The 115,206-nt window shown below is 41.0% G+C and overlaps 1 protein-coding gene across 1 annotated transcript; it reads right to left on the bottom strand.

Annotated features, from left to right (window-relative positions):
• Positions 1 to 19,992: 19,992 nt before the first annotated feature.
• Positions 19,993 to 68,560, bottom strand: nkd1 (NKD inhibitor of WNT signaling pathway 1). Its single transcript, XM_079666921.1, has 10 exons — positions 68,379 to 68,560; positions 68,255 to 68,287; positions 67,913 to 68,052; positions 41,237 to 41,294; positions 35,604 to 35,707; positions 35,272 to 35,367; positions 32,099 to 32,246; positions 28,843 to 28,924; positions 27,038 to 27,165; positions 19,993 to 25,712 (listed from the first exon to the last, which is right to left on the bottom strand). Exons 1-10 carry the CDS (start codon positions 68,401 to 68,403, stop codon positions 25,174 to 25,176), a joined length of 1,353 nt encoding a protein of 450 aa, XP_079523047.1. The 5' UTR covers positions 68,404 to 68,560; the 3' UTR covers positions 19,993 to 25,173.
• Positions 68,561 to 115,206: the final 46,646 nt, after the last annotated feature.

Raw genomic sequence — 115,206 nt, 5'->3', positions numbered from 1 at the left:
GAGTCTTCACGACAGAGAGCTTTCTTTCTTCCCCTCCATCTGTATTTTGGGCAGAGCTTCTTCCTCATTCCAAGCTGAAAACGAAACTATTTCTGCAAGTGAGTCCCTTCTGTAAAATGGAAAATAAATCTTGCCAGGAAATGAAAAAAACGTCAACACAGTTCATGAGATGCAGAGGTTAAAGAAGATATTTTACTTCAACAGAATTAGCAACACTACAGTAAAAAAAGTCCTGCATTAGAAATAAAACTATAGCCTACTATATAAGTACAGCAGTTTTGGCATCAAAATATAGTTAGGGTACCAAAAGTGAAAGCACTTATTATGCAGTATTGACCATTTCAGAATCATAAATATTAAAGTAGCCTACTGTTGTATAAGCATCCATTAAAGGTGGGGTAGGTAATTTTGGAGAAACCAGCTCGAATACACAACCGGAAAAACTCTGTCACTTCCTTCAGACTTCCTTCCAGAGCCCCTCCTCCAACAAACACGAACGCGCACATGACCAATGAGGGCACGAGATCAGTTTGTGCACAGATGGAAGGCTGACAGGCAGGTAGGCCATCCAGTTACTTTAGCCGGGCCGGCTCAGATGATTGGTCGTGCTTTTTACAGCGCCACGGCTTCCACAGATTACAAATTGTTATGTATTTATTGTCAAAGCATTTAATTCATTGCTATCTGGATGTTAAGAGCATTCCATGGAATACAACAAAAAGTGTTTCTGAAATAAATTACATACCCCACCTTTAATGTGTAAAAACCACTGGTAAAGGTAATTGTATTCACTGTATGTACTGCTGCTGCTAAATATCTTAACCTATAACAAATCATCATAGTTTTTAAATTCATATTTATTTTTAGCCAATAATCGGAATCTGTAAAATATCCATGATAAAGCCGTCAGATAAATGGATTGGATGTAATTACCTATGAGGTATAACCTACCTTATAATATATATTATTATTTATGTATTACTTGATTTAAATGTTGTGCAAAGTAGCTGGTAACTAAAGTTTTAAAATATATGTAGTGATTTAAAAAGGACAACATTTGCTCCAAAAATGTAGTGAAGTAAAGTATAAAGTAACATATAGTGAGTACCTGAAGTGTATATAGTACTGCATTAAATGTACTTCAAACACAGGTGAGATTTGATGATATTTTCACATCCTCTTGCATGAGGTTTTGAAGAGTACTGCTTAACAAAAAAAGGGAATTACATTTTTTTTTAAAGCTGAAGCTCTGGCCCGATTGTGGTTCTTTTGAGGCAATTACGTTAAAGCGACAGAAATAAACAGAAGGGGAAAACTGCAGGTCCAGGTTGAAGACCCTTACAGATTGCAATTTGCTCAAGCAACCACTAGGTGGAGCTATTGCATAGATAAACCTGGTGAGTTCGAGAGGAGGTTTAACTTTCTTCCCTTTTTTATAGATATCTTTATTCCTCTTAAATATGAATGGATACAATTAACATCCATTAACTTTATTCACTTAAAGTTCATTTTGCAGCATAACCAAATCATCTCTGCGAATATTTGCAACAAGATTCATTTTTAGTTTGAGGTAAATCAAAATGAGCTTTGGCCAAGTGAGTGAACACGTTTGAATCTATAATGAAACCATCTTCCCCCGGGATGAAAAAAAGTATACTGACTGTGAATTAAACTCTTCAACCATTTGTCTGAACTTGCTGAACTTTAATCATTTGAAAATGTACATTAACTTTATTTAAATAGTCATTTTTAATAATAAAAAGATTGTTAATGAAATGCATCAATTCAAAGCCTACATTGTGTCTTTCTCCTCTGAACAGACTCTACCTCCAGAGGTCACAGCGACTTAATCAGCCTGTGACCCCTGACCCCGGGCCGTATGTAAATGTGGTAATGTATTTTCTTGCATAACTTTGAAAATGAAAATACTATTATCTGTATTTAAAGGTCCCATGTCATGATTTTCCGGTTATTACCCGTCCCCTTGTGTGTTATGAAGGTTTTTCTGCATGTAAACGGTCTGCAGAGTCACAAACCCTCAAAGTACACCCTGTAGTGAGTAAAACTCTAACACAGAAAAGACCAAATGGACCAATCCGCGGCCGGAGCCGTTACGTTAACACACACTCAGTCTTTTCTCAGCTGTAGTCCCGCCGATTTCTCCTCCCTGAGACGGCGGGACGCGGCGAGTCAGGCTGCGGGTGGGTGTGTGTGTGCGGGCTGGGTTTCGCTGTGTCTCGCTGTCTCGCTGACGGCCACTGGGCTCACAGGGAGGGGGGGTTCAGTAGCTCCAACAAGCCGTTTAGGACAGAGAGTGAATACACATACTATACAGAGATGCTGTATGAGAAACCAATGTGATTTTGGAAAATTGCACAATCTAAATCTATTCTAGTAGACCTCAACAATTGAATTATGATCAGTAAATGGCCTTGACATGGGACCTTTAAGAGCAATATGATAGGTGTGGGCTTTTCTCCGCCTTAAGCATCTTTACTGCTCTTCCTCCTCTGTTAAAAGAGTAATTGTTATCTATTCTCTACTAGAGGGGGGACAGCAAACAGCAGTGTGATTTTGGTTGGAGTACGACCACCTTGGACAAAGTTATAGTGGGTGTGCCAAATCCGGCAGCACCAAAACCTGGTCTGCCACATGTGGAAGCCCCTCTTTAGTTGTTCACCTGCTGAGCCCAGAGTAAATGCTTTGTTGTGCTTGTTCATATTGTCATTGCCTTTTGTATTCTTTCACTGATATCATAGCCCCTTCTAGAGTACCATGATTAGTTTAGGACTTACTCTATTAATCCAAGGGGGGAAATTCAAATGTCCCTCCAGTTTTATTACATTACATAAATAAATACATGCATGCACAACACTCTGTACTTGGTCCAATCGGGGCTTGAACCGGTGACCCTCTGGTTCCGAAGTAAATTCCCTTCAGACGGATCTTCTTGACTGTTTCTTCACTGTGTCCTGTGGGGGAAAACACGCACAAAGGCAGAGTAATCAAACACAGCCTGGAATAAAACTTTCTAAAGTGAGTTTCTTTCCTCTCTTCTTCCTCAGAGAAACAGGCAACGCCACCAAAGGGAGTGAAACGCAGAGTGCTCTCCGTCAGGCATCCGACGCCAACTTTCTGCCATCCAAAACACAGTAGGGGGTCCAGACAAGTTTGGATGGGTGACAGAGAAGGTACGGAATTGTCAATAAAGGCATAAAGAGATATGGTCCCAAAAGACGTTTCTATCTTCAGTTGCAACTCTTCTCTTGTGTCACTGCAAGGTGAATAGGCGGCTCAAACTTTATCCTAACTTTCTTCAGCTAAGAAACACAAGCTTTTTAGAGATGCTGTAAACTCATTGGGATTACTGACTAATCATTATTTGAAAAAGTCTGAGCTAGTATTTTTGGATAGTCTCTTATCTTGCTTTAAACCACATGTGTCAAACTCATGGCCCGGGGGGCCAAATCAGGCCCTTGGTGGATTTATTTTCGGCCCGCAGGATAATTTCTAATTCCTATTAGATCTGGCCCGCCGGTATATTGCACGCACACCTTCACTCAGTCCTGAGGGTCTCCTCAGCTCAGAGCCTGACCCCAAACATTGATGAACTTGCACCCAAGATGAGATGCCAAGTATCTGAACTATCATCACAGAGCAGCACACTGAGTTTCCATGGATGTTTCCTTCTGCACTCTTTCTTGAGACAACAGGGCATGTTTGGTTTTTCTTTTAGGGAAGTAGTTTCGTTGAAGCTGTTGTTGGCCTGTGGAAAAATGTAATCATAAGAAATGACTCTGGAGAAGCTGCAGATAGAGCCATAAGAAATGAATGCAACTGATTATTTAATGTTTAATGTTGTTTTTATAGGCGATAATTTAAGCTTTGTTAGTTCCAGGTTTAACATGTGCAATAAGTTCATTTCAATAAGTTGTGCAATAAACATTGAACCAGTCCGGCCCTCCACTAGTACCTATTTTTAAATTTTGGCCCACTGTGTATTTGAGTTTGACACCCCTGCTTTAAACCTTATATCCCCAAAGATTCTGCTATCTAGCAATAATACACATTCATTTAAATAAGATGGATTTAGAGAGTGCCATTTTTTTAAGCAAAACAAATGTTTTAGCATGGTGAGGGCAGAGGCTGCAGTGCCTTATCATACTGTGCTTAGTCTTGATTGAATTCAAGCTGCAACAACTAAACTACTAATTGATTAGTTCATTGACAGACCGCTTTTATTTTATTTTTTCATGCAAACATCGCCAAAAATGCTGCTTTCAGATTCTCAAAAATGTAGATTTGCTGTATGTATCCTATTCAACTTTATACATTCGTACTAAAAGTAAAAAATCTCTCTTCTGTACGTAGCACTTTCTGTCTGGCTTTAAGTGAAGCGAATGCAGTAACAGTTAAATCTGGTCGGGCTTAGATAGCTGATGTTTGTATCTTTGGATAAAAGCATCAGCTGAATTAAAGGTAATTTAAAGTAATGTAATGATCTTGTTTATACCAAATGATATATCCATTAATCTATAAAAGAATCAACCTACTGTATTAATATACGAATTAAAATAATTGAAGTTTGACTAAATAATTGGCATCAAACATTAACTGTTAAAGGTTTTTTTTTTTTTTTTTGTTCTTCCAGATTTCAACATCTGGGTTTTTTGATCAAGATGTGTTCCTCTCAATCACTTTACAGACAAGCAGCATAAGGGATATTTGTATTTGTACACAACAGACACACAGGTAGGTAGACTTACAGTAAGCTTTGCCTGTGGCAGCTGTGGGGTAAAATGGTTGTCTATCACTCAGAGGGTCAGTGGTTCATTCCCTTTCAACTGAAGACAACATATCGAAGTGTTGCCTTTCAGTTGAAATCGGGGGTGTCCAAACTACGGCACGGGGGCCAAATGCGACCATTTAGAATCGGCCCTCAGCAATATAAAAAGGTATAATGCGTATGGTCCACAAATGAAACTTGTACTTGTCTTGTAGTGTTCTTCTTAAATATAGATTAAAACATTTATTACACAGTAGTATTCATGTGTTAAGAAGCCCACTCTTCAAACCAATTCAGTCAATTAAAGTTGAACACATTTTCTATCAAATCTAAGTTGATAAGAAAAAACCCAATAACTTATTTTCACAAGCTTGAAAGACACCCTTCCTATTTCCTCTTGTGATAAGCAATCTGAGGCTCCTGTTTTAAGGGACAAGCTGCTAACAAAATAAATGAAACCCCTTTTGAGAGCTGTGATGTAGGCTGTTATTATAGTATTAAGCATCATTTCTAAACCTCACCTCTAGTGAGTGGGCCAGCCCTTCGTATATTTTTCTGTATGTAGCCCTTGGTGAAAAAAGTTTGGACACCCCTGGTTTAAATGAACATTCAGTCTCGCTCCATATGGAGAAAGTCCAGCTCTGTGTACAGCACTAAATAACCTTCTCCACCCACGTCAGCTTTAAACTGAATATCAATGATGGATCCACCCCTCTATCATAGAGATGAAATATCTTGGCTCACGTCATCTCTGTGCATTCTTCCTGTGCAGATATCAAAAGCACATGACGGTGAGTTCAGGGATTTTGGGCCCCATGAAAAGGTATCACATTGGTTGCTTAAACATTTCTTAATGTTCTAAAATTGTTGTGATCCTTAGAATCGTCCTAACTTTTCACCCACCCCCTTACCGCGCCCCCGGGAGATCTCAGTGTGCGGCCAGGTGCTCTGAGGCAGAGATATGAAACCCCCAGGAGGGAATCTCTCATATTCTGTGAGTTCTGAGGCTAATCCTATGTGCTGAGAAATAATGTTTTAGTTTTACATCAGATTCAGAATTGTGTTTATGCCAAGTTGTTTTCACAGCATGGAAGTAGCTCTGTTGTATTGGTGCACACATAAACATGAGAAGAACATTCATATTGAAAAATTAGGGCAACAATTATATAATATAACTGAATTCGATATAGCAGCAGAGAGAAGCTGTGCAGTTTTAGAAGTGGTAATATTTTAAAGAAATGTGAAAAAAATCAGAAGAGATATAATCACAAACTTTCAAACAATTCACAACCTTAGTAGAATTAATATTGACCAAAAATAAATTAAAACACAATCAGTTAGCCAAGCCCAAAACAAATCTGTCCTTGTTAGCAAAACTGCATAATGACACTAACAGAATCTATACAAATATCTTATAAAGCATAGGCACACATTTGCTCAGGCAAGCGTAAACAAAAAAAGCAGTTATCAGTGTTAAGTACATTGCCTGGTTTAAGTATGAAGTTTAAATGTTTTCGTAGTTACACTACTTAAAGTTACATCACTTAACCAGTAAACTTTGACATTTTCAATCCATCTTCCTCAACCCAGGATGATATATTGTGATTTGTAATGGTTAGCCGGCAACACTCTAAGACAATATTTCGATTAATTAACACGTATTAATTATACATTGAGCAAACGTTAGTGATATTTCCCCTAAGAAAGGATGCAATAAGAATCTAGTCTTCATATCCGCATCGAGACCTTTATGATTGTACACATGCAGAAAATAGAAGTTGAGAATACTTTACCAAAATAAAACAAGTTAGACATTCACAACCTGTAATCTCACGTTCGTCTGAGACAATCAAAGGCGGATTATTTCTGTTTCCATTAATGGAGACATTAGCAGTAGAGGATCACTGTGCAGCAGAACTGTAGCAATGCAGAGCGTAGAGTTGACTCACGCGTTGGCAGGATTAGTGAATAATTAGGAGACGATGCCCATGCCAGCAGAGGAAGAGAGGTATTCACAGGAAGTGCATGGCATCGTGCACATGTGCATGACCACAAGTGTGTGGGTGTCAATCACGATTTAATTGACGAGAAGATTAAAGCTCACTTCTGAGAGCCCCCTGTTTTCAGGAGCGGCCGAGTTGAAGGAGTCTGGTTCGGTGTGCCGAGCTCAAGGTTAGCGCGGCCCCCTGCTGAGCGCGCGCTGTCTGAGATGGTCCTACTTGTTGGACATTCATTATCAATCTCTGTTTGCTCCTTTCATCTGCAGCTCTCTGCAGCACTCAACGTAAACTACAGAGGCACCTTGCAGCTTGACATCTCTCCATTCACTCTGTACCTTAAACAGCATGCTGCCACATCAAAGAGCCACGGCAGCCTTTGATGTTGCAAAAAGAAAGGGCTCCAATGATCTACTAAAAACCAATGCAACTTTCTGGAGCCTTGTTTTATTCTGTTTGCTATCTCCAGAAGTCTGGAGTCAGCCTCTAGAAGTGCAGAGAGATGATTTTTTATAAAGTTGATCTCTGCCCTTTGCAAAGTAAAGTTATTGAACAACTAGTGAAGAACGACATTTTACCAACTTTAACATCGTGAAGGTGCATCTCCTCTCTTCTTGTCATATCTTGCAGCCTGGATAGGTGTTCTGAGAGACGTGGTCATGTGGTTAACTGAGCATCCAAACTACTTTTGTAAAGGTTTCTAAAAAGCTAGGTTTTTTAGGGATGGGACATCATGTGAGTCAGTGACGTTGAGTCTCATGAAAAATCATTTCAGTCAATAAAATGAACTCAGCTTTTAGGTTTCACACAAGCAGGAAGTGAGCCGGAATACAACCTGTGGCCATTTTTCAATCGCGAGGACGCTTGCTTGGTAGCACATGTCTTCCGAGTCACTTCCTTCAGAAGCGAGGCAAGAATCCTTCGTGGCATTCGGAAAACGAAGAGTGGAACAGGCGAGCAAGTGTGCAGGTGTGCGTCATATGAGGCCCCTCCTTACATTTTCCACCACAGATTTGGGGAAATTGGTCCGTGCGCAAAGCATTGTGGGGATTTGAAGGACGCGAAGTCTACCCATGTGCAGCCTCGGAATTACCCCCAAACCAAGGACGCGGCCTCGGTGGAATCCCAAGTATGCTGGAGAATGAAACAGTCCTTCAGCGGCACTCGATGACGTAGCATCCTTGAAATAGTGGCTTGGAAGCCAGTTTCCTCGCGATTGAGAAACGGCCTCTGTGTCATTAACGTGACGTCATTGGTTCCCGATCCGACCAGTGTGGACTTGTAAGTGCCAGTTCACCTCCTGGTCACTGCCGAGGTGCCCTTGAGCAAGGCAATGAATGAATTATTTTTGTTTGCTGTGGTGGAAGAAATACTCAGATCCTTTACTTAGTATTAGTATACGAACATAATTGGGTCTGAAAATACTCCATTACAACTAAAAGTCCTGAATTCAAAATGTCACTTAAGTGTTACTTTTCACAGTAATTTATTATCCAGGGCTCATACACTTTTTCACCAATGATTTTCAAATGTCTTTTCAATGACTTCTCCATGACCTTCACCTCATTTTCCATGACCAAAACAATTACTCTTTCTCAGCGGTACCACTGAAAATGGTTTATTTTCAAATGGAACAGGAAAATAAGCAAAATACCGTGACAGTTAAATGACATTTTACATTTCATTACGATACAATATGTATTATCATTATAGTATTACTATTTCGGCGATTAAATAAAATATAAATTATATTTGATGCAACTTTAGTTACATTTCCATGACTTTTCCCAAACTTTTGGAAAAATATTGTTTTCCAAAACTTTCCCAGGGCCTGGAATTAGCATTTTGAATTTCCATGACTTTTCCAGGTTTTTAATGACCGTAAGAACCCTGATTATCATAGAATATAACATGTTTTTAACACCAACACATACATAAAGGAGCATTTTAATGTTGTAGTTTGTGAATGTGGAGCCAGTTTTAGATACGTCGCAAAATGATGGGTTGATTGTACAGTACTGCGTTGTGTATAACACGTGGGTTTATATGACACAATAGTAACTGTGATGGAATCTTCTGGAGCATGGAGTCAAAACACAATGAGACACGGGAGAGCTGCAACGTGATGGCAAACACTGAAGAATTGATTGGAAGTAACGGCCGGAGAATTGACCAAGACATTTGCTGCAGACACACAAGGTGACACAGCACTTCATCTGACCAAATCTGAAGATCTCTCCCCATGTTTCTAGCTGGCTCTGGCAGCACCACAAAGTCACAGGCCTGTGCTCAGCGAGGACAGTGAAACGGATAAACTAGGTCAAAGTTATGGAAATATTTCCTCAACATAAACGATGAGTGTTAATACATGAAGAGTAAAACGTACAGTGTATGCCCCTTGAAATATAATCAGGTAGAGGCATAAAGTAGCATAACATGTACATCAATTACAATTATGTCAAAGGAGTACTTTAGTTTGTACTGAGGATGGCATTTTTGATGTTTTGAAGTATATTTTTTTTTAACATTTTTTACACGTATTTGTAGGGATTGATGTCATAAGCACTGTGCATAAACAGTCAAATATAAGACCACCAGATTAATATCTTCTACCCGTTTGCTCCGGCCGTGAGAATTTAACAAAGACTTCTCTTTCATAACAGATTTAATGCTGCTTTTAATTTCATCAGATAAAATGTCGACAGTAAAAAGTGACTTTGGAAGCAGACGGCTGCAGAGACAGTGAACTGTAGCTCTGTGTTATCCTGTTTCCTAATTGAATGAACTTGACAATAATTGGAGTGTTTTATTTTTGCCCTTCTCGTCACACATTAAAGACTGCCATGCCAATTAGCTTTAATTCTCCCTCGCCCCCCCTCTTTCTTTTCATGCTCTCGAGTAGGCAGGAACCGGCATATTGGGAACATTTGCATTATCCAAAGTGAATCTGCTTTGAAGTTCGGAGATTCTGTGAGGCTCCACTTATCCCACATGAAAAAATGTTCAAAGCTCACACACTCACTGGAACAGATGTACATTATCATTGGATTTGCCTTTTCTCCCCCCTCTCTGCTCCGTGTTGGTAATAGAGTTCTTCGTGTCCTTCCCGGTGTTTAGCATCTTGCCTTTACAGAAGCTGGCCCCCTGCTGAGCCAATCCTCACTTCAAAGCTCTCTGCCTATCTGCTGGAAACAAAGCACACACAACATATTATGGCAGCTTCTCATTTCCCTCTGTTTAAAGTCAATACCATTGATTTATTTCCACTTTTCCGTTTCCAAAAGATCATTCTCTGTAACCCTTGTTTCAAACACAACACGGTACACATGCAAAGCAAAGGTTTGTCCTATTATAGTGGCGACTATTGTTGCATTTTTCGACAAAAATCATTAATCTCTTCATAGCTTTTATTATTTAAAATCTAGATATGAGGCTATTATTCTCGGAATGAACACATTAAACATTTTATTTAGTCCTTTATGAACAGCAGGAAAATCCTGCCGTTTTGAACTTTTCCCAGACAAAGAAATGCTTTGGTAGATAACGGAGCATACAAAAAATAGTAAGATACATTATTAAGATAATATAATTTGTTTTAACAAATTAAAATGTTTACATTGTATATTAATGAATAAATCAAAAGGGAAATACTAATAAAATAAAACAAATTCATTGATAAATTGTTGCCTTTTATAACACTTCACAATTTATACTGACTATGAAACAAATAATATATTTTTATAGGCGCTGGTAAATGTATCAAGTGAATACAAATGTTTATATTTCAGTTTTAAAAACCTCTGTGCTACTCTTTATTCTCCGCAGAGTAAAGTCCTCTGAAGGATCCTTCTCACAGTAATAACTCTCTTTAATTTATGTGTGTTAGCGCTCCTCTATAAATGAGACTGTGACTTCCCAGGTTGTAAAATTCTGAGCCTCGTTCCCTTTTCTGAGAGTTTAACAATCCACCATCACCTGTTAAGTCTTATTTTAGATAAGACTTTAAGCATTGACTTCTATTGGTCTTCAAACATGTAAAAGATTACAGAGAGGGCATTTCAACTTTGTCCCTAACTTTGGGAAGAGGCCAAAGAGAAAAGCTTGGACTACACTAAAGCAAAGAATACATAAACTAAATGATACAATAATAACTGTGTTACAAGACAGTACATTTCAGAATTAGAAATCCTTTATTTGTCAAGCAACGGCGAAATTGACATGATTACAACAGCAAAACAATATTTAGGTGTAAATGTAATACCATTACCCTTTGGTTGGCCTCCCAAATAAGGCCCGATAGGAATAACGATAATATGTATTTTCTTTTAAAGTAAACTATTGTTGATCATGAAATAATCATGTCAAATGCGAGGCAAGAATCCTTCCTAGCATTCGGAAAACGAAGAGTGGAACAGGCGAGCAAGTGTGCAGGTGTGTGTCATATGAGAGACCCCGCCTTACATTTCCCGCCACAGATTTGGGGAAATTGTTCCGTGTGCAAAGCATTGTGGGGATTTTAAGACCGCGGAGTCTACACATGTGCAGCCTCGAAATTTCTCGCTACGAAGTACGCCGGGCTCGGTAGAATTCCAAGTATGCTGGACATTGAAAAAGTCCTTCGGCGGCACTCGATGACGTAGTATGCTTGAAATAGTGGCTCTGGAGCATCCTTCCTCGAGATTGAGAAACACCCACAGCCTAGCCTTCTAGCATGCAACCATCTGCAACAAAAAGAAGAAACCTTGTAATTTGCATTTAGATTTTTCACATTCAGGTTGTGTTACAGTCCATTTGTGTGAAACCCATCTTATGAACAATGATCGTATCTATTTTTCTCAGAAAACCTAATGAAGGTGATGTGCATATGTAGCACACAATAAAAAAAGTTATTACAGTAAGTACCATTATTTTATGTACACTAAGGTCTGAACTTACAGCAAAACAGAGTCCTGAAAACTATAGATGATGAAGTCGCAGTTCAAATATAATGTACCTTGTAATGTATGTTCCACACCCGTCTCTGTTACCTGACACACTTCATGAACAGTATATAAGACGTACAGAAGAAGGACCGTCTGCAGCGCTGTCGTTTCAAAAGGCGCCGTGAATGCATTATCCAACCGTTACGCTGCACTGGAGGAGAACATCTCCATGAACACCAAGGCTATTACCAACATGTGTGAAGAGTTGAAAGGAGTGCAGATCAAAGTCAAAGTAAAAAGAGAAAAGTCTGAGAGAGGAGAGGATGCAGCAGGATACAGGAGGAAACGCTGCCTCCGGCTGTACCGCATGCAAGACTGCAATGAAGATGCAAGAAGTGTGTGAGCATGTCTTAAAGATTACTGCAGAGGACAAAGAGATCCAGTCTGACTTTCATGCAACAATAACACGTCATTGAAATGAAGAAAGCATCAAGTAAAGAAGATCCTTTCTCTAAATGGTTATTGCTTGTCTTGTGGTTTAGAGAACTCGGGGTGTTCAACTTTATTGATTTGGCCTCCTTCAGGTTACGACTGTATTTCTTCTCGCTGTCATGGTTTCATTAGTCATGGCATCATGGCAAAGCAGTTTCATGCAGAGCGAGCATGGAGTTGGCTAGATTTGAAAACATCTTATGAAACAGTGCTTTTTCTTCCTTTGAGAGACGCTCCCCTTCAAATGTTTTGTCTCCGTCTACTTTCAACAATGCAAACACAAAACTGTTGGTGAACCAGCCCTGAGGCTGATCTCTGCTGTGTGATGTGGTCATGCTGAACATGTTATATCTAATTTCACAAAGTTTCAAACAGCTGGCGTTGACATTTCTAAAATCACACTTTTAAAGAGTTCAGCGTCAAACTTAAAAGACAAAATATAGCAAACTGTGCATTGATTACCTGCAGCTTCTGAGCAGCCGAGGAGCCTTACGGCCCATCCACACGGCGGCGTGCGTTCAAGCTTCAACACTTCTGCCCATTCAAATCATATGCCAGTACAAGCTCAAATACACCGCGTGCTTGTGTGTCCGGGGCGGGAGCTTCATGTGATTGGTTGTTGGTCGAGTTTCAGACACGCCCACCGGCAAACTTCAACGCTTCTGCCAATTCACTTTGAATGGGGTGACGTCACGCTTTGCTGAACTGCATTGTGGGAGCGTTGCTTGCTTCAAAAGTTGAGCAATGTTCAACTTTTGAAGCTTCGGCGGAAGCGTCAGCCAATCAAATCACATGCCAGTACAAGCTCTAGCCAATCAAACCGAGTGCTTGTGTGTCCGGGGCGGGAGATTCATGTGATTGGTTGTTGGTAGAGTTTCAGATACGCCCACCGGAAAGTTTCAACGCATGCCGCCGTGTGGGGTTATGGCTAGAAAGGATCCGTCTTGTGTAAATATGACGTCACATTCTCGTTGTAACTCTCGTTGTAATCGGAGCGGCTCGGAAACACATCTACAGCAGTAACAGCAGAAAGCTTGCACATCTTCCGGCGCAGACTGAAAACTCATCTCTTTAGAATCCACTTCGAGCGATAGAATTACTAACAAAGCACTTATATACTAACAAAGGACTGGCTTATTTAAAGCTAGTTGAGTAGCACTTGAAATGTTTTGGCTCTATGAAACCTGATGTACTTATATGACTCGGTTTTCTTCAAGGTTGTATCTTCCTGGTCGAATGTACTTATTGTAAGTTGCTTTGGATAAAAGCGTCAGCTAAATGCAATGTAATGTAACATGATGCAACATACACATTAATGCAGCAGCAATATTAAAAGAGAAACATCAGACATAATAGTGAAACACTGAAAGGGAACATTTTATTGCACCAGAAGCTATCTTGGGACTTTTACTGTGACAACGTTGTGAATAAAAAATAAACCATAGTGTTGGTGATCTACAGTGTTGTCATTCTTCTTTGAACACCAGCAAGACCGCTAACACCCTATTTCAACAATCACACTCCCTGTAATTGGCATAATTAATAGATAGTTTAGCTTCTCACCATCATTTGCTGTGGCACACTGATGTTATGGCGCATTTCCACCTCAGGCCTCGCTCGGCCTCGCTCGGTTTGGTTAGGCCCGGCTCACTTTAATGCTGCGCTTCCATTACAGTTTAGGAGCTGGGGCAGTAACTATAGTAACGCAGTGGAGGCGGAGCCGTGACATCTTCTTCAATGAGCACCCGTCGGAGCAACCCAGAAAAAACAACATCAGCCGTTAGCTGTTTGCACTTCAAGCTCCTCATATCTGTTCAGAAACTAGACAAAAGTTAAACAAGTACAAACCACAGACTGTCTGTGTCATGGAGAATACAGTCGCTGGTTTATTTATGTCTGTATAGGCTGTGTGGACGGTCGGAGCATATAGCCTATATTGCGTTAGCTTAGCCGATCTCCATTTAGACAACAAATCAAATCAAGTTGTATAGCACATTTTTAAACCATTTTTGGTCGAGCCAAAGTGCTGTAGGCTACATATAATAAAAAATACCCTACAGAAAATACACTTTACAGCAAATACAACAGCACAGTTTGTGCAGAATATCAGTATGAGAAAACGACACCCTCTGTCCTTAGACCCTCACATCGTACAATGAAAAACCTCCGGAGAAAAACCCACAGTTTAAAGGGGAACATGGGAGAACCTCAGGGAGAGCAACAGAGGGGTTATGGCTAGAAAGGATCCGTCTAGTGTAAATATGACGTCACGTTCTCGTTGTAACTCTCGTTGTAATCGGAGCGGCTCGGAAACACATCTACAGCAGTAACATGATGCAACATACACATTAATGCAGCAGCAATATTAATAGAGAAACATCAGACATAATAGTAAAACACTGCAAAGGAACATTTTATTGCACCAGTAACTATCTTGGGACTTTTACTGCGACAACGTTGACATGCCTGTGAATAAAAAATAAACCATAGTGTTGGTGATCTACAGTGTTGTCATTCTTCTTTGAACACCAACAAGACCGCTAACACCCTATTTCAATAATCACACTCCCTGTCATTGACATAATTAATAGATAGTTTAGCTTCTCACCATCATTTGCTGTGGCCAACTGATGTTAACGATCGTAACTGAAAGGCTGCCTGCCAAACGTAAACATTCAGCCATGTGACATTCAGCCAAACTCTCGCGAGAGTTTTACACAAGACGGATCCTTTCTAGCCATAACCCAACAGAGGAGGGATCCCTCTCCCAGGACGGACAGACGTGCAATAGATGCTGTGTGTAAATCGAAGAGATAATACATTTTACAGCGTAGGTAGACCAAATGTTTGGAATGCATGTGTCTATAATAAGAAGATCACGCATTTTAAAAAGGTTTTTCGCCTGCCGTCTGTCTGCAGACTTGTCAAAGCATTAATTCATGGTTTTTACTAACCGGTATCAGTATGTTGTTCCTTCGGCATCATTTTGAAACGTGTATTACAATTTAATCACGGTCAAATATGTTCATCTTGTTGTAGTTGTAGCCCCCTTGCCAGCGATTCTCTCTCTAGTTTAGCAAACTCAGCCCGACTCAGCCTGGTTGTTGGCCTCGATAGAACCACGATTTAGTCGGGCCAGAAAAAAGGTGAAAAAGTAGCCCCGGGCCAAAACTAGGCTAAGTGGAAGCGCAACCAAAAATGGCCCCCGCACGGCTCGGTACGCTTAAAGCGAGCTCCGCGCTGCATTCAGATATTAATTTCATGATGATAAACATTGTGGAACAATGTTGAAAAATGTGAATGGAAGTGGCGACGTAAAACTAGGCTTGTTTGAGACACGTTGCGGCTCGCCTCGAAAGTAGACGAGAATAGCCGATCGCAGCCGGGGGAAGTCTCAAAAAGCTTGCCTGAAGTCGGACAGCTCCGAGTCGCCTTCTTCTTCTTCGCCTTCTTCGCCTTCTTCGCCTTCTTCGCCTTCTTCTTCTTCCCTCGGTTTTTTGGTGGATTGCAAACAACTTTAAGGTGCATTCCGCCACCTCCGGAGTCGGCTTGACTCGGTTTGCATTTATAAAGAATGCACACATGTGTTTAATCGTTAATGTCAGATATGTACTAAGTAAATACATTTGTTCCTGCTCAAGATTAGATTCAAGTAACTTTATTGTTATTGCACATATTACAGGTACTGAGACAACAAAATGCAGTTTAGCTTCTAACCAGGAGTGCACAAAGCAGTAAAGTGAAAAGTAATGTACACAATCTAAAGAATAAAATATAGAATGAATTGAATGATGAATAAACAGTGAGGGGTATGAATATACACAGCAGCCTGTGAGCAGTATGAACAGTGTGTATGAATATAATAAGATATATAAAGTATGAAAACGGTAAGCAGTGCAAGTATAGTATAACATATATAGATATTAATTTCATGATGATAAACATTGTGGAACAATGATGAAAAATGTTAATGGAGGGGGCGACGTAAAACTGACACAAAACAACAACAAACTTTTGCCGAGCCAATTGGAGAGTTTCATCACCAGCATGTGGTAAAAACCACCAATGAGCGCTCAGCTCATATACTCAGCTCACCAGCGAGTCGTTTCCCATCAAGCATTTCGCTTCCGCAGCCCGGTTATGGGTAGAAAGGATCCGTCTAATGTAAATATGACGTCACGTTCTCGTTGTAACTCTCGTTGTAATCGGAGCGGCTCGGAAACACATCTACAGCAGTAACATGATGCAACATACACATTAATGCAGCAGCAATATTAATAGAGAAACATCAGACATAATAGTAAAACACTGCAAGGGAACATTTTATTGCACCAGGAGCTATCTTGGGACTTTTACTGCGACAACGTTGACTTGCCTGTGAATAAAAAATAAACCATAGTGTTGGTGATCTACAGTGTTGTCATTCTTCTTTGAACACCAGCAAGACCGCTGACACCCTATTTCAACAATCACACTCCCTGTAATTGACATAATTAATAGATAGTTTAGCTTCTCATCATAATTTCCTGTGGCCCACTGATGTTAACGATCGTAACTGAAAGGCATGCCTGCCAAACGTAAACATTCAGCAAGGTGACATTCAGCCAAACTCTCGCGAGAGTTTTACACAAGGCGGATCCTTTCTAGCCATAACCCCGCAGCCCGTGGAGAGGAACTGCGCCGCCTCGCCGCGCCTCGCTCTCAAGGCTGCGGGCGTCTTTGTCTCGCGAGATTTCAACGTCTCATGTAGGCGAGCCTCCAGAGCAAGTCGGACAAAATGACTAACCATCATGCAACCATGCAACGCACTAGCAAGACGTTGATCGCAACAGCGCAGGTCTGCGCAGGTCTCGCTTGTCTCAAACAAGCCTACCGTGTTACAGCCTGGGGAGGTAATACTATAATTCAAATGTGATTGTTTGGTTAATGCTACTAAATAATTATAATATGGTGAATCCGGGAATTATAGGCGCAACGTTAATTAATATGTTAAACATTTGGTTGGTCTAGGCGGGAGGGGCCTTACATTTATTTAACCTCTGGCCACCAATGCTTTGGAGAGTCTGATGGTGTTTTTATAGCAGACAGGTGACCAGAGAAACTGTTTTCCTGCAGGCTGTAAATATGTATATTTCTCTCTTTCTGTTTCTGACGTGATTTTGTTTTTTTGCACTTTCTTTTGTATATAAAAAGCACTTAAATCAATTTTCTGTGGCAAACCATGTTATTATTATTTCCTTAGATATTTGACCCACAGTAAAAATGTTTGCACAAAAGTTCACATTAGTATAACCTTTAAGAGCACATGTGCTTTTCTAATTGTAAAGGCTTACTTCACACCTCTGATGTGGATGCTTTTCATAGCTCCAGTGTGTAAAGCAGCGGTAATAATAACCTGGTAATCTGTGTCCCGATAGAAACCATTTGTAATGATGATACAGGTTCTGTGGGTTACACAAATAGCCCGGCTGGTGAGAGGCGGGCGTATCACCTTGCCAAGAGGCAGACTCTCTGCGGTCGCCCGACCACTGATAAGCTGCTGAACTGCACATGAAAGTGTGTGTGTGTGTGTGTGTGTGTGTGTGTGTGTGTGTGTGTGTGTGTGTGTATGTGTGTGTGTGTGTGTGTGTGTGTGTGTGTGTGTGTGTGTGTGTGTGTGTGTGTGTGTGTGTGTGTGTGTGTGTGTGTGTGTGTGTGTGTGTGTGTGTGTGTGTGTGTGTGTGTGTGTGTGGAGAGCAGCTGTGCTCGGACATATTTTGGAGCCCTCAGTGACACGGCGGTGAAGATACAGTGACAGGACCATTACTCACACACTTTCTGTCACCCTTCACATCAAGACAGCTGAGATCCTGGAAATTAGGGATGAATTAGGCGATCAGAGGAAAGGACACACTATGGACTTTCACTTTGTTTGTGAACGGATGACTGGATCCATAGTTAAAAGTAACACATTTCTAATAGACAATGAAAGACATACATCTGAAAAGGAAAGAATATGTTTATAGAAAAAGGATAAAATAATTAACCTTTTCACAGAGGGCAGATGTAGTTCAAGACACCAATTAAATAGGCACACATGTCCCAAAACAACATTATAAAAAGCTGTTTGAATGAGGAAGGAAATGACTTAGGAGGCTGATCAATCCTCTCATCTTGCACTTGGTAAGTTAACTCCCCAATGGAAAGCAGTGTGGAAGTCCATGGGTCCTGAAGTTGAAAATAAAAGGATGAATGCCGTTTTCATTTTGTTAGAAACTTGCCTTTTTTATTATAAAAGTGACCTAAAAAATTCTTGACCAAATGGAAAATTAGGCTACTTAGTTATCTTAATATAATTTGACGGTGAAGAAACAGTTTGAGAGGCTTTAGTCACACGTTTCTGTTATCCTTCACATCAAGTCGGCTGACATCCTGGAAGTTAGGAATACAAAAGGACTATGACAAAGGGGTTATGGGAAGTGGAGTGTCACTGTAGGTGTGAACATTGTTTATGTTTGTGAAGCCAGTGCAGGGTAAATACAGTTTTTAATAGAAAGCCACACATACAGTAGTATATATTTCTTAACAAATGATACATAGATGCCATAAGTTTATAAAGCAAAGATCTAGGAAATGTTATGCATATTTATCATAAAAAGCTTCTGGTAGGTTCTTTTTCACTGAGGGACGGTGTAGGTAGGCCATCTACTGACTCTGTGCACCAATTAAATGTGCACGTACATCCTAAAAAGGCTGATATACTGTAAGTGGTTAAAAAGTTCATAAAGAAAGATCCACCTGGCAGTGTATGGAAGCCCACAGGTACACAAAATGAAAATGAAATATCGACAATTTATTTTGTTTTGTTAGTTGCATTTTCATTTTCATTGTGACTTAAATAATGCTTCACCAAATGAAAAGCAAGGTTATATTGCTTTCTAACATTTTAAATTAACAATCAAATATTATCTACATTAGAGAGGAAGTCATAAAAATGCTAATGTGCATTTTCATATGACTTCTAGCTCAAATTGCCAACATATGTGTATATGTGTGAGTATGTAAGTGTGTATATGTGCATATATGTGTGTGTGAGTATGTACATGTGTGTATATGTGTGAGTATGTAAGTGTGTATATGTGCATATACGTGTATGTGTGTGAGTATGTACATGTGTGTATATGTGTGAGTATGTAAGTGTGTATATGTGCATATACGTGTATGTGTGTGTATGTACATGTGTGTATATGTGTGAGTATGTAAGTGTGTATATGTGCATATACGTGTATGTGTGTGTATGTACATGTGTGTATATGTGTGAGTATGTAAGTGTGTATATGTGCATATATGTGTATGTGTGTGTATGTACATGTGTGTATATGTGTCAATCAACAGGTAAAGCAGATTAATAATAATAATCACAATAATAATTAATAATAATTATTGCAGATTATAAATAAATCATTTAGGAACAAGGGGGTGAGATTAAATAAATGATACTTCTCACTCTTTTTCGAACACTAGATGTGGGACTGTTTATTTTGCTAATGCTGTTGTTGTTGTTGTTGTTGTTGTTGTAAATGTCATTTTTTGTTTTGATTTCTCTTACATGACTATGCACTGCACCATTTTTACTTGTTCGAAATAAAGTGTATCAATCAATCAATCAATCAATAATCATAAAGCAATTGTGTAATTACACTCTAGTTAACATGATCATAAGGTCCTCATCGGGCTTCTGCACATTATTAAATATGTGTTGTTGTTTGTAATTCATTGACATGTTGTGTTGAAGACAATAACACTGAAGGCAGAGTTTATAAGGAACAGGTTCATACTTTAATAAAAGGGTATTTTCCCTTGGCACAGATCTGCTATCAAATAAATAAAGCAATTAATCAAATACAATCTATATAAACTAAACAAAGTCATGAAAAAAACATTAGGCAGAGCGGAAACAGCTAATGCTAAACAACTTCCTTTACAACAAACACCAAGTGAAGGTGTGTCTGCGCGCAGAGAGAGAAACATGTCCAAGTGAGAAAACGACCCGCTGCTCACGGTGGATATTAGAGAACAGCTGACAGTTCATAGATTATAAATAAGCCTTAGTCTTTCTACATGACGCTGGTTATCCTTCCTGCAGCCCACTATATACATAAGGTTTAAAAAGAGTAATGTTGATCTTACGAAGCTGTGCAATACATACGGTGTTAACCCGGAGGAGTGGCCGTGAATATTGTATACATTACACAACAGGAGAAAAGCTTGTGTGACATGATTTGTTACCAACATCATTTTAAAAACATTTATGGTAGATTTACAGAGATGACTGAAAACCTTATATTGTTTTTCTGATTTAAAGATGATAGATACATTGCCATGGGATAGTAAAAGACAGAAAGCAGTAGGTTAAATGTGACAAAGGTTTCAAAAGCCAAGTGGACAAAACTGAGAAAAATCTGCTTTCCCAACTCTCGACAAATACTGTAAAGTGCTCTTGAGCAAGGCACATCACTGTGTGTGTTTTTTAGTGGGTGGTTTTCTGATGTGGGTTCAAGTATTTGTATGAATGTGAAGCAAGGCATTAAAACAAAGGAGTTCTGTCTGTCGAATAAAACTATCTTGCGGTAAAAGAAGTGTTATTTTTCGCCTTTTTCCATTAAAGCATTATAACGTGGCGCAACACATCATGACATGGAAAAAAAAGTTAGCTGGGTTATTGAAAAGTGGGATTATATTAAATATTTTCTGCATGTCATGTGTGTGATTTTGGTTTACGGTGTTACAGACTGTGGACATTATTATTTGTAATTTTAAAGGGATCCGACCAACTCTGTTTGGCCAATATTTTGTATTAAAACATATGTTGTGTGTGAGCCTGTATTGTCATTTCATTCTTTTTTGTGTCCTTTAATTGTATCTCTTAATAAAATGGGAAAAAATTGAAGTTTAGACCGTGCAACCTGACCGAGGCTTCCACCCAAATTCTTTGAGAAGCCCCCGCCCACCGTGTCCAATCGGACCACCGTGCAGGACCACACGCATGCTGTCTGTTTCACACGACCAGGTCCACACTTCTTGTATTTGGCATGTTTCCTGGTGAGATTGAAGGTCACCTATTATGCTAAATGTACCTTTTCATGTCTCTTCTACATCAACATGTGTCCCCTCTTCCTCATGTCTCTTCTACATCAGCATGTGTCCCCTCTTCCTCATGTCTCTTCTACATCAACATGTGTCCCCTCTTTCTCATGTCTCTTCTACATCAACATGTGTCCCCTCTGTGGAAAGAGACTCTGAAAGTTTCAGGAACAAAGATTCTCTCTCTTTTTGTCCTGATCCATTTCTATAAAAACCTGTCTGAAAATGAGCTGATCAGATTTTGGCCACTTTATGATGTCATAACGATGTGTTGGCTTGTCTAACGATTAGCCAATCACCAACCAAGGTAACCCCCCCCCACCTCATCACCTGAATCTCCTCCTAGAGCACCATTGTGTTCTTTTTAACCAAATCTCTCTCGGAGGGGCGTGGGGAGGGGCTCCTTATTTTCATCTGAAGTAACAGACAGAGAATCAGCAGGACGGCCTGCAGCTGTGACGACACACTGCATTCCTGCTCATCCAAAACACGCGCTTATGGCGGGCTAACAATCAGAGTTTTTGTTTGTGAAACCTGCGTGTAGTTCATGAACTTTATATAATAAATTATATGTCGACAATATCTGATCATGAGGCAAAGATCATAACATTTCAGCTGGGTTTATCACAAATGTTTGTGGTTTGGCTTTTCAAACAGCGAGGTCATCTAGTTACAGACGGCAACGCCTTACATTTGTAAAGTTGATTCCCCTAAAACAAAGATTTGAAAATGTGATGTCTGTTCATTTGAATTTACTAAATTGTAAGAAAAAAAGTTGGTTTAATTTTCAAATCTTACAACAATAAAATCTGCACAAGTGGAAAATCTGGACACTATTTATTTTGCAGTTTACATTTTTGGGATTTTGAATTGACATTTGAATATTGTTCAATATACAAATGGATAAAGCTTAAGAGAAAAATGATACAAGCCAGTATTATGTATTGTTTCTGTTTGGATAAAGACGTATTTTGATTGAATCCTTTAGTTCATAAAGGATAACCTTTTTACAGTGGCTCTCTGTCTCGTTCCTGCAGAAGAATCACAAATCCAATATTAAACATGGAGTGTTGCAGTTATGATGTATTTTTGTAGGCAGGCCCAGGAGTTAGCATCGCAAGGGATTCCTCGTCAAAAAGCAATTATATTTTACTATTGGATTTAGGAATAGTGTGGAAAATATAATATGTATAATGCTCTGTGGCAAAAAAAGAAAGTATGATGCTTATACGTTTCATTCTGCGGGATAACCACCACGTATTAATACAACTTATAAAATATCTGATCACAAAGAAGATGTTTGCTGCCTAGCTTGTTGTTGTTGTTGTTGTTGTTAAAGCAGCACAGTCACAGGACCAGCAGACCCTGGTGCTGGCAGCCGAGCAGCAGCAGTGAGTTATGGGTTGAAGTGGAGCCTGCGGGCCGGGCCCAGTGTTATCCAGCACCAACCAGAGGAATGAGACAGCTCAAAGGAGCCACAAACAGAGCCCTGCTGGCTGAGCTCTGAGGACACATGGCGGCACGCTGAAAGACCTGCTGAACGACCTGCTGACAGCTGGGGGAAGATGACGCGGCGTGACCCCGGGCCGGAGGACATGTGGATACGACTCAGTGGCAGAGCAAGTCTAGAGAACGTAGGTCCAAGATCAGCTGAGCAACTCTAAAGTTCGAGTATGAGGAAGCTAAATATCCCCCTGCATAACTAACCAAAGGAGGATGCTGCTGACATCGCCTGTTGTTTTTCTGACAATCATATCTTGACAACGTATAACTGCTGTTGTATGACAAACTAGCATCAACCCCGTTTGTGGTAATATAAATCGGTTAGACATAGTTTTTTTAACCAATACAACCAACCGTAAGTAGCTTGCTCTCACACCGTCTGAATCAGCTTCACCGCTCAATATTACAGCCGTATAGCGAGGAGGACAATCCAAATTTGTGAATACATGTCATCAACTTATCAGCATCAACTTTCAGGTTGTTCTGCTTCAAAAAATTCGCCTTTTCTGTACTTTTTCTGATAGCTTTCGTCCAAGAGACACTGTGAAAAACAGCCTTATTCTCCAACAGGAATGTCACCGGCGCTTTTCTGAAAAGTTGAAATATGTTCAAGTTGAAGTGCTCAGAGCGGTACAAACTTCCCACTGATGAAGGAACCTCTAACTGACTGGATGTAACTGGATTTATAATCATGCAACAGAAGGCCTGATCCATACATGGAGACTCTACTGGAGACCGGATGTAAAGATAACACTAGTTCTGTTTTTAAGGGTCATGGGACTTGGACATTTTGTTTTCGGTCGTATTTCATATTTTTGCAGAACCCACACACTAGTACCTACAGTACTAGTCTTCATGAATAGCATGATGGCCATTAAATATTGAATGAGAAGAGATTGTATTCTGTGTTGTGGCCGTGATTCTTTCAAAAAACAACGTTCTTAATCAATGTGTAGCACAGTCAAGCCTAAAGTCTATAAAATAATTGTATGTGATGTCGAGCATTGTTGAGAGTTGGGATTTCAGTTGTTCAGGCAAAATAACCAGATCACTCTTAAATATCTAATCACATGGTGGTGAAGTGGAAACAGATGGAGGATGACAGAGAGTTTGAGATACAGTTGTACATTTGTAGTTAAAATGAGGCTCCTAGTGGTCTTATAAAATGCGGCTGTGAAGCAAAACAAAACATAAAAGCTTCAGATAGTGAATACAAAGATATCCCGTTATCAATAAAGCTTATCAAATTGATAACAATATATACCGTATGTACAGTCAATGTTAGTTAATAAAAGTAAGGAGCTTTTGAAACTTCAGTACGGCAGATTATGGTTTCAAAAAAGTGTTTTGAAGTCATTTTAAAATAACCTCTGAATGCTTATTCAAAGTATCAGAACAACAATTAGGATAAAATTAGAGGTAGCAGCGGATTTTGGGATCTCTGTTCTTTTTAACATTCTCCTTCCCATTTTTGCCTACGGGGTATTGCGTGATTGAATCAGAATCTTCATCTTCATCTTCAAAAAAACAAAACCAGCCTGACAGCCTGCTTTAAATACTCACGCACCCATGAGCGCACTTCAAGTGGTTTTCAACAGACACCAGTGCTGTGACACACACACACACACACACACACACACACACACACACACACACACACACACACACACACACACACACACACACACACACACACACACACACACACACACACACACACACACACACACACACACACACACACACACACACACACACACACACACACACACACACACACACACACACACACACACACACACACACACACACACACACACACACACACACACACACACACACACACACAATGCCCTGCTCACCTATACTCCTTCATATATTGTCATCTTTACATCACAGTCTCTCTTCCTCTCGTTCCTCCATTTCCTTAAAAACCTTTTGGCTTAGTGGTCTGGAAGGTTGTGGTGCTTGTTTGGAGCCGTACAGTCTTCAGGCAGGAGAAATATACAGCGTCAACGGAAGAGGATTTTTGATCATTATCCCTCCGTGTATCACTTCACTCCAAAGCCGTGATCTTCAGTCCTGGCTCTGCAGTGGCCCCGAATCGCTGCCCTGCTGCACACCACAGCTTTTATGCATGTCTCACCAACCTCTTTATAACACTGATTAATAACCTCTCAGCACTGGGACACCCTTCCCATGATGCTCCACTCCTCCCCTTGTCCTGTGTCCACTACGAAGGCACTGCACAATGCACTGAGGAGGAAGCAGCAGTCTGTTCGCCTGCTTGTGTGTTTTTTTTTTTTCTGGGGTTGCAGGAGTGCTGAGGTCTCCTGTAAAAGGATGCAATTCAGGACTGGTAAAAGTGGTGGTAGTGGTGATGGTGTTCATGGTGGTGGTGGTGCTCATGCCGCTGCACCACCTGTGCCGACCCCCCCTCGTACAGCAGCACACTGGGAAGGTCCCTTACCTGCTCCTTCTCCACCATTTGTCTCGGAGCCACAGAGCTCAAAGCCCTGTAGGTTTCCTTGGAACGCTGCTTGTGTTTGCGGTACGGTGCTGAGGATTGGTGGGGTGGGGTTTGGCTGGGGAGAACCGTGGGAGGGGGGGCGCCTCGGCTTCTCATAACCCTGCTGCTGATCTGCGCGGGGGGCGTCCGGCTGCTGTGGGTTTTAGGAGAGCGGGTGGCATGTTTCCCCGAGTCCTGAACTCGCGTACGAGCGGAGGGGTGGAGGCTCTCCGGAGACACGGTGTCCACGGCGGGGTGCAGGCGGCGGTGGGGGGGGTGGGCGTGGCCGTTCTCTGGCTCGTGAGAGCGGGAGCGAGTCTGGTTGGATGGACGCGTCTGAGGCTCGGCCTTCGCTGGCTCTGTGGTGGTGGTGGTGGGGGCTGCAGGGGAAAAGTATTTTATTTAAACTGAGAAAAGCAGAATCATGATTCAAATATTGAAAGACTCATCCACACATGTTCCAGGCTCCTCCAACAATTAAAAAAAAATTAGGGGTGTCAACGGTAACACTCGCAATTAATCTGGGAACTTTAACGTGTGTAAAGGAAAAATGTATCGCACACAGAGGGGGGTGACTCAGGGGGCAAAATGATCGGACTTGATGCCAATAATTCAGATATCATGTTATAATAACGTTTTTCAAGCATTTCTTTATTACAACACCATACTATGTGTATTTTGTACGCGTTAAACTGTGATAAATCATGATTATTATTGTGATTAAGCCGATTACATTGATTTAATCTACTGTATTGACAGCACTAATACATCAAATAAAGCAGTGCCATAGACATAATGGTGCATCAGTGTTTGGTTTCTGGGCAAAATGTATTCGAATGTTCTGAATGTGAGGCAAAATGTGGCTTTTGCTTTTTTAAAGGATGTTGCTTTTAAAGGTCTTAGTAAAGTTTCATCGCTGTGAGCCCCGCAAAATCCAGTCATTTTGTTGGGGTCGGAAAACCTCGGCGAAGTTATTCCAATTAAAACCAAACCATCACAGAAGTAGGTATTTAAAAAGTTTCTCTTTTTACTGTAACCCTTAAAAATGTTGGATACAGTGAAACGAAATAGTTGTGGGGCGTAGTTTTGGCGATGGAAATCATAAGTCGAAGGCTCCTCCAACAATGTAACCTACAATTTATTTAATATAGCAAAAGAAAAAAGACAGTGTGCAATAAAACATGTGACATTGAATAAAGTAAAACAATGTACACTTCAAGGTTGCAGAGGAACAACAATTCTTCCACGGGGCTTCTCAACATGTGCCCTAAAAGCCCTGGGAAACAAGTGAATAAAAATAACCCATTATGTGCAAATGACTGTGCCCAATAAAGATTTAGTAAAAAAGCTCCATGATAGGACTCTGACTCAAAGTGAAAGGGAGCAGGTTTCTGTTAGCACTTTCCTAGCAGGAGCAACATTAAAATAATCACATGTCATCACTGACCCTCAGATCAAGCCTGCTGCTTATTACGCCTAATATTTCCCGTCCCAACAGCCCCTTCTTTACCCTTGAACACTTGATGCATTGTGCCTGCCTGCTCCCAGATGTTTGTACTGGAGAGGAGCGCAGTAGTTCAGTCTAATGGCTTCAAGCAGGTGCCGCAGTAATGAGGGACCTCTGGATGAATCTTCAAAGGCCTATGGTACTCTGCTGCCCCCCCCCTTCCTCCTCGGTTGAAACCCCTGGCCTCGGTCCACTCACCGGCTCCAAAGCGAGATGTGTAGTTTTCGATGCCTGCCAGGTCCAAGTAGTGGTTCCTGCGCTCCAGGTTCTCTTCCACACAGTGGCGCTGGCAGCCCGGCTGGGTGTGATGGTCGCTGTGGTGGCGCCTGCGGAGGAAAGCCGCACCTCTCATTAGGAGGCAGTTCTGGCCAGAGAGGCTCAGTATGGTAGTGTTTGGGGAAAGTCAAATACAAGCGCTTCTTATGATCAGGGCAGCAGCACAGTGATTGTTTAGAGGAGTGAGATTATGACTGGAAAATCACAGCTTTAAAACTCAAGAGGGAGGATTTGAAGTCTCTACTGGTAACTCCTGCTCAGCACTGTGGAGTAGGGCTGCTCAATTCATCGTATTTTAATCGCGATTACGATTATGTTTTGCAACGATTACGAAAAAACAACGTAATCGAAATAAAACGATTATTTTTGTATTATTACTTTGGTGAATTATACTTAAAGTTCAGGGTAATCAACTGTTAAAAACATACTGTTCAAATGTTTTTTCTCCAATAAATTGATGTTTTCAAAGTAATCGTGATATCAATTATTAACCCAGTGGAGTGAGTAGAATATGTTGAATACGTTTTACCAAAAATGTTGGCTATATGTTAAGCAGTTTTCAGGTTGTGACAGTGCACTGCAACATGTTTGTTGATCCTGTTTATTGGTATTTATTATTTGTGATATTATTTATTTAAATGTAGACATGAATGTATAATTTATTTTATTTTGTATTGGTTTTCCAGTTGATTACCCTGAACGTATAATTAAACAGTTAAAAAGTTCAAATTATTATTTGAATTTTTTTTTAAGTACAATAAATGGATGTTTTCAAAGTCAATGAATAATCGCATTCAATAATCGCAATTACAATTATTGACCCAAATAATCGAGATTATGATTTTTGCCATAATCGAGCAGCCCTACTGTGGAGGTACATTTGGTGAGAAGTGCTTAAAGAGTAGAGGACTGATACATGTCCTAAAGTGTGAAGCCCTACTTCAGAAGACACACTGCTAACTGCCGATTTAAACGAGAGCATCTTCTGTTGTAAAAAGTAAAAAAACTAAAATACTTCATTGTTTTTTAAACGCTCTTAATGGTCCTAGCTATTTATCACCTTAACCTATAACTGTCTGGATCCTCAGGTCTTCTGGTATTTGCCTTTTTAATTATTCCTAAGGTGAAAGACCCACAGTGAGGCGTCTTTTATTATTACGGCCCAGCTTCCTAGAAGACCTGAGGGCGGCAAAAAGCGTTTATTCTTGGTTGTAATACTATTGGTGTTGTTATTAGGTGTTTCTATTAATATCAAATGAATTTCTTTAACTGTATTCATCTTTATTTTGTGTATGAAAAGTGTTATAGATTTAGATTTGATTAGAATGTTAGAATCAAAAAGACTTCTCTCGTCGTATGCAAAATAGCTACAGCACAGTTTTGGCCAAGTACCATGCTCCTCCAACAATGAAACATACGATGTACCCAACACTTACAAATAAATACAATAGTTAAATGAAATAGTGCAAAAGAAATAATGGTGCAAGAAAAATGTCAAATCAAATTAAAATGAGATGTACGATTACAGTTAAAAGTCACAGTGGAATATATATACCTATTACTTTTGTTATTCAAGGCCAGTGTCTCACACATCAAAATAAGTGACATAATTAAAAGATATTTGAACAAAAACAAATAATAAACATCATATCGTTATTTTTCTTTTAGAAGACCAAACAATAGAATCTTTGAGGGGGGGGGGGGGGGGGGGGGGGGGGGATGTTTACCTTATGAGAGCTCGAGTCTTCTTGTCTGCACTCTTGGGGTCTTCTATGCACTTGTCATTTTTCTCTCTGGGGTGGGACATGTCTGTGTATGTGTGAAAGACAGGAGGCTATTATCAAAGAGAGCTACACACACACACACACACACACACACACACACACACACACACACACACACACACACACACACACACACACACACACACACACACACACACACACACACACACACACACACACACACACACACACACACACACACACACACACACACACACACACACACACACACACACACACACACACACACACACACACACACACACACACACACACACACACACACACACACACACACACACACACACACACACACACACACACACACACACACACACACACACACACACACACACGACAACAGTCACGCACGCCTCAGAAGAATGCAACCTTTGTTTTGGGGTTTTACTTTGAACATCTATAGAAAAGGAAACAACAATGCTTCATTTATTCTATTTTCAACTCCCCGCCTCTTATAAGGCATGGAATGAGAGAAGAAAATTAAAAACATGCCGACTTCAGAAAATGTTTATTAAGGACGCGAGGTCTGATGCGGTTTGAAATTAGCATGAAGGCAAGCGGCGATGGTTTCAAAGCTTTCTCTGTTTGAATCTCTTGATGGATATTTATAGCCGTAACAAAAGGACGCAAACACACAGGAATATATACTTTTTGGAGATATTTTTCTCCTTGTTTACCGAGTGAGAAAAGTGAAGTTCAGCTCTGCGAAGGGGGAGGAAGGTAAAAAGGGAGCTTTGGAGAAAGTAAAAATGGCTGTGGTTATCAAAAGGACTCGGCACATCTCTTAAGGTTTCTTTCAGTGTATTTGAAGGCGCTGAGGGAGGGGGCTTTTCTTAGCTCTGTCACTCCCCCCCCCATCATTAAAAATGAACCCCATTGAGTGGGAGAGATGGAGCGACGCCGACACTGAGAGGAACAAAGCTCTGACAGGCCTGAAGACAACAGACACATTTCTGGGTGAGCTGACAGCACGCAACACAAGGGGGACCCCAAAACGCCCCTTTCTTCTCCCCCACCACCAGAGAGGGCAAAAGTACCAAAACGCCCCTTTCTTCTCCCCCACCACCAGAGAGGGCAAAAGTACACACATCGTTTACTCAGGTAGAAGTACAGACCAGTGCATGACATTAAGAATTTTGGGAGATGGCCCTGTGGGACATCTAAGCTAATTTACAGACTGCCCTGAGCCCAATAGAGATTGCCCTGAAAAATGCGTGCAGACGAAATGACACACGAAGGGTTTGGGGGGCCTCCCCCTAGAACATTTAGATTTTTGCAAGCCTTAGATGCTGTCTGGTGCATTCTCTCGACTGAATTATAAGATGAACCACCACAATATTATATTGTACAATTGTATTCTTCATTTCACTTGTTTGTTTGTTCTTGTTTGCTTTTGCTCTCTTGCATGTCCTGCATAGCTATAAGAAATACTTAAGTTGTTGGTCCAGACACTTTCCATCTGATGAAGGCAAATGCCTTCCCAGATGTAAAAAAGTAGAAAACATTACATTCAGTTGTAACTGCCAAAACAAACATTATTTACACTATTATGGCCCCTGTTAAAAATGTTTGTAATGTTATCTACTGTAAGTTGGTCGATCGAATGCCTCCTCATCCGGTAGCTGACTGAGCAGACCCGAGCAGCAGTCGAGAGGAGCCGAGCGCATCCTCGAAGCACACAACATGGCGACGTCAGAGTTCCCGTTAGCCGGCAAATCTAAATCTCTTCGGTCAAAATAATTTCCCTTTAGCGCAATACCGCTTCAGTTGCGCCACTTATGTGAAAGACAAGAATAGTCAATTCTAATGTCTAACACTTAATGTGGAGAAAGAGATGTCCTGTATGGGTTGATTGTGCGTTGATCTGTTGGTAATGCCTCGGGGTTCCGGTGGGCATGTAAACAAATGCATAATGCTGCGCTATACTTTGTGGCCTCACCCGGTTGCATAGCGACTCTTATTGTTTAGGTGTCTTTTAATAAGCAGGTAGTCATATCATCAGCTAGAACTAGCTGGATCTGATCGATATGGACATAAACGCGAGTGAAGTCTAATCTGACGGGAGAGAGAGATCAGCTGCTGCTGACGAGTCGACACGCAGCTCTGCATGATCACATGCAGCGGTGAGCGGACAAAACACACACTTCAGCTTAGAATATCACACGTAGCTATTTTAATTACCTCTCAAACTACCGTAACTAGTTATAGATATGTTTAGTTTCACTGTCGGGTCACTCATTACTGGATCCGCAAGCTGCATGACACTGGCATAATAGATTGCCCGATCGGGCAACCAGCAGGTGAGGCTTCATTGCCCGAGCTAAATAGTAGATGGCCCCGGGCCATCGGGCAGCCCTTAATGTCGAGCCCTGCCAGATACTCGTGTTTACAAATACTCTGGTGAAAGTAGAAGTACTGACTAAACTTCTTTACTCAAGTCAAAGTAAAGAGGCTTTGAAATGTACTTCAGTAAAAAGTACCCATAACTAGCAGCTGTTTTAAAGAGTACCTGACCTCCCTTTATATTAATAGAACAATAATGTCATTGTTAGCTAATGAATGTTTCCATGCTGAACAACGGCAACATGACAACGTTTTCATTGGTCCCTCTTCTTTAGAGAAGACCAGGAAATGATGGATACACGGATCGTGTTCAAATCAATAGGCACGCAATGACTCTAAATAATAATGATCACGCCACCAAACAGACATTCAAACTAAAGGAACCAGCCTGTTTGGGAAATGAGAGAAGTAGAAAGTACAGGTATTTGTGTTCAACATGTAAGAAGTAGAAAGTTCAGGTATTTGTGTTCAACATGTAAGAAGTAGAAAGTTCATGTATTTGTGTTCAACATGTAAGAAGTAAAAAGTACAGGTATTTGAGTTCAACATGTAAGAAGTAGAAAGTTCAGGTATTTGTGTTCAACATGTAAGAAGTAGAAAGTTCATGTATTTGTGTTCCACATGTAAGAAGTAGAAAGTACAGGTATTTGAGTTCAAAATGTAAGAAGTAGAAAGTTCAGGTATTTGAGTTCAACATGTAAGAAGTAGAAAGTTCAGGTATTTGAGTTCAAAATGTAAGAAGTAGAAAGTTCAGGTATTTGAGTTCAAAATGTAAGAAGTAAAAAGTCGTCAGAAAAATAAGTATTGCAGTCCACTGAGTTAATGTGAGCGTTACCTGCCGCTCCCTGAGTACAGCTCCTCCACCGCTGGCTGGAGTCTGGAGCCACGGACAGCTTCACCCTCAGCGTCTTGCTGCTGCTCGGGGAGTGGTTGACGGAGGCGTCCACCACCTCATAGATGGTGTGGAGCAGGCTGGTGATGTCCTGCAGGAGAGGAGAGGAGAGGTGGAGGTGAGTTCAATCTGGGCTTTTTGATGCATAGCTTCCATTGAGTGTTTGATAGGCTAAACAAATGTTGGAATATTAGAGAAAAAAAGGATCTGCAGCGAACACATGATTATGATACAAACACTTTTGGTAACGCAGTATCATCTTCACATATTAACACCACTTTTAGGATTTTTTTTTTTAAGCGTAAATTACATTTTCAGAGATAAAAATCTAAATAAAATGCTTATTATTAGCACATACTGTAACATATATTAATCTAAATATGATATTAAGATGCTATTCAGGCCGTTCAGAGTACTATATGGGAACTGTGAAAACAAGAGGTTTTAATCATAACTTGATTAGAATCATACGTAGTGTAAATATGTGACGTTGGTGCATATTTAAAAAAATTAATGAACTAATTGGAGACTATTCTTATCACTTGTTTGAATTCTGGATTTTTGTGCATTAAAACTCTATGATACGCGTCACGCTAGGAATTTAAAGAAGTGCCTCCGTCAACAGCAAACAGAGACACTCACTGATGTCAGAGGTTTTAGGTCGGCTTTCCAAGTTGAAGCGTTCAGACGGGGTTTAAAGAAGAGTTAGAAATTCATAAAAAGGAACGTTGTCTTGGTGGTAGCGGCAGAGAGTGATGGAGATGTCAAGCCTGATGCTAATCCTGCTACACACTGCATTTCCTTTATTCCTCCATGTCTCCCGAGTGAAATTACACCCGCACACCTTCAAATACATGTATATATAAACTCAACCACACTTAAAAGCACATTCCCATGCGAAAAAGTGATACCTTGCTCACTTTTTAAACAAGCTAACTTGCCATATTTGGATTTATTTGCACATTTAATACTCTTTTTTTGCACGTATGGAAGTTGTTCGACCCCATACTGAGATAATGACTCCCTTTTGGGTAATAGCAACTGTGCTGGATGTTTTTCTAGCAAACCAAAACCTAATTGTCCCTTCAAAATGTCCACAGGCGTGGATGCAAAATGACTCTCACAGTATCCCAAATCTCATTAGTGCTTTGCTTTCGAAGGTAACACAGCTTCACCATAGAAGCTGCTTTGACAGGACTGCTGAATGAAGCTTAGCACACAGAAACCCTAACAGCATGATCTGCACTGAGTTCTTTAGGGGCCGGTTCCACTTACAGGTTTAAAAAATATATACAATAAAAGCTTCCAGTGTCATTTCTGCTTCGCTGCTCTTTTTTTTTATGTGGAGAAGAAAGCTTTTCTTTCCCCCTCCAAGCCGCTGCCTCACGAGCCATGAAGGACAGCTCCAGTCTCTTTGCGCTGTTTCAAGTGGAGCTCAAAAAACACGGGCCTTTCTGGATGTTCTCTCAGATCTGTATCAAGTCACACGGTAACTCTCAGGAGCAGAGACATGTCGCTGGATTCAGTTCTGAGGAGGGAGGTTAAGCTAGAGGCACGTCTGTACTCGCTTTCTTTTGGGGGTGTGGGGATGGGAGCATTTGCGATCCAGGGGGACGTTATTGATTCATTTCTGTACCCAAACGAGAGGGGTGTTTCGTAGCTGTGAGCTAATAATAAAAAATGTTGTATATTGTTTAATTGTTGGTAAAACATTTAGGTATTCATTCGTAGCTGTGAGCTGCTATTTGAGAAAGTTTGTTGATGGAATAAAATCAACAGCTTTTATGATATTACACGATATGTGACCTGCTCTATCGAAATCAGTCGCATTGACCCGATGACACATTTTGAGTTGTATACACTGCTGGAAAGAGGAGATTCCTAGCTTTCCAATGATATCAGGATGGTTGTTGTTCTCCAAATATTAGGCGAAATATGTCACATTATATAATGACTGTCACCGAGTCATCATTTTGAGAAAAAGGCCTTCAAAGTTTCCTCTGCTCTGGAATCCATCGATCTGATTGGTTAATAGCAAATGATCAAAATACTACGGAGGGAAGATATTTTCCTTTGGATTACTGGTCTTGTGTGTGTGTGTGTGTGTGTGTGTGTGTGTGTGTGTGTGTGTGTGTGTGTGTGTGTGTGTGTGTGTGTGTGTGTGTGTGTGTGTGTGTGTGTGTGTGTGTGTGTGTGTGTGTGTGTGTGTGTGTGTGTGTGTGTGTGTGTATTTTGACGTTTGTGTGTATTGCGTTCGTTTCCCGGGGAAAACCCTCACGAGAAACACCGGCTGTTGTTATGCCTGCTGTGACGTTAAGTTACTCCGTTCTCCGCTTGTAATTATGTCGTCACAAGCTTCAAAGTTGTATTTATCATCTGAATTTGCCGAAACAAGTTTAATATTCTGAAAGCCAAGACTTTGTTTAATTGAAATCAGATGAAAACAAACTGTAACGGACCCTGCCGTGTTATTTATGATTACTCTACGCTTACATTCATAATGTCAGCCGGAGGAAGGGGGGGGGGGGCACGCAGCGGAACAGCAGATTGCCTGTCATCTTCCATTTACAAGCTTAAAGAATGTATTTCTCGTGTGAGTTTGGAAATAAAAGTTTCATATTCTGAAAGCCAAGACTTTGTTTGTTTCAAATCAAACAAAACACCCGAACCCCGAAAAAATAGTTTTTTACGCAAATCCACGTTTATTTTTAAACGAGCCGTTCCGACTTCCGACTGATTTCGATAGAGCGGGTCACAGATGGATATGATAAACTGAAGTTTTGAGATGTTTGAATGTTTTTTTGTCTATTTATTGGAGGCAACCTGCTCTTAAATTACTCTACTTACATTTTTGGGTGAAATCAACTCCAGATGAACATAACGTTCTCAACAAACTATATCAGATTTTAACCATGTGTGCTGAATAATGGTTGCTCGTTCTAATTTTGAGTTAAGAGAAGAACAATTAAAAAAAAAAAAAATAAAAATGGGTAAACCAAAAACAGGATATTTGTTTGTACAAAGTTTCTTATACCTTATACCATTGTCTGTATACTTATCTGTGTGATCATTTATTCATCAAAGGTTTATATACACAGGTAAATCCAGGTCCTTACCTCTCTGGTGACTTTGCCGTTGTTGTCAAAGTCGTAGAGGGTGAAGGTCCACTCCTGCCGGCTATCCTCCTCCACAGACACCGCACACTCCAACTCCTGAAACAGCACAGACATCAACTATCAGTATCATCCAGCGTGTGTGTGTGTGTGTGTGTGTGTGTGTGTGTGTGTGTGTGTGTGTGTGTGTGTGTGCCTGTGTGTCTGTGTGTGTGTGTGTGTGTCTGTGTGTGTCTGTGTGTGTCTGTGTGTGTGTGTGTGTGTGTGTGTGTCCCATCGCCCCAGTTTCATCCAGAGGGGAGGTAATAAACGTCCTGTTGGCTGTCGACACTCACTTCAAACTGGATCTGTTTCTGCAGCCCTGCGGGGGATTGGCTGCCCCTCTGCTGCATCTTCTCCTCCACACAGCAGCTGCCTGTCTTCTCCGGGGGTAAAGCCACTGCAGCGACACACACACACACACACACACACACACACACACACACACACACACACACACACACACACACACACACACACACACACACACACACACACACACACACACACACACACACACACACACACACACACACACACACACACACACACACACACACACACACACACACACACACACACACACACACACACACACACACACACACACACACACACACACACACACATATATATATATAAAAGTCAGAGCCTGAGGATGGGAACGTTGGGCGCAGTCGTAACCTGAGGACACAGTATGTCATCGCCTTCAAGTGTTTCTTGTAAGCTTCTACTTCCCAGTTCGGCAGCCGCAATTAAGATGTGTCACACATTCAAGTGCTGCAGGTCGGAAATGAACCCACAGTCAAACTTCTCAGCTTTTGTCTGACAGCATTTACTTTGAAAACATATTTTTATATTAATATCACCCGTATGAATGCAAAGTATATATTCTCAAAAGGCAGCAAAGGCTCTGTTCTGTTAACATAAGTATTGCATCAGGATTATCACAAACTTCAAATATTGAAACTTGCAAATGTCTATATTTCTGGGATGCTCAAGTGTGCTAAGCTTGTAGGAAGTACTTCAAGTGTTTGTGATAACACCCAAAAGGTGAGATTTTTTGGTCAAATTTGACACTGATCTAGAAATGTGCCATTTTGTCTCTTTTTAGACATTTCGAGTTGGCAGAAACTGCACTTAAATTAAGGCTGGACGATATATAGTAGGGTTTGACTATTGCTGCCGTCACGATGATATCTTTGATCGATAATCATCAGTAATATTCATATAACGACTAAATGCGTGAGTTATGCAGCTTGTAAAACCAGCTAATGAGGACAAATGATATCCTTACATGTCATTCTTGAGTACATTTAGCTAATTATACTTAATGACTTTAACAAAGCAGGACTTATAACACAGTGTTTTTACGGTTTGGTATAAGTACTTTTTTAAGTATAGGATCTATATACTTCTTTCACCATTATGTAGAATGTATACAACCAAATGAGTTCACCCTGAGAGGGGATGTGAAACATGAAACTGAACATGAATATTAGGTGGCATTGGGATATAAATGGTGGATTGGAAACAGCGTGTGAACATCAAAAGGCTTATGGAAACCTCTGGGAGCTCATCACGTTATGGAATGACATTCAGCGTAAATTACCATCCAGACGCACGGTAAAGTCATACGGTCCGGAGGGAGGACTAATCCGTCACGTTGACTTACTCTCAGAGCCAGAGACGAGCCGACTGACTTCCTATAGCAAGTCAAAGACAGCTCGCTGTTTTACTCTTTAAAACACAGATTCACCCAGACAGCATTCAAACTGAGAACATCCTGGTGACAGGCAGTGATGTCAAGTAATTCAATTAAGGTACTCACTTCGAGGTTTTTTCATTTGACTCTACTTTATATATCTATTCCACTACCTCTTGGAGGCCAATATTGAACTTTTCATTCCCTTTCTTTTGTATGACAGCTTGAATGACTTTACTACACCGTTTTTTTAGCAAAGGACGGGAGTTGTGCTGCCTAAGCTACCTCTCCATAAAGAAAGCATGTGTGTATTCATACAGTACCTTATGTGTATAGGTCCTTTGCATGTGTGTAGTATTTCTGTCTTTACAATTAAGTGTTTCTACTTTTACTCAAGCACAACGTCTGAGTGATCGTTCCACCACCGGTGAAGAACTGAATACTTAACACTACATTTTATAAGCCAAGAAAACATGTGAAAGGATGCTGGCTATTGCACTGACTTCCCAATTAGATACATGATTTGATATCAATTCATTGAAGGATATTCAAGTTACAATACCAATATTGCTTGGACATGAACAACATCATTAGAGGACTACTGCTGTAAGTAAACCTGGTTTATAATCAAATGTAAACATTAAGAATTGAGCCCCAAAGCACTTATGTATATATTCAGTATATGATCTTCTCAGTTGCGTACTTTCTTCTCTGCAGCGAGGCATTTGCCTTTAGCGTTGGAAGTAAGGGTGGAACATCTATTTCATAATCCCAGCCCTACCTACTGATGAGAAAGCATCACCGCTGGATTTCACAACCCTGTATTTTTATACAATCAGAGAGTAACTCTACACTCTATAAACTGTGTGGTGGGGGGGTTACTTCAACAGCATGGCCTCTGGCCTCAGTTAATGGTGGTGTATTTTTGGGTTGCACTTTATTTAGGGTAGTCTACCCTGGTGGACAGAAATAACACGTCGTCTGCTTCGATGTTTTAGTTTCCGCGCTGGATGTCGGCCCAGATCTAACGCCACCGGATATCCTCCTCTGCTTTGAAATCCAGCGTTTGTTTGACACGTGAAACCGTGGATACACACGACGTGTAAGTGAGATTTAGGAGGGGAACACGTCGGCTCCTTTGCAAGCTTCGATCAGTTACAGTGACCCAGACACCTCCCTGCTTCAACCCTATATTGATGTTTATTTTCAGAAGCGTGTTCCAGACTCTACGCAACCACAAACCCTGTGTGATCCACCTCTGGGGATTTAGCTTAGCATTAGCATCTCCGCCACTTCCCTTCCTCATACAATCAGTCAATCTGCAGATCACATCCATATTATTCATCAGTATTGAATTTGTTTTGTTTTGTCCTATACTTTGTGTAGAAACATGAGGTCGTAAGTGTGTTTTTGTTTTATGAAAATATTCTGTGAAAGCAGTGATATCGTCGCTCAAGGGATTTGCTTAAATATTTGATTATTTCTTATTTGTCCTGCACTGTGTCTCAAATCTGGTCTCAGTTTATCAAATATGATAGGTTTTTTCAACGGTTTATACAAGAACAGCTTTTTAAGAGTTGGTATTATTGGTATGTTTAAAAATTAAAAATAATTTTTCTAATAGTTTGGAGTAACTTTCATTTTTATTTATTTTATATTTTTCCACATTAGCTACTTTTACGTTGAGTACTTTAAGTACATTTTGCTAAATAAAATTCATAACTTTGACAATGCAGGACTTTGACTTGTAAGACAGTATTGTTACAGTGTGGTATAAGTACTTATTAGCATAAATCTGTTGGACACAACTCAAATATAAAAATAAAGAAACAAGGTACCAGATTTTTTTTAATCAAAATGCCAATTTGGTCCAAAGAGCAGTATTTAGTTTTGAGTTTCAAACTGTGCTTTAATTGAGTAAAGTATAACATAAAGTATAATCACAAATACTCTAAATACTCCCTTTAAGCTCAGTGTATTTGAGCCGCATATATTTATTTAGAAAACTGCGGGTTCTGGCGCCCCTGCACCATTTACCCAGCCACCTCCATGCTTTATCCTCATATTCTATAAATGTGCCTTTTTTTTAGTTTCGGATGAGCATCCCCCCCACTTCTTCCTCATCCAATCACAGTCCTGCAAGCCGCACACACACCCATGAACACACACACACAGACCACACCCCTCCTCCGCCACACTTTGAAGTTTCCTTCTCAAACCTTTTGGAAGCAGATCAGACCGGCTATAAAACAGAATCACTAATTAATTAAGCCGAGTCAAATCTGAAACACTGTTTGTTTGCTCGCCAACGCAGCAGACACAACAGCCCAATTCCTTTCCTCCCGATCCAAAGCAGATCAAAGCCGACCTGTCTCATCCCTGGGTGGGGGAAAATGCCAAAAATGAAAGGCATCATCCCAGGGAGCTTTTACCAACTTTTTGGAGAGGAGCAGCATTCGGGGTCCCGCTGTTTGATCATCGGAGGTGCTCAAAGGGAACATTGTGTGCGAGGGCAAATCTGTTCCGTAGCAGGCTCAATATGGTGGAGAGATGCTTATCTCGGAGCTAATGAAATGCCGGGAGGAGGAACAGTAATCTGCTATCACCCTCCTCTCCCTTTGCCCCCCCCCCCCCCCCCCCACACAGACATAAGCCGACTCTTTATGAGACGAGCCGAGCCAGAGGATTGGCTGAACATCAGATCTGAGGGGCGAGACGAGGGCAGCAACACACACACACACACACACACACACACACACACACACTTGTACACACACTTTGGAGCGTAGTCAGCATGGGAAAGCTGCCACACTGTGAGCTATCACACTCAGCTTAGCTAGGCTACTGTTTTACACAAAAGTGGCCTCATTTTGGGGTGATGTTTTTTTTCTTTCTGCAGGTGGATGTATCCTTGGGCAAGATATTACACCACAAGTCAACGTGTGTTTGTGTTTGAGTGTTAGTGTGTCCGAGCAGGTGGCACCTTGTATGTCAGCATCTGCCTCTGGGTTCATGTGTTTGAATTGTTGAATGCCGACGTATGTAAAACGCTTTGAGGGGACGCAAAGACTCTAAACGCACTTTACAAATGAGTTTCATTCACCATTTACTTTCTGAGCAAGGCACTTATATCAATACTCATTTTGCACTTCCTGACCGGCAGCATGAGACTCTGCCCAAATGTAAATAGGGTTTTTGATCAATCCATTTATTTTTGGAGATACGGATAGACATGTTTTACTATGCCCTGACATTTTATAGACTACATTCCAAGGTTATTCCTTTCCATATATTTTTGTCAATCCAAATCCCAAATGTCTTCACTTCATTATGCATTTTTGAAGCTGCCATTTCTGCAGGGTTAAAAGACAGAATAGCATGTATTTATATACCTCTAAAGTAAACTACTGTAGCCTGAATACAGCCTGACGAATCAAAAACTGCTGATCAACTTCAATGCCACTCAACTTTGTCAACCATTTCAAAAGTTGGAGGGCAAAATGGTGTCCGATTCCCTCTCACAAAAACATTTATTTCGCCCTCTTTAGAGTTCTGGTATTGTTACATTCTTCTTGCTCGCCTTGCTAGCTTTTAGAGAACAAGTTTGCCGTAGATACTTAAACGTGAACATTTGAGTTTTATTTAGAGAGTAGATATCGTGGAAAATGTTGTGTTTCCAATAAAGAGATTTGTCTTTTAATCACTGAGAATAGAAAACCTTGTCCCAGACTTAAAATGATATTATACTCAATTTTTCAGCCGCGTTATCTCTTGACTCTCTACTTTGTCTCCTACCAAGTGAAGCAATTTTTTTGCCGCACTTCCAAATTCTAGGCTGATCTCTTGCAACTCTTCATTTCTGTCTTCGCCTCACGTTCAATCCTGCCTTTGAATGGGAGGGAGAGACTTTCTCCTCGTGGAGCTCTTAATCCAGGATCACATCACATCGGGGGAAAAAAACATGGGGGAATGGAGGCACTTTGCCGAGCACCACGGGGGGAAGGGGCGGATGAAAGGATGAGGAGGTGGAGAGGCGGGAGGGAAGGTAAAGGGACTTCATCAGCACATTGTTGGGGCTTAGAGCATGGGTGTGGAGCAGAGGGGAAAGGACTGCAAAAAGCACCAGGAGGGCAACTGCGAAAAATATTTTGTGAGTGTTTTTTATTCAAATTAAACAAAAATAAAAGCTACATTCTGAAAGATTTGCTTTCGTGATAGTCTTACCTTCTAGACGGTAGTGTTCATCACCAATCCTCTGCGCACAGGCTTCACCCATAGAGTCCTAGAGAGAGACAAATACAGAAGACATAAATCACTTTTTCAAGTCATATAACAGAGAAGCATCATATTTATGTCACATAGAAATAAAAATCTCTAACGATGCAAATCCACAGCAAGGCTTTCCAACACGAATTGACATGCCCCCGAAATCAAAATTATAGCGTTTATAAATCTATATATGAAGTTCGTCAACTGTACGCTGAGCCTAGACAGCAGCGGAACGCTCCGAGAGGATGGTAATTATAGGACTGAAACAAAACGAGCATGAGAGCGGCAGACCGAACGATTGTAAAAAAGAAATATCTAAATCGCCGCCGTCCAGCAGGGAATTCTGAGAAAGACGGGACGGTAGTAGGGTTATTTTTGGTGGTGGGATATCGTTGCGGTGATGCATTCATAGACTTGTTTTTAACTGTTTTCACGCGGGCCCCCTCTCGTTCTGTTAGTGCATACCACGGAGGCTGGAGACATGTGATCCCGGGCTTCACTATGGAAAAGTCCGGCTCAGGTATCCATGCGGCATTACAGTCATCTGGCCGAAAAACCATTACTCACCGGCTGACAACCACACATACATGCACACATCCGCTTGCACCTAGTCCAACACATACACACACATTTAAAGACCCAGGCCTGGCTTCATTTCAAAGCTTTTCATTCGCCCAAACTACCACAAAATGTTTCTGTCAGTCATTAAAAACTAGATCAAATTCTCACAGATGGGACATATTAACAGCATTCTTATCAAAGGGGCTGTTTAACACTAATATTGATGCTGTGTGTGTGTGTGTGTGTGTGTGTGTGTGTGTGTGTGTGTGTGTGTGTGTGTGTGTGTGTGTGTGTGTGTGTGTGTGTGTGTGTGTCTGTCAGATGTGAGGCTGTGACAGCGTGAGTGGGGATTGCTGTGTAATCCAGAGAGGTAGAAGGTCAGATGGTGTGATCCCACCCTCCTCAGACGGACACAACGCTGTGTGTGGCCTAAAGATGAGTATACAGCCAACCGCTGGACTAACTCTGTGTGTGTGTGTGTGTGTGTGTGTGTGTGTGTGTGTGTGTGTGTGTGTGTGTGTGTGTGTGTGTGTGTGTGTGTGTGTGTGTGTGTGTGTGTGTGTGTGTGTGTGTGTTTTAAAGTAAGAAACGTATATATATTCTTGTTCCCCTGACTAAGCTTTGTTAAAACCTTTGAAACATTCATTAGAGACATTTAATACCAATAAAAGCTTTATTCATATTTCCTTAACGTTTTTAAATGCAGATTCTTTAAAGACTTTTAAAGAATCTACTAGACTGCTTTAAACACTATATTTTAAGTGACACACGGTGCAAACAAAAGCCCCATGACCCAGTTGGTTGTTTTTACAAAGTTAATGATATATATTTCAAACTTAAATATGATTTATATGACTGCATTATTTTACCAGGATGAACCAATCTAGCACATTGTGCAGATAAATTGATGGTTCAAATAACCAAGAGATCAGAAGGAAAGCAGTGTAATGGTACACATGGGTAATGGGTAGCTGCTGAGTGACCCTGTAGCACATCTTGGCACATTAGTCTGGTCAGATATTTGGCTACTAAACAATAGTCTCGTGTTTACTAAGTGATTATTTTTTATTTCTGATACGAAGGTAACAGAAGATTGTTTGTTTCAGTTTGTTTGAAATCATTCAACCAGCTTTGGACCCTTTCATATGAGACATCTGTCACAGGTTCATCACTGGTTGTCCCCACTAACAGAACAATTCCACATATTTCACTGCTAAAACCAATGACACAGAGTGACAATACAAAGATAGTAGATAAAGTTACACGAAGCGTCATTTTGGTGACTGTAGCCCCATTTACCGACAGGGAAAATACTACATTGGGTTTTTCCCCATGTATCCTCAAAGACAAATAAAATCACACCACAATTAACATTCCTTCGATACCTCACACACAAAGACACATGCATGAAGGCACGTACACACACAGCATCTTGAATGTTTAACTGTTGTTTTGATGAATGTTCCAAAATCATGAGGGGTTAACCAAGAACATGAGAAACGAGGGAAAAGGAATGTACTAATTGGTTGTTGTCTGTGGTGATGGATGGGAGCCGTATTATTAGTCCGCTAGGGTTACTGTGGGAGTTGCTCTGGTCAGTGTAAAGAACAAACACTGCATGCTTTTTTTACTTCACACACACGCACTTCCTTTTTCCTTTCATGCAAAGTCGTTCAATGCTAAATAGAAATGTATTCACGGGGCAAAACGTATTTATTCTCTATTTTATGTGTATTTACCGTGTGATATATCTAATCACATTCCTCCATGCAACCTCATAAAGGAACTTTACAGGTGTTATGTCAGGTATACAGCCCAAATGTTTACATCAAAATATTTGGACATATTTGCTAAAAGTGGCTAGGGCTGTCCCGAATACCATTTTTCGGGCTCTGGATATACGGTAGTAATAAGCAGCGGATATTCGGTGCGCGCGCGGGGGGGGGGGGGGGTTTAAACACAAGTCATGTGCACGAAAATGCTGTTCAACAATTGGTCAGACATTAAGGGGGGGATAAAAAGGAAAATCCCAGCAATTTCTACCGTAGCCTCCACCATGGAGCATCGGCAGGTTATTTTCATGCTGCTGTTAATCTGGACAGCATATCAACAGACTCTAGTGGACGGGGGCGTATGATTATACAATCAGACAAGGTGCGATCAAAAACATAACCCATATGAGAGACGTTCGGCAGTAAGGAGGGGCGTTTCACCGACGAAAGGTGGGTCTGACTTTTATGTATAGTTGACGGAGCATTTTTACTTTACACGACACTGTTCAACACTTCATTCTGCTTCACTCTTTCGCTAAAGATTTTGAAGACATCCGCGTTCTTGTGACTCGTAAATACTACGCTTCCTATGTTTTGGTGCGGACCGAGTTCACGCCAGAGATGAACCGCTTGAGAGTTCACTAGCAAGCGGTCCGAGACCACCTCTTTTAGGCGGACCAGAGTCCATTCACACCGACCCAAACGAACCGCACCAAGCGGCTGAACGCACCAGGGTTCGATTCAACCGGAGTAAACAAGGCTGGTGTGAATGCGAAGTCTGTAAAGTTCTTTTTTTTTTTAAATGAATATCCGAATAATTGAATCGAAAACCGAATAGTAGGCCAACGACCAAATATTCGGATCTTCGGGTACAGCCCTAAAATCGGCCCTATGGTTTTTGGGGTTTTCCCTTTCTTAATATGTGTCATATAGGGGTCTTCGTTCTGCAAAGGATAAAACTGACCCACAACACATTTCAGGCTAAGATCTCTAGATTTTGGCTTTGGCTGTGTGGGTAAAAAAATAACATAAAAAAGGAATGTTTGTATCTGAGTTTCCTGTGTTCCCACCAGCCGATTGGTCAGGGGAACAATGGGGAACATTTCTCTACCCTGCTCCAGAAAAAGGATATGTTAATGGGCAGAAGTAACATTACTAGCCGCACCATTTAGACCTATGTGAAAGAAAAGTGTCTTAACCCGAACATTCAATCACATGAATGACACACTTCACTCCTGATAAAGAAGGATTGACAACATTCTTGGTCTTATTAATAGGACTATGTTCAGGGTGCAAGCCAAAGTGTCCAAAATCTGATAAATCGGTTTGTGTAAATGTGATTATTATCTGCCTTTTCATAACGGTGTGAACAGCATCACACACATGGAATCTGATCTCTCCACTTCTGAGTAGGCCTCATTGTCCTCAATCTGATACAGGGCTTTTTTCCCATGTGACCCCATGTGATCCAAACAGATATATCAGATGTCTTCAAAGAAGCTCTTAAAATCTGTTTCAGTCAAGATATTCACTTTACAATCCCAACAGTCCATGCTCCAATTTCACAACCACACACACACCTCTGTACAGAAGAAGCAGCCATTATTTAAAAAAAAAAAAAAAAAAGTCTTTCTTCTCAACCATGTTATCATAGGTTTGGGGATTTGATGGCTTCCCTACACATCAACTGCAAACACCGACTTCAGTGGCCATTATGTTCGTACGACAGCGTGATGCGTGGGACGTCTTTGTTATGGTTATTGGTCAGTTAAAGACCGTGACACACTGACACATAGGGCTGCTCGATTATGGCAAAAATCATAATCTCGATTATTTGGGTCAATAATTGATATCAGGATTATTACATTACATTTAGCTGAGGCTTTTATCCAAAGGGACTTACAATTACTGATTACAGGGACATTCTCCCTGGAGTAACTAAGGGCTAAGTGCCTTACTCAAGGGCACACTAGTGGTGGTGTTCCTGGCGGGATTTGAACTCACAACCTTCCGATCTTCAGCCCACCATTAGACCAATATCCATTACCACCACTACCGTATTAAAATTAATTATCCATTTACTTTGAAAACATCAATTTATTGGAGATTTTTTTTTTGAAAAGTATGTTTTTAATAGTTGATTACCCTGAACTTTAAGTATACCGGTAATTAAACTGAAAAACCAATAAAAAAAAAGAATCGTTTTATTTCGATTACGTTGTTTTTGGAATCGTTGCAAGCCATAATCGTAATTGCGATTTAAAATACAATTAATTGAGCAGCCCTACTGAAAATACATGATTATGTTACAGTGACAGTAGTAGATGCAGCTGTTGTTGAGCAAGAAAGTAATCCAGAGAGGATAAAGGCGTGATCTCCCTCACTTCAGTTTGATTTGAAATGAAAGGGCTCAGAGTGGATTTCCCTAAAACTGCGAAGCTGGTCATCTCCCCCTCCAAAGTGATTTCTCCACTAATGAGTTCAGACGAAGCTCATCTGATGCAACATTTGCTACGAGTTAGTGGATCTGAAGACCGGGTCTCATTTATTTCTGGCACTCCTGGTGTACGTGCATGTTGACCACTAGATCAGATTAGATTGATTTCAGCAGGGGAAATGTTTACCTATGAATGTAAAACGGAATCAACAAAAGAGCCATTCATATTTTTGGTGAAGTAAGGTAGCAATGATGGGTTTCTCCTGAGACCCTTTGCTAAATTGAAAGTCAGAGGTCACTGTAGGAGAGCATTTTGAGGTCAAAGGAGCCCCAGCCTATTGGCTCAACCACAGCTTAAAGGTGGGGTAGGTACGTTTGAGAAACGGGCTCGAGAAACACTTTTTGTTATATTCCATGCAATGCTCTTAACATCCCGATAGCAATGAATATCTGAAGTGCTTTGGCAAAAAATCCATAAATAAATGTCATCTGTGGAAGCCGTACTGTAAAAAGCACGACCAATCATCTGAGCCGGCCCGCCTAAAATAACTGGATGGCCTACCTGCCTGTCAGCCTTCCATCTGTGCACAAACTTATCTCGTGCCCTCATTGGTCAGGTGCGCGTTCGTATGTGTTGGAGGAGGGGCTCTGTAAGGAAGTGGCAGATATTTTCCAGCTGTGTATTTTCAAATTCTAGCGCACTCGAGCTGGTTTCTCCAAAATTACCTACCCCACCTTTAAACATAACAAAATAAAGTGGTACCCTCACAACTGATAATATCTGTGCTATAAAATCATCTTTATCATTTGATTGCTTATCAGCCCTGCTTTACATTGGGTGTTGAATAATTTGATCATTTTGCTACAACTTATAATCTATATATTGCTTGGTGTCAAGATCAACATTTTTTTTTTTACCAAACACTTTGATATTTATATTTTGACACTGTAGGGTTGAACAGAGACACTTTCTCAACATTTGATGATTTACACAATGATATTTTAAATAAATAATCTTGAGTAAATGGATTTGGTAAAGTGAGTAAAAAGTCAAATAATTCAAATACATTTTTTTTTTTAAATGACATTGCTTCGCTGTAAAGCTGCCTTTAAAACCAGGAAAAGACTTACGGCCCGTCCACACAGCAGCGTTAAAAGAATCTTCCAACGCTTCTGCTCATTGACTTTGAATGGGGTGACGTCACTTTGCCTCACTTTTCGCCGAACTGCATTGTGGGGAAGCAAAGCGGAGATTTCCAGGCATCTCAGGATTCAAAAGTTGGGCAATGTTCAACTTTTGAAGCTGAGGTGGAAGCGTCAGCCAATCAAATCCCGTTTATGCAAATCGAACAGTACAAGCGCTAGCCAATCAAACCGCGTGTAAGCTGGGAGAGCCAGACCGCAGTTCATTTTCTATATTCCTGAAAATGGAGGAGAAATGAGTTATTGCTGTAGCAAATCACCCGGCTCTTTATGACCAGTTGCTATGAACCAGGCATGGAGGGAGGTGGCAGAGACAGTGGGTGAAACTGGTAGGTTTTCGCCTGTTTGGGGAGTTTATATCCAGTTTACTTCGTTTTAACATTGCTATTGCTTTGTATGTCGGGGGCCTGAGATTCATGTGATTGGTTGTTGGTCGCGTTTCTCGCAAAAAATCCCCAAGCTTCAGATTCGCCCACCTCCAAGATTTTTTTAACGCTGCTGTGTGGACGTTCCGTTACGCTTTTACGAAACCCTAAATCTCCCAGGATATCTAGTCTCATATCATAATATTGATGTGTTGCCCGGCTCTAGCCCAAACTGTTTTTATAAATTATACAGCAAAGTGTCACCTCCACTTATTTCTGCAGATTTGATCAGATTTGTTGGCTTCAGGACACAAACATGCATTTTTCTGCTGCACCCGGGACCGGATAAAACAATTTTCCAGACATGATGTTAAATGTTCTGTGGAGACCGCTGCGTAAAGCGTTCTGCTTTCAACGAGAGCCAGGTCCTTGGGAGCTTCTTCGGGGGATTTTAGGACAAGGGGCTTGTATGTCCCCTGAGTGTTTTAAACTCCACATAAAGTGATTTATTGCTTGGCTATAACACAGAACACAGTGTGCCTGCCCCATGACAACATCCCATCCACTGTGCTCGCCCATTTAACGGCCTGTTTGGTTTGGCCATAAGAACTGTTTGGCAAACTTCTTCCATGGCGCACTCTATAAAAATGAATTTGGATCTACCAAAGACAGCGTATAAGAATAATAATATTTACAGAACAAGTGAGTGACCACTCTAGTGTGTTTTCCTTACTAATGAAAATATCAGCTCGAAAATAGTATAGCAACGAAAACTCAATCTACACCAGGCTTTTGGGTTGAATAATGTCAGCTATAGTGAACCTATAATCAATACTAGTTTCAAATTCATCTTGGTGTACAGTTGTAAATAAGAGAAGAAGCACTTGAACTGCAATTCTTCTTGATCGAGGAACACTTGCATCTTTTTGAAGATTACTTTCATGTCACACACTTTCAAAAAGCATTAGACCAGGGGTGGGGAACCTCCGGCCTCCGGGCCACATACGGCCCGTGAGACAATTTGGTACGGCCCTCGAGGTAATTTATAAAAACACGCAAAAAAGAAAAAGATTCAAGAAATCTAGACACGCAAAATAATTAAACAAGCTTGTTTTTCCTGGCCAAGGTCAGGGTCCTTGAACACAACACGAGCCTAACGTGTCATCACGTGGTATATGTCTCGTCTGACAGGAGTGTAGTTCTAACGGAGAGCACCAGAACGCGGCTCCGGGCCGGCACTTCACAAATTGCAGTACCCATAAGGAGCTGTACACATGCCGCAGTTTTTGCGTGGCTGTGTCTTTAGTTGAAAGCCCAGTGGCGATCTGTTCATCTGTCATACTGGTCATACAGTCAATAACTTTGTTGTTATTAGCATCTGGTTAGCCAGCTATGCTAACGAATATAAGAAGCTTTTTCTCCAACCAGTGAGGTAAACTTTAAAGGCACATCTTTATATGATCATTATAGTTATAGAAAAATAAGAGAATAAAGTAAACTGGTATACAATACTAATATGACAGTAAAAAAAAAGTTGTTATTAATAAACAAGAATACAGTTTGAAAGGGAAGTGATTTGTAAAATATCCATAAAGAAACAAATCTGCTTACAGTTCTGTTTCATATGGGTGTTGAGAGATGTATCCATAGATCTCTTCATGTTGCTCTCAAAGTGCACCAGATTGATGCTTTTAACTTCAACATTTAAAAAAAATCTTCCTGGGTGTGCATGCCCCCAAACCCCCCTAGATGAGGTTAGATCCCACCCCCCCACACTTAAATCATGTCCACATGGATATGAAACTAAATACATTTGCACACATCTTGTGTCCGTATCTTTCTGTTTTGGTGGTCATGCCACGGTGCATGAATGCGCGGGTCATGGTCAAATATCTGGATTAAGAGGTTGCTTTTTCTTTGCACAGCATGAAAGAAAGGCGAAATGAATGGGCTGTGATTTGAGTTTTTTAAGCAGACGTTGAGTTCAATAATTTGTACGGCCCTCGAAGGATGTTGTAAAAATTGAAATGGCCCTTGAGAGGAAAAAGGTTCCCCACCCCTGCATTAGACCAAAGTATTTACTCAACAATAAAGCACAGAAATCTGATACACTTACATAAAGGTGCAATGTAATTATGATAGCTTAGGAATGCAAACATGTCTTCTTGTAATATATGTAGCCAGAATATATAATAATGCAGTAAACTTAACAAAAATGTATTGTGACTATCCAGCATGCAGTATATATAAAGGCAGAAACCCTAATAAATGTATGTCCATATAGATCCAGGCGGTCTGAGGCCACGTTCAGAATCAGAATCAGAATACCTTTATTGGTCCCACAGAGGGGACATTTGCAGCGTTACAGCAGGAAAGAGCCACAGACAGCTTAGTGTTGCATATCTTACATGCGTTAAAAAAAAAAAAGTACTGAGTTATAATATAACAAACAATAAACAATATGCAAAGAAAATTCTTAAGGAAATTAAGTGAAAATTCCATATTTGACAACGTTGCTTTTCACTTTGGCTCACAAGTTGGATTGGACAGCCTTAAAAAGGTATTCGCAGACACCTTGTCAGCAGTTTGAACACCGTTATGTTCTTTAAAATAGTGTCATAATGTTGAATGACCCAGGTGAATAAGTATAATATTGATTGAGAGTTTCTGGAAATAATCTAGAGCATAACGGTGCAGCTGAAATGAAAACTCTGCACAGCTGAGATACTCTGAATAAAGTCAGTTTTGAAAAGTTTGAAACAAGCTTGTGCCATTTCATTTTGCATCCCAGGGTCCATATTGTACGGTGATAAGAGAGCAAGAGGGAAAGTTAAAAAGACAGTGAGTGCAGGCTGGCATGCGAGTAAAGGCAGAAAGTTGCCTCATCCTTCCTCTGGCACTGCAGAAATGGACCCACTGGGCCAATGTTCCTGCTGTGAGTGTTTGAAAGCAAAAGCGTACATTAAAGTGCAAGTAATATGTACTTGTATGTGATTGTGGGAAAGTCCCACAAGGCCTCTTGGTCTCTACGCTGTCTGCCTCCTCGACCCACCACACAGGCGGACAATTTATGCGGCCAACGACAGCTCCCCCTGATCGAGCGCCAAGGCTCAGCGGAGGCAGGCCTCTGGAGCAATGGCAGCGCTACTGGCACTCCATCAAAACCCAGGAAAAATCTCATTAGGACTGCGCCTCGGTGCCTCCTGCTCTGCCCCTCACCCATCGCAAGAAAAACACCTTCAGGATTGCAACGTTTGGAGCAGTGGTGCCGACATGAAAGAGCGTTTAGCCAAGTGGGCGAGACAGGAAAAGTGACAGAGACAAGGGAGGAAGTGGGGAGTAACGGCGGTGCTTCTCCGAGGACACGTCTGCTTTCCCCTGGGTCTTTCAAACAGGAGACGGCTGAGGTCACTGACACTCACATTAAAGCTGCACAGCACTGGAGCGGGGGGACTGGAGCATTACAGAAAGTGAGAGGTGATTATCCTCACTAGTGTCATATTCATCGCAGCTACACCATGTCCAATATCTTTACGTATGTGTAGATTGATAGGTAGAGTAGACGATGATTAGCATCAAACAATAAAAAGGGACAGTACTGGACAATGCCTTAATGTCTTTGCACCAAGTACGTTAAGATACACGTAGTTAGTTGGCAAATAAAATGATTGCCTCGTCTGGATAGCAGCCATTAGCTGAGGTTTATGAATTACTAATGACGAAAACAGCCGTATAGCATGGGACTTTATAGGAATCACGCATGGCCTCGATGTTGAAAACCCAGAAGTAAAAAAAAAAAAAAAAGCAGTATTAGCTTTAGAGCTGCAAATGAGCTTATAGGTGTAGTGTTACTCTCGGAGGACCTCAGGAGAGGAAATACCCGTCCTTCTCCACCATCCCGCAGAGTAAACTGAGATACACCGGAGGCCGTTTCAAAGCACCGAAACACAACTCCTGGAATCTGGAGCGGTGCCTATCCTGCAATGTGAGGTACGTGTGGTGGAGGGAGGACGAAAAAAAAAAAACACTAAACGGACCACCGGTCGTCATCAGACAGCAGTTTAAACTCCGGTCCAGTTCTCTTTTTTTTTTTTTGCCGTTCGTCACGCTGGAGTGCTCCTCACCTTCCAGAAGCATTAAACAGCCCCATTCAAAGCCCCGCGCAGCAGTAAAACATGACGCCTCGAGATGGAGCCAAGATAGAGAGTGTTGATGTGAGGTAGTGAAGCGCTGCCTCTGAGTGAGGCTTCAAAGGGGATCACTTTTCACACATGAAATAAAGATCTCAGATAATCGTCTAGCATGACGCGAGACGGTCCCATTTATGGAGCGAGGGGAGACGAGGACCGTTTTCATACAACACCTACAGACTGAGAGCCGTGGCAAATTAATATCTCTCTGCTTTTCTCTCTAGCCAAACCGGATTAATCAGGTTTTTTTTCCCTGACTATCAGGCTTATCAGCACACACAGTTTGTTAAATGTGCTCCATTATAACCGATGCTCGGGTCAGAGCCTTACAAAAACCAAACAAATGAACAAAACTGAGCTCAGAAGCAGTGCCAAGAGGTAGTCATATCTGCGGTGTTTTACAATGCAGTGTTATGGCTTTGATAAGAAACTCAATGCCTTTGAGGTCACACAATGTATAGCGTTTGATGTCGAGGCCCTTGACATCCCGATTAACACAACAAAAGATATCTGGTGGATGCTTTTAATCTGGAGCACCTTGCTGTGCATTTCGTACACGTTTTAATATTCAGAAATATTACACAGCTTAGCAGCGTTAGTTTCCCCGACAAGTCCCAATTCAAGTGCTTGATCAGAACGTCATTCTGAACCCACAGGTACGCCCAAAGTGACCATTAAAGCTTTCTCTTCCACATCCTGACCACTTTGTTTAACTTTATATTTCACCACCTCGAGAGATAGTCATTCTTGAGCGAAGTCGACGACAAACTGGATAAATAATTGGTACAAGCAGGTCCTTTAACTGTGCCGACTGAAGAGGGCTAACGTGTAATTTGACGTCTCGGAGGGAACATCAAAGACAGACACCTTCTCTCCAGACTCTGCGGCCCCATGCCTGACACCAGTCAGTCACGGCACACCCTCTCCTCTCCCTGCACCCCAGGAAGGAAATTATAGCCGCCGAGTCGGGATCCATCACCAGGCAGGTCGGAGGAAGCTATGATTAAAGTGTGCGTGGTCAGCAACACCGAGACTGCAGGGGTTTGAGGAGGCAGCACATGCCTGAGGGCTTAACGTGTTAACTCTAGTCCAGGACACACAAACACCAGATAGGGAGGTTGAAGAAAAAAGCTCTGCATTCGGAGGAGGTGCGGTTCACTAGAGTTATTCTTTGCATACTATATATTAAGTCAAATGATACTGCATGTCAGAGTAAATCAACACTCTGGCATTGCAGGATAAAAGGTTGCAACGACACGTCTGTAATGTGTGTGTGTGTGTGTGTGTGTGTGTGTGTGTGTGTGTGTGTGTGTGTGTGTGTGTGTGTGTGTGTGTGTGTGTGTGTGTGTGTGTGTGTGTGTGTGTGTGTGTGTGTGTGTATCTCCATGCACATGTTGTTTATGTTGTTTATTTTTTTCCAGGACCCACAAGTGCTTTGATTGTGTGCCTTTTCCTTTTGTGGATAGCATAGCCATTTATCTCCGCACGTCAGATTACCGTTGCAAACACTGCTGGTCACATTACCTCACCCACATCAAAGGCTGCCTCCTGAAAGGCTCAGTGGAATATTAGCGAAGATTTACAGCCTTCATCTCCACGCTTCAGAAACATGCTGATCTGAAGTAATCTCCCTCCCCTTCTCCCTTTTTGTGTTTTATGTGTGAAGTTGGCCAACACTTTAATGACCCATTTACAAAACTTTTACACCTGCAAAGATAAGCTTTTTACGACTCAGCCAGCCCCCTCGGGCGCTAAAAGCCTACCTGTTTCTCAAAGTAACAACCTTTATTAGCTTTTAAAAAACATGTTACAACAGCTATTAACATTTATCACGTTGTTTATCTCGGAGAAAAGAAGGATACAAGGTGGCAAGATCAAAAGTCCGACTGCATGATCACCCCTCCAGCATTACAATGCACTAAAGGCAGAGTGATTTCATTTTCTACAACCAAAAACATTGGGCTTCAATCACAAATGTTCTCCTAAAAGTGGTTGTAAAAAGACAACACTAGTGATTAGTGTTGTCACGATACCAACATTTGGGTTTCGATACCGATACCGAGTCAAGAATTGCGATTCCGATTCTTTTTCGATACTTTAAAAAAAAAAAGGGAAACAGTCTTAAATGTAATTATTGTGCTTTATTTCACACCAGAACCATAACACAAACTTTTAAACAATGAGAACAAGAAATAAAATAAATGACTAGAATTTGTATTAAATACAATTAAGCATCATCTATAAACAACTTTTTAGTTTTTCGCTTCTGGCGTCTTTTTTGTCAACAAGCCGAGGCGCAGCGGCAGTCGCACTCCCACTTGCAGGGTTATGTCTAGAAAGGATCCGTCTTGTGTAAATATGACGTCACGTTTGTAACTCTCGTTGTAATCGGAGCGGCTCGGAAACGCATGCAACATACACATTAATGCAGCAGCAATATTAATAGAGAAACATCAGACATAATAGTAAAACACTGAAAGGGAACATTTTATTGCACCAGGAGCTATCTTTGGACTTTTACTGCGACAACGTTGACTTGCTTCGCTTGTGAATAAAAAATAAACCATAGTGTTGGTGATCTACAGTGCTGTCATTCTTCTTTGAACAGCAAGACCGCTAACACCCTATTTCAACAATCACACTCCCTGTCATTGATATAATCAATAGATAGTTACCATAATTTGCTGTGGCCCACTGATGTTAACGATCGTAACTGAAAGGCTGCCTGCCAAACGTAAACATTCAGCTACGTGACTTGCAAACTCTCGCGAGAGTTTTACACAAGACGGATCCTTTCTAGCCATAACCCACTTGCAGCCATGCTTCTCGTTTTCTCACATGCTCTGGCAGCTAGCGCGTGCACGAGAGAGGGGAGGGGCTTAGAGCGTGCTTGAGAGCGGAGGGACTGCAGGCACGGCTGCAGCGCAGGGAGTGGAAGCAGAGCGCTGAACACACACGGCTCTTATTAAAACGGCGCTTTCTCACCGGAGTACTTTTCCCCGTCATTCTTAAAGTACCGATACTAATGAAACGGAGGAATCGTAACGTTTTTAACGGCAGGGTATCGCGGTACCTTTCAAGTATCGGTACACCGTGCAACACTACTAGTGATGCACAAAACAGATGAGCAATAAGCATTAGTTTGCGAGCTAGGGTGAGGGAGTTTGGGGTGTGCGTGGTCTCCAGTACAATACATAACGTATCAATACACAGTAGTGGGGTTAGGGTTACTACTTTCAAAAGCCTCTTGTTTTATATCTCGTAAGGCAACAATGATCCATGGATGTTACCCTCCCTGCTCTTGTTGGTACCTGAAGTAACACAACAAGCTCCATGTCAGCAATGGATGGTTTTATTTCCATCTTTAAATGTTTAATTCAACGATGTCTGATCGTCGCTTTGAGCAGTTAGGGCTCAAAGGAAAAAAACTACAACATCAACAATTCTGATGAGTGTCTTTGTTCCCAGCTCAATATTTGGTATTCACAAATTAAGTAAACTTTTTTAAAGGTTTTCTACCGTCAAGGACTAACTTTCACATGACCTAATGTCTTACTCAATACTATGTTCCCTTTTGAAAAGTTCCCACAAGGGTCAGAGCATATTGAACAAATGCTGGGCTGAGGGAAACACTCTTTTTCGGTTGCTATTATGTGATAATAATAGGGATTGGTTCGTCAAAAATAAACTTTTTTTAAAGCCGAACCTTTGGTTTTGATGTCTAAACTGAAAGGTTGCAAAAAGGTTCCCAGTGCGTTGAAAAACTGACAGCATAAGGGTCCTGATCTGGCGTCCGAATGTCGGGAATGATTATGGGTTTTTGTCAAGAAAAGTCCCTGAGAACATCAAAATAATGATTCCCAAAGGTCAGTATTTCATGTCTTAATAGGCAAATCAAAACTAGGGTTTATTCAAATTGGCAGAAACACAGCAGCAGTTGGGATACAAGCGAGGACAACTGCACGTCATTTGGGAATCTACCAGAAGGCATTTAAGTTAACATGTGAGCAGACAGCACAAGCAAAGCCATTTCTGTTTTTATCCTCAAGTTTCCCTGGGAGTCGGAGAGTTAAAGGGGAATCTGAGCTAGAGGTGAATCCACAAAACACATTCTCCACCAGCCAATGAACTCCACACTGGGACCTTGCATTCCCAAGAGGAAGCTATGGTTTGGAGGGGAATGGAGACAGCCTGTCGCTTGGCCTTGATTTACAGGTAGTCTCCGCCTGCCAAGAGTAACAAATCACAACATTATGGCCCTCTGAATTCAAAGTGAAGCTCCGTTCCAAAGAATGAGAAAATGAGAGGAGAGAAGGAGAAGAAGGGGAAGTTTTATGCAAAATGACACACCTCATCTCCATGAAGGAAATTAGTTTGCTCTGACTGGAACCTTTAACTTCCTCTGCAAAAAAAACAAGTTCTGCTGAGGTTGACATGAGCTCACAGAGAGTACATGCGTGTCAATCATTGTTGCAACATTTGGATGGATTATACATTCAAGGCCACTAGTTGGCAACATGCCTGCTTCCATGCGTGCTGTGTTTAACAGTGAGTGTGCTCCACTGTGTCTAGAGGGTCTAAGTAATTAGTCAAAAGCTCTCTTTGAGCAGAGACAGTCCTTCAGTTGTCTGGGTGGCTTCAGACGCCAGGCTCAAGTGCTGCTAAGTGTGGGAGGAACAAGGCTTTAGCCAGAAAGTCTACCTCGAGGGTAGCTAGAAAGTGACAGCCACTTAAACCCTTTAACCACAACCAAATGAGAAACTCCTCTCTAACCTGTCATGTCAGTAGCTTCGAAAAATAGGACATCCTTTATGTTTTAACAATATTTTAGTGCGTTTTAAACATGTAAAAGATTAGATGGCCTGAAAATAGGAGCTCACGTGAAGTTCCCTCAAAGAGAAAAGTGTAGGTCCTAAATTAAAGACATCAACGTCTTCTCTTCAATGTGGTTACCATTGTCTGATCCAGACGTAACCTTTAAGATTACACAAAGGAATGCAAATAATAGCTATTGCTTTGTGCTCATATTATATTATCTTATCTACTGAACCAGATAGGGATGTCACGCGATTCTTTGGTACAGTACATGTGTTTACGAGGCAGTAAACTTTCAGACGATGCTGGTTGTTCCCCTGATAACGCTTCTTAGCAAACAAAAAAATCCAGGATGAAATCAGCCGGTTGAAAGCTAGGTAATGTTAGCTAGCAGCTCTTAGCAGCAGGTGTCTAACCATGGTGCATCTGGGCGGTATTCAGTGATACTTGAGAAGCTACATTTAATTTAATTAATGCATCACAATATAGTCTTGGTACACACAGTGAAAAAACAACTTGATTTGTCATAAAGGTGATATTATAATCAGATCCTTACTATTCCTGCAAAATCACAGTAACATCAACGTCTGAACCGTCCTGTTTCATTCGGTGCCAGTTACTACTTCAATAAACAGCGGAGCTCCATGTGGTCGAGTCGAGTGGCATGAAGATAAAACCTCTGACGTGTGCATAACATGTTGACCAGATGTCACCGACCTCAACACCTAGGTGGCCGTTGTTCCTCTCTGCCTATACACACACACATATCCATACACTCATGCCTTCACACACACGCTGTTGGAGCAGACATCCTGCTAGCCACAAGCCACTACCTCTAAACATCCCTCACATCTGACCTTTTAACTGTAGACCTAAAATCTCTGTAATTACAGAGAGTGTTTCAACTTTGCGAGTAAACATAGAAGCAGAAATAGACACTTCAACTATATACAAGTGCGCTGATGCCAGTGGCCGGTTGCTATTCATAGCTCTCTGGAATTAGTGGCTTGTGTCACAGCTCACCATAATGAACTTGCAGCGGAGAGAGAAGTTCCTCAGTTCCTACAAAATCATTTTACTGATGCTCATACTCACAGTAACACTCAGGATTATCAAAAGAAATACACACAATCCAAAAACTAGGAAACGATATTCATGAGAAAGCTAAGGCATACGTGATCCATTCATTTAGTCTCAACCCTTTCATTAATTCAACGACTATCACTTCTATTGGTTTTGAATATAAGTGAATGACATGTCATCAGCATTCAGGAGGCGGCTCTCTGTAAACCATTTGTGATGAAAAGAAAGGCACATCCGAGGAGAGAGAATAAGGATTTAAATTCAACAGGATTGGTCACTTGTACAAATATGTTGGCTATTGGTGATCGGCTGTGTTTGGGCAATTTCTGTCATTGTGGATGAATGGTTTTCCCCCAAAGAGCGAGTCGATTCTTTTTGTGAAAGGATATAGAGTGAGGACAAATATTGTGTAGAGCTCCACATTTTCACATCTAACTCAGTAGAATTAAGGGTTTATTGTCACTCTTTGATTTGGTGATTCTTAGACAAGCGGAAAGATGGTTTAAGTAGGCTTCATTTTGTTTCTGTCAAGTTTGAAGGAAGTGTGTATAACGATGCCATCCCTTGCAAACACAAATACACATCTGCACAAATACGTCAGCAATCGCCAGTTCTTTTGCTAACGGTGGCTGGTTGGAATATACAAATCGAAACACCCTAGATAAAAGCTTACGAAAAAAGACTAACGGCCCGTCCACACAGCGGCGTGCGTTGAAAGCTTCAACATTCACTTTGAATGGGGTGACGTCACTTTTCGCCGAACTGCATTGTGGGAAGCGGAGCTTTGCTGGCGTGGCTCGCTGCAAAAGTTGAGCAATGTTCAACTTTTGAAGCCTCGGCAGAAGCGTCAGCCAATCGAATCATATGCCAGTACAAGCTCTAGCCAATCAAACCACTGCTTGTGTGTCAGGGGCGGGAGATTCATGCGATTGCTTGCTGGTTGAGTTTCAAGCATGCCCGCCGGCAAGCTTCAACGCATGCCGCTGTGTGGACGGGCCGTAAGTGATGTTATGCTTAAGGACAAGAGCACTTTAGTAGAAGCCTATGTCGAAGCACTCTTCTAAAACTTCATAAATCGTGACTCACTGATGCTATTTTTTCAAACTTGAGCAAGAAATTGTTTGGGGGAGATGTGTGTTTGACTGACGGGGCAAATGGCCCTTAAGGGAGCAAAGGGTTGTCCTGCTTCACTGAGAGTCTATGGGTGAGGTCCTCTTTAGGCTGCGGCACCTGTGGAGCATAAACACACCAGGGTAGGACAGCTTTCCTTTCAGCAGGGCCGCTCCTCTGTTTGGCTTTCCTCCCACCAAAAACATCCCCTAACAGACAATCCAGACCTCCTCCAGCCCTGGCGCCACAGGAAGAGCTGAAGAGTCCTGAAACCTGTGTCGGTGGGAGGCACAATGCCCTCCCACCTCTGTTTACCTAAATCCACTTCCTGCGTTTGCTCCTCCTCAGGTGGCCTTACTGCCCTGGTCACCAAAGCGCTCAAACACAAGGAGGGTAAATACAACAGCAGGATCGTGATAGGTCCAGCACTGGTGGTTCCCATACGACCCGTTCGCAAGAAAAACAAGTGAAGGGGAATCACGCTGTGGCCTCTGCATCTGCTCGCCGTGATGAATGGATTCCCATATTAGGGTAAACAAATGTGAAATGTGTCTGTGTGCTTCGTGGCACATCCCCTGCATGTAGGTAGGGCTGCTCGATTATGGCAAAAATCATAATCTCGATTATTTGGGTCAAGAATTGATATCACGATTATTAAAAAGGATTATCCATTTACTTTGAAAACATCAATTTATTGGAGAAAAAAAATGTGAGTAGTATGTTTTGAACAGTTGATTACCCTGAACTGTAAGTTTAATTCAACTGAAAAAACAATTAAAAAAAAGTTATTTGAAAAAAAAAAGGAAAAAAAAAGAATAATAATCATTAAAAAATAATCGTTTTATTTAAATTACGTTGTTTTCGTAATCGTTGCGAGCCATAATGCGATTAAAATACGATGAATTGAGCAGCCCTACGTGCATGTGCCGATCTCATGAGAGCTTGATAGCAGTTTTATGCAGATGTTGATCACGTCTTGTTTAAGAGGCGCTCAGTCAAATTATTCAGCACTTACTGCAAGGGCCAGAGCGCAGCCCGCAAGGGGATCTGATAAACTAACAAGAGAGAATTATTCAGGGTTTAAACACTTAAACACCCACTTCAGCAGAGCCTTCCAAGTGGCTGATTCAAATGGAAAGAGGAGCTCAGCGTCACGACAGGAGCCCGGGCGACCTAGAGATTCTTCTAATACGACGCACAAAATATCGAACCTGTTACAGATTATTGTTTATATTACATAACATCAGAACTTGAGATGTTTGCCTTTTCACAGTCATTCTGTCATAACTAGGGTTGGGTCCTGAGTTTGTTACTTTTAAGGGTATCCGCGTTAAATAAACTTGATCTTACGAGCACTTAAACAAGTTTCTTTCACAAATAACAAACAAAAAAAGTTAAATAACTACAATATATATTCACAATGATAAGGACTATAGAAGTAGTGCGCAGTAAGGCAAATCCGAGACGAAAAAACTAAAGCAACATTAAAGTAAAAAAAAAGAGGCTTTTATTAAAAATGTTATGTTTTAAAGTATATATGCAGCAACTGAAAACCTATTGTTTAAAGTCCTGAAATACTGCATATAACTATTTTACACATGTGCCAAAAATAATGATCACCAGTGTTTCCGCCAGGGGGGGGCGTCTTGTCTTATTCAGCTCGGAACGCCCCGAACTCGAGCCGAGGGCGTCCCAAAAAATGTAACAATTTGAGAGAAGATCGAGAGTTTTTATCGCTTCAAATGACGAAAAGGAAAAAGGGCAAGGACATCCCGCTGTTGGAGGGGCAAAGGAGTCTGGTGGGATTATTTTCACTGCCAGCAAAGCGCGTTCCTGTGACGGAAAAAAACCGCTGCATGTTCCAAGGACCGTGCCAGGAGGGGTGTCCCGGTCGGCAGGGGATACGTAAAGAGATAGTATCTATAAGGGATGGCTCAATTCTAAATTCAAGTCACGTGACACAACGTGATGTCACACCCCCCACCCCCCCACCGCTCGCGGGGTGGACGCCCTCTCAGCCCTGGTCTGGCGGAAACACTTATGATCACCATATCTAACTATCATCATTATCTATGTGTCTTTCCCCATGTTCTCGTCCATTTGTCCTAACACTCTTATAAAGGAAAAAAGCCCCAAACAACTTTTATCTAAATGATTCTATCAATGTTATACTTTATATAAAACCTATTTGCCTTGTTGCAGATGTCTATGCTCTACCATACTAGCTGCATGAAACCATCCGTTATCTATCATCTACTTTCTATAACAATTCAATGTTTCTCTCTCTTTTCATATTTCAAGACCAACGTGGGAAGGAACGGTTTCCTGAAGCAGAAGGAATTAGCATGTCGATAGCACACACACCTCAAAGGCTGAAATACATAAGCATTAAGATGTCAGTTCAAATGAACTCTTTATTCGGGTTGATTATGTGTTCAAGGATATCTCACTGTTTATACAGCACACGGGGCATATGCTTCTTAATTGCAAGCCGTTTCAATCTGAGTCCGATTTCAAAACAGAGGAGGACTAAACAGCCAAACATCCTGAAAATCAAACCGTTTCTTAGAGCTGTGAAATAAATGCCACCCTCAAGCGTGAAACAAACCCCTCCAGCCTGAATGTATCTGTGACAGGGTGTCGAGAGACACTTTGATCAACAGCTATCCGTATAGCGAGCATATATTTTGGGAAACAAAGCACAATCTGAGCTGCTAATCCCCTGAGATTTAGAGCACATTCCCCCAGAATCCTTTGATCTCTGGAGTGCATCCGGACAGCTGATTCCAGACATACTGCACATGCACAAACAGATTTGCACGTACATGAGTCCCATTTCATTTCAGATGCCAAACACATGGTTTTATTCCTACACCTACAAGTGATGGGTAGTCATTGCTTTACAAACTTTAAACAAGCTATGGTACTTTATAGAACTCTACAACTAAACTAGGGCTGGGGGAAATATCAATATTGCAAAATGAGACTAGATATTGTCTTTGATTTTGAATATGCGATATCGTAGTGTTATCTTTTCCTGGTTTTAAAGGCAACAATACAGCAAGGTGATGTCATTTTCAAAACTGTACTTTCGTTTTAAGTAATTTTCTTCACATTAATGATGATTGTTTATCAAACGTCTCATTTTGTCTGTATTTTATTCACCAATAGTCAAACCAACCAAATCGTCTCAATATTGATATCAGGGTATGAGGTCTAAGATATTGGGATGTCGTGTTTGGATTGCTTTTTATTTATTTTATATAAGAATATGCAGGGCTAAATATGAGGTTTGGGTAATATCTCCTTTATGCACTTTTTATTTGTAATCAAATATCAATCATGCATGATAATGTTTTTTTAAATAGCCTTCCTATCAATGGTTTTTTTAAGCTCAATTATAAGCACATAATGTATCAAAGCATTTCTCCCATTTGTCCTGGACATTGAAATCTTCCCCAGCACCAATGTTCTCCAACAGAAACACTGACTGACACTGCGCTTCTTAATCAAATCAGAAAAAAGGTACGTGATGTAATCTGGAAACGCATGTGACAGACGGAGAGGAGATGCTTTAGCACCAAAAAGGAAGTGGATAAACCTGATCAAATGTCAACGTGCCACTGGGGCTTTAACTTACTCTAAACCAGCCATTCTTTCACAGAAACCAAATCATCCGCTGTGCTTTGTCCCGCAGGAGACTCTCCTCCAGGTTTAAGTAATCTACGTGACACACGATGCCGGATGTGACATTAAAGCCACCTGAACGTCCCGGACCCTCGGCTATGTTGACGTCAGCCCCTTCCACGCCATCTTCTCATGGGAAAACCCAAAAAAGAAATCACACAGCCAGGTGCTACCCCTCCTCTCCATAGGCTGAGGCTTTGCTTCTCTTTAGAGCGTGGCTCCCAACTTTCCTCCCAGCCTCTTCAAAGACCAACAACAGGCCCTCCTGTCCCTTGGGAGCACAGAGGGGGTAGAGCCCGGTGGGAGAGGGGCATACGTCACACAAGAGGCCAGCCGGTGGGAAAAGAGAACGCACGGGGAGAGGACAGAAAGAAGTAGAGAAAGAGGAAGAGGAGTCTACATTTGAAAGGTGCTTTCAGCTTCCAGACAAGAGCCTTTCGCTTTGTGGAAACGACAAGGAGAGAAAAAGCAGAAGCGGAAAAGACGAAGGGGGCGCAGAAACCTGCCATGTCTTTTATCAGACTCGGAGGCTGAGGGAATGCGTTTAAAAGCTTTAGGCCTTAAAAAAAAAAACGTTCAAAAAAATAATAATCAAAGGGCTTGCAACAGACGGGGAGACGAGGGGGTTGGGGGCAGAAGTTTCACTGTTGAGTTGAATTCTGTCGTACCTTTTTTGTCTGCGCTTCCATACAAGTTGATGGGAGCTCAGATTGAAAAAATATACACAAGCGTTGGAATTGTAAAAGCAGCAGCTTGGGGTGACTAGAGGTAGCTTTCTTTACAACAAAAAGGGTAGGGCTTGACAGAGGAGGAGCCATCACTGTCACTACAAACACCTCCCAGCGTGGCCCACTTAAAATGCAGTCTCGTTTCATCAGCCGCAACCGACACAAGGCCACAGGGTGAACGCTAGAAACAGATGGAGGGGGGGAGGGGAGTTTTAAGAATAGAAAAGGGGGGAACCGTGTGAGTTTTAACCATTAAAAGACATTATTTAATTACACGTCAAATCATTCATCTGTTGCCAAGAGAAACATCTAATGACAGAACTCCAAAGTCAGAAGCCTATCGGTAGCCCACGTCAGCGACATAATACTTCATAACATATCACATGTATGGGTAGGTGTAGACACGATGCCGCACACAGGGGAGAAAGTGTGCCAAGGCTCACATGACCTGGATCTCATGTGTTGAGAGACCCACCTGCCCCACACCACTCAAAACATCTGACTGCATGGAAACATCATCAAAGATCTCCAGTTAGTCTTTACGTCTCCATCTATCTGTGCCACTATTTTAAAACCATTAATGAAGACGAACTGTTAGCAGCAGCCCTTCAAAGTGACTCGTATCAGACTGGGAATATGGTTTTGGAAAAGTTCACATCAAAAGAATTCCAAGCGTGGACTCCCCACTGTTGACACCCGACCCACATTCTCCCAGACCCTGGTTCAGCTGGGGGGGGGGGGGCTCAAAGAAAAGCGGCTATAAATAACTATCTCACCAGGTATTCTTTAGAAAATGGACAGCTTTTAAAGCTCATAGAGTTGACTCACATTCTAGCTTCTGTTTTTATTTGAAAGCACCGTGGGGTCGAGCTTTTAAACTTCTTCTTACAGAGCGTTAAGACTTTTAATACGGCTAACGAAAGTGATACGGGGAGTAATTGAAGCTTAAATTCATTAACATCAGGGATAAGTTTGGTTACTTATAATCCTTTGAGTATATTTTTTTTAATGAAATGGTTTCATCAATACTGTGGAAACTTTGGGAGCTCTTAACATGTGTGTACTTCTTCTTCAAGAACTCTAACTTGAACAAAATGTAAAAATTCAACACGGAGCAATTACTCAACTAATCGATAATTCCATCAACAGAAAAATATTTCGATAATTCATTATTGGTTTGACCTTTTTTGTGCAAAATTGGCATCTTCTGATACATTGAATGCATGCAGTGTTTCCCACAGAATTTGATTCTATGTGTGGGGGCACCGCACCGCACCCCTAACCCCCCAGCAAGAAAAGCCAAAGGCCCCTTAACCTATTCGGGTGGCCCACGCATCCACCCCCCCCCCCTCAAATAAGAAAATGGCTACTGTAGACAACGTTCTTGTTGCCCTGTGTTGCGTTGTTAATGAGTGAGACACACCGGAGTTGAGGATCTGTGGGGTTTATTCTCCCAAAAATATAATTTACAATTTAGCAGACGGCTTATTCCAAAGCGACTGACAATGACCGATTACAGGGACATTCTCCCTGGAGTAACTGAGGGCTAAGTGCATTACTCAAGGGCAAACTAGTAGTGGGATTTGAACTCGCAACCTTCCGATCATCAGCCCACCTCACTATCCATTAGACCACCAAAATGAAAATGTACCATCTAACCACAGAATAAGCAGACTGTGAGATCTAACAGCAACAACACTTTCTGATGTCTTTGTTTAACCACTCAACATGACCCTGCAGTAATGGTGGCACAGTCGTGAGAGGAAATATCATCTATCACAAATTCTCATGCCATGTGTGTCTACACTGAACATGGAGTTGTCCTTTTCAATTAAAGTCTGAATGCCAAAGTCCTGGATGTTTCAATGTCAAAAGCACCGTATGTAAATGCTTCTGCTACCCTCCTCTCATTACTTATACAAACCACCACTTCATGAATATGTTCTTTAACACAAGAAGTACAGCAAGAAGCAAACACACGGTTTGAACTAGTAAATGAAATATTAAAAGTTTTTGGATTTAGTTTTAATAATTGCTAAACAACAAAGGAAAAGCAACCAAATACATATTTATGGTGGAAACACCTTTTGTCTTTTATTCATTTTCCCTCTACGCTTCAAAAGCCATTATGCACCAACACTTGAATTATTAATAGAAACTGAGCTCTACTAACTCCACATTTTTACCATTTCAGCAGGGGCTCCTGTTCCATCCTGAGCCAAAACTTTACACACCACTGGAAAAGCAAAACCTTTCCAGGAACAAAGTAATGAATATTAGTTTTTTGGGGTAATAATAATGTATGCTAATGATGTGGTTTTACATGCTTAAATCGCCCAAACCGTATACAGCCGACTCGACATATAAGCAACCAATGGCATGGCTTCTCCGCTGTACAAAGTAAACACACATTCAGGTGTTTTTCATAAAACCAATCTCCAAAGAATGGCCCGGAGACACAAAGCCTGAAGTCAGTCGGATCCTATTACTACATGAAGACATTTATTGCAGCTTTGGGCACATGTCAGGATTAGTAACTTTGACACCATGAGGGTGCAACATGTAAAGCCAGTTGAAAAGTTCCAACACATGTACCACACTCCATCGCTCGCACGTCATGCACACTTAATTGGCATTCGCAAAAACACCGCAACATCTCTCATTACTAACACACCCTGCAACCCCATGGCTGCTATCAAAAACCCCCTGGCTGCAAGAGACAAAACAATGGAGGACTTTGGACCTGACTTGGGTCCAAAGAATGAGGTTATTTCTGTTGCCTCTAACTTCCTCAAGTTTGATCCATGCAAGGAATTCCCCAAAACAAAGGCTAATTTCTTTCTTCAACCCAGCATGTGCAGTTGTGTCTTACTTTGCACGCATGATAATCACTTTAAATGCATGGTGTAACCTGACCTTTCCACAAGAACTGCTGCATGCTGAATGAGCAAAAGTCATAAAAAAGCAAATGAGAGGGAAAGAAAGGGGAAAATAAGAGTATTTCAACGAGCAGCTACATGCAAATTAACAGAATTCTAAAAACTGGTAAGCACCTAAAGGACATTTGGAAAAGACAATCACGCCACAAGATGTCAAATCAAATCAGAGTCACGACATAACGGCTGCTCTGATGTGTCAAAATGCAAGAAGGGATCCTGGATTCTGGGTTGCATTAAATGGATGATTGCATTTCTGCTCAAAGTGTCTGGATCGTGGGTGGAGAAACTGATTTGATTTTTTTTTTTCCTTGATGGGCTTCAATTCCTCAAAACATGCTGCCTTTGAGGAAGGCCTCGCTAACCAAAGAGGCTTAAGGCTCCTCTGAAGCCGTTCCAAAGGATTTCCCCACTTGACAACAACAGCACGGTGTTTACGGCAATGCCAAAATACAAAACAAGCGTGACCTCCAATATTTCTCTCCAGCATAATTTGCAATCCGCACTTGTCACCAGACTGTCACACTGCAATGCTTTCAACTCAGTCTTGATCTATTGTTCCCTAAAATAAGAAACCTCAGATCAGTGCATAGGATGGTACCGACATTTGTTCCTTACATGAGTGCCCGAGAGAGAGGTAACGTCCATTTGGACAAGAATAAAAACAAAAACAACAGATATGGGACCAGCTGTTTTGTTCTAATATAACATGTGCACTTCTACTTGCACCAATGTGTCATTTGCACATATTTCTTGCATTTAATGTCTTTGTTTCTTGTATGTCTTAATGCTGCACTGTTGTTAGATCCTGGCACTACAGCTGCTCAATGCAAACAACTACGCTTTAAATATTGTGCATATGACAAAAAAGCTTTTGAGTCCTTTGGATAATCAAATAAGAGTTACAAGCTGGTGGTTTTTGCAGCTATGTGTGAACTGTCAACTTAAAGTGTGTCACTGACTTGCAGAATGTCAACTAATTCAATGTCTAAAATCAGCAACATAAATATATATCCACCCTCGTCTCCATTGCTAAAAGTGTGTCCAACAAGAAGAACGTTTTCAAGACTTTTAGTGAAGTAAGTCTCACATTAGTTTGAGACTAACTGTAGCCGCATGCAGTGGTGTAAAGTAACTAAGTACATTTACTCAAGTACTTCAGTAGACTTTTAAGATGCTTGTTTTGCTGCTTTGTACTTCTACCCCACTATAAATCAGAGGTTCATAGTGTACTTTTACTTTTGCAAAACTTGCTTCCCCTTTGCAAGATTTGATAAACACATTAATGCATCAATAACTCAAATCAGAGCATGTATTATAAGCCAATCTGCAAAATGTGTACTTTTACTTTTGGTACTTTAAGTATATGTTGATGCTCATACACTTGTACTTTTACTTGAGTAACATTTTGAATGCAGGATTTTAGTCTTCCTACGCTATGGTACAATATCTGAGTACTTCTTCCACCTTAAAACATGAACATATATCCACCCTCTTCAACATTGCTTAAAGTTTGTCCAACAAACAGAAAGTGTTAAGACTTTTAGTGAAGTAACAGACACATTAATTCAAGACTAAGTGTAGCCTCCCCATGCAAAACTGCAGATAAAGTGAGAAGCATTCAAACGCACATTTTGGTGCACAAAATAAATCCAGTCCTAATGATAAATGTCACAAACATGCACAATTTCACACGTTTCTGTTATGCTACTTCACTATAAATCCGTGAACCTCGTGGACTCACCCGTGCAGTCAGACCGCAGTTATTCTTGTGGTGACAGTCCCGCGGCTCGAGGCGAGAGCTCGTGCAGTAGTATTTCTGCTTCACGAGCCAGTCGTCGATTCCCTTTCTTGCCAAACAGGCATTGACTACAAAACTGTCGCCTGAAAACAAAGAAGCGTATTATTTAGCAGCTATAAAGTATGTGTTTTGTTCGCGCTACACTCATGTTTTCCACAAGCGGTATCTGCAGAGAGTCTTCGCTGTAATGCTTCTCTAATGAGCTGACACTTTTTTTTAAATGTCACAAAACTGACCGAAATGTGAGACTTTATGATAATAAAAGGGAAATATAAGAGCGCTTACCTTCTGGGCTCTCCCTCGGTTTACAAATAGCGGCTTTAGAGAGAAAGAAAGTCAGACAATGAATACTGGAAAGTATCGCAGCAGCACAAGAACTGTGACTTGTTTCAGGAATAAGAAACCTTACCATGTTTCGAGTGCAGTTTACCCATTTCTATGCATCGAGTTGGAGTTGAAAACCATCAGAAGAATATAATCCAGAGGAGAAAAATGGAAAACCTGCTACAAATATCCAGACAGAGGAGCGTCAGAAGACTGCGCTCAGAGGAGCTTGAGGAGCTTCAGGACCGCAAGACTGAGAGCCAAACGAGCCTTTGATCCGGAGAGAAGACACACACACACAGGACTATATAGGACTTCCGGTCCACGCTTTCACAATAAAACACTTAATTGATTAAGACACTGGCTTCACAAAGCAATGATTAGCATAAATGAAATACACATGTGGCCAAATACTCACACATTTTTATGAAAATAATCCAATATTTAATTAGTTTTAGCCATATAGTATACCTCTTTAATACCTGCATAACTCTGCCACTTACAAAGTTCTGATATACTGCATGTATTATATTATCATATTCTTGATGTTTGTATATGTATATTCCTTGTAGGCTTTACGTGTCTTTATTATTTCTTAATCCTTTTTAAAGATGCCTTTAAAATAGTTCATATGTGTTCCTTTATTACAGCATGATTCCTCTTATTCTGGTGATATCATTATACACAAAAGCCAATTTCTTATATATGTAATACCGGCTACTTTTCAATGAACATGAATTTGATGTATAGCTTAGTTAGCCTACTTATTCCTCATTTTATTGAAACTTTCTTTCACTTGCACTGTGTTATTTCATTATCTGTTTATAAGTCTTAAGTATAGTGTGTGTGGCATTGTTGGAGACTAAATATTTGTATTGCCGACCACTAAGCTGAATCTTTTTTGCATGTGACAATACACCTTCAAATCTGTTTAATGAATGTAAGGAGGCGTGTGGCGCAGTGGGTTGAGCGTTGATGTTGGTATCAGGGGGTCACAGGTTCAAACCCCACTGCAGTCAGCATGTCGTTGTGTCCCTGAGATACTTCACCCCAAATTGCTCCTGTGGGGATTGTCCACAGTATTGAGTATGTAAGTCGCTTTGGATAATAGCGTCTAACAAGTCACATGTAATACAAAACTAGAAAATGCTAATCCACAAAGCCTATATTTAAAGTCCTACTATTTAATCATTGCACATTTTAATTAACTCAGGAAACCCAAGTCCTAGTAAGCTAAACTAATCTTCTAGAAATAGCTCCACATTGGCCCATTTGTTGTGAATTCTTTTAATTTCTTGATTTTGTTTTGAAAATTGCCGTAGAGACTTCCGGTACGCCGCGTCTTTTTCTGGTTGACTTGACGATGGTCCCTCTCTGTTCAAAGCGCAGATGAAGCATCAATAAAACCTTAATTCCACTCCACCGAAGATCAGGATTTACACCTCAGCCCACACTGCAAGTTAATGCATGTAAACTCACTCAGTGTTTCCCACAACTGAGGTTCCTGTAGGGGTCCCAAGACTTTAACTTCAACGTAAAGCGGACCTATCATGCAAAATGCACCTCTTCATGTCTTGTCCCCTCTGTGTAAAGAGATTCTGAAAGTTTCAGGAAAAAAGATTCTCTCTCTTTTTGTCCTGATCCATTTATATAAAAACCTGTCTGAAAATGAGCTGATCAGATTGTGGCCACTTTATGATGTCATAACGATTTTTTGGCTTGTGTAACCATTAGCCAATCACCAACCAAGGTAACCCCCCCCCCACACACACACACACACACACACACACACACCTTATCACCTGAATCTCCTCCTAGAGCACCACTGGGTTATTTTCAACCAAATGTTTCTCAGAGGGGTGTGGGGAGGGGCTCCTTATTTTCATCTAAAGTAACAGACAGAGAATCAGCACTTTTGAAACAGGGCTGAAACAGAGGGGATTATGGGATGCTGATCTGTTTGGTATTTGGAGCCAAACACTTCAGAGACATGTTTTATATATATCTGACACCTATAAAATATTGATGAAAAACAGTATGATCGGGGATCTACCACAAAAACGTAAAAATAAGATGTAAAAAGTTTGCTTTAATGGAACATGGCTCTTCTGTGATTGATTAAATTAAACATCCAACATCACTAATTATTAGCTTCAAGGGCTTTTCTATAATTTAAAATGAATAAACCTGATCGAGCCAACCATGGTGTATGTAAATCACTTTTTGGGCCCTCGATATCTATTTCTTTGTAATAAACTGCAGCAATAATCCTCTCAGACAGGTTTCCTGGGGACAGAATAATCGAACATGTTTGCGGTCAGCGTGAGTCCGTCTGTTTGAGGTCTTTGGCATGAGAATAAGGTTTAGACATCACAGTCTTATTGGACTGAGGCAGGAGATCAAAACAGGCTGATATTCTTTTGAAGTATTTGATTATATAATAAAAGACAGAGAAGCAACTGTGCCATGTCATGCTGTCATTGGCTCAATGTGACGGTAATACATTCGCACAGTGGGCATCTATCAATCCACGGACCCAACATTAATTAAGTTTAACACTTTTCCATGCACATTTTGTTTTGGTTATTATCTTCAAACTGTGACTGTTGAATGATCCAGATAAGAAACCCTAAATGCAATGAAAACCAACCCTGAAGAAACACAACAAAGGAAAATAATAATCATGTCTTTCCTTAATGATTTGCACACATTGAATCCTAATTTCACAGTGTATTAAAATTAGAAAATATAAAAGCTTTTTACCTCTGCTCAGCATTTCCTAAAGTTCTTTTGGTTTGTACTTTCGAATTAGCTCCAATAATCCAATAAATCCAATAAAAAGTGTGTGTCGTTGATGTACTGTAATTAGGTTTTTATAATATAACTGTTTGAAATGACAGTGCAACAGACAGAACATCTTCAAATACAGTACATTCAAATCAGATAAAACACATTTTCATCACAAAGGTTTTCTGAGGACTGTCAGCTGGTGCAGGTTGATATATCGCTAAGAAGGAAGTGCTTTCTGTGATAGCAATCAAGTTGCAAAAAAACATGTTTTTCAAATGCTGGCTTTTCTAATTTTAGATCAAAACCGTCTTCTTGTCATTTCTGTGTCATGGTGTATCTTTTCCTTTTATGTCTAAAAGCAGCAGATTAAATCTTAGGGGGGGATTTGTTTGATTATAGGACATAATCTCAAAACCCAACATCTGTAAAAGCAAGTGGATTAGTTTAAGAACTGCTTAAATAGCAACATATATCAAATTGGTAGAGGGCTATCTGTTAATCTGTCCATCTGTCTGTTGAAGGGAAGCTGATTATATTGTGTGTGTGACATATCATTTACCTTTCCTTCAACGCATTTTACGATATGCATCTTAAGCAATTATCCATTTTGGTATCACATGCAAACGGTGAAATGAGTCACAGCAGCACTTTGCCTGCGTAGAACCTAATATGATATCTTTAAATCTTCTTCAGTAGTAGAAAGAAAACAAACAACAACCCCCCAAAAAACCCTAAAAGTGTCCCTGTCTTAGGCACGAACACTGGGGGAAATTCTGTAATTCGATGAATGCAAAGCAGTGTAAGATTCCCCTGCTGGTAAACCTCAGCCATTTGTGGTTCCTTCACAAAAGACTAAAAGCAGAATCTGTCAGTGTGTGGCGGTACCTCAGCAACCTCTACATGCATCAGAGACTTGTAGGACAACAAACAAGCAGCCCATGCTGACCAATCACAGTTCCTGTAGTTCCCACACTGTTCCACCATTGTTCAGGAGGCACACGTCAGACAGTGATAGCGTCAATAAGAAAGCCTTTGACATACTGGACACCATACGCTTGGGGATGGCCAAATCATTTAAAAAATAATGTACAATATGACAAGTGAAATTCTCTCCAACATCCTAGCAAAAATACATCTTGATATTAGAGTTATAAAATCAAAATGACTCATAATATTGTAACCCTTAAGGAGGAACAGAAAGTAATATTCATCTATGTTTGCCTATTTGAATACTTTACAAATTAAACCCTCATATTTTAAGTGCAATAAGGCCATGAACTTTATTACATTACATTACATGTTACTTGTTACAGAGGGGTTTGAACCTGTGCTCCCCTGATCCGAACACCAACGCTCTAGTCCACTGCGTCCACCCTGTATTTAAGTCTTATGTATTGAATTCTTAAAAATGTAATTTAATAGGTACAGATACAGCGTTTTGATGTATTTTGCCACACTTATTAACTACTGTAATGTCAAACGTTAAACTATTTCAGTAGTGTTGCTTAGAAATAATGATGTTCTGGTAGAAAAACTGACTTTCTAACTTCAAAACTATGCATTATCGTTTATCAAAAAAAAACTGCAAATCCAGCCGGAGACTTCCTCCACCAACTACCTACAGAGGAAGGCCTCTAAATTCCTGCACATGGTTGGCAGCTAATAGCCAAAGGTGGGATATGCAAATATTTCGGAGTTGGGATGATTTCCGGGGAAGTCAAGATCAAAAACGTAACCTGGCCCCAATTTTCAGTGAAGGATTTTCTCATCTTCAGGGACGTGACTATTCACTGGACACACGTCTTTAATGCAGCCCTCCAGATGCGTTTCCACTAAACAGAGGTTTCCGCATCCTGACTCTATCATCACAAGTATTACCAAGAGGAATCAGACTCCCCTTTGAACTAGTTTGCCACAGACACACAGATGAGCTTGTTATTATAGCAACTCGCCCGAATTTGCTGGGAAAGAAGGCCTGTCCCTGTGACACACTTCCTGTCCTTTGAAGAGGCCAACGGAGAGATGGCTTTGCGGGCCCTATTTCCAAGCTTCGCCTTTGATGCCTGCGAGAGAGGAGGTGGCGGGGGTTTAAAGCAAGACTTCCATCTCATAGACCACCAAACCTTCAATCAATCTCCATTTATCTCCGACGTGGTTATTAAAGCTTGACACCTCATCAAATCTGGGATAAATGAGGGAAATATTTGCCTGTTATTAAGGCATTCATCAAATCCATTTGAAATTCTTCCTTTGTGCTGGTGAAGCTTCATAGAACAAAAGCTAAATTCTTTAGGCACCTGCCTGATTGATGTAGGTATTTATTGACCTGGGGGGGCTCCTACCTTGGTGGCCAGTAGCTCATTCCTCCATAAAACCCGCCATTCTCCCTGGAAACAGGCATAATGGGGGGGCATTGAGACGGGGATCTCATGGTTTGTCTGTGTTTATGTCCTTGTAACAATGTTAGGGGCCTGATGCCTGGAGAGCCCACCGGAGGGAATGATGCCTGGTGGTGAGGAGGGGGATGTGTAGCCTGAAGCGGGAGAGAGGAGCAGCTGCTGGGCGCTCAGAGCTCCAACATGTGACTGTTGCCTTTATCTTGAGTAACAAAAGGGCATATATGTTATAAAGGGCAGAAGACAATCGTGACTGAAGTACAGTGTTGATTCCTGCAGCGCCGGTGACTCGCCCATTGTGGTGGCCCAGCGTGGGATGTGTCGGGCGAGAGGGTCTTTGGGGAGGGAAAGACAGCCTGGCATGCGTTTGCCATTCTGCACACTGGAGGCGATGGAAACAACCTGGAAACACTATATTCCAGGACACATTTTGGGCTGCAATGATCCGCTTAACAATGATGCTCTCTTAGTTGCTAAGTGGAGTTGTCAAAGCACATGCAACCATATACTGCTAATGACACCTTTGATGTTTTTATACTAACAGGAAGCAGCTCCTTCCTTTGAGAGCATTGGATGCCCCAGTCATTGTTAATGGCATTGTATTCCAAATCAATGTTGCATGTATCCACATGAAAGGCAGAGAGGATGTGGTTAACAATTCTAAATTAGAAATTGTTACTCATTTTCTTTTTAAAACACGCATTTAAACTGAGAAATTAAAAATATTATTGGTTGTGTGTGTGTGAAACTGTGCTGTTTACACATACGCATCAAACTAAAACTCATAGGCAAGTTAAAAGAGGACTTATCACAAACACAACATTAAATCGAAGACTACATATGCAAACATGAGAGTAAAAAAAAAAAAGAGTAATAAAAAAGTCTTCCTTCGTTTGATTTATCTTAAGATTTCCGAAATAATATCGCTGATCCCGGACTTTATATTATTGGTTTGTAGTGTAAAATAGGAGAACCCCACTTAAAAATTCCTTTTTATCTCAACCGCAGAATGTCAAACCCTCGTAACAGGCCTTAAGCCCACTGACATTTCTTCTTTTGCTAAATGTGTCTACGGTAACGCTGAGCAGAGCAAGTGAAGTGCGGAAAATAAACACACACTCGTGCAGACTTTCAGGCGCGCCGCTGAATGACTGTTCATTTTTCCAACGTCCAAACCTCTCCAAATGTAGGCCTGAATCAATACTTTATGCTTCTGTAATTCTCTTTACTATCTGCACTTGGCACTGGCTGCCTTTTTGAAGCGGTGGGGGTGTAGCCCCATCCAGAACGAGGACACAATTAGTGTATTCAGCCGAAAACAGTGGGGTTCCCCCTTTGATGTGGGGATCAAATGAAGGAGCTGTGTGTTTTTGTCCAAAATGACAGGCTTGCCAGGTTTACTAATGGGTAGCTAATAGAAAGAGAGGTTTATGATGCTCATTAATTACACAGTCTGTCATGTGTTGGAAGGGTAGAATAGAGGAGATCGGGGAAAAAGAGAAAAGAGAGTGGGGTGCAGCAGAGGAAGCAGAGAGGAGAGCGGGGGTGAACACAGGGATGGGTGCACCCTGAAAAGGGGAGAACTGGAATTGAGTGGAGTGAAAGAGCAAGGGCGTGGAGAAGATCTCCTCAAAGATTGTCAGAAAGACCTGAGGTTGATGGAAAGTGAGAGAGAAGAAGAAGAGACAGATAAAATAATCCTTTCCCAAGATAAGAGCAGCCACCAAGACAGGAGCTTCAAAGAGCAGAGACACTCTCACGGGAGCGTGCCTTAAACCTTTTCTTCATCTTCAGAGGAAAAAGTTCAGTCCCTGATCCAAACACGCCCAAGCTCTCAGCACCCGGCGCCCTGCAGGTGTCCGAGGCCGGCGACTCCCGGGGTGTCGTGCACACTTCCAAGCAACGCTGCCTTTGAACTGCGAAGACTCACGTGGAGCGGCGATGGTGATCTGCACATAAGGTGCAAATGTGAATAGTTAATGAAGAGAGAAAGAATCAGAGCCTGTCACTCCCACCACGGGGAGACCAGTGATCTCTGCTATCAGCTCCGAGCAGCACAACTCACGTGAACCCTCTGTCGACGCAGTTTGTCATTTCAAGCTGAGCCACTAACAATGCCCTCGCTGACAGTAGCCTATCCTTTGTGCCACAGTCGAGGTGTGGCTTGTGGGATGTTGCTTGTGGATGTGACGGTGAGCTGAGGCTAGATGAGGCTGTTATTAACACTGAGCCCCTCCAGTGACCTGTGAGAGGCTCTGGTCCCCACAGGGCCGGGCACCAGTGGGGCCACTCAGCCAGACAAGGTTTATTTAGCTAAGCTCAGAGTCTCCCACACATTGAGGCCCTCACCACCATGGAATTCATTATCCTGGGCCGTTAACGGGACACTGGTGTTTTGAATAGTTTCAACATGCTTTGAAATTGCACTCTCTGCTTGGGTTCAATCGCGGAGGCCACGATCGAATTGCACCGAGTGTTATATCATCTTCTGGGCATCCTGCTTGAGACCCGAGGCTGAGGTCCACGCAGGAAAACAATGGCAGGCTAATACCAAAATATTTAGCAGCACTTTCCACAGCGAGGAGGCCTGTTTGGGAATAACACGGCTATGCAGTGAGCCTCTGGGCTCTGGTTGCAGAAAGGCTTCCTGTCCACAGACTGCTGACCTTTCCCCTACACATCCACAGGAAAACGAGCAGGGCAATTTCTCTTTTTTTGTTTTGGGAAAACATTAAATGGAAATACATACCTCTGCGGAAAGAACCTAATAAATATCACACCAACACCAATAGGCGCTTTCACACCGGAGTACTTTTCCCAGTATAATTCCGATAGTTCTTGAAATGCTGCGTTCATGACAAAAAAATGCGGAACTAGAACTTAGTTACCCCCTTTTTAGTCCCTGCTAGAGAGGTGGGATTTTCATGGGAGAAAAAGGTTCCCATTTCTGATTGGCTGGGCAGATTGCAAACCACGCCCCGTAAAACTCGGAAAAGTTTTCTGAAGCCGCCATTGTGTTTGCTGGCATTAGCATTATTAGCAAAACAACGGAGAGAGAATCATTTATGGCAACACAAAAGAAAACATGGGAGCGGTGGAGATGAGGAGGTGTCGGAGGAGGTGTCGGCTTCAGTAGCTTCTACTTGCCCAATCCTCCCTCAGGGACTTATTCCGGTGTGAACGCGATCTGCTCTTTAGTTCATCAGAACTAAAGAGTTCTGATGAACTAAGTACTGGGAACCAAGTACGGCAAAGTACTTGGTGTGAAAGCGCCTAATGTGATCTAATCCCCTTGTCACAGCTTGAGGTGTGGGATGTCATGAGTCATCAGACTTGCTATGAAACAGATAAAGTAAGAGGGAAACGTCTAACTACATAATTGCGGTAAATGAAGCTACTTCACGGCGAAGCTCAGTAAAAGCCACCAAGGAAGTGCACAAGGGCAAGGCTTAAGTTGCCCAAACAACTGATTGAGGAAAGCGGTTGAATTATTACGAGTAGCCTGTAATTACTGAAGTTCGACCAAATTAAATCACCATATCTTTCAAATTCGTATCCCTTATTGAAAGGCAAACGATACACAAAGGGACGACCCACAGTATGCCCTCAGTTGAACGCTTTACAGACAATTATTTTTTAAATAGGTTTCAGATTAAAGCAACACCTTCTCAAAACATAAGCACATCCCTAAAGCCATCAAGGTCACTTATCCCACCGCTCTGTCGTCTACTACTACAGCCTATGCAGTTTTAATCATGCAAAATGCATAAATGAGTAGAATAGAATATTTGTCTAACATGTAGACTTTGCAAATGGTGCAAAAGTAGGTTGATAGCTGCAACAAATTGTGAAATGTCAAAACAGTTACACTCAAAGAAGGAGTAATAAAGCAGCATTAGTGTAACCCTTCACAAAGGAGTCTGCGGGGTTTGTATAATTACCAGAGCCGTCAAATGAGGAATAGACTTTTGGGCAAAATGCCAACAGTGTGAGAAGGACACCTTGGAGGTTCATGCAGCTTTAAAAGTATAATCTTTTATTTCACCAATTAAGAAGTTCATCCCTCAAAGAAACAAGAAATTAAAGCTACAAAAATGCATTCAAGAATATATCATATTAAAAAATGTGTAATTATATATGTCCTTCAGTGTTACTCCTGCATGAATATACATTTTCCAGTGCTACACTCGAAGGTGATCAGGTACATTTAAAGGCTTGTGCATTCACCTATCGTGCTCGACAGAACAGCATATGGAGCCCTCTGAGAACAAAAATCTCCCAAAGAGCATTTCAAAACATACTGTTTTGACATTGTTCTTTTTATGCGTTTACTTAAAAAACAAATCTTGTAAAGCACGTCATTTGAGCTGACAAAAGCTACAGAGGGCTGTCAGCAGGAACAGGCATGCCTCAAGCTGGATTGTAAAATGTACTTAAAATAATTTTTCCACAACAATAAAACATTTCTGAGTTGGCTCGTAGCCACTCCAACATAATTCTGCCTGTAGCTGCTTGGCATGAAATAAGCCGGGACATTTCAGAAGAAAAGCAATAAAAGCAACGTTAATTCTTTACTGGCTGGTTTTACGTCTATTTAATGTTTCAACGACTGTACGTTACAATGAACAAATAAATAATAAAGCACATTGATTTCGTTTATAGCACCATTTCTGGCACAAGACTAACGAGTCAAAGCACCAGCCTCAAAAGTTGAAAATGGTCCGACTGCAATGATAGAACAAAGTGAGCAGGATTCTTCCTTTCAACAACTTCCATGGTTTCAATCGTTTGTGTGCTGAAGGAAAGGAATGCCAATAGCAATAGAAAGCACCAGCTTTTTCCCAAATTACATTCACTTTATTTATGGTTCCTATGATTGCAACGGACAGCTCCAAGAAAATGTAACTCTAAGAACTTAACACTTTTGCTTTTAAGGCCCAGACAGACCGGGCCGTTTTCTGTCGTCGATAGATGTCTGGGCGTCGATGAGCGTCATGTCGCCCTACTCAGGTTGGTGTGTCCCGCACCGTCGTGTCTTTTAGGCCGTGCCAAAACCAATTTGGCCGAAGACCTACCGATTCGTCATGTGGAATCGGTAGGCAATCGGTCAAAGGCTGTCGGTCAAATAAATCACTCTGATTGGCTGTACAGCTAGAGATTCAGTGCATGAGAAGCGAAACGGAAGTGAGGGACCCAAACAAACGATTAAGAAGGCACACACAGACGGCTATTCTTTTTCATTTTCATCTCAGCTGGACGCAAGAGTTTATTTTTCATCATGGCAATCTGGAATGAAGAAACCGAAGACCAGCGCACACGCTATGTGTTCTTTGTTTATACCACGCAGTCTGTTCTTCTTCTCTCTGCGTATCACGCAGTCTGTCTTCCGGTTGTTGCCTCTTTTGAATGACGAATACACACTACCGCCACCTGCTGGTAAGGAGAGTTATTGCCACTCACGCATGCGCAGTTCTTACGTGCTTCTTGGCCGTCGGCTGAAGTCTTTGCGGTTCCAGTGCGACTGTTGGCCAAGACGCAGAGACGCGAGGCGACACAACAGTCGTGTTCCGTCGGGGCGTGTTCTTTGGAGTCAGTTTGGTGTGTCTGGGCCTTTAGCTACACTGAACAAAAATATATGAGATGAACTCAAAGATCTAAAACATTTTCTATATACACAAAATAACCATTTCTCTCAAATATTGTTCGCAAATTTGAAAAAATCAGTTGACTAACATGTCACCCATTGAGCATGTTTGGGATGCTCTGGATCGGCGTATATGACAGCGTGTTCCAGTTCCTGCCAATATCCAGCAACTTCGCACAGCCATTGAAGAGGAGTGGACCAACATTCCACAGGCCACAATCAACAACCTGATCAACTCTATGCGAAGGAGATGGGTGACATGTTAGGGTTAGGGTTAGGCTTTAACCCTAGGGTTTTCGGACCCCCCCAGACCCCCCCAATAAAGCAAAACTGCATGTTTCAGAGTGGCCTTTTATTGTGGCCAGCCTAAGGCACACCTGTGCACTAATCATGCTGTCTAATCAGCATCTTGATATGCCACACCTGTGAGGTGGGATGGATTATCTCGGCAAAGGAGAAGTGCTCACCATCACAGATCTTTTCAGATTTGTGAACAATATTTGAGAGAAATGGTTATTTTGTGTATATAGAAAATGTTTTAGATCTTTGAGTTCATCTCATGAAAAATGGGAGCAAAAAGAAAAGTGTTGCATTTATATTTTTGTTCAGTGTATGAAAGGTGCTTTACAAATCAAATGTATTATTATTATTAACTTGATGCAAGGTTGTGCTTTGGAAACAACAAGTACTCTCCAATTTGCTATGCTCATAATATGTTTACCATGTTCACATTCAAGGATAAGATTTCAAGATTTCAAAGGCTTTAATGTCATATGCGCAGGAGCTATAGTGTAGAAATGGCAGTGAAAATCTTTAGTCAAAAGCTCCTACATATAGGATAGGATGCCAACAATTGTTAGATCTATACACGTACTACAGATGAACTACTTTACAAATAATGAGCTAAGATACATTTTGGACCAATTGATGGTATTAAAAGTGGCTTATTTAAACTCCTCCAGATCAGAATATAAATGCAAGTTCAATGAGAGAAGGTCTCTGTTGCATCTGTAGCCACACCCATCGCTAATGTCACAATGTACTGAACAAACCGAGCTCTTTCTGCATTATTAAAAACAAGTTCAAATGATTCAACTGTAGGTCAAGATTTTCCGCTACTGTCCTGTTGCTATTTACATTATGAGAGGTTTTAATTGTGCCCAGAAGGTTGTGGACTACATCACATGTAGTCTTGGATAATCAAGTAAACTGTTGGTCAATGTGAATAAGATGTTACTCTTAATAATAATAGTAATAATTCCTTACATTTATTATAGCGCTTTTCCAGATGCTCAAAGCGCTTTACAAATACACATTACACACATATCATACATGTAATGGTCATGTACTGTGGACAATACCCACAGGAACAAATTCAGGTGAAGTGTCTTGCCCAAGGACACAACGGCTTTACAGACGCAGCGGCTGGTGTTCCCCAACGCCCCCTTGATCTGATGATCAACGCACAGCCCACTGCGCCACTCCATCTTCACATCTCGAAGTCATCAAAGCACTTTACAAGTACACACTACACACATATCATGTAACGGTCATGTACTGTGGACAGTACCCGCAGGAGCAAATGTGGGTGAAGTGTCTTGCCCAAGGACACAACGGCCTGACGTAGTGGCGGCGGGGGCGGGTTTCGAACTGGAGTTCCCCAACGCCACCCTTGATCAACGCACAGCCCTCTTGAATTTCCTTTGATTTAGGCGTGGTTTTGTCTCGAGCACTACTTGGGCTCAGACGAGAAAAGGCGAATATAATATTGGCATTTTGTCCCCTTTTAAATTGACTGTGCTGACGTATAAGCAAACAGTTGCATATTTACACATCCAGTATTTGAAGAGAAACAGCCATTTAGACTTTTGGCCAATCCAATATTAGCTACATTTAACGCCTGTGCGGGGAAATGTGGTCTTTAGATGCTAAAAGCTCCACTTGGTTCGCAGGTGGTTACTAACTGTTTCCTGTTTGAAGCTGAGCAGGAAGTGTACAGTGGGGTTTTAGAGCTTTTTCTCCAAAAACAGCCGTCTGATGAGACTAAAAAGAGAGAAGCAGTGAGAATCAGAACATTAAAGTTGTGGGTCAGAGAGATAAATAATGAGACGTAATTCACTGCTCAAAGTCAAGGGGAGCTGATGATTCAGATGATCGTTCTGTGCAGGTTCATTACTATAAACAACACTTTTCACATTGAAGGTCCCATGTCATGCTTTTCCGGTTATTACCCGTCCCCTTGTGTGTTATGAAGGTTTTTATGTAAACGGTCTGCAGAGTCAAAACCCTCAAAGTACACTAAAACTAACACAGGAAATATCTCCCCAAAACGCCTCGTTGGAGATACATCACTGTCCATTGATTCTTCCGGGTAACTCATGATGTCATGCGTTACCCGGAACCAAATGGACCAATCCGCGGAGCCGTTACGTTAAGCTCCCCCCGCTGATTGGTCCAAATTGACCAATCCACGGACTTCCTCACACACACACTCAGTGCAAGCAGCTCTGCTGATCTCTCCTCCCTGGCTGCAGGCTGATAACAGACAGTTGGGATCGCGGCGAAATTCTCTCAGCAGACCCATTCTCACAGCGTTTATCAACCTTTTTCTTACTCAATATCAAGACACACTTATTGTTTTTACTTCGGCTGTGACTTTGTGTGTGTTCAGGGTGAGTTTGGCTGTGTTTCGCTGTCGCTAAACAAGGAAACCACACCTCCACGGAGCTCAGCGCGATTCACAACGTCCCGACCAATCAGAGCACACTGTGCTCACAGGGAGGGTGGGGGCTGGAGCCACTGGAGCTACAACGAGCCGTTAAAGGCAGAGAGTGAAATTCAGTGAATAATACACGTAGTTTACAGAGATGCTGTATTCTCTAACATTTAATGTGAGTTTGGAAAATTGCACAATATAAATATATTCTAGTCGACCTCAACAATGGACTTATGATCAGTGGAAATGGCCATGACATGGGACACATTGTGATGTTGATGTCATAAAATCAGATGTATAAGAGATCTGCTTTAACGTTTGTTTTTTACAGTACTATTTTGTCTAAACATCCTCGCATGTGTTAAGGCTCGTACCGTTTACAATGGAGTGTGTCCTCCACAATAGGAAACTGCTGCTTCCTCCAGGAGCTGATCAAACACTTTAACCAACCTGACTCTTCACAACTCACCCCACAGATGTGTGTCTCCGAGGGTTTGCGTGTCTACTGCCAACTTTGCAAACAGGACAGATTTTCCATCCACCGTATAAAGCTGGCTGGACCTGACGGTGCATGTCTTGCGTAGAAATTGGCCTCTTTTCTACACAATGGTGGTCAAGGTCAGCTGTTAGTCTTCAAATAGACCACCATCAAAGACACTAAATTCTGCCTGTGCCAGTAAATGGCCATCCACAAACTCCTTTCATCATGAGAGGGGGCAGTACCTGCAGGGTCACATCGCAGAGTAGAAGCAAATTCAAAGAGCAGGATTTACACAAGTGCTCAAAACCCCCGCTCAAGTAGGGGTACGTCTGGAGGTGAAAGAACTAGAAATATGTATTTTGTCATCAGGCATTCTGGATATGTCGTCTTACCTAAAATAAGACAAGATGTTTAGTTTTAGTTTTTTTTCATGCGTGTAAAACCAAAGAAAATACAAATGAAACAAAAGATGATACAGACATGATACAGTACTATACAAATGAATGCAATAACAAAGCGAAATATTTAATTAATAATTGAATAATCTGTAGTATCATTGTCTGATATCAATAAACAAAGCTTTAGCTAATTACACGTCCGAAAAGGGGAAGTTTACACTTATTTAATCCGACCCCTTCTCCCTTTTTTTTTTTTATCTTAATATGTTAACATACAATATCAATGTATACTTATAATCTTGAATAATTTATATAATCATTCATATAATATATACAGGCAAGTTAGGAGAATGGTCTCTATATATTTATATATATATATATATACAGGGCCGCCCCTGGCTAACTTGGGGCCCAAAGCGACATTGTGAGATGAGGCCCCAACCGACAGGAGTGAAAACATTTTTTTGGAAACAAAATAGGCTACTTTGCAAATATAATTCCTGTTTATTATTATTATCAACACAGTTACTTTTTTATACAGTGAGGTAAATGGTAAATGTGCATGTATGACGTTCAGTATGCGTTTACAGGTGAATACGTCTGCATTTCCTGCCAAATACTAGCCTCAAAAAGATTAAAATATAATTAATGCAAATAAAATACTTCTACTAATAATCATAATCATAATCAATTCAATAATATAAATACCATATTATTTTATTATAATATAGTTGTAATATAGTCAAGACAAAACATGCTTATGACACGCTCAAACACTGATATTTCTTAAATCTGTATTCAAATGTAGTTCCCTCTGTCAGCAATGTATCAACAACTACACACACATTTCTCTCAGTATTTATCTGTGTTGTGGTTGACATGATGATGATGACTGTTAGGAGTTAAGGGGAGAGGCTGAGCATCACCATGAAATGTGCAAATTGACATAAAAATGAATAAAAGGTGAAAAAATGCTCCATGTTTTTTAGGCTGTTAACCTTAAATGTTATGTAAGCCAAGTAGACAGACAGTTTATCACTCTTCCTCCTGTACATTAGCAGATACAAGGCATAACATACTTGAATGAATGGTAATTAAAGAATGCTGGAAATAACTGCATCTCCATTAAACATATGCTCTGCAGAGACTGCCTTCTTCATGTCGTGAATTGCAGCTGATGTTTTAATATGGTAATTGGCAATTTGACAATTGGCAAGTTGTACATTTGACTCATACAATAACCCACCTTCGAGTGATGCTCTAGTTTCTTCATGTTTTGTTTTTTTCCCCTCTTGCTTGCGCCGGACTGAAACTGTCTTTTCACCGACATCTCTTCACCTGTGGCCGTATCAAAGCCGTGATTGGTCAGATGTCGATTCATTGCAACGGTGTCGGGTTACAGACGTGCTCCCCTTGTCACCTCTCACTCTCACTCTCGCGGGGGGTGCGCGGAGAACTGAGCGGAGAACTGCGCACAGCAGCTGAGGCCCTCTGGGCGGGGCCCCCTGCGTGAGGCAGGGCCCCATGCAGCCTGCATGATTGGCCTGTAGGGAGGGGCGGCCCTGTATATATACATATGTACATACACCTGATGTACTTTATTAATCCCAATTTGGGAAACATTTTTTGGAGGCAAGGCATTTTATTTATATAGCACCTTTCAACACAAGGCAATTCCACACTCGAAATGAAAGACATTAAGAAACATATTATAAAATGGCATTTTAAAACACTAATTTAAAGGCAAAGATAATAAAACATGAATAACAAAGGTACATGAATAAAAGCTACAGTGCAGTGTGAGATACACACCTCTGAAATGTGTAGGTCTGACTCTCAATCATTGCTAACTTTTTAGCAGTTCACTAAGATGAACAAACCAGTCCTTTTGGTAAAAAATAAGTCATGGTTTACCATCCATAAGGGTACAGTCATTCATCGAGTAGGGGGTTGTCTGTTGGTGAAAGAACTATAAAAATGTATTTGTTTAAAAGGCATCCTGGATATTTCCTCTTTCCTAAAATAAGATAAACTTTATTAATCCAAATTTGGGAAGCATTTTTTGTTTCAGCACTAAGATGAACAAACCAGTCCTTTTGGTACAAAATAAGTCATGGTTTACCATAAGGTCATTAAGTATTGTAAAAGATGTCCAGTGCTTCGGTGCCTGGTGCGGCTGAGAGAGGGCCCTTGGCTGAGAAGTGGGGGCAGTGATCCAGTGATGCGTTACGTGAGATGCTTTTCAAACAGTGGGTGAAGTGACCCCTGAAGCCGGGTCACCGCATGATGCCCCCGATGTCCAGCGAGGCCCCGCCCTCCCCTGTGAGAGGGGGCAGTTGGGTATTCACAATAAGACAATTCATCTCTGTAATGAAGTCGTGTTCCCAGAGAGAGAAAGGCTGGCCGGATGGATAGATGGCTGGCGGTCCAACGACTGGCTCTGAAAGTGGGGTTGGAGGTGGGGGTAAAAAGGGGGGGGGGCTTACAAAGAGAAAAGTGATGTCATCCTGCTGAGGGTTGCGCCATTTGATGCCTACGGGTACAAGAAGAACATTTGGAGTGTAATAGGAACTGGATCCAGGGACTTTTAAATAAGACTCAAATCCAGCACCAGATGGACAATGGACAATCTTGCACTAATGTCCCAAGATATTGAAGCAACTGTTATTTTGTATATATTGATTGTTGTGTTGTTATCTTAATGTGTGCATATGTATAAATGTGTCTGTTGATTGTGTATGTATAGGATATACATGTTTTATACATATTTGTATTTTTGTATTCGGGATTGTGGGAAACGGTATTTCGATCTCTCCGTCTGTACACACAAACTGAAAGATTGACAATAAAGTTGACTTTGACATTTAATTGGTTTTAAATCTTACCCATGTATTCATTTTGTCTATGGGGTGTTGCTTTTTTCAAATCAAAATCAAGCTTAAATTAACTCTAAGAAACGCAATTTGTTTGATAAAAAAGGCTGAATGATCCAAGCAGGGAGGGACAACACTAAACTATATTATGCTTGTGGCTGCTCAGCTTTTGAAATTTGCTGTAATACCTAACTTCCTACGTTATTAGGATAGACTTTGGCAGGCAATATTTGGGCCAACTGGTATTCATTTAAATGTCCAAGCAGCAAAGAAAAAGCGTTTTGAGGCACTTTAAATTATTGAATTAGAACAGTTGATAATGGATTAAATATAACAGTTTTCTCGATGTTCACAATTTTTATCTAAAATAAATTTAACGAAAGAGATATTGAGTTTTTGGGCGAAGGTATGTGCTCTCCGAGTGACTTTTTGTTTTCAGATGTTTTGTATTGGTGGATGGACCAGGTTCAGGTCATTCCCCATTTGCATTTTTGGAAACATCTGGAGAGCGTATGGGTCACGGAACAATCTCTCTCTGTGAGATTCTCAAAGTCGGTGACCTTCACAATCACCTGTTTAAACATTGTGTGCGCAGGCTATAAAATGCATACCCATCGTACACCTCATGACTCTTATCAGGGTTGAGACATCGTTAACACATCTTAAAATACCTTGGGTGGTCCGACATGCGTGTTCAGTACGTACCTAAATGGACTTTATGATTTATAGATAGGGATTGGGATGGGTAGATGGTAAAGTGATGCTCGTGATGAACTTGCTATCCATGAGCAGATAAACGTAGAGAATCGCACATTTTACATTTATTTGAATTACCTTATCGGTTTGCTGTAGGCTATGATGTATTCATTACATGTTTTTTTTATATATTTGGCCAAAAAACAGGGATGTAACACAACTTACAGAATGTTTTACTATTAACATTACACCAAATGTGGTAAATAATGTGAGGAAGGAACAATCAGACACATCCGACTGATACTAAACGAAACAAGCACTACTTACTCTAAAAACTTCTATTTTGCACATGTATATATATATTAAAAAAAACACCTACTTTTACGTTTTTCTAAGAGTAACTTGGCCCTGTGCTGTATGTCTTACCAAGGCTCTTGAGTCCTTCGATCTACAGACTGGAAATAGATTTACAAATTACTCAATTATTTACTAGCTAATACATTTAATGTTTTAATTATACAACCTGAATAAATCAGTCGGTTGAAGCTAGCTTGTTGTAAGTAATAATGTTTTAAGGATTATTGAATCAAACTAAGCAAATTACCTTCCTATATTTGTTCTTTCCGTTAGGGTATGAAAATGGCTATTTTAAAGCGATGCATTACAGCAGACTCAATCTTAGCATTCCTCAGTATCTGTGTTGTTTCTACTCTACTGTATCTGACTTTGATTCACGATGACTCCTAGTGGAACTCTGACCTTAAAATGGTAGTGCTGCTAAATCCAAGATAAGGCATGTTTTCTCTGTACGAAGTACAAATCTCCCTCCATCCATCAAAGCAGAAATGCTTTTGAAAACTTGAGAAAATGTTCAGGATAAATCCGTGAGGATAAAAAGATGTTGACTCTGAACCAAAAAAATGGAACAAATATGAAAAGGCCATTTGCACGGTTTATTTCTGACATCTCTAAATGTTATCGCTTCCTTTGTACTCACTGGCACCAGAGGTTCAAATACAAGTCAGTCAGAGTGTTTTATTCTCACAAAATGTAAAAGTATGGGAGGACAACCAACATCTATCCCCATTCTTTCCTATTAGGAACATCCAGTGCTTGCTTTCTGTATCCAGAGATACTGCATTTCCACATCCATACTACTGCCTCTGATCATTTCCTCTTAGCTCTGCTGATGCCTTAATTGAAGGCAAAGTGACGTCAGATGATCAAACACAGATCCACACCTTGCCAGGCCCGCAGCCGCTTTGTTTTCTCGAGGTCTCAGGTTGTTCCTCTCCGTTTCATAACAGTTTGAAGTCTTTCCTGTGGAGGAGTTTGCGAGGCCGTAATTGGGAGCAGATGAGGAGGCCCCTGCGTGCCTCCATGGTGATGTCAGACTTGGTGGAGGGAAAAGCATGGCGGGAATGGGGGGGGGAGGTGGAGGAAGGGGGGGGGGGGGGGGTGTGTGGTTAGCCCGAATGTCTGAGAGGCGGCTGACTCTCAGGTCTACAGGTGGGCAGGCTGGCAGCAACACCTTCACAAAACACAGCCAAAGAGCGCGTAGCGATGTCAAACGTGGAGAAAAAAGTCCAACCAAAAACACAAGAGAAAGGTTAGAACGATGGGTATTTTACTCACAACATACAAGTGTGAAAATGAATATGATAGTCGATAATTTGTTTCTGGAATTCTTCGTACGCACGATATAATAACATGCTTGTTTTCATTATCCATCACCTAATCAAAGAGAGACTTGTGAAGGCAATTTCTCATTTCAAGCATGAGAGTGGCTGCTTTTTGTCGTGCTTGTTGAGATTCTATGATCTAAAATGTAAATTCGTTAAGCGCTTTGCTCTTATCCTGGTACACACAAACTGTGCCCACCTAGTGCTCCCCTGACCCATTTCCCTGCATGCAGGACATTTGCATGAAAGGAATGAAACTCGATGCCAAAATAAACATCAATTAAAGCTGTCAAACACCACCAAAAACAGCTGCAGCTTTGAACAGCTCGACCAGCAGGCTTCAAAAGCCACCCGTCTTTAAAGGACTGCCTCACATGTAGGAAAGGCCAGGCTGGAATTAGCACGGCCGAGGTTAAAACAGAAATTACCTCTGCTAATGAACTGAGGCGAGATCATCTTGGTAAGCCCACCATTAAAAGATTTTCCATCCGTCATTTGTCATTTATTAAAACATATACATAAATAAAGCGGCTCTGGTAACTGCTTTTAGGAATCTAAAAATGTATGAGTAGTTTTATTGTGGATTTAAAGTGGAGTAAAGTCAAGAAGAGAAGTTAGATTTTTTTGTATCACAGTACATTTCTGTGTGCTTTCTGCAGCTACAGTACAGCTAAAGGAGGTATTAAGAGACCAGACAGGAGGAGTATAAAAGCAAACAGGTATTTGTTCCCTCCTGGTGATTCTGCTGAAAGCTCAGCAAGAGCTGCAGCGATTTGTCAATACAGGTTTTTGTCTGATTGTAATCTATTATGGCTCCTCTCCTCTTGTCCATTTGCTCATACAGAGCTCCCATTGAGTAACTGCCATGGCTCATTACTGTTTCAATAGCAAACAATTTCTGCCTGGACTGGCTGGATTAGGTTGTTCCTGAGATCTCGCCTCTCAAGCTCACACTGGCAGTGAGAGGCAAGAGCTGCTGTTGACCTCTAAGAGTTAACGAAAAAGCAAGATGGCGTGAAGAAAATGACAAACCTTAAGAACATTGTTACTTCTTTGAAAAGGCATCAAAACAACTTTTTCACCATCATAGTTTGTTTTGCAGGAATTTGGTCATGAGCAAATGTCCCCCATAGGCTTGTTCTTTGAAGCCTCAATTTGTCATATGTGCCGTTAGCTATTTTGAACTTTGGCGGTCACCATTTGATCCGTGGAAACAGAAATGACACGAGAAGGTACCAACCAAACTCTGTTCAAGTCCCAACATTTTACAATAAACTTTCATGAATTGAAACACAATGTTTAAGGGTTTAAAGGTGGGGTATGTAATTTATTTCAGAAACACTTTTTGTTATATTCCATGGAATGCTCTTAACATCCCGATAGCAATGAATATCTTAAATGCTTTGATAATAAATACATAAAAACATTTCATCTGTGGAAGCCGTGGCGCTGTAAAAAGCACGACCAACCATCTGAGCCGGCCCGGCTAAAGTAACTGGATGGCCTACCTGCCTGTCAGCCTTCCATCTGTGCACAAACTTATCTCGTGCCCTCATTGGTCATTTGCGCGTTCGTGTGTGTTGGAGGAGGGGCTCTGTAAGGAAGTCTGAAGGAAGGGGCAGATTTTTTCCGGTTGTGTATTTTCAAATTCGAGCACTCGAGCTGGTTTTTCCAAAATTACATACCCCACCTTTAAGTCTAGAAAAAAAAAAAACTACAAAACAGTGCTGTAGGGACCTGTTAACCCCATGGTAGCAACGCATTACCCTACATTATTGTCTATTGTATTCTACATGGGAGGTTGGTTCACCAAAGGGACATCATGCTCTATTTAAGAAGACTTGAAAGTAGCAACTGGAATCATAAAATGTTTAATGAGGTCATAAATCAGGTGAGATGCAGGGTCATTTTCTCGTAGACTTCTATACAATCTTTTTGCAAGCAGTCGCCCAAGCTAGACATTATGAAGGAATCAGGTTTAAGGCGCCTGCACATTGACTTTGCTTTTCAGGTTGCAGCTGAACCAAAGAAGATGGGATGTGTGCACCAAATGCCATGATAATGTATGTAAGATAGACCCTCCGGAAAAACACGGGCTAAAATCCTTGATTATGCGATTAAACATGCGGGGTTTTTATGTGATTTTATGCTGTGAAATTGCGGGAAGTTGCGAAATATGCGGAAAGTTGCGAAATATGCAAAATATGCGGGAAAAAAGAATAACAATTTTTTTAAATATTGGGCTGTCTTATTTATTCTCTCTCACACACAACCTGCCACTAACGTTAAACCCCTTTACTATTCAATTAAACACATTCAATGTTTATTTATTGTAAAAGCAATTGGGCTATTTTAATCTCACACACACACACACACACACACACTTCTCCGCCTCATTCTGTTTTCATTTACTCGTTCGTTATCTGACCAGCTTCAATCTTGTAGGCTACTCACTTCGTTTTTTGTAGCCCTCGAAAGGGTTTTGGAGGTTGATGCCTCGGTGAACGTGCGTTGTTTGGCTTTCTTGTCCGCAGCAGCAGAAAGCATTTTCGAATGTTTGAATTAATCAAAGTGGGTCGTCATCGTCGTTTTTCTCTTATGCTCCAACCCACAGTTGCACGGGGTGCAGAATAGTTTCCCCCCACTTTTTGCCCGGTCTTTAGTAGAAATGTTCGTCGGTAAATGAGATGGATTAGATTTTTTCATCTTGGTGTTTTCTCTATCGTCTGAGCTCTACACGTTCACTCTATACAGTGTTGTTTACATTCTGTGATGCGCGAGCTGATGACGTCACGTCAAGACGAGTTAACTTCTTTTTTTCTCAATTTTGTGTGGAAAAATGCGGGGATTATGCGGCCTTTTGATAAATATGCGGCCTTTTAAAAATCTGCGCCATTTTGCTGATTATGCGGTAAATTCTGCGATCGCAGAATCCCGTTTTTCTAGAGGGTCTAGTAAGAGTCAGTGTTGTGCGTAGACGGCTCTGCTAAGATTGTTCCCTAGTTTAGGTTTTATGTTATGTGTTTGGATAGCTTCCTGTTTTATTTTGATAGTCTTGTCTACCCTCATGTGTCTGAAGTACATTTCCTGCCTTGTCTGTTTTCCCGCTGTTGTGATTGTCTAATTGTCTGCACCTGGTGTTGCCTGTCTAGTATATATAGTTCTTGTTGCCAAATTGTCTTGTATGTTCCAAGCATTCCAGCGTTAAGATCATTTGTCATTGTCCTTAAAGTTATCATCCATAGAGAGTTGAGTGTTTGTTTTGTTACTTTATGTATTCAGTGTGTTGTTACCTGATTACATTAAAACACTTTATTTTGATACTTTGTTTGCGTCTGCAACGTGCATTTAATTCCACGCCTTTGGAAAGCCTTAGGGGATTACAAAATGCATAAAGCTCCTCTTTGATCTATGAGGGTACTTTAAACATTTCCTGGCAATATATTCAATAGTTGTACTGATCAAACAACTGGGGTTTCAATCATTAAAGACTTACATTAGTTAAAAGGAGAAGGGAAAAGAGGATCCACATGAAACTGCATGGATTTTGAACATTGGGCGCGTTGACTGCCCCCATCTGTCTTTGGTCGACCTTTTAAACAATAACCTGGTACTGTTTATTGTGTTTATCCGTCAGTCTTCCAAATGAAAGCAGACTGTGTACACTTGCAGGAATTCTTCCCAGAAGAATACAATGAAACGTTTCTCACTGAACAGTTTACACATACAGCAGGTCATAGTGAGTATATTCATAATTCTCAAAACCAAAATACACGTTGGGTTATTTTTTGTATTTCACATGAAAAGGAATCCCAGACATTTCTGACAGTCATGTTAGCATTTCTTCAAAAACACCAAAAAGGTAACGATACTTTCTCGTTACTACACGTAGAGAAAGGCACCAGCCAAATCACCAATTGAACACTGAGACAGAGAAGAAATAAAAGCTTTGCTCTGCTTTGATCTGACGTCTCTGAGAGGAATATGCTCGGCAAAATGTTAATCTACCCTCTACATTGCAGATTACCCCCACCCCTCTTCAAAATGTGACTGTTCTCAGATGGTCAAGGTAATTTTGACCCACTTAGGCTGCTTTGATCCGAAACCCCTTTTAACAGATCCTCCACACTAGCGTTCAAACTGATTTTGTCATTGCCGACCACAGCCCTCTGCTAAGATCCAGAGCCGGAGCTAAAGCTCTTCCAAGCTGCCAGAGTTGCTGACAGCCAGCAGAGTTGAAAGCACTTTCTTAATGCTGACGATCAGTGCGAGTGACTTGCTGCTAATGGGTTGCACTCCCACTTTTCAGAGAAGGCGGTTGAGGGAGGAGGGGGCTGTCTCATACTTTGGGACAGTTATTTATTTCCTTTCAAGAGTATTATGAAGTGTTCAAATGATTGTTTACTCTTGTATTGATCTGGCTTTTGTTGAAACTTTCTATATGCGGCTCTCCTTTCAAAGTCTCTCTTACTGTGATTCTGGCTGCTCTGTTCTGAGGCGATGAATCGGCTTGGATTTGTGACGGTACTTTAAAAGAAATGTCACAGCGAGCGTCACCAAGGCACAGAAATGTGATTAAAGAATCAGATAACGAGAGAAAAACACAAAGAGAGTGTTGAGAGACGTGTTCACGGACTCTTCAGAAGTGATTCAAAGCCTCTTTACTTGGAGACCTGTTCCCTGTCATCCTCTCCAACTTTTTTTCACGATGTCTGAGTTTACTTAACTGAGAAAACAGCTTTTGTGCCAGAAAAGCTTTGCACTCCAGCTTCACACTGTAGATGCTGTGTGTTGTCATCCCTGGTTGTTGATGGATCGGTCACTTTTTCCCACTCAGCTAATATCACTGAAGTACCTGTTTCAGCTTAAAGACCCATTATACTTGCTGTGGAAACAAGTCTGGGAGTAAAGTGCTGCTTTGACGTCAGACTCAGTAGTATGACGGAAAATATGTGGATTGCAACGGTTTTGCATCATTTGTACTTTGTATAAATCCCCATGCTCACATACCATGTCAAATCCTCAAAATGATTTTGAGTCTCTTTGCTTGGCTTGTTACCGGGTATCAATACCTCAGAAACAAACAGTCATCTTGGCAGCATGTAACACAAGCGGCCACAAGGGAAAACATGCAGCAGGTGGAGTTGAAAGGCAGTTTACTTTGTCAAAATCTGGCGTGTGATGGTCAGTAACAGGCAGGGAGGATTTGGAAAACATCTCCAAAGATCGACAGGTACACATTTCAACATGTAGTAAGAACTGGCAGGGTTTCCCCACAGGCTGAATTCTTTGTATTGGTTGACCTCCAAAGAAGCAATCCACGTTTTTGGCTGGAGAAAGAGCTTATCGAGACTTTCATTAAATAAAACATGTAAACTAAAATGTTAGTTGTGCCCATTTTGTTGTAGCACTTTATTGTCATGGCACTACATTTGTTTTTTGTCTTACTTTGAAGCCACCTTTTAGCATACATGTTTTTTTCCTCTTTTTGTATTGCATAAAATGTAATTAAGTGACTTTACAAATGGATTTCCCCCACTCTCAATAAGGTTCTGCTAATGTATTAAAGTGGACCTATCATGCTATTTTTAGGCAATAGCATAGGTCTCAGATATATACAAATATATAAAAAACATGTCTATGAAGTGTTTTGCTCAAAATACCAAACATATCACCCATTCTAGCCATGCCTCATATCCCTCTATTTCACTTCCTGTTTCTAAAGTGCTGATTTGGGTATAAAGCTTTAAAAAAAAAAAAAATTGATTAAAATAAAAAGGAGGGGGCTGAGCTCATTCGGGACCCGGCAGCTACTGTCTAAACTAAATACTGCCGTGATGAAACGCCATATCATGGATTATCAAGGATTATTTCTGAAACAGTATGGAGCTCAAAGGCTTTCTCTCTTGCCGGTTATACCACAAGGTGAGTTCCTTTTTATTTCCTGCTTCTTCACACACATGCTCTCCAGTACAGGTTAGCTCTGAGTGTTAGCGATGCTAATGTAAACACCGACCATATTACGTCCAAAACAGTCGGCCATTGTTTCTGATAGCAACGTTTCTGGTATAAAAGACATGAAAAAGTGCGTTTTGCACGATAGGTCCCCTTTAAGTCTTATTTTCTGTGCAGTTGAAGAAATGTATGTTTTTATAGTTACATCAAAAAACAAAACACGTACCATCAAGTATTTCGGGCCAAGAATGGAGAAGACAATAACTCAATGTAAAATACACCTCTGGTGAATGTTAAGAGCCATCTAAAAATCCCTACAATGGGGTGCAAAAAGATGAGCACACAGCACTTTCTGCTAACAAGCCCTCAATGCAATGCATCACATTTAATAGAGGCAAAAAACTTGATTCAGAGTCGCAATATTGCATGTACTGCACTCTGTAATGAGTAGACAAGGGAGTGATTTTGCACACAGATATATATTTGGATGTAAACCTGCCCTAACAAGCTCACTGTAAGTTATAACTGTAAGAAGAGGTCTCAGTGAAAACCCTAGATCACAGTACACCCAGATGTAAGGCAACTTGCATGCATGTAGTTAACTCTTCTGTTATAATCAAATGAACCATGAAATACAATTGCAGCTTGTGGCGCTTATTTACAAATGTTTATGAGCCACGACTGCCTTTAGATTCCTCGCCCACTTTACAGTCTACTCACTCACTTTGTGAAATCAACTAAACAAACAATTTCACTTCAAAGGGTTTGGTTAATGAAGCTGTTTATCATAATTTGAATAATCCACACAAAGTAGCAGGCTTTATACTGCAGATTTATTTTGTCCCACTATTCTCAGCGCTGACAAACAAGAACTCAGCACAACAACAGCTTGAGTTTTTCCCACAACGCTCCCCTGAGTGGGACCTGCGCTTTTCCTTGGGAGTGGAATGTGTCCCAGCTTTCCAAGTGAAGGAAGAAAAAGGCTTTTAACTTCCACTCAAAAATCCAAGCTGCTCAGACTTCATGTTTCTCCCCTGGGTCACATTTGCACATTTGTGGCTAATGAAAAACCATTTGCTGTGTTTCACTGTGCTCTGGAATGGAGCCTTAATGGTAATTAATTGATTCCTAGCACTCTGTAGCAATTACTACAGTTCTTGGGAGAAATTAAAGAGACTGCCAACATGTTCTGCATTAATAGCATAACCTTCATTTGGACACAAAGCAGAATGTGTGATGCTGTACCAAAGGGACTGCTAATTTGCAAGAAAATGTATTGAGTTGTTAATAAGGGATTGTCTGACCTTCATAATTCCATCCGTTAATATCAAGACAAAAGAAACAAAGACCAGGGCCCTTTATTCAGTGAGGTTGCTCAATGTTGAAACTCCAGAGACAGGCGATTGAAGTGTAAAGAAGAAGTGTCCGTTTAACATCACCCTTTCATTCAAAAAGAAAAAAAACTTTAAAAGCTCTTTTATGCTAATGTCAAGCTTAATTGGCATTAGAAAAATTGCTCTGGCATACGGAGGGGCTCCAAGATTAGCCAGAAGAGAAAGAGCAAGATAAAGCCTTCAAAAGGCCTATTTCAGAGGAATTATAGCGTCCTTTGAACATCATCCAAGTTTTAAATACATTAAAAGCCTGTTGGCATACATGTAAATTAAGCGGTACCAAAGTGTTCCAAAGAATTCATGGTGAATCAGACCAAGGGTGTGAGGATAAAATGCAGGGAAATGTGTCCCAGAGGGAGACGGGTAGGAAACCTGCCATCTCCCACAAGCCTCTCTGCTCGTCCTTTCTTGTCTACTTGTCCATGTCCACTCTGCCGTGGGCCAAGTGGCTTAACTTAGATGAAAAGAACAACAGCTAGTAGCTCCCTTGGCAGCAGAGCCCTCACGCTGTCCAAAGTGCCAGTGATGGAGCATTGTGTATACCACATACAAAAGCCTGTTTAGCAGCAATAAGCACCGAGCACCAGGGATTCCTCTTATTCCTCTGGCCGGCTGGTGAAACACTGGCACAGTTGGGTAAGGGTAGGTTAGGGTACAGGAATGTCTATTCTTCACTGTCCTGTACATCATGTACGGTGAGAGGATTGAAGAGTTGGTTCTGTGCTTTCTAATGATGAGTCTTTATGTGCGCAGGTCCACTGCTTGAAACCCGTCAACACCATGTTCCTGAACACAACCCAGGTATGGAGGTATCTAAATGCCAGGGACAAGTGCAAAGATCATCATGGTTATCTTGTATAAGGTCATAACGGCATATTACACTTTAATTTAGCTTGACAGTCATGTGTTTTTAGATATTCAACTTTCGACACAAGCTTTACATTTCCATGACATTGAACATAACAAGGAGAAGTGTTTCGATAATGGCTTAAAAACATTGATGCAAAACCTATGACAACATAAGAGCACCGATGTAAGAGTCATGAGGACTTCCTAATATTATCAAAGTGGGAACTGGGTATTGTGTTCCATCAACACAATTGTGCTCTCAAATTCAGACAATAGTTACACTTTAATGTCACTTTTAGCCAGGCAAGGTCAAATGTTTAACTCAAGGGCCATAAATACCAAAAAGGACTAGTTAGTGTCTCCAGATGAAGAGGATGTGAGAGAGAGAAAAAAATCAGGCTTATGCGTTGCAATCTTTATACAATCTTTTCTGTCTGTTTTCTTGTCTGTCAGGACCATTACATAAAATCTAGTGTAACATTTTCATGAAACAAAGAGGAACCCATTTCCTTTTGGAGAGTGACGTAAATACTCCAGCATACTCTAGAACAGGGGTGTCAAACTCAAGGCCCGGGGGCCAAATCCGGCCCACGATTTCAGTTTACGTGGCCCCGCAAGAGCTTGCAAAGAATATAATACGTTTATAATATGGTTACATGCCACTTTACAGGAGCAGGTTACCCATAAACTACATATCCCACAATGCATCTCGTTTTGTGACATGCGCACTGAAGAGACTTGCAATTATTTGCCCTGGACTTCTGCTTTTAAACGTAGTTAGTTATTACCCTATCCGATAATAATCCAATTCAGAGGCAATGATGTAATATAATACATTATTTTTTAGGGCTGTTAATAACGCGTTAACGCAAAAAAAAATTAACGCCACTAATTATTTTTACGCGATTAACGCATGTGTATTTTTTGTCCTCGGCCGCCCCGTAGTTTCAGAGCGCATCGAGTTTAAAATACCATCTACAAGCTGATGCTGACAGCTCCGCTCCTGCCGTCCGCTTGCGGCAGACCACAATTCCACGCTCACCGACTGGCCATCGGGAGGACCGGGAGGGTGTGTGTATGTGTTTCGCGAGCGAGCGAGAGAGAGAGACCTTACGTATATTGTTGTTGTTAGCATCTGGTGCTAGCTAGCTGCGCTAATGGATATAAGGAGCTGTTTAAATGAAAAAAGAGGAGCGAAATTTCGCCAACAACTGCGCCGAGCACTTGACTTTATGCAGGTAGCCAGACAGTGGGACATTGTGGGAAAAGTCAGCACACTCAGCACGGGTAGTGCGCGCAACATGATTGCAGCGTCCAGGCAGCTCCCGTTCGAGCATATGCCTTGAGTTGCACATAGCTCCAACGATCCATCACACACACACACACACACACACACACACACACACACACACACACACACACACACACACACACACACACACACACACACACACACACACACACACACACACACACACACACACACACACACACACACACACACACACACACACACACACACACACACACACACACACACACACACACACACACACACACACACACACACACACACACACTGTATTGTATTATTTTATGAGAGATTAAATATTTTAATCGACTGACAGCCCTAATTATTTTATATATATATTATATATTTATATATGTATATTGATATAGTTACTACCGGCCCTTTGAGTGCAACCATAATGCTAATGTGGCCCGCGATGCAATTGAGTTTGACACCCCTGGATAGAAGATTAAACTTATCTTCAAAATGTCTTGACTATGGTGTTCCACAAGGCTCCATTCGAGGTCCTCTTTTTATTGTGTATATCCTGGTTGTTCTTTCCATTAGCACTAAGGATATATAATTATACACAGTCTATCTGGAAGATGCATGGCCATAGATGTTATTACAGGTCATTATGCTCGGCTGTTGTTGGTAAGTTGAAAACGGTAGCTTCTCACAAAATCCCACCTTCATGCTAATTTCAGCAAGACAGCAACAAATAGGCAAGTAAGTGTGAGTAATGAGTGAAAACATTCCCTAAGTGATGTAAACAGTAGCCGCTAAAGTGATGTGGATTTATTGTGTGGTTTTCCCAGTGGAAATAAACAGTATTCTGTGATTTGTTATGTATGTAACAATTAAACAAAAATAAATTGAATTATTTCGCAGTGTGTAGAAGCGATGTTGTATTGTTGAAGATTAATTATTTCAGTAAAATAAGTCTTGTAATCAGTTATAATTGAGCTTAATAAAATAAAATAATTTCTGTGTGTAAAGTATAATATTGTGACGGATTTTGATTTACATTAGAAATATATTACAGAGCATGTGTTAGGCAGTGTTTCGTGACTGCCAATTGTATATATAATTTAAATTGTATAGTATTATGAAAGGGGTAACAGGATTAGGAAGTTAAATATAGACCCTTGGTACATTAAGTTAAGATCAAACAAAAACTTGCAACGAACGACAGATTTGGAAAGCTGGTCTTTAGCCCAAAAGAAAAGCTGTATTCTCTTTTTGTCAGACATATTATTTCTACTGAATAGAACAAAAACAGAGAGACTGAGTATCCATACTTCAGTTCTTACAAAACTTGATCAACATGGTCAAGTCGTCACGTCGCCAAGGGGATTTACATCTCAAGACAAACAGTGACATGAAAGCTCTGAATCCTCAAGAGGCTGAAGCACTTCATTTAAAGTTAAGAAGATTTAGATCAAAAGGTTAGAGAGAGAAAAAATACACTCAAAGGACGACCCTCTGAAGAAAATAAAACCCGTGGCCTTCACAGTGCTAAGCTGAACAAGTTCACAGCCATGGCAGGACACAGTCTGTTCCTTCACAGCCTCACAGAGATGAAAGGGAAGATTGTCCACTCGCTTTGATTCAGAGTTGGCCAAACGAAGTCCAAAGAATGCCTTGGAAAGTTTGTTTTCTGAAAGTTCTTCACCACCCCCACCCTACCCCTCTCTCCACCTTCCCCTCCTATTTAATGCAAGCGAGCAGTGGGAATTTGGACAGTGTTGATTGTTAATTACTTTGGCTTGCTGTGATGCTTAGCTCTGCCCTGATTGCATTGTGTATCGGAGCTCTTTAAGCACTCAGACCTCGTTTTGTTGGGACAGATGGTCAGCAAGTCCTCTGCAAACTGTAAACATGTGTCTTTAGAACATGAATAATATCCTGCATATTCAAATACGATGGAGAATAAGAAATGACAAGCCATAAGACACACCTGAACTTTTGAATGAACATCCATAACATTCATCTGGTTGTAACTTATATATATCAATAATCCAATTACTTGTATATAGACTATTCTGCACAATTTCTATTCTATTTAATTTTTTTTCTATTATCTAAATATGTTTGATTGTGTTGCACTTTTGGAGGAACCTGTGACCTAAGAATTTCATTGTCATAACTACACTGTAGCTATGCACACATGACAATAAAAGCCTTGAATCTTGAATGAATCTTGAATCTAAGGAGCAGATTACTCTATGAATAAAATGGTATGCAGTGTGACCTTTAGGGATTAGAGAAACCTTTCCACATCAAAATCGATCAATGCTTAGGTCAGCCGCACATGGTCTGCTGATGAAGATGTGTTTGTCTGTGCACACCTATCTGAAAATACACATATGTGTGTGTGTCCCAAGGTGGACTACTCGATTAAGGAAATGTTAGCATTGTGCAGAGAAACAGTGCGCTAAAACACCTGGAAATATTTTTGCATAAAGCCTTGTTTCTGAAATATGACCTCTCCAAAAACTACAATTGTATTATCGATCCTAAGTTGGAGAAACAATTTACACCTGATCTGTAACCTTGCTATCTTATCTCTATTAAACTGAATCCGTCAGACAACATCTGGAGATGGTCTGTGTCGTTTCAGAGAAATGTAAATGTTGGAATTTTTTAGGAAATATTCTTATTTTCCATCCAGCCAAGAGTCAGATGAGAAGATAGATATGGCCCCTCGTACGTCATACATCTGTTATGGCGGACAGGGGAACAGCTGTCCTGGCTTTCCATATAGAAAATTGTTTTTGTAATTCATAAGAAATATGAGGCGCAATGTGGAAACAAAAAGCTGCATTTTGCAGTAGTTACGTAATCTTTGTTTGTTTTTTTGAAGCTAGCTTAAGTCCCCTTTCTCATGGTTTTAATGTTAAACTGCCAATCACTTCCTGGTTTAAAATCCCTAAAATAATTGCAGGGGCCAAGAAAAGTATGGATGCTGTCATCTAACTCTTGGCAAGAAAGGCAATCGGCATATGTCAGGCACATAGCGAGCTTTCAAAACATTGAACTATTCCTTTGGCAATGAACCAAAGAAGTTGATAGGTCATTTAATTGTTCCTCTCCATGCTTTCCAGGCAAAGCAAGAATAAGCCCACGCGGCAGCATGCCTTGATCTAGTAGGTCCCATGTTTGTTGACAAGTCCATCAGTTCTGCTTTCCTAATTTGCGTATGTACATTGTTTTGTTGAAAACACTTTGATGGAGAACCCTAGAATTCCCAAATAACCCCAACAATGAAGGCAGAATCAAGATAACAAGAATATCTTGAATTGTCCTTGGGGGAAATAGACTTTTTCCGAGAAATGTCCAGATGCAGGTAGGCTACAAGGTTTAAGATTTTGAAGACCCCCAGAAATGCACCCTAAGACAGAGTTGTATTGTATTGTTGAATGGGAAATAAGTCATAACATTACTCGATGCACATGTCCAGTCGGGGGGGAACTCAGAGAAGCCAACATGTGTTTGAATGAACACATGTTGTGGAAAGTTTGTGTTCAGTCTGTTTTGATGGTGGCTCTGTAGAGAATCACACATTTTTGAAATACCAGAGCTTTAGATCAGCCTGACAAGAGTAACTGTTTGAAATAAATCTCTCAAATAACTTTCCATGAGAAAACCAAAAGCATTTGATTTCAAGCTCTCCCTCTGATGTGCGGCTCAAAGTGATTCAATGTGAGAGACTTTCTGAATTAACTTCAGAGAAATCTCCAAGTAAACAATAAAAGGAAACAATATTTAATCACATGCATTTGCTTGTATCAATGCCTGCACATCAGAGAAGCGGCTCCCTCTGTAGTGGTGGATGCTTCCAACTTCAAATGCAGAGCACTTTAATTGACACAGTGCCTCATCTTCAAACTACTGTTGACAATCCACAATTCATGAGCATAATAATTACATAAATAACACATTTGAAAGGCCTGTGCGAGCCTGCGAGAGGGTCTGAAGCAGCATTATCAGAGAGTACACAGCTCGATGATCAGAGTGTCTCCCGACTCGACCCGTTTGATGAAAATGTAAGGGCAGGAATTTTCAACACAATGGTTTTACGCTGCCTGCAGCCCTAAAATGCACATTTATATATATTTTCCCAGCGCTAATTAACCGGGCAATATCTTTCACCATGTCAGCTTTGTACCCTGGTGGTATATAACCCACCCAGCCACTCCCAAAGGACTTCAGTACCACCATCAAACCTCAGAGAGAGGCCCAAAGTTGCCTCGTTGCGGCTCTGATCCTAGTTATTTTTGTGCAGAAATAAAATAAATATCCAAAATATGAGAGTAACCAATACCGGAGAGTTGTGTGTGTGTGTGTGTGTGTGTGTGTGTGTGTGTGTGTGTGTGTGTGTGTGTGTGTGTGTGTGTGTGTGTGTGTGTGTGTGTGTGTGTGTGTGTGTGTGTGTGTGTGTGTGTGTGTGTGTGTGTGTGTGTGTGTGTGTGTGTGTGTGTGTGTGTGTGTGTGTGTGTGTGAGTGTGTGTGTGTGTGTGTGTGTAACCATATAGTCCTGCTTTTCAAAAAGGACGTGTTGAACGTGGGAGGATATTTGAAAAGCACGTGAGAGTCGGGTGGGTCCTGTGGTATTTATATTAGCAAAAAAACTCCCCTGCACTCCAAATTTGGATCAAACTCTGGCAAACTTTCCCTGCTCGTATATCTCGGTAAAGCAGACAGACGGGACCCAAAAAAGGCAAAAAGATCAACATGCTGGCTGCTTTAGATCACCAGACAACTGTGCTCCCCTAATTCCCTGACACATGGGGTCACAACCAATGAATTGTCCTGACATGTTTGAGCTGCTAAGCTGTCAACTAAAGCATGGGTTCATGGATAGCAAAGGCCTAAAGACATAAGGGACTGGATCAAGGTGAAGGCATGGGGTGTAGCAGGGATAGCGGAACAGAATACAACAGGCATCGCTGATAAGTGATGAACTGTCCCAGAAGAGCACTAAAATAAAAAAGAGTTGAAATCATGAGAAACCACTGGGGTGTGTGTGTGTGTGTGTGTGTGTGTGTGTGTGTGTGTGTGTGTGTGTGTGTGTGTGTGTGTGTGTGTGTGTGTGTGTGTGTGTGTGTGTGTGTGTGTGTGTGTGTGTGTGTGTGTGTGTGTGTGTGTGTGTGTGTATGTGTGTATACATATATAAATATATAATATATATATATAATAATTAGGGCTGTCAGTTGATTAAAATATTGAATCTCTCATAAAATAATACAATACAAAGTGTGTGTGTGTGTGTGTGTGTGTGTGTGTGTGTGTGTGTGTGTGTGTGTGTGCGTGTGCGTGTGCGTGTGCGTGTGTGTGTGTGTGTGTGTGTGTGTGTGTGTGTGTGTGTGTTATTGTTCAGCATGCCAAATTATAGAACTTAATAAAAATGTGTTTTTTAAGGCACATATAAGATAGACTGTTTATCCAGTGTGTGTTTTTTTGGAAAATGTAACATCTGTCCTACAATAACCTGTTGTTGCTGTTTCATTTGGGTAAATGTTTAACTGTGGATGTTTATATTGATTCATTTGGATTTGAATATGTTGCAGCAATGATTCTTGCATCCTGCTACCCAAACTGCTTCCTCACTGTCACTTTAAGAACTACTTTTTTAAGGTCTAAATGCGATAAAACCCTGTTTGAAGTAAATACATTGCCAAAAAAAATGAATCTGAGAAATGTCTTTGCCCATTCTCCAGGAATCCGACAACCAACCTTCCAGCCCGACAAAAGCATTTACTTTTGGCACCCATGAAATGTACCTATGTTTGTAATTCCAGTGAGAGAAACCTCTACCAATGACCTGCGATGTCCCCCCCCCCCCACCCACCGTCCACCATCAGACATACTATATAGGCAGGCTTCTCTTTTGTTTTGACAGGGTCTGCCCTTGGTCAGTGTTGTCAGGGCGACTGCCCATCAGCTTCAGACACATATCTCCATACTCTTTCGGCTCTGCCTTCTCGATTTGCTCTGCTGACTCCGCTCTTGTGAAGTAGGTTTTTTGGGTGAATGTTACTTTTTTTAATTGGATGTATTAGGATGAGCCAAAAAGGAGATTCCCTAAGACGATTACAAAGGAAGTTATACAAATAAAGTCTTCAGTAAATAAGAAAATACTTCAGACTTGTATCTTCTTTACTTGCGTTTAACTGAGCACAGTTGGCCATGTTGGTCTAAAAATGGATTTGCCTGATTCAAGACGTCTCGCTCACAGATTTTCCCAATTACAAAAAATGAAACTGTTGATAATACTGTCAATATGTTAGGGTCATATCTGACTTGAAGTTCCTGGCATTGGTGGGTTGCATGCTGGGAAAGTCTGTTCCCACGAGGGCCTGAACAGATAACATGGTTGAATGTTCTCTGAGCTGCTTTGGTTCAATCTATTAAAGCTATGAATGTTTCATCCATTTACTGAGCGGCACTCTCTGAACGTGTTTGAATACTCTTCACTTTAATACTTTCCTCCAACTAAATCTTTTTACACCTAAAGCGTATCTTGTGTAACAATCCCCACTACAGCACTCATTTCAAAAAGGTGTCACAAGTAACAAATCGCTACAACATCAGTTTAGCAGATTAGCATAAAATGTAGAGACAAATAACGTCGTTGTCTTTAGAAATCTGGTTTACTGTCAATTGTGGAAAATCTACAGGAACGCTTCGCAGCACAAACAGTGGGCGGGAAGATGACTGCTGACATGTGTATCTTCATCAGTTGAGAAGCATCACTCAACAGGAAGCTACAGGGTTTTGGGAAATGATGTGTCATTTTGAGAAACACAAGCAAAAATACCATCATTGTTTTGGAGACAGAGACTAGTAATGATCTAAACTCTACGGACCTGATTTTCAAGACATTTGGTGGAAAGGTGTAGCATAGTCCAAAAAAAAACACATTTTGCAGTGAATCCAAATCATGGGGCGGATACACAAACTTGTGGGGGAAGCTTCTGTAGCAATGGAGAGTCAGAGAGACACGAGGAGAGCTGGAGCTTTGATGGCAAACACTGACGGTTTATTTGGAGCTTCGGTCGGAGAATTGACAAGACAGGTGGTGTGTCACGAGTTGACTCAGCAATTCTGAAGAACTCTTTCTGTAGCTCAAGTTCGGAGTGTAATAATCAACATTCTTCATCAGCGAGACTAAACAATTATGGACCCTGAATCTAACTCGAGCTCTCGTCCGTAGGAAAGAATGTGCGCCAGGGAACCTTCGTCCCTGAACAGTAAACTACCTCATGGCGGCTTGTGCTCGGTCACAGACTGGCAACAACAATGCGCCCAAGCTGTCCCTCCTTAAGAGAGATAGCAGCGGTGCCCAAGGCCGTAGACATATGCCATGGGAAAGGAGACAGTGAGAGGAGAACATGATGAACTGTGTCAAATGTTGAATACCTAAGCAAATTATTCCCCAACAAAACTAAGTTACACTTCTGTTAATATTGCAAGATAGGACATTAGCCCTCATTCGCTTGCTGTTGGAATAATCTGAAAAATTCCGACTGGTACAAAATTCAGATGAATAGCTACAGCTTTCCTAAATAAGAGAAGCACATTGGCTTTGGCAGCCATCTATCATTATAATACTTGTTTCATACAAGTCTGTTTACTGTATTGTATTGTATGTGTTTAGCAATTTATGATATACGGGTGGTTTTGAGTCCCTGTTTCCAAGGAGCTTCCCTCTTCCATCATGTGTCTGAGTAGCTGTGTAATATCTGTCTCACAATAAAATACAGATTCTCTTTGATGAGACGTGATTTGGTATTCACAGTGATTTGTACACGTCAAAACACTTAATGATTTAAATATCCTCTTGAGCATCTTCTTCTTTTGATGCCCAGTTGAAACCAGGACACGAAGACAAAAAATATGTTTATGTGGAACTCATTTATCTCCAACAAAAGGTTTTGAAGCAACGACAAAGACACATTTCGAAAAAACAGACTTATATAAGAAGCTCCGTGTTGTTTAATGAATCAAACGTCTTCTCGCTCGCCCCTGTGGAAGCCTTCGTGGCACATGGCTTTTTCGTTTCTGGTGCACACGATTGTGCTGCCATACTGAACACATCTGTGGAGCAAAGTGCTGCTAAGGCGAAACACGGTGATGAGTAATTACTGTTTGAATTCAGATTTTGTTTTAAGCCACGTTGGAGAATAATATTTTCTTCTGGCAATTGCTTTAACGCTTCAAAAAGTGTTGTTAATATGTGAAGATTATTCCGCTGAACAAAACGTGTAAGTATCAACATTTTGTGTTTGCAACAATTGAATGGAAAAATCCCATTGTGATGCTAACACCTGCGCTGGCCTACAAAATGAATCCTCACTGCCCCACTCTATTGTTGCTGGGACATTTCCCTCTTGGGCAAAGGCTTGACATCTTAATGACTCTGTGTTTTTACAGGTCGCTGACAAGTCTGCACATTTTCTTCCTCTGTCGAGCCGCTTTGGTTTTCCCAGCTCCATTTCGGTCTGTGGCTATAAACAATATCCCCAAAAGTGCAACGCAACATCTTTAGCAGTGGACACAATTAATGGGCTTGCCTCTTTTGCATGGGTAAAGTGATTTAAGCCGTGGCAGGTGCCTGAGAGCGCAGAGAGTGGCTGCACAAAGGGCGCTGCTGTCCGGGCTTTGTAGACAGGATATCCACAGATGTGGAGCCAGACCAGATGGCATGTACATCTGAGACAGAGGGAGTCGCTGGAGACAGAGGGATAAAGACACACAGAGTTGGAAGGGGACAGGGGCCAGACACAGGCCTGCATTAAGCTATGCGAGCGTGGCCATGTGCAGCTGACATTTAGCCGGCCCCCATCTCTCCATTGACTGCGTAGCTCAAAACATAGCTTCAGGCCACGGAGGACAATGACTGCCTTCTCCTTTAACCAGCATCAAACGGCCACACGATAGAGCGCCCGTCAGAAGTGTAAAAACGCAAGTGTAATATATGAATGTAGCTCTGTGGACGGGCCTTTAAACAAATTGGCCTTGTTCAGTCTCGGCCCCCCCCCCCACGCTTCGTATCTGGAGTATAATTTGCCTGGAGAGATATGTGAAGAGAAGTAATGCATGAAATCTGAAATATTCCTCTCTTTGTTCCGTTACTGTCCGTGGTTACATAACAAAGAGACAAAGAGAATATGAGATGAAAGTATTTTAGAGAGATTTAAATAACTTTGTGTTCTTGGGAAACAAAGAGACAGAGATACAGAGGGAACGAGAAAGTGAGGGAGATAAACAGGACTGAGTGTCACCCAATTAAAGGTTGAGCGCAGCCTGTGGAGAGCAGAGAGAAACTATTACCCGGCTGAAGTTACAAAGAGGCTCAAATCTGTAAAAGTGATTAGATGCCCTGCCCTGCCCTGCCCTGTGCAAAGGCTAATTGTGTCAACTATTGTTTGTGTGTTTTAAGAGGTCAAAGATCAAATTACAATTTAGATTTAGACTCCAGCTCGGTGCTAACCACATGTCTCTCTCATTTGATCATGCATTAAAATAGAGAGATATTGGTAGTAATGTATTCAGGATTTAATGTTGGTCAAATCGGATTACCCTTACAAAAAAGACCCTCACAGATTTAAGGACTGCAAGAAATTGGATGCTGGTTCTCTTTTGTTTTGATTCTTCTTTAAGTTTAAGTTGTTTTTTTTAATCAAAGGTCACATGACCTTGCAACACAGTTAAAGCACTTACTCAAAATGTTCTATACTTTTTCAAATGTAAAGAAAAACTGTTCAAATAAAGATTATTCATAAATCCGTTTAAATTATAAGGGCATATTGTTTTTTTAATTGCCATATCTTAAAGAGGTAATCAAAATGTAATCAAGTTATCCCGACTTAAATCTGATAGAAATTCTTTCAAATGTATTCTGGGTTGATTATACTTAACTTTTTTTTTAATCTGATTACCTTAACATGTAATCTGTTACTACACAAATCTGAATGTAGATACGAATAGCTTATTTTAGGCCACTGAAAAAACACAACAATTATAATACTCAAGGGATTATAAACTGATAAAAAAAACATAATAATGTCAACTATTTTCCTTTACTGCCAATAAATCCCACTAAATCCTACACCACCCATACTTGTAATCTTGTAATATACTGAAATCATTCTCATATGTAGATTTTTTGAGAAGATTAAAGGTGAATGCATTCTTTTTTTACTTTATATTCTATATTCAAACACAAAGACACACATATACAGTACATGAATGCATACATACAGTACGTACTAGTCCAACAGCCTAAGTACTCTAACGAAGAGGAGGGGGGGTTGGCTGAGGACAGATAGGTGACCACAGGTGGCATCAGCAGATCTGACTGTGGATGTGGTTACAAGCAACACAAGAGTTTAGTTCCTCTCTCATATTTACACGCAGCCTGAAATCAGTGACAGTGACGGTGTCGGCTAAATAAAGAAACGACAAGGACAATCCCGACAGCAGCAGACGGCTCAGACAGACATCAGGGAGAGAAAAACAACACCAGGCGCCCAAACTGAGTTCAACAGCGCTGTAAACGTGACTGGATATCTCACTCTTGACTTTAAAAAAGAATTATATTGAAAGGAAGATCCATTAAATATGGAATTTCCGTCCAATTTGTCTTCAAAAGGCGTAAAAGAGCTCATTATGTGGGCTCTGCTCTTTCTTGACTATTAGAAAGAGACGTTAGTCATGCCTGCTTATCTCACAACCTTATGAGGGCGGGATTAAAAGATCAAACGCTGACTTAGGTTTAATATTATAGAAAATGTAAGCTCCTTTTTTCAGATGCGCTTTGGACTTTTCCTTTTATCCGCTCTCAATGCTTAGATCAAAATGTTTTTAAAAAAAAAATCATATTCATTTATTTCACTGTCCAATGTGAAATGTATGTCCACACCTCTTATATCCAGGGTGAGGGGATGGATGTAAGCCGGTACTGATATATTTCAAAGTGGACCCTTTAAGACCTTCAAGCCAATTCCCCGTTGATTACACGGACTTCAAGGCTGACAGAAATAAACACAGAGCCCAGTTTCCAGAGAACTTTGAAGTACATTAAGCTGAGAGCAGAGACGTGCAGCTCGCACAGCCGGACAGCTTCTCCTGACTTAATGAAAATATTCTGTAACCACTCAATTATACAGTTGAAGGTTTTGGGGTTACAGAGTGATGCAAACACAATGGCCCACAAAAACCGACATTGGGAACTTTCTGTAGCGGCGGACCGGTCTAACGAGGATGTGCGTTTCTGGCACAAACTTCAGAGAGCCATCCAGCTTTGCTGTCTGATCGCCTCATGCTCATTATTCCCCCGAGGAGAATGTGCTCCACAACAAAAGAGGACGCTGACTTGTAGCAGACAGAGCACTGCAACAAGGTTACGTTTTGTTATTCAGTCATTAAATGGCCCATTTCTTAGAAAACGGTGAAAGATCGGACAATTTACTTGTTCCAATAAATCAGTTTGAAAGTGTATAGTGTTACTGTATGTGATTATTTCACACGAAACACACGATAACGCATCATATCACAGGACTTGAGTACTCTCAAAACTTTAAAGGGGCCCTGTTACATTTTTGGAGGTTTTCCCTTTCCTGTAGTGTGTTCTTTAGGTTTTTGTGAATGGTCTGCAAAGGCTAAAATCCTAAAGCTCTCCCTCTTCTCCCTGCTTGAAACGACTCGATTGGACGCCTTTGTTTGCTTCAGCGACATAGTGACATCAACATGTGACACTCGTTCTTTTATTGGCTAGCACTCCAACACATTGCACGTGATAGACTAAGGGGCGGGACATCTCTAAGCTGTTGACCAATCACACCAGAGCCGGCCAGCTAACCAATCAGTGCAGACTGGGCTCTGGTTTCAGACAGAGGGTGAAAAGAGGTGCTAAAAAATAAATAGCTTTTTGAAAGCATGGAGACATGTCACAGTAGAGACACCAGATAGTCAAATTAACGTGATATATATATATATATATATATATATATATATATATATATATATATATATATATATATATATATATGTGAAGGGTCAATAGGACATTGTTACAGTCCGGTTTTGTAACAAGCATAGGACATTTTTTCTGTCTGTCTCTGAGGTCAACTCTGACTCCACAGAGCCACTGGAAGCAGTCCTGCCCTCTGAGACTAAATCCAACTTGTTTATAGTCTTGGATTTTGAGCAGCATCGACACAATGTCCTGCACTCACTTTCTGAAGAGGGTCTGCCCAGTCTGGCCTGCATACCAGCGTCCACAAGGTCCTTCTGATTGTTTTTTTTTTAGGACTGGATTAGACCTTGGTTGGTGAGAGAAACTGTTTCCTGATAGAAAAAACAGACAAAAGAACATCAATGTAAACAACTCAGCAACAGATTGCTTATTAGTCTAATTCAATTACAATAGCTAAAGGGATTATGTTGTATTTTAGTCAAATGACACTGTTGGAAGTCTGGCAACTTCTCAGAAAATTACAATGTAAAAGTGCAAAACAATAATGTATTTTAAATAGATTTTCTAGTAGTATTTTATCTAAGGGATAAGGTGCAGCGAGGCGGTCATTATGGAGAAAAGAACACCCAACAGGCTCATCAGGTTGTTCTCTCCCGCTTATTACCTGACCACATTCTCAACAAAGTAACGATATGAATCCCAATATTAATTGAAATTATTTTAGATTTAGAAAATGTTTTTATTGATTTAAAAAATAGTAGTTTTTATTGATTTAAATTGACATGCATCCGCTAAGAAAAATAGTCCGTTGTTACCGTTTGAACTAACGTAGCAACGGCAGGAACTGCTTCGATAGCGTTTTTGCGGACCTTTTTGATTACAGATTTGAAAACATCGTTGCTTTCCTTAAAAGTAGCACAATTCACTATGTCAAACCTTGGAAAGTATCTACATATCCCTGCCCTGATACCAAAGTAACTGGTGACTGAATGTGTTTTGCCGTTTGATGTCTATGTCTGGACCCCTGCGTAAAAAGGAGGGTTTCTGCCCGTTACTTCTCCGCTGTTTTCTTGTCCCAGTTCAGTTTGCTTTTCGGCCAAACTGTATAAAGTTAAATCGACCGGACTTCTTTGTGCAGATGTGAGCATCCTTAACAACGGTCAATAAATCCTTGACAGTGGTCTGTCTGTACCAGGCCTGTACTGGATTAACAACGGGTCACGTGTTCTGAATTGACCAATCAGAATCGAGTATTCAACTAAACCATGTAATAAGCATGTATAACAATATTTGTATATGAACAACTGCAAGTGCTTTAACTAGTGTATTTCCATTCATTTTAATGCCAACAAAAAGTGGCTGCTTGTGACCAATGTCCTATGTATCCTATAACAATATGAAACTGAGTTTAATTGGGAATAATATGTACGTTTTTATTACACATGGCAGTGGAACAACTACAAAGGAGGTGCTGATCTGGATTTGTTTCAATGAAGATGGTAATAATTTCCATTTTCAAAATCATTTCAAGACGTGCCCTTAAGACATACACCAAATGAAAAAAACAAGCCCTAAATACTCACTTTAACACGCCTGGAAAACATCAGTTTTTGATGTGCAGTGGAATCCAAAAGCAGCTTTTATGATTTATGTTGTTAGTATCTAGTTTTATTATCTTCTAGTCTTTCTCTATATTTTCCAACTACTGGTCCAATGTATCTCGGCAAATTCTTCAGTGGCCATTAGTCACCAGTATATTGCAATTATTTGTGTTAGTTGAATTTTAAATGATACCTTTTTTACATTAAACAATATGTACAATTGGTCAGATGACTAGGTTTAATGTGTAATGCGTTGCTTAGTAACAACCACTGATAATCACAACACAACTCTATAGTTACCCTCATTTTATACAGAACATTTTAATGTTTTTCAGCTGATTATTTTAATTGTAATATACCAGAACTAAACTGTTTTGGTTTACTCGTCATAAGCCTTGTTTCCAGTTTGAGCCAGCTCTGATAAACCCTTATATCACATTGTACTGTGCAGTATTTGGATATCTCACTTTTGGTATATTTGTAGCTCTATTGGTACTGCAACCAAATCTGACATTAAGTTCTGATGACTTACATAACTGAAAAACGATGTGCCAATCATTGATGGTAGTTTTACTTTTAAAAAGTACATGATACAATTACTAATGAACTGTTTAAGGATTGGAGTGAGTAAACGGATTATGCTGAAATGTAGCCCTTATTTTGAACATAAAGCAGGGAACAACATCAAAGTGCAGTGGAAGTTATGCCTTCCAGCTGTGAAAAAGCTGTCATCATCTTACGACTGGAAATAAAATCCAGCCTTTCATTTCTGCATTGAGTTTGCCTTTGATAATGGCCATCAATAAAAGAGATCATTTAATCTCATTTTATTGATATTTATCGTCGACAGAACACTTTTATGTTCTGTAATGTAATACAATTGCTTTTTGTTTGTCCTAATTAAATAATGTAGTTACATTAATTCCTTTTCTCCCTAAGCCTGCTGCCAATCATGTGCACTGAAACTATGTCGACTTCATGACCTGGGATCAAAACAATAGCCACCCAGAATGCAACTTCTCTTGCCAACAACTCCTTTTTCTAAACACTCAATATAATGGTTCTTCTTTTTGGTTAATGTCCAACAGACCCATGCAGTCACAACCTGCCCTCGTTGCTCCTGGCCTTTCAGCAGCATTCTCTCTTCCTCTTTGGTCTTAAATAGATACACAATTAAGATAAGAAGGAGGCCAGAACAAGTTGGCAATTATCTTCAATCCCACCAGTGCTTCACATCTGGTCTCCCCTCGGAGAACAGATATGCACAGAAACGTGCCTGCAGACCAGAAATGCAGGAAGCAACAGGGTATCCATCATACCAAACATTCATTTAGCCTCAGATTGTATTGGAGTGCTCCCTATCGAAGCATCATTTCCCTGCAGAGGACGTCCCATCTTGAACTGGGAGTATTGGAACATGCAGTACTGGTGGTAAAAACCAGGTTTTCAAATGTATCTTGTCTTTTTACTATATTCTCAGATATGCTTGTTGTTTTTACATTTTCATTCATGTTTGTTGATTTGTGAAGCCCTCTGAGACAAATGCGTTTTGTGATATTGGGCTATATAAATACATTTGGATTGAATTGAATTGGTGGCAGTGGGTTCAGTGTGTTTCCTGCAGGTTGTGGTGTGAGTGAGTGGAGGAAGAGCAGAGAGACAGGCCTGGCTGGAGATCATTAGGGCTTGTTAGTGTCCTCGGGGCCTGGAGAGGGGCCTCCGTTTGGGGGACCTCTCCTCTGAGTCAAGCAGCATGTAAAAGGGGGACTGGGAGCATTAACAGAGGAAGGTCGAAGGGGGGGGGGGGTTGATGGAGGTCTTTGCCACTTACAGTACGACAAACTCCGGAGACTTCCCGGCTGATCTGCAGGTCTGACTTTCATCTGCCTCGCCCCCCAAGGCCATTAGGCAGTTTATCTGGGAAACGGCTGCTAAAATATACATCTGTCTTAGTTTCAGCACATACCAGCTCTGCCCTGTCTGCCGCGAGTCGATTCAATATTTAAATCGTCAGCCCGCATGAGCGTTTGATGTCGTCTCTTAAGGAGCTCTGTCTCTAACGCTGACAGGTCTGTGGACGGAGCGGCTGTTTACTGTCAGCGATGGAAAATGCTGCCTTCCGTCGTTTCGTCATACGTCGATAAGATCCAATGAGACTACTTTGTTGAAATGACTGCATTAAAAGGGCTCCGAGCAAAAGTGCGCTTCAGCGAGTCTGTTTCATTCTTTCAGCAATACTGATGACACTTTTGCCAATACCGGATTTCTGTCAGAATCAAAGACTGGGTGTCGCACGTTATCAGTTAATGCAATTCAGCGAGAACTTCTCAGATTGTATCAAAGCACAATTACTGCGTTTACTCAAGGCGAGAGGTCTGGTGGCAAGGAATAGTTCCATTTTCCCTACTGACATTTACATTAATGTAATTGCGCGCATGATGTGGGGAAGGTGACTGCAGGAATTATTAACCAGGCGAGGCTTGTGCAGAGATTCTCTACTGAGTTCAATTAATAAACAATGATCGTGTACTGTAATGTGTTTTTTCCACATGTTCTGATCCAATGAATCCAGAAGACACCAGTTTAATGCATTTTTGTAGTTTTTCAGTATTATTTAAAGCTCTATGAAATCAATGTTGTTGTACAATTGGTCAGATTATATTTAATGTGAAAAGAGTTGTTTGTATTGACAAACCACAGTGTCCCTCATTCTCCAGAGCATTTTAGTGTCTTTCAGCTCATTGTTTTGGTTCAACTAATGACAACCATCCTTAACAACCTCATTGTTTCCAGAAAAAGCTCTTATTGAATTGTTTTGTTTTGTTTACTGAGGAATAAAGCTCACTCAATAAACAACTATTACGTATCCCTTAACGTGTTAGTGGAGCATCATATTCATTCATTAATCTGATTGAATGCAATCAACCGGTGGCAAAATGTATAATAACTATCGTGCACCCTCCGTGTTGAACTGTTCTTCCTCTCATGTCATGTGTCACCTCTCATCACGGCACCGTCATGCGAGCGGAGGATTCATGAGGCTTGAGGCTGTACGTGTGTGCATGTGTTCACATCGCAGTGTGCGTGCAAATATATGCTCATTTGCTGGGTTTCCACTGTGTGGCACTCCATTTCCCTCAACTATGACATTTAACGTGCAACCCCCCACTGATATGCTGTCTTACACTACATGACCTTTGACCCATGTAGACGTGAACCTTTCAAATCTGCCATTTTGCACAGAAGCTGTCAGCAGGGGGTCCTATCTACACCTCAGTTCTGCTCTGCTGCTCTGGAGGAAATACATGGGGTCAGTTGGCTGGGATGCTTTGCAGGCATGTAGCATTGCACAACTGTTAATATACAATTACACATACCATTGAAGTTCAGTTGAATCCAAACAGCTGCATGTTTACATATCACGCCATGTTGTGATCATTTGAATCTAAACAGCTGTATAACATCATGATGACTGCATACATTGTTTATGCATGCAGCACCAGTTGCTGCTAACCCTCGTAATGTTAGAGACATATACTGTATACATTCGTCTAGTACAGGACAGGATCTTTAGAAAGTAAACCTTTATGCTAAGGTATTAAGGATAGAGTTGCTGTGAAGCTGACCGTTGAGCGGCCCGACCAAGCAAGGAGGCAGAGGCAGAACGTCCAAAATACAACCCGGTGTGGGCATTTATTACTCATGACAGCCTCAATCTCGCTGTTCACGTGAGCACAGTTACCAGCCACAAGGATCTCACACCCACTACCAGCCCACACAGACAGGGAAACAGAGCCTAAATACCCACACACTAATCAGCAATTAGACACAGGTGGGGGGGAGGAGACAACACAGGGCACCAGGGTTGCGTTCCGATAATCCAAAAATCAGCTCCTAAATTCTAACCCTATCGTCTATTCCTTGACCTCTGAGTGAAACGTCAGAGGGTTAAGGAATAGTGGATAGGAGAATTCAAAAGGACTTAGGAGAAGAGACTGCGGCACTTTAGAGAATCCGAATGCACTTTCACTATCCGACGTGTTTATGATGCGCCAGCGGACGTCATGAATGTGCGTCTGCTGCTGTGGGGAAACTATGGAAACTACAGTTTTCTATACAGCGGACTACAACATGGATGTATAATAAGAAGGAGGGAAGTTG

Source organism: Notothenia rossii (assembly GCF_949606895.1).
Source record: "Notothenia rossii genome assembly, chromosome: 2".
NCBI classification, from domain to species: Eukaryota; Metazoa; Chordata; class Actinopteri; order Perciformes; family Nototheniidae; genus Notothenia; species Notothenia rossii.
The sequence above is the reverse complement of the archived record's forward strand: the minus strand, read 5'-3'. Positions and strand labels throughout refer to the sequence as shown.

Excerpts from the sequence above, each read along its gene's own strand:
- nkd1 (XM_079666921.1), bottom strand. The coding sequence starts at position 68,403 with ATGGGTAAACTGCACTCGAAACATG. Across the intron at positions 41,295-67,912 it reads ACTGCGGTCTGACTGCACGG|GACTCTATGGGTGAAGCCTG; the intron begins GTGAGTCCACGA and ends GTCTCTCTCTAG. Across the intron at positions 32,247-35,271 it reads ACGGCAAAGTCACCAGAGAG|GACATCACCAGCCTGCTCCA; the intron begins GTAAGGACCTGG and ends CCTCTCCTGCAG.